At 36.3% G+C, this 114,978-nt stretch overlaps 13 protein-coding genes, 1 long non-coding RNA gene and 4 pseudogenes across 19 annotated transcripts; 11 read left to right on the forward strand and 7 right to left on the reverse strand.

Annotated features, from left to right (window-relative positions):
- The first annotated feature begins 4,763 nt into the window (after positions 1–4,763).
- Positions 4,764–5,561, forward strand: LOC147937892 (uncharacterized). Its single transcript, XM_087465326.1, has one exon. The coding sequence runs from the start codon at positions 4,764–4,766 to the stop codon at positions 5,559–5,561; it is 798 nt and encodes a 265-aa protein (XP_087321452.1).
- A 13,103-nt stretch (positions 5,562–18,664) lies between these two features.
- On the reverse strand, positions 18,665–20,735 carry LOC104710692 (putative prolyl 4-hydroxylase 6). Of its 2 annotated transcripts, none has more exons than XM_087464282.1 (7): positions 20,655–20,735; positions 20,271–20,328; positions 20,037–20,144; positions 19,775–19,832; positions 19,471–19,646; positions 19,329–19,389; positions 18,665–19,201 (listed from the first exon to the last, which is right to left on the reverse strand). In XM_087464282.1, the coding sequence occupies exons 3-7, from the start codon at positions 20,055–20,057 to the stop codon at positions 18,909–18,911; spliced, it is 609 nt and encodes a 202-aa protein (XP_087320408.1). In that variant the 5' UTR covers positions 20,058–20,144; positions 20,271–20,328; positions 20,655–20,735; the 3' UTR covers positions 18,665–18,908. The 2 variants fall into 2 exon arrangements, with proteins under 2 accessions (XP_087320408.1, XP_087320407.1); XM_087464281.1 differs by having other exon boundaries at positions 20,445–20,675.
- Positions 20,736–22,882: 2,147 nt separating this feature from the next.
- Positions 22,883–23,496, forward strand: LOC104710693 (large ribosomal subunit protein P2x). The gene has a single exon (XM_010427328.3). It carries the CDS (start codon positions 23,019–23,021, stop codon positions 23,361–23,363), a length of 345 nt encoding a protein of 114 aa, XP_010425630.1. The 5' UTR covers positions 22,883–23,018; the 3' UTR covers positions 23,364–23,496.
- Positions 23,497–24,965: 1,469 nt separating this feature from the next.
- LOC104710694 (AAA-ATPase At3g28510) lies at positions 24,966–26,941 on the forward strand. The gene has a single exon (XM_010427329.3). The coding sequence runs from the start codon at positions 25,240–25,242 to the stop codon at positions 26,818–26,820; it is 1,581 nt and encodes a 526-aa protein (XP_010425631.1). The 5' UTR covers positions 24,966–25,239; the 3' UTR covers positions 26,821–26,941.
- A 1,944-nt stretch (positions 26,942–28,885) lies between these two features.
- Positions 28,886–30,607, forward strand: LOC104715102 (uncharacterized; annotated as a pseudogene).
- Positions 30,608–35,894: 5,287 nt separating this feature from the next.
- On the forward strand, positions 35,895–55,354 carry LOC104710697 (AAA-ATPase At3g28520 pseudogene; annotated as a pseudogene).
- Positions 40,288–42,850, reverse strand: LOC104710696 (uncharacterized). The gene has a single exon (XM_087463948.1). The coding sequence runs from the start codon at positions 42,792–42,794 to the stop codon at positions 40,470–40,472; it is 2,325 nt and encodes a 774-aa protein (XP_087320074.1). The 5' UTR covers positions 42,795–42,850; the 3' UTR covers positions 40,288–40,469.
- LOC147937893 (uncharacterized) lies at positions 47,106–50,131 on the reverse strand. The gene is made up of 2 exons (XM_087463949.1): positions 47,840–50,131; positions 47,106–47,475 (listed from the first exon to the last, which is right to left on the reverse strand). Exon 1 carries the CDS (start codon positions 49,261–49,263, stop codon positions 48,292–48,294), a length of 972 nt encoding a protein of 323 aa, XP_087320075.1. The 5' UTR covers positions 49,264–50,131; the 3' UTR covers positions 47,106–47,475; positions 47,840–48,291.
- On the reverse strand, positions 50,270–53,269 carry LOC104710695 (uncharacterized). Its single transcript, XM_087463947.1, has one exon. The coding sequence runs from the start codon at positions 53,192–53,194 to the stop codon at positions 50,519–50,521; it is 2,676 nt and encodes an 891-aa protein (XP_087320073.1). The 5' UTR covers positions 53,195–53,269; the 3' UTR covers positions 50,270–50,518.
- A 6,887-nt stretch (positions 55,355–62,241) lies between the features above and the next one.
- LOC104710698 (AAA-ATPase At3g28510 pseudogene) lies at positions 62,242–63,991 on the forward strand (annotated as a pseudogene). Its single transcript, XR_015565214.1, has one exon. The product of XR_015565214.1 is annotated as an AAA-ATPase At3g28510 pseudogene (transcript).
- A 1,235-nt stretch (positions 63,992–65,226) lies between these two features.
- On the forward strand, positions 65,227–66,948 carry LOC104710699 (AAA-ATPase At3g28570, mitochondrial). The gene has a single exon (XM_010427334.3). It carries the CDS (start codon positions 65,336–65,338, stop codon positions 66,806–66,808), a length of 1,473 nt encoding a protein of 490 aa, XP_010425636.2. The 5' UTR covers positions 65,227–65,335; the 3' UTR covers positions 66,809–66,948.
- Positions 66,949–67,592: 644 nt separating this feature from the next.
- On the reverse strand, positions 67,593–69,008 carry LOC104710700 (uncharacterized). Of its 2 annotated transcripts, none has more exons than XR_015565217.1 (4): positions 68,832–69,008; positions 68,469–68,753; positions 68,117–68,248; positions 67,593–67,944 (listed from the first exon to the last, which is right to left on the reverse strand). It is a non-coding gene; the product is annotated as an uncharacterized LOC104710700 (long non-coding RNA). The 2 variants fall into 2 exon arrangements; XR_015565216.1 differs by having other exon boundaries at positions 68,713–68,753; positions 68,832–68,999.
- Positions 69,009–73,585: 4,577 nt separating this feature from the next.
- On the forward strand, positions 73,586–75,388 carry LOC104710701 (AAA-ATPase At3g28580). Its single transcript, XM_010427335.3, has one exon. It carries the CDS (start codon positions 73,738–73,740, stop codon positions 75,274–75,276), a length of 1,539 nt encoding a protein of 512 aa, XP_010425637.2. The 5' UTR covers positions 73,586–73,737; the 3' UTR covers positions 75,277–75,388.
- A 10,720-nt stretch (positions 75,389–86,108) lies between these two features.
- On the forward strand, positions 86,109–87,720 carry LOC104710702 (AAA-ATPase At3g28600). The gene has a single exon (XM_010427336.2). It carries the CDS (start codon positions 86,120–86,122, stop codon positions 87,551–87,553), a length of 1,434 nt encoding a protein of 477 aa, XP_010425638.1. The 5' UTR covers positions 86,109–86,119; the 3' UTR covers positions 87,554–87,720.
- Positions 87,721–97,969: 10,249 nt separating this feature from the next.
- Positions 97,970–99,470, forward strand: LOC104715104 (AAA-ATPase At3g28610 pseudogene; annotated as a pseudogene).
- A 789-nt stretch (positions 99,471–100,259) lies between these two features.
- On the forward strand, positions 100,260–102,058 carry LOC147937894 (uncharacterized). 2 transcript variants are annotated; one of them, XM_087464043.1, is made up of 5 exons: positions 100,260–100,404; positions 100,567–100,893; positions 100,980–101,262; positions 101,388–101,667; positions 101,907–102,058. In XM_087464043.1, exons 2-5 carry the CDS (start codon positions 100,574–100,576, stop codon positions 101,924–101,926), a joined length of 903 nt encoding a protein of 300 aa, XP_087320169.1. In that variant the 5' UTR covers positions 100,260–100,404; positions 100,567–100,573; the 3' UTR covers positions 101,927–102,058. The 2 variants fall into 2 exon arrangements, with proteins under 2 accessions (XP_087320169.1, XP_087320170.1); XM_087464044.1 differs by lacking the exon at positions 100,260–100,404 and having other exon boundaries at positions 100,553–100,893.
- LOC104710703 (putative pentatricopeptide repeat-containing protein At3g28640) lies at positions 101,955–104,595 on the reverse strand. 2 transcript variants are annotated; one of them, XM_010427337.2, is made up of 2 exons: positions 102,487–104,470; positions 101,955–102,416 (listed from the first exon to the last, which is right to left on the reverse strand). In XM_010427337.2, exon 1 carries the CDS (start codon positions 104,418–104,420, stop codon positions 102,894–102,896), a length of 1,527 nt encoding a protein of 508 aa, XP_010425639.1. In that variant the 5' UTR covers positions 104,421–104,470; the 3' UTR covers positions 101,955–102,416; positions 102,487–102,893. The 2 variants fall into 2 exon arrangements, with proteins under 2 accessions (XP_010425639.1, XP_010425640.1); XM_010427338.2 differs by having other exon boundaries at positions 102,127–102,371; positions 102,487–104,595.
- A 1,818-nt stretch (positions 104,596–106,413) lies between these two features.
- Positions 106,414–111,847, reverse strand: LOC104715105 (uncharacterized). The gene is made up of 9 exons (XM_087465331.1): positions 111,419–111,847; positions 110,715–111,373; positions 110,232–110,427; positions 109,859–110,139; positions 109,578–109,773; positions 108,842–109,518; positions 106,901–108,746; positions 106,657–106,836; positions 106,414–106,587 (listed from the first exon to the last, which is right to left on the reverse strand). The coding sequence occupies exons 1-9, from the start codon at positions 111,845–111,847 to the stop codon at positions 106,414–106,416; spliced, it is 4,638 nt and encodes a 1,545-aa protein (XP_087321457.1).
- Positions 111,848–114,978: the final 3,131 nt, after the last annotated feature.

A 114,978-nucleotide genomic window follows, 5' to 3' on the forward strand; every position in this document is an offset into this window, starting at 1 on the left:
GTTGCCAAATAAACCAACTTACTTACATAATTAAAAAAAAACCCCTTCCCTAAAACAATGGTAACAATTATTAAAGAAATAAATGATTAACTCTTTTTATAATTGATTATAACTATAAATACTTAGATTCCAGATCTAATCTTGGATATGGACATATAATTAATTTCGAAAATATGAAGTTTTCCAAAAAAAAATTCTAAATTAAATATTAAACATTTCTAGTTTTTTAAAAACAATTAGTCGTGTGCTATATTCGATTTAAAATATTCCAATACTTTAGGAAACTATATTAACTATAAATGATATATTTCCATATTTTATAAAACTATATTAATTACAAGTAATAAATTCAAATATTTGACATACCGTCACTATTAAAAAAACTACACCAATAAGATTACAAAATGACAATTTTAAATATTATAATAAAAATGTAATTATTTATATTAACAATTCCTTGAATTTTATATAGTTATTAAAATTTTATAAAATAATAAAAGATTTTCACAATTAATAAAACTTTTAATTTAACAAGATTTCCATAACAACTGTATCTAATTAATTTCGAGTAGTATATATGAAAATAACTTAACTTTAATTTAAACAGATGATTTATTGTAAGAAATCTTGAAATAAATCAGTAATTAGTTTACCAAATATTTAAAATTTAAGAATTATTTCTAAAACTAACCTTATATATTTACTGTCATCGGCTTAATAGGAATTGCAAAATCTAGACAATTAATTCATTATCCAAATCTAATCATCCATATAAATTCAAACATATTGTATATGCATTAACTAAAAAATAAATCTATAATATTAATTGGGGAGTACAAAGCAAAGATTTTTGGAAATAAACAGAAATATTCCATTAAATTCCTTTAGCAAAATCGATTATGTGTAAAAGTAAAATAAAATCAGAACAAGGGTAGTTAAGAGAAAAATTCGATACTTTAACTTGCCAGTTATAAAGTAATTCGGATCTAGAATAAGTGACTCAGATCTTGATAGGTGGGGGACGCAGATCCTATGTGTGTTAAGTCATCAGTTATAAAATCATTCGGATAAAAAATAAATAATTCAATGATAATGTTCAATGATGGTGAGTTCAATGATAATGTTGAAGATGACCTCAAGGCGGTCCAGGAACAAAGTGCTCCGCAGGTTCAGGAGGCCGAGTTTCAATTGGTTCAAGTAACCGAGCTTCAAATTGATCAGAAAACTGATATTCCGGATGATCCTAGTGGGGTTCAGCAAGATAACTCCTCTACTTCTAACCCGGTTGAGCTTGATGTAGGGGTGATTAATAGTTCTTTGGCTGCTTTTACTTTAGGGGAGAAAAGTGGTAATAAGAAGAGGATAATTAGTCCTTATGTTAGAAAAGGTGTTACCGGTTCTAGGTTAGCTACCTCGGTTTCGGCTTTGCCCGGGAAACGTTTACTTGCTAAGGCTTTGTCTAAACCTGCAGGTGATACTAACAAACAGAAGGTTTTGGGGAAACCGGGGACCTCTACAGTGGGCGGTAAGCCAACAGATGGTGGTCGTCTAGGCAAGAAAGAAAAAGGGATGGGGGCTCTCCCGAAACCGCCGGCTAGAACGTGAAGATCTTGAGCTGGAACTGTCAGGACATAGGGGTTGATCTGACAGAAAGTTATTTGGGAGATTTGTGGAAGAAACATCGACCAGACATTTTATTTTTATCAGAAACAAAGAAATGTTTTTCTTATTTACAAAAATTGCAGAATAAGTTTGGTTATAATAATTTGTATACTGTTGATCCCCGCGGGACTAGCGGTGGGCTTGCTTTATTTTTTATGGATGATATAAAACTCTCAGTTATTTATGATAATAATCGTATTATTGATACACAAGTAGGCCTGGGCATTCGGTTAACCATTCGGTTTCGGTTCGGTTGTATTCGGTTTCGGTTATTTTGGATATAGTAATATAGTAACCATTTGGATATTTATGAAATTTCGGTTTAGTTCGGTTCGGTTTCGGTTTGGTTATTTAAATAAATAACCATAACTAACATAAATTATATTAACATTAACCAAATAAACCAAATATAACCAAAACTAACCGAATATAACCAAAATTAACCAAATATACAATAACAAAAATACAAAAAAGGGAAAAATATTGATTCAATTTTACAAAATAGTATTTAACTTTGTAAATTCAAAATAATAACATTTACATATATTGATTATTTAAAATATTTAATTGTTTTGAATCTAGAAATAATTTATATTTTAAGTTTATTTTATAGTTTTGCATAATATTAAGTATATAATATTTGATATCTTCTAGGTTTTCGGATATTTCGGTTAACCATTTAATTGTCGGTTCGGTTCGGTTCGGTTCGGTTTAGTTTTTTTCGGTTCGGTTTCGGTCGGTTATTTGGTTATCGGTTATTTTGCCCAGCCCTATACACAAGCATACATCGGTCAACAGTTGATTTTTATGTCCTTTGTTTACGGTGATCCTGTTCCACAGAACAGACAGGAAGTTTGGGATATGTTGATTGATATAGGGTCATTCCAAATTGATCCTTGGTTATTGATTGGTGATTTTAACAAATTAGTTGGGAATCATGAGAAGCAAGGGGGTGCTTTGCCTCATGTCTCTTCTTTTGTACCTTTTAATTCAATGTTTCGTCATTGTGGGATGCTTGAGTTTCCTTGTTATGGGGAATAATTATCCTGGAGGGGAAACCGGTGTAATAATCAAGTGGTCCGTTGTCGATTAGATCGAGCCGTGGGTAACGAGGATTGGCATGGATTATATCCGAATTCGAGGGTTGATTATTTGGAGATGATTGGTTCAGATCATAGTCCGATCTTGGCGACTTGTCTGAAGAGGGAGCGGCGACGACTTAGGCAATTTCGTTTTGATAAACGGTGGCTGGGTAAGGAAGGTATTGCAGGGGCAGTTGAGGCTGGGTGGAATCGTACAAGGAATTTTTGCATCTCTAGTTTTGTGGATAAGATAAGGAATTGCAGGAACTCAATTTCTTGGTGGCGAAAGAACAATATAAGCTCCGCTCCGGTGCTTATTTCTTCCTTAAAGGCGGCCCTACAAGAGGCTAAAATGGATGATTCAATTTCTCAAGGGGAAATCCGGGACATTGAAAGGAAATCAAAAGAGGCGTACCACGATGAAGAAATTTATTGGCAACAAAAAAGCAGGAAATTCTGGCTTAGGGTTGGAGATAAAAATACTAAATATTTTCATGCTTCCACTAAGCAACGGCGGGTGAGAAACAGGATTGTGGGTCTATTCGACATGGATAATGTCTGGACAGATTCACCCTCGGGTATGGAGCATATTGCTACCAAGTACTTTGATGATCTCTTTCAGAAGTCGGCTGGCAATGGGATTTCGGAGATGGTACAAGAGATTAATCCTCTAATCACGGAGAGTATGAATAGGGATCTTACTCGGGATATTTCTGAAGCGGAAGTCTGCAAAGCTCTCTTTGCGATGCACCCGGAGAAAACACCAGGTCCTGATGGCATGACTGCTTTATTCTTTCAACGATTTTGGTCCTCTTTAAAAGGGGATTTGGTGGCTTTAGTTCGGAATTTTTTCAGGAAGGATCGGTTTGATCCTCGATTAAACGAGACAAATATTTGTCTTATTCCTAAGGTTGACAGACCGCAGCGGATGGCGGAGTTCAGACCCATTAGTCTTTGTAATGTCAGTTATAAAATTATTTCTAAAGTATTATGTTTCCGGTTAAAAAGGTTATTACCTCTATTGGTCTCCGAAACTCAGTCGGCCTTTGTCTCTGGATGCTTAATAACCGATAATATTCTTGTTGCTCAGGAGATGTTCCATGGTCTAAATACCAATCAACGGTGTCAGACGGGGTTTCTGGCTTTCAAAACGGATATGAGTAAGGCATATGATCGAGTTGAGTGGGATTTTTTTAGGCGGTCTTGGTCAAATTCGGCTTTACCAGGAAATGGATTTCATGGATTATGTGGTGTGTTTCTTCTGTGTCTTACCAGGTTTTATTGAATGGGCAGCCCAGGGGCTGTATTCTCCCCCATAGGGGTCTACGTCAGGGGGACCCCCTGTCGCCGTATCTGTTCATTCTTTGTACGGAGGTCTTGATAGCAAACATTAAGAAAGCCGAACGGGAAGAAAAAATAACGGGTATCACGATTGCCCGTGATAGTCCTACCATTTCACATTTGTTGTTTGCTGATGATAGTCTGTTTTTCTGTAAAGCAGAGGCAACTGAATGTAGGAAAGTAATGGATATAATAGGAGATTATGGGAAAGCCTCAGGACAAGAGGTTAACCTGGCTAAATCTTCTATTATGTTTGGTAAAAAAGTCCCATCTGACTTACGATCTCAGTTAAAATTGGTTATTGGTATTTCTACAGAAGGCGGTATGGGTTCGTATTTGGGTATCCCGGAAAGTCTCCAGGGTTCGAAAACCAAGGTTTTTAGTTATGTTAAGGATCGGTTGGATGACCGAGTTAACGGTTGGTCTGCAAAGCTTTTGTCGAAGGGGGGTAAGGAGGTTATGATTAAATCAGTGGCAACTGCACTCCCTACTCATGTTATGTCGTGTTAGAAATTACCGCAGGAGTTGACTTCCAAATTAACGAGTGCTATTTCTAGTTTCTGGTGGAAGTCGAATGATAAAGCTCGGGGTATGCATTGGGTTGCATGGGATAAAATGTGTCAAGATAAGTGTGAAGGGGGTCTCAGATTCCGGGCTTTAGAATTTTTTAATGACGCTATGTTAGCAAAACAGTATTGGCATCTTATCCATTATCCGAATTCCTTAATGGCTCGGGTAATGCGCGGACGTTACTTTAGGAATAAACACCCTCTTTTGGCAAAGAAACCATATTCTCCTTCCTTTGCATGGCGGAGCATTTACTCAACTAAGGCACTAGTGGAACAAGGTGCGAGATGGGCAGTAGGTTCGGGCTGCGCTATCTCGGTGTGGCGTGATCCGTGGCTACCGGATATTCGCTCAAGACCAGCTAATGGTCGCGGTCGATTACTGCTTCCAAGTTTGATGGTTAATCACTTAATTAATCCATCTACAAAGGATTGGCACTTACCTATTCTAGAGGAATTTTTTGACCCGGAGGATATACCGATTATTCAGAGCATTGCGGTGAGTAAATTTAACAAACCAGACTCCTTAGTTTGGCATCATACCAAGTCCGGCAAGTATTCGGTGAAGTCCGGTTATTGGTTAGCAAGGGAATTGTTAAGGGAAGTGGAAATCGGACCTACATGTACGGCTCTTCGAGCCCAGGCGTGGAAGCTTGAGGTTCCCTCCAAAGTCCAATATTTCTTTTGGCAGGTTGCTTCTGGAACTCTTCCTGTATTGGAACGGCTAGCATATCGCGGTGTCCGATGTAATATTCTGTGTAAGCGGTGTGGCCTAGAACCGGAAACCATCAATCATGCTCTTTTCGAGTGTCCGCGGTCACAGAGGGTTTGGGAGTTGTCTCCTTTATCACTGGAAGCAGATGCTTTCCCATATGCATCAATCTATGCGAATCTGGATTTTATTTATTGAAGGGCGGCAGCGCAGCCCGGGATGTCAGCTATTTCTGGTCGACTCCCTTGGATCATGTGGTCGGTATGGAAAGATAGGAATAAAAAGGTTTTCCAGGGTCTGGAGGCAGATCCGACAGAAATTTTAAACTAGGCGATAAATGACAAATTATTGTGGGATGATGCTAAATCCTTTTCCGATAATTATTTAAATCCTCCGGATTCTGTGGAAGTTAGGGAGCCAACTATCCATTGTCAGATTGATGGTTCATGGAAATACTCGGATGCTCTACAGGGATTGGGGTGGTGGTTTTGCAATGGGGACGATGTGACAATTCTATTGGGAGCCTGGAGCCAAAGACGTGGTCTTACTCTCTTACATGCGGAGCTGCAAGCCTTGATCTGGGCCATGGAGTCATTGTTGGCGGCGAGAGTAGATTGTCAAGCTTTTCAGACGGATTGTGCAGAATTGATCGCAATGGTGCAGAAGCCCGAAGATTGGCCCGCCTTCTCGATTTTACTGGAGGACTTTTCTCTTCTCCGATCATCATTTCCATCCTTCACGCTGGACAGAATCCCTCGTGAGTCTAATGTGAGAGCAGATTGTTTAGCTCGGTTTTCAAGGATCTTAGTTTCAGAGATTTCTTTTGTAAACTCTTTTCCTCCGGTTTGGACAACCAATCTCGGAGTTATCTTCTAATTCATTAATGTTTGGTTGAAAGAAAAAAAATAATAAATAAATAAATAATTCAGTCGGATCTTCATTGATATTATCATGAAGATAAAAAACGTTGTGCAAGTAATATATTCTACCTAATTTATAGTAACTTATTCTAATTGATACAAATTCTTCCAAACTTTCAAATCATCGCAATCATTGATAACAATCACCATACACACCAATCACAAAATCCAGAATTGCCAATATGAAAAAGATTTGTTACTATCAAAAGTCAAAACCCTTAATAATTTTCTATAAAAGGGAGCTCTGGTAGAAGAACAATAATACCTCAAACTTTGCAAATAATCTCTCCGTCTCTGGCAGAAACAATAAAAATGGCTACTCCGTATGAGAAGATTTGGCGAAGTCTAGGGAAATTTTGTAAATCATAATGATTTAGCTTGGCATCAATCATCATAGATAATGCCTATTTACTTTGTGTGATTATATGTATGTAGCAAGGATTGAATCAAGAAAATGTGAAATGCTCTTGGGACCTTTGTGACCAAAAGAGTTTGGTTCGATTCTCAACTTTATATATTTAGTTCTATTAAAATATCTATTATGTTATTTTCTGCTTCAACAGATATAGTATCAAAGCCATTAGAAATTCTGGATATCGGAAAAACCTAATCAACAATGGTGATAGAAAAGTTGCTACAGTCGAATCGGAAGCCTTGCTTTGGGTGTGGATCATGAGCTTTGATCCGACTTTGAATACATTGTTTTGTTTATTCCATGCATGGACTTAAAAAACTATCTATAAAACAAGAATATAGACCTAAAAGAAATCCCGTAACATAATCAAATAAACAGTAAAAAATAAATAGCTTAGAATCTGAAATCAATTGTTAGAAATAATTCTCATATTTTTCAAGTGGCGTTCTCTTGGGAGATTGATTGACAAGGAAGACTGAAGAATCGCATCTTGACCTCTTCCTTTTAAAAACTTACAGTTTCTAATTTTTGGTAAAATTGTCCATATTGTATTTTTTTTAAAACCAATTTGTCGAGACTTTGTTCTTTTTCTTTCTCAGTTGTAAGAATACATTATTACACATATCAAACAAAACAACCATAAACAGATTTAGGAAAATAGAACCATTGGTTATTTTTTGATATATAGGTTCGGTTCGGTTCGAGTATCGTACAAAAAAAATTAATTAAATTTAAATCAATTTAGCTAAACTTTGACTTATCTAAGAAATAATTTTAGATATTTTGATTATTTTTGATATTTAGGTTTGAAACTAATTGAAATATTCAAAATTATAATTAAAATTTTGGGTAATTGAATTATATTAATGCTAAATATTATAAATAGTTTTTAATATATTTATATATTCGGGTTATGATGGATACCCAAACGGATACTCGTATTATCCAACCCTGACCCTAACCCGAACCCACAGATATTAGAAAATAAAAACCAATAGAGTTTTATAGGTAAATCCGTACCCAACCCGGGACGAGACGAGACGGGTTTTTTGTTAGTTCCAGTATGGGATGGGTTTTCTGTTAGTTCCGGTCTGGGACAGGTTTTCGGTTATTTCCGGTTTGGGATGAAACGGTTTGATAGTCCACAGGAAGGGAATAGACGTGTTTAAACTTTAAACATATCACCTTTCTCTTACTATTTTTTTTTAATTTGCCACTAATAATAATAAAAACAATCATATCATTTTTTTCTATACCGAATTAAAAACAAATCGACGAGTTTAGACCATGAATGTCAATAATATTTATATAAAATACGCTTACAACATAATCTAACACATACATAAAATATTGCAAATTTGATCGCAAACTTAGTTTTTGAAATCAACCCCGCATGTATGTGCGGGTCCAAACCTAGTCTATACTATTAATTGGGGAGTATAAATCAGAAATTTTTTTAAAATACATATATCATATATCCATGTTACGAAACAGGTCCAATTGCTTATATAATTAAAAATAAAAAATAAACAAGATATGGTAAACAAAAACTGTTAGTCCAAAATCTAATATTTATGGAAACAATAATTACGAAATTAATTATAAGATTAAGATTATCCGATATTTTTGGAAATGGTTTAAAGTAGTTACCATAAAAGCAAATTATTAAATTTGAAATTGTAGTTATAACGTAAATGGTTCTAGATTTTGAAATATTTCTAGAAATGTAATGTAATATCTGAATTTTTTTGTCAACAATTTAATATTTGCATATTATCTTTTATTTTAGATTTTCAAATTTTCTTAACAAAAAAAAACTATGATAATTAATTCATCTTAATACATATGGAAAAAACTATAAAAATATGAAAATCTTAGTATATACTATACTATTAAAGGGAAAATATTTTTAATTAAGTAGACATAGAGTTAGAGAATATTACATGTAATGCCATTAGATTAAGTCTTGAAAACGCGCGGATCTCGGATTGACCCGAAATATTTGTATTCGGATTGTGTATAATATGATTGAAAGAATTAGTTATAAATGCATATTCAAGCAGATTTTTTATAAAAAAAAATGAATTTAATCAATTTTGTTTAATATATAATGAAATAGCAATTTAATTCTACAGCCATATAAATAGAAACGATAATTACTCAATATCTTTGAAAGCTATTTAAAGTTTGCTTCCATAATAATCAAAGAATTAAAATCGAAAAATATATATATATATATATATATAAACATATTTGATTTGGTTTTATATTGTGAGATATTTACGGGAATAACAAATCAATTTAATACAATTAGATAAAATCAAATAATTATTTAGTTTAAATTTTGCAATATTTCCTAAACAAAATTTAAGTAACTAATCATGATTAGTATAGATAGAAAGAATTTGTAACACCCGCAAACCTTTTATTGGTATTTTGGTGAGGCAGTCGATCGATCGACACTAGTTGTAGTCGGTTTGGTCGGTTCGATTTTAATCGTCCGGTTTGCGTGGTTGGTTTAGGAAATCCCTAAAATCGAGTTGTAAAAGAGGGAAAACGACCTAGGGTCGTGTTTTTGTGTTATTTGGCCGCTTTTAGAGAAAAACAAAATAGAGAGTTGGTTCTTGAGCTTTTGAGAGAGATTGGTGAGATTCCTTGCTGTTCTTGGGAGATCTAAGGCTGGGAAGGTGCTAAAAGCTTGCTAGGAGTGAGGGAATTCGTTCTTATTGGTCAGAATCTTCTTGCAAAGAGGTGAGTGCATGACCATGGCTAATCTAAGCCTTTGATTCCCTTGTTCTTGCTTGTTATTGCTTGTTTGTGTGTTTTTCTTGCTGGGATTGGTTGATACAGGTTCCTACGGATGTAAAAGCTTGGGTTTTGAGTATTGGACGTTTTGGTGGTGATTTGGGAGCGAGATTCAACTCTCGACTTCGCGCGGATCGCAGTTGCAGAGGGAGTGTCGATCGACACCAGCAAGTTGGGCATCGATCGATATTGTGGAGTAGTGTCGGTCGACACCAAGGCCAGTGTCGGTCGACACTAGGCTGGTGTCGGTCGACACCTCCCTTCCAGCGAGACGATGTTTGATTTCCTGGTTTGTGTGTTTGTTTGATGCTTGTTTTGGAACTTTGGAATCATTGTTGCTTGTGTGTATAGCCCAGTAGATGGGAGGATTGCCTCACTGAGTGTTTATCAAATACTCATGCATCTCAATATGTGTTTGTGGTACAGGTAAAGGCAAAGTGTGATCGTGGAAACAAGGCGATGAAGAGGAGGATGTTCTAGTGGTTCGCTTGGTTGTCTGGCTCCTGTTAGGTTGCTAGAGTTGAGTCCTAGAACATTGTTTAGGATTGCTGGTTATTTGATTTATACTGTTTGGATCATCAGTTTGTGATGGGAATTAATACTGGTTATTATTTTATTGGTTATTGGTTTATTGGTTATTTATTGGTTTGTTATTCCGCTGTTGATTGTGAATGTGGTTAGGTGGCTAGTGGATATGGGACCACTAATTGTAGTTTATTTATATATATTATTTATTATTTATTATTAAAAAAAGGTCGGTCGTTTCATTTTGGTATCAGAGCCCTTACGGTTCTAGGTTTGGGTTCACTAGGTTTCTATTGTGATGTTTGGGATTGCATGTCTTGATTGATTATGTGAGTTAGTCAATTGTGTGTGGCATGGAGTCCTAGAACATCCTCTTCGAGCCGACTGTGTGATTCCACGGTGAGTTTATATTTCTGTGTTAAATAGAATTGTTTGCTTAGTCTTCTGTTCATGGTAGTGCAGATGGCTAGAGAGGATGTTGTGGCTGGTCGAGGTCGTGGACGCGGACGTGGTCGTGGAAGCGGACGTGGTCGTGGACACGGACGTGGTCGTGGTAGGGGCAGAGTCCCAGTGGTTAGTTAGACCGAGGACCAGAGTGTGACAGCTGAGGGTGTTGGCGAGTCGCAGGGTGTTCCGGGGGATTCCGTGAGTGTGGCAGGAGGGGGCGGTGTTGATGCTCCAGTGGCCGGTGATGCTAGGGTCCCAGGTGTTGGAGTCCCAGCGGGTGGAGTCCCTGGTACTGACTTTGCGGCTCTGCTAGCGCAGTTGGTAGCGCGGTTACCACCAGTGGTACCGGCGCAGGCTCAGGTAGTGCCTCCAGTGGTGGCGGAGGAGCGGCAGCCAGTGGCTGCGGATGTGGGAGTCCATTCTCGTTATCTCAGCATGCTGACAGGTTGTGCATTGATTATCGGGGTTTGAACCGGGTCACTGTGAAGAAAAAGTACCCTCTTCCTAGGATCGATGAGTTGTTGGATCAGTTGAGGGGTGCTACTTGGTTCTCTAAGGTAGATCTGGCGTCGGGTTATCATCAGATACCGATAGATGAGGCAGATGTGAGGAAGACTGCTTTTAGGACTAGGTATGGGCATCCAGAGAAGATTCAGACTATCAGAGATTGGCCTAGACCGCAGAATGCCACAAAGATCAGGAGTTTTCTTGGATTGGCAGGATACTACATGAGGTTTGTGTAGGGTTTTGCGAGCAGAGCACGTCCTATGACTAAGTTGACAGGGAAGGATGTTCCTTTTGTTTGGTCAGAAGAGTGTGAGGAAGGCTTTGCAAGCCTGAAGGAGATGTTGACTACTGCGCCAGTGTTGGCTTTGCCTGAGCGGGGAGAACCCTATGTGGTTTATACAGATGCATCTAGAGTGGGTTTGGGGTGTGTTCTGATGCAGCATGGGAAGGTGATTGCCTACGCTTCGCGGCAGTTGCGGGTGTATGAAGGCAACTATCCTACTCAGGATTTGGAGATGGGTGTTGTAGTTTTTGTCCTGAAGATTTGGAGATCATATCTTTATGGTGCAAAGGTACAGGTGTTTACAGATCATAAGAGCCTGAAAAATATATTCACTCAGCCTGAGTTGAATTTAAGACAGAGGCGGTGGATGGAGCTGGTGGCGGATTATGATTTGGAGATAGCCTATCATCCTGGTAAGGTTAATACGGTTTCAGATGCTCTGAGTCGGAAGAGGATAGCTTCGGCTCAGGAGCAGGAGATGGAGTCTCTGGTAGGGGAGATCAGTGCTTTGAGCTTGTGTGCTGTTTCACAGGAACCATTGGGTTTGGAAGTAGTAGATAGAGCAGATCTTCTGAGTAGGGTACGGTTGGCTCAGGAGAAGGATTTGGGGCTAATGAATGCCTCTAAGGATGTGGATTCAGAGTATCAGGTCTCAGATAATGGTACTATCTTGGTGCACGGTCGGGTTTGTGTGCCCAAGGATGAGGAGTTGAGGCAGGAGATTCTGAGAGAGGCTCATGCGAGCAAGTTATCTATTCATCCAGGAGCGACTAAGATGTACCGTGACCTCAAGAGGTATTATCATTGGGTCGGGTTTAATAAGGATGTGGCTAGTTGGGTTTCGAGGTGTGATGTGTGTTAGCTGGTGAAGGCTGAGCATCAGGTTCCTGGCGGGTTACTGAAGAGTTTACCCATTCCTGAGTAGAAGTGGGATATGATCACCATGGATTTTGTGGTAGGATTGCCAGTGTCACGGACCTTTGATGCTATTTGGGTCATTGTGGACCGGTTGACTAAGTCAGCACATTTCTGGCCATTAAGAAGACTGATGGAACAGCGATCTTGGCTAAGAAGTATGTGAGGGAGATAGTCAGATTGCATGGGGTGCCAGCGAGCATTGTGTCTGACAGAGATTCTAAGTTCACTTCGGTGTTCTCGAAGGCATTTCAGGCAGAGATGGGCACTAAGGTGCATATGAGTACAGCTTATCATCCCCAGACAGATGGACAGTCTGAGAGGACGATCCAGACGCCGGAGGATTTGCTGAGGATGTGTGTGTTGGATTGGGGTGGCCATTGGGCAGATCACCTGAACCTGGTAGAGTTTGCTTACAACAACAGCTATCAAGCGAGTATTAAGATGGCTCCTTATGAGGCTTTGTATGGGAGACCATGTTGTACACCATTATGCTGGACTCAGGTGGGGGAGAGGAGCATGTTTGGTGCTAGTTTTGTTCAGGAGACCTCAGAGAAGATTCGGGTTCTCAAGCTGAACATGAAGGAGGCTTAGGATAGGTAGAGGAGTTATGCTGATAGGAGGAGGAGAGATCTTGAGTTTCTGGTAGGAGACAGAGTGTACCTCAAGATGGCCATGTTGCGGGGTCCGAACAGGTCATTGTCAGAGACTAAGTTGAGTCCGAGGTATATGGGTCCATTCAGAGTGATTGAGCGGGTTGGACCAGTGGCATATAGACTGGAGTTACCTGAGGTGATGCGTGCATTCCATAAGGTTTTCCATGTGTCTATGTTGCGGAAGTGTCTCCGTGAGGGTGAGCAGGTGTTGGCTAAGATTCCTGAGGATCTTCAGCCTAACATGACATTGGAGACGAGACCAGTGAGGGTTCTCGAGAGGAGGATCAAGGAACTTCGGAAGAAGAAGATTCCTTTGATGAGAGTCCTGTCGGATTGTGATGGTGTTGAGGAGCAGACTTGGGAGCCTGAGGCAAACATGAAAGCAAGGTTCAAGAAGTGGTATGAGAAGCAAGCCGCAACTTGAGCTTGTCTAGCCTGGTTCCATCTGTAATTCGTGGCTGGAGCGGGAATTGAGTATTCCAGCCCATCTCTCTTGTTACTCGGTCGCTTGGGGTGGTTGGTTGTGCGACTCAGTAACGAGATGAGGTGGTGTTCGGGGTACAAAGTTTCCGTGAGGCGGGGTTTCTGGAGGAAAGTTTCCTGAAACAGAAGTTTCCAAAAGTGGAAAGTATCCAGAAATGGAAAGTACTAAATATGGAAAGTTTTTCGGGAGTTTGAAATTTGTCCATTTTAGCGGTGAAGAGCCTTGAAGGGGCTTGTGTGGCCTTAGTGGCGGACTTTCGAGTCAGTGTGCCCGTGTGTGGCGGTCTTTTTAGACATTGTGTGGCTTTTGTGGCGGGCTGTTTAGCCGTGTCTGGCCTTTGTGGCGGGCTGTTTAGCCATTGCGTGGCCTTTGTGGCGGGCTGTTTAGCTAGAGTGTCTTTGTGACGGTCCTTCGGGACAGATGGTCTTTGTGATGGTCCTTCGGGACAGATGGTTTTTGTGACGGGCTGTTTAGCCAGAGTGTTTTTGTGATGGTCCTCTTTAGGATATTTGTTTGGCCTTGGTGGCGATCCTCTTTAGGACGTTTGTTTGACCTTGGTGGCGGTCCTCTTTAGGACATTTTGTTTGGCCTTGGTGGCGGTCCTCTTTAGGACATCTTGTTTGGCCTTGGTGGCAGCCCTTGTGGCATGGTTATGATCCTTGTGTGGTCATGAGGTATTCCAGTGAGGGGATATGTTGTTGGTAGGACATTGAGATGTTTTACGCGAGCCACGGGAAGGAAACCTGGATAGGGATAGGACTCAGTCGTGTTCAGAATCGTTTGCTCGCGACTCTTGGGGGACTTTGGTTCTCCTAGTACTGCCATATTCAGAGACTTTGTGGCTTGGGAGTATGGTTGGTATATCGACTTCGGATGACGGTCCGGAGGCGCGCTGTAGGGTGACGACCCGAGAGACGAGTTTGGATTTTTCCTTATATATTATGGCATGCGGGTTTTGGCCCGATGAGGAGCCAACATTTGGCATGTAGACTTAGGTCTGATGAGGAGCCAATAAGAACTCAAGGTCTAGGCCTATGAGTAAAGGAAAGTCCAAAAGTCGAGAGCAAATGACGCCTGGAACGTGAGTCTATCGCCTAGAGGTGACCTTCTGTAGATCGGTCGGAGGAGTGCGGACCATGGAGACGGTTGCACGGGAGTCCTTGGCTGATGGTTGTTCGAGATTCGAGGACGAATCTAGTTTGGTGGGGGAAAATTGTAACACCCGCAAACCTTTTATTGGTATTTTGGTGAGGGTGTCGATCGACACCACAGGAGGTGTCGATCGACACTAGTTGTAGTCGATTTGGTCGGTTCGATTTTAATCATCCGGTTTGCGTGGTTGGTTTAGGAAATCCCTAAAATCAAGTTGTAAAAAGGGGAAAACGACCTAGGGTCGTGTTTTTGTGTTATTTGGCCGCTGTTAGAGAAAAACAAAATAGAGAGTTGGTTCTTGAGCTTTTGAGAGAGATTGGTGAGATTCCTTGCTGTTCTTGGGAGATCTAAGGCTGGGAAGGTGCTAGAAGCTTGCTAGGAGTGAGGGAATTCGTTCTTATTGGTCAGAATCTTCTTGCAAAGAGGTGAGTGCATGACCATGGCTAATCTAAGCTTTTGATTCCCTTGTTCTTGCTTGTTATTGCTTGTTTGTGTGTTTTTCTTGCTGGGATTGGTTGATACAGGTTCCTACGGATGTATAAGCTTGGTTTTGAGTATTGGACGTTTTGGTGGTGATTTGGGAGCGAGATTCGACTCTCGACTTCGCGCGGATCGCAGTTGCAGAGGGAGTGTCGATCGACACCACTTGGTGTCGGTCGACACCAGCAAGTTGGGCATCGATCGACACTGTGGGGTAGTGTCGGTCGACACCAAGGCTGTCGACACTAGGCTGGTGTCGGTCGACACCTCCCTTCCAGCGAGACGATGTTTGATTTCCTGGTTTGTGTGTTTGTTTGATGCTTGTTTTGGAACTTTGGAATCATTGTTGCTTGTGTGTATAGCCCAGTAGATGGGAGGATTGCCTCACTGAGTGTTTATCAAATACTCATGCATCTCAATATGTGTTTGTGGTGCAGGTAAAGGCAAAGTGTGATCGTGGAAACAAGGCGATGAAGAGAAGGATGTTCTAGTGGTTCGCTTGGTTGTCTGGCTCCTGTTAGGTTGCTAGAGTTGAGTCCTAGAACATTGTTTAGGATTGCTGGTTATTTGATTTATGCTGTTTGGATCGTTAGTTTGTGGTGGGAATTAATACTGGTTATTTTTTTTTATTGGTTATTGGTTTATTGGTTATTTATTGGTTTGTTATTCCGCTCTTGATTGTGAATGTGGTTAGGTGGCTATTGGGTATGAGACCACTAGTTGTAGTTTATTTATATATATTATTTATTATTTATTATTAAAAAAAAAGATCGGTCGTTTCAGAATTAAAAATCGAAATTTTATATATGTAAATAAATTTTATCTGATTATATATTAAAAGATATTGAAATGTGTATGTAGAGTCTCACATTGGCTAAATATATTTATACTATTAAAAGAGAAATATTTTTCACTATATAGTCATAAAGTTCTCTATTATTAAATGTAATGTTATTCAAGTTAGAACAAACAACAAACAGAAAAAATGGTAGTTTGGTCAAAATAAAAACTAAAAATCCCGCGGATCCTAAAGTGACCCGTTCGTTTGTAGTCGGGTTAAATAAAAAACACGCGGATCCTATGCTATCCGGTTTGAAAGGATTCGGATCCTACCCAGCGGCCAATGTGAATCATTCAGCTTTTTAAATGTAAAATAATACTAACTACAAGCATATTTAATCTCTAAAATCACTCAAACTATTTAATATATTTAAATGAAACTATCTAATTACAAACAACTAATTTAAAATTCAAATTTATAAAAAGTAAATTTGTTACTATCAAAATCGGGCAATTAAATTTAAACTTATATATGTAAACATATTTAATTTAGTTATATATTTTGAGATATTTACGGAAACAATAAATATATTTAAATTACGATTTTCTTTTCTTTTCCTAAAATCTATATACAAAACTTAAATGAACGAAATCTAAAATAATGACGAATATCTTTTTTTTAATATATTAAAATATTTTATGTTAGGAAGACCCAAACTAATCTATTCACTATATAAGACGTATCAAACTCTTCCATTTCATTCATTCACAAAAATGTTTTCGAGCATCAAAGTTTTGAGTTTTTGAATTTTCTAACTTTTATTTTTCATATTTGTTTTAAGTGTTTCAGATTTGGAACTCTTCATAAACATGTGAAACATAAAAGTCAAGATTGTAACACTTTTAAAATAATGGTGCAGGTGAAAGGATCATTCTTTTTGATTTTGTGTTTTTGTTTTTTATATGTTAGTACATATATACAGTAACTATAATAGTGTATTATTTGTATGCTCCATGATTATATTGTTACACGTTGTCTATTAGGTGAATTGAAAAGAAGGATTTTGAAGCATGTCATACTTGAGAATGGAGTAAATCTATCAAGGAAAAGTGTACAAAGTAATAAACGGAGAAACTATAATCTATTGATTTTTTTTTTTCATTTTGAAGAGTCTGAGAAACTGTAATTAGTTGAGTTGTATACGTTTATATTATGGATCTCTATTTCTATAGTATTTACATGTTCTTAAGCGGAAAAGGTTTAGAACAAATTTCAAGCGTTAATAGATATTTTCTAACAAATTACTTGCAAACCGGAGGATGATTTCGATATTGGTTCATGAAAGTTCTCGGTATACTTTGAAAGCAAGCGATCTTAGAAGGGTGCAAAATTCTAATTTTAAAATTAGAATGATCAAAAACTATTTATCTTTTGTGAACTTTGTTAAAATTAGGGGTTTACATGAAAGAAAACATGAGGGACTAAAATTGAAATTGGAGCCATTTGGAATTATTTTAGTTTTGGATTGACATTTAATTTTTTCTTTACTTTACTTAAAATTTGTAATGAATTTTGAGACATCAAAAATGAAATTTGACTTCTATATTCTGTCTTCTCATTATTATTCATTTTTTTTTTCTGTTTTTATGTTATAAAGTTCTCAACTGTTTCTTAAAAACAATATTAAAATTATTTTAAGATTTTGTCTACAAATAATATTTACAAAAACACAGAATTCTCATAAGAAAAACAATCTACCCTTTTTCTGTGTGCATAATGTTGATGGTGGTTATTGTGTTTGTAAATTAGTTTATTAAGTATCTTTTAATAAACCGATCAAATAATTACATCCACTCTGAAATATTTGTGATCAACAACTCCCAAAACTGAAAATAACCACAAAGCAACCAAAAGAAACTTTGTGATCCTTACTATTTATAATTAAAAGCAACATAAACTCTCACCTATAATAAGATGATATACCTTTAGAACATATTATAAATAATTATTATATCTAACATACTGTTTTATTTTGAGCTAATTTATCTATTTATTTTCTTTGAAAACATTATTTTATTTTTGAATTATATTGACGCTTACAATCTTATATGTAACATGTTTTTAAAAAGGCATTAAAGTGTGTTTTACAATATTAAAATTTTTAAAACAAAAGAAACGTAATGCAATATAGATGAACCAAACATAAAATAATAAGAACAAAAAAGTTAACTAATTTTGTAATACTGTTTTATTATATGATATCGAAATATACTATGAACTATATTTGTGTTTGTCCCAAATGGTATTTTGGGTAATTTTTGTATTTGTTCCATCCCGTTTCCAATCGGGAATAATTTTTTTTTTGTCTAATATCAGAAATGTCATATATCGAGAATCTTTACTATTGAAAATGCATTCTCTATACAACTAGAATTCAGGTACAAGACGAAACATGAATTACATCTACTCCAAAATATTTGTATCAAACATGTTTTAATTATTTTCATATTTTTTTACATACATTTTTATGTCTTTTTTTAAAACAAAAGTTATAATATAAATGCTATATCAAGTCATTATTTTTGGGTACTCGGTAGTTTTTGTACTAATCGGTTCTCAAATTTGTAACCCGCACTGACCTGAAGCCGATAGTACCCGAACTAAACCAAACCCATATATTGAAAAATATCTAATAGGTTATATTTTTCTAAACCCGTTTAACTAAACCTGATCGGGTAATATCCCAACCTGAACGGATTACCCGAATGTCCAACCCTACTAAAAATAGGTTTCGCAAAAATAATACGTATATACATTATATATTGCAAATCTGATTATAAATTTAGTTTTTGAAATTAACCCTGCACGTATGTGCGGGTCCGAACCTAGTAGTACTATCATTTTAAAATTCATGAAGCAATTGTATATTGATGATACATATAATTCAGTGATCATGAATTGCTTGCTGAGATTGATTAAGTTTTGGTCTAATTATGAACCATAGGGAACATAACTGTTAAACTTGTAACATAGGATCAGATGTACTTGTTCTAAATTTTTCCTTCTATCCACGAATGCTTTTTCTAAGCTCGAATAGCGAAGAACCGGTTGGCTACAAAAAATTTAATCCTTCAAAAAATACGATGACCTTTGAGTTACTTGTTGTTGTTCTTAACTAAGCTGAGCAAGCTTTGCAGCTCTTTCTGCAAAATCCAAGTTCTTTTTCTGAACCCACCATGTAACCTGGATTCTTTTCGCATTCCCCTTCCATGGCCCATATTTCACAGCTTTCATTCTCGTCCACACACCCAGATTGCCTCTTACCAAATGACCTAACATGAATCCATCTGGTCGCTGACCACTTCTCTCCTTCAATCACCGGACAACTTCCATGTAAGCTTGTTGGATCCGTGGTTGCATTTAGATGGAGACTGAAGAACAACAATGCGTCCCCTTTCCTCGGTTTCACTACAAAGATACATAGTCACATAATGTAATGTACCATTTGTATATATTTTTGTACCTTTTCATTATATATCGAATTATGCTACATGTTTGTGTGTATGAAAACTATATACACAAAATTGTTTTTTACCTGCATAACCTTGTTTAGCACATTCCGTCCAGCTATCGTCTTTCAGCTGATGTATTTTACCCTATAAAAATGTGTGATTAAATCGTAATATATAATCCCAAATCTTAGGTGAGAATATATGGAACCAGAAGTGATATTTTACCTCCCACATGGGAAAAACTGTTTCTCCACCCTTTGTGACATTGGACAAGTACATCAGTACAGTGGCGAACCGATGCCCGCCGTTCTTTAGAGTTTCCTGGTCGTAATAGAAGTCAAAATGCGGTTCATATTTCTGACCATTCTCATAATGCAATATTTGTAAGGGTTCCCCATTTTCTGATCCACAATACATTAAAAAGAGGTGAGAATAAGAAACAGAATTTGATCGTCAAAAAAAATAAAAAATAATAAGAGACAGAATTAGAGAACTATATATAAACATAGATAGCATCGGGAGTACATACCCTCCGGAAGAAAGGTCCATGCAGCAAGTCTAGCCTCCACTTTAGCTACTATATCATCCTAAATGTTCAAAAACGATAAGTGAATTACACCAGACCAATTATAACTAGAAACTAATCTGTCTAATTGATATAATTAAGCTAGGTGTATAAATACAATGCATATACCGTAACAGAAAATACATCAAGATTTTTTATTTATTTTAGATTTAAACTAGCACACATCGTAAAATTTTTAAAAGATACAAAAATTGAAAGCTCTCACTTGTCTTTTGGAAAGAAACATTCCAGAACTTGTGCGTTCTTCACTTTCAGCACTCGCACCCGTACCATCATCAGTCACCACCCTTGACTTCTCAAGCTTTCCTTTTGCCTAAAACCAATGTTGAAATCCAAAAACAAAGTTTCTGGAGTTTGTTACAAACTCACATAGATCACCGCAAAAATTGATATAATTTTATAAAGACACGAAAACGTAAGAACTTGTTTGATTCTATACCAAGTTAATCAAATGATCACATTCTTCATCTGAAAGAAATCTCTTGTATAAAAAAGCCCTGGAGAAAACCACAAAGATTCACATTCTTTAACACAAAATCATGTTTGACAAAACAAAGATCAAGATTACTAAAAAAAAAAAAAAACCCAAAATTCAGATACGCAAAACACAAACCTAGGAGTCCAAGAGAGTTGAGTGACACGAGTTGGATCAAAACCAAAAGAAGAAGCACTTGTTTTAAGCTTAATCACAGAGGAATATGAAATTTGAAAAGAAATCAAGAGAAGACAAATTGAAAATGAGAGAAAATTTAGATAATCCATTAGACTTTTTTTTTTTTTTTCGTTAGATAGACTTTTGAGATTTAAACAATTTGTTCCTTACTTGTATAATGAAGCACACTGTATTTTTTTTGCCTGTTTTTAATTCACTTTGACTAGTAGTTTTACTTTTGGTAGGTTCTTTAACTCTTTTGGATTTTGTTGATAAATAATAAAGTTTCGTGTTTTCAGATAATATGGTAATACCAACCACTCAACCCATGTTAATTCCGATTAAAAAACAACAGTTACCAAGAATACGCTCCCTACCTCATCATCCTATTTAATTGTTGTAAGAATAACCATGTTCCAAAATCATATCTTAGGGGGTTATAATTGGTTTGGGATGTGAATAGAGTTATGTAGAATCTATTGTTATTAAATCAAGATTTTATTAAAATCTGTTAAAGTTTAGTGTTTTTAGTTTGTGATTTGTAAAAGGTCATTTAAAATCTTAACAAACTTGGATTATTAGATTCAAACTTTTATAAAGTCAAAAAAAGTTTTGTGTTATTCAATTAAAACAAAAGAATCTATGATTGTTAATGAATTTAATTATTATGTTATTGGTTCATAATTTTATACACTTTATTCACAACATAAAATCATAAAAAGTATTGCAAAAATATAGAGATTGTTTGGAGCATGTTACAAGATTTTAGAAAAGTAAACAACAAAACTATAGAATACTCTCTAACAATCTGTAAAAATATTTCACATATTCACTATTGATGATTTTGTTGAAGCCAATAACACGTTATTCAAACAGAAAATAATATATTCAAAGTTTCTGATTTTGAATATCTGAACTTCTAAATATGCACCTGATACTCTTTATAAACTATAAAATTTTATGTTTTAAGAAATTTAGATTAAAACCAGAAATATGCACGCCATACTCTTTATAAATTTTTTTTAGAGTTTATAAAGAGAATTTATCTAAATATGCATGCGATCTCATCTAAACATTTCACATAATCTTTTGATGATTTTTTTTCTGGTTTAATCTAAATTTCTTAAAATATAGATTCTTAATGATTTTTTCCCATTTTTAAAAAAGTTTTGAAATTGAAATAACTAATTAGTTATCAGAATTAATGTATTAAATATATACAAAATATTTTTATACTGACTGTAAAATGTATGTTTTTAATTATACAACACTATAAACAATTCCACATAATTTTTTTTTAGTTTTTAATACTAAAAAGGTTAAAAAAATATTTTTAACACTTTTGCTGGTCAACTCTAGATTCCAATGAACAATGTATCAAAATAAATTGATCGGGATATTGATTACATGTTATCATATAGTTAGCTACATAGTTTAAAACTTGAAATGTGTTGTCATGTACTATGTTATATTATTGCTTTAACTAATTTCGATAAATATTCAAAAACCTCTAGACTATCCCAAGCTCAGGTAATTATAATCGAGATCTAGACTTACATATCTTGAAATTTCATGTTATCTGGTCCATAACTCATCATAACATAAAAGAAAAAAAGAAAAAACTCATGATAAGGGCATCTATATTGGAGGAACACTTTTGGGTGTTTTTAGTGTAAAAATATTATGAAAATAATGTAAGATCATTAGTTTAGATCTTTTGTTAAAATGATTTAATAATATAATAATCTTAAACATATTACAATTATAAAAATTTAAAAAATAACATATAAATTGCAAACTTAAAAATTTTTTATTAAAATTCAAAATACAATACCAAATTTTTATGAAAAAAAAAACATTGTAAATAAAAAACAAAAAAAACTAAACAAACATATTACTTAATTAATTAAAGCACATAAACATTTTATTTAATTAATACATAGTTTAATATCCAAATTTATTCCATATATTCTCAATCAAATCCTACTTTAATTTGTGATGTTCTTGTCGAAGATGTAGATATCGAAGCTTTCGCCGTTTTGTCTCTTTCTCTTCGCAAAACCTAGATGCGATTTGGAAGAGGAAGAGAAATGAAAAATTATCTCAATTGCAAAAAAAAACTCAACTATTCACGTACTGCCACGTGATCATAGAACTAGACTAAAATCTGTTCTAATTGAAGACCCAAAAATCTGTTCTAAGATTACTGTTCATTTTATTTATCATTTTATTGGGCTTAGAACACCCATAATGATCTTAAAAATATGTAAAAAAGAAAATGAGAATTAAAAAAAACGGATTAAGACATTTAAGGCCCACTAAAGACCCATAATTCGAAAGGCCCATTAAAATGTGTGGCTCTTGTTTCGTGTACCGTACGTACGGAACAAAACCCTAAAAATCTCCTCTCATTATGGGGAGAGAGATAACAACAACACAACACTGCCTCCTTTAAATACACACACTATAGGCGGAACCAGTCCCTTTCACAAACCCTAGCAGTCGAATCCAAAATCCCAAAATACAAAACGAACGATGAAGGTGATCGCTGCTTTTCTCCTCGCTAAGCTCGGAGGAAACGAGAACCCAACTTCAAATGATCTGAAGAAGATCTTGGAGTCCGTTGGTGCTGAGATCGATGAATCGAGGATAGATCTGTTGTTTTCTCTGATCAAGGATCATGATGTGACGGAGCTTATCGCTGCTGGGAGGGAGAAGATGGCTGCTTTGTCTTCTGGTGGTCCAGCTGTTGCTATGGTTGGAGGAGGTGATGGTGGAGCTGCTGCTGCGGCTGAGCCAGCTGCTGAGTCTAAGAAGAAGGTTGAAGAGGTCAAAGAGGAGTCTTCTGATGGTGAAGGCATGATGGGTCTCTTTGATTGATTTGGGTTAGGTTTATGAATCTGTTGCTGAGTATCATTTTGATGTTTCTTTGGTTTTGTGATGATGGATATTTGTGTTATGTTAAGACTTGTCTTTCTGATGTTGGTTTAATAATCTTTGGAGCTTATGATTCTATGGTTTTTTTACTTGTGTGATTTGAGAATTGTGATTGATTTAGGATGTGAGATTGGTAATGCAGAGTGAGATTGTTTATATGTGTGCTTTGGTTCTGGTTTGTTAAGCATTTTCACCATGATTAGTGCTTAGAAATGGACAATTTAAGATTAGTGAGTCCAAATGTGCCGAGGTTTTGTGTTGTTAGTGGCTAATACACTATGGAGCAAATGGTTAATGTGTTTAGTCAGTATCACTCTCGTTAATTATGGGTTTGGTTCTGGTTTGTTAAGTAGTTACGTTTCACCATGATTGTGCTCTTAAAGATGGAGAAAGAGTAATAGCTAGGTCCAAATGTGACTAGTGAGTCCAAATGTGAAAAGGGTTTGTTTGGTTAATGGCTAAGAACACATTGGAGCAAATCTTCCTTGTGAGTTTATGTGTATGTTAGAAAGTTTTGAGCTTTTGTTTAGGTACACCAAAGTGGTAAATGGTTTTCATTTGCAACTCAAGATTAGCTTCTTATATATAGTAAAATGAGTTTGGTGGTCAAGTTCTGTGAATAAGTTTGCATTTTGTATTTGATGTAATGTAATCAATCATCAAATATGTTTGTCTAGTCGTAACTTAAGCTAGACTCAAAAACTGTGAAAGCAATTTAGGAGCTGCTCTTCTTTTGTGCCATTACTGCTTGTTTTGAAACTCTCGGGCGATGTGTAGTAAGCTACTCTATATAGAATACTTACAAAAACTTGAGCTTTTGTCGATGATGCTCTAAACTTGCCAGTGGTACCTGCTTATGTATTTGGGCTTTGGACGTTGTTTTTACTGGGCCTTTAGAAGCCCAAGTTTATGATGTGAAACTGTTTCGATTTGGACTTCTCGTTTTGTCATAATACTTTGGCAATGAAATAAAACTGTAAAATAGAGATAGTGGCTACTGGCTAGTACAGAGTCATCAGGTTAGGTGAGCTACGTTAATTTAGATCCAAGATGACAATCGTATATGAATAATTCAATTGACATCATCTAAAACGTATCAAAGAAATAGTTCTATTAACGTCACGTCACCCTAAAGAAGAGAGCATCGCTAAGCATGCTTCTCTAAAGCACACGCACGCACTAACATATCAAGTGACCAACAAGAAGACTATTTCATAATATATACTTTTTTCAAAGAAACGAAGAAACCTTTCGTAATCACTTTAAGCTTAGCTGTTAAGTTGCTTTTTTCATAAACAAACAAGAATATTCAACTTGTAACCTAAGCTTACGACAGTTGACGAGACTTATATAATTCCAAGTTACAAAATAATAATCACTTTGTTAAAGAAAAAAAAAAAGATATATGTGGCTCATACTTTACAGAATATTATACACTTGAAATATTTAAGTGGCTCTTCGCATGATTCCAAGAGCAAAAAGCCAATATCTACCAAGTTTCTAAGCACTTCACCTCACCTAATAGAGACAAAACCTAGTGACATTATGTATTGTAATATACCTTAAAAATAAATTAAAACCAACTACGAAACAAAATAGTTGTGAGAATTCCACATCATATTAATATTAAACATAGATGTGATAAAGTTCCTGTAAATTTATCAGAGATTTCGTGGTATCTTCCTCAGAAACTCGATATAAAAAGAGAGTGAGTGGCAACGGAGAAATGAATCCAAAAAGAAACACACACAAATAGTTTTGTGTAATAACACAAACAAGTGATTACGTGAGACACAATCAACACAAGCAACACAAGAAGATGCTTGAGACCGGAGCGATATGGGGATTAACCGGCACGACAGTGACGAGCTTTATGTTCTTCTGGGCGATGTACAAACAATACGTCCCTCACGAATTCCGAGCCTACGTGGAGAAATACTTCAACAAGATGATTGGGTGGATCTCTTACTACGTTCACATCAAATTCACCGAGTACACAGAAGAAGGTCTCAAGAGAAGTCAAGCCTACGATTCCATACGCAACTACTTGGCCTCGAAATCTACGACTCTTGCTAAGAGACTAAAGGCCAACGAGTCGAAAAATAGCAAATCGTTGGTGTTTAGTATGGACGATCATGAAGAAATTGAAGATGAGTTTGAAGGTGTGAAGGTGAAGTGGCATTCAAATGTGAAAGTGACTCAGCCTCAGCATAGTTATGGTCGAAGCATCTCAGACGAGAGAAGGTACTTTACGCTTACTTTCCATAGACGACACCGAGGTATGATCATTGAGACTTATCTTGATCATGTTTTGAGAGAAGGGAAAGCTATTGGGTTGAATAAGAGAGAGAGGAAGCTCTACACTAATAACTCGAGTCAAGAATGGTATCCATGGAGATCAGGAAAGTGGAGTAACGTTCCTTTTCATCACCCTGCTACGTTTGAAACTTTGGCTATGGATCCTGTAAAGAAAGAAGGGATTAAGAAGGATTTGATAAAGTTTAGCAAAGGAGAAGATTACTATCGGAAGGTTGGGAAGCCATGGAAGCGGGGTTATCTCTTGTTCGGCCCGCCCGGGACAGGGAAATCGACTATGATAGCTGCAATAGCAAATTTCTTGGACTATGATGTGTATGATCTTGAGCTGACGACCGTGAAGGATAACTCGGACTTGAAGAAGTTGTTGTTGGATACAAAAGGTAAGTCTATCATTGTGATTGAAGATATTGATTGCTCTCTTGATCTTACGGGGCAGAGAAAGAAGAAGAAAGATGATGATGAAGATGAGGATGGAGAGGAGAAGAAGAAGGAAGATGACAAGAAGCCAAAGGTGGAAGAGAAGCAAAGCAAAGTTACTTTGTCAGGGTTATTGAACTCCATTGATGGGTTATGGTCAGCTTGTAGTGGTGAGAAGATCATAGTGTTCACAACTAATTTTGTGGATAAGCTCGATCCAGCATTGATACGTAGAGGAAGAATGGACAACCACATTGAGATGTCTTATTGCAAGTTTGAAGCATTTAAGGTTTTGGCTAAGAACTACTTGGATATTGAAACACATGAATTGTATGAAGAAATCGAGAGAAAGCTCGAAGAAACCGATATGTCCCCAGCGGATGTTGCTGAGACTTTGATGCCGAAGTCTGATGAAGAAGATGCAGATATTTGCATCAAACGTTTGGTCAAGACTTTGGAGGAAGAGAAGGAAAAAGCAAGGAAGTTGGCTGAGGAAGAAGAGAAGAAGAAAACTGAGAAGGAAGCGAAAAAGAAGAAGAAAGCAGAGGAAGCGGAGGAGAAGAAGAGAGTAGAGGAAGAAGAGAAGAAGGAGAAGACAGAGGAAGAAGTGAAGAAGGGCAAGGAGCAAAACGGCGACGTTGCTAAGCAAAATGGTTGCAACTAAAATTATATGAACAAAAGAAGTGACGCCTGATGAATTCTTGTTTATTGTGTAAGGTTGTACTTTGGCATGGTGTTTCTAAATAAATTTTAATTGCAAAATACCATATTAATTTTTGCTAAAAGATGCTTATTATCTTGTTTATTGTATTAAACTTATTAAACTTTGGAGTCGATGCATGGTAGTAGTTATCTTTGTGGCATTGGGAAATGCTCGTCATTGCTAGGTTCTAAACTTTGGGATTTTTGAATCCATCTTTTCTTTGTACTTTGGTTTATTTTGAACGAAAGGAAATCAAGTATTTGCACCCAAAAAAAAAAAACAGATACAGTATACAGTATTGTTAAGTTGTTTATTTTAAATGAAAACCTGGGAAATTAGCCAATTTAAACATAGTATACTGTTTTTTTTTTTGTTATAGTTCTTTACTGTCAAAAGTAAAATATCCAGAAAATGTTTTTTTTTCAAAAGAAATAAAATATTACAAAAGCCCAACCCAATTTTAGAGTTTTAATTGGCAAAAACCCAGTTAAGAAAGGCGAGGCCTCTTAAACACACAAACAAATAACTTAGGTTGAACCGTAGAGTAGGTCAAGTAGGCAATAGAATAGTAAACGTCACATTTAAGACGATAAGAACGAGCACGAGGCCAAAATGCCACAAAACGAAGAAAAAAAAAATCTGGCATGCCAATTTTTAGTCTGCATGCCATTGAGGTATGTGATATATCGATTTTACCCTTAATTGAAGGGAAAAGATATAATTGCTTTAAAAAAAAAACCCGAGAAAATTAAAAAAGTTTAACGCATTCCTCTTTCTTTCTTCGTCCCCTCTATTCAACGCATTCCCGATCTCCTCCTCATGTTTTGCTTGAAATAGCTTGAGCGCTCTATCTTGTCAGCTGTCGACTCTTGCACTGCCTTCTTCTTTGAGTTGGTATGTTCTCCTTCCCCTATCATCCACCATTTGAGAAACTATGTGAGTTGAATAAAAATAAAATTAGGGATTTGATATAATAAATCGTTTTCATATGAAGGCTCATTGGTAATTATTAGAATGTAGTTGGTTAATCGTATTGAATCTCAAGTAAATTTGAGTGGAGAATCGTATTAGAATTTGTTCTTACTCAAACTGATACCTATTTGTCAAATAACTCTCATCTTTTGGTTCGTGGATCTACAAGTAATCTTTTTAAATCTCTAAATTTTTACTGCTTAATGTTACAATTTTGTAGCCGATTAGGATGTGTCTTTTGTCTATTCTCTTTGTTGTCCTGTTTAGCCGATTAGGATGTGTCTTTTGTCTATTCTCTTTGTTGTCCTGTTTAGTCGATTAGGATGTCTCAGTGTATTAGTTTTTATTTCTCTGGTCAGCCGGTTTTTGATGTCTCAATGTGTTGATGTACAACTAAAACGTAATTCTGATGATGTGGGATGAGAATATGGAGTGTTAAATGATCCAAAAACTTAATTAAAGGTGAAATGCAAGTTGTGTGGAAAATAAATGTCTGGTGGAGTTTATAGGATGAATGAACATATTGCTCATCAAAAGGGAAATGTTTCTGCTTGCCCATTGTCAACAAAGGAGGATCAAGCTAAATGTAAGAATGCACTTATAGAAGCAAAAAACAAGAAAACGAAGAAGAGAGAACGTGAGAAAGAGCTTAGATATGAGGTGCATATAAATAAACCACATATGGATAGTGAACTACAAGAAGAATTTGAATCTCAAACGGCTTCTCACTTCCAAGGTCCCATTGATAAGTTTGCGAGTTGTATCAACCCCGAAGCTTCCTTAGCTGCACAAACACGACAACAGAATATCCATGATGCAGACACATGTTGTTCGTCAATATTGTGCTAGGTGGGTGTATGAGTCAAGTATCCCCTTTAGTGCTATTGATAATGAAAGATTCAGATTATTTTGTGAAGCATTAGGACAATTTGGACCTGGTTGGGTTCCCCCTACTCAATATCAGCGCGAACCATTGTTAAATGAAGAGCAAGAGAGGACAAAGAAAAAATTGAAGAGTTTAGAAGTAGAATGGGAAAATCAAGGCTATTTTGTGATGACAAATGCATGGACTAACATGAAGTAGAGAAGCATAATGAATTTGTGTGTCAATTCAAGATGAGGTACATGTTTTCTTTCTTCAAAGGACACTTCTAAAGATTCTCACATAGGTGAATTTATCTTCAACTACATCGACACGTGCATTGAAGATATTGGGGGTGGAAAGGTAGTTCAAGTAGTGACTGATAATGCTACAAATAACGTAGCGGCTGCAAGGATACAAATAAGAGACCAAGTATATTTTGGTCAGGTTGCGCTGCTCACACCATCGATCTGATGCTTGAGGGAGTTTCCAAGTTGTCTTGGTTTGCAAAAGTGATCAGTCAAGCTAAATCTCTCACTGTCTTTATTTATGCGCATCATAAGACATTATCCATGATGAGAACACATACAAAGAGAGGGATATTGTGAGACCAGAAGCAACAAGATTCGCCACATGCTTCTTAACACTACAAAGTTTATAAGAGAAAAAATCGCAGTTGATGTCCATGTTCGGCAGTGATGAGTGGCATGAGTGCAAGCATTCTAAGTGTGTAAAAGGAAAACAATCATCTGATACAGTTTTGAGCTATGCATTTTGGAGTAGTGTTACAGTGGTTTTAAATGTGTTTTGTCCCATGGTGAAGGTTTTATGACTTGCAGATGGGGAAAACAACCTTCTATGGGATTTATTTATGGAGAGATGTTAGAAGCTAAAAAGTTGATCAAAGAAGCTTCTAATCATCTTGAAAAGAATTACCAGCCTATTTTTCAGATTATGTATGAGAAAATGAAAGGTAGATTGGATTTTCCTTTGCATCTTGCTGCTTACTTCTTAAATCCATTATACTTCTACAGAGATTCTGATATTCAGTATGATTTGGAGATCAACTTAGGATTTATTGCTTGTGTTGAAACTTTTTATCATGGTGACTTTGAAAAGCAAAATATAGTCGTCAATGATGAGATTAATCTCTATAAAAGCAAAATTGGCTCTTTTGGAAAAGATTTAGCAGTAAGAGGATATCAACAAAATGATGAAAAATTTGACCAGGTTTGTCTTCTCACTTGAATTTAAATTTATTATTGTCTAGTCATTTATATGTTTTTTATGAGATATCTTAAAACAGTTAAATTTAGGGAATTAGTGGGCAAATTATGGATGTGTACCTACGTTACAAAAGCTAGCAACTAGAGTGCTTGCTTTGACCTCTAGCTCTTCTGGTTGTGAAAGAAATTGGAGTAGCTTTGAAGCGGTTAGTTTTTAATCTATGTTCAGCTTTTTAATGATTGAGTTAGTGATTCATTCAATATTTTATGTGTGTGTTTAGGTATAACTATTTATGTTACAATCCTTGTTCTAATACTTCTTATTAATGTGTAGATCCACACTACAAAAATGAACAGATTAATGGTCAGTCGTCTAAACAGCCTAGTTTATGTCCAGTTTAATGCAAGACTTTTTAACAAGCACAAAAAAATCAAGGAGAAAGTGGTGGATGTGATCGTAGATGATGGTAATGAAGAAGTTGTGGAAGATTGGATTGTGGAGCAACATCAAAAAGACCAAAGTACGAGTGTTGGTATTGTGTATAATACCCAATATTCAAAGGTAAGAGAGCTTTATGATGATGGTTTTGAATCTGAAGAAGAAGATGAAGTAATGGTTGACATGGATTTTGAACCAAATGTATTCCATGAAACTCAGGAGTTTCATGACACACCAATGGGTTACTAAAGTTTGTCTTTTTGTGTTAATTAACGTGACACACCAATAGTTCTTGTCATCTTGCTGTTATTTTATTATTTTTGTTTGTCTGTTGCAGATAATCAAGAAGTCTTAACTAACCAAGAAGTCTAACACATGTTATAACAAAGGTAGAAGTCTAACACACCAATAGTAATTGTTATATATTTTGTTCTATTTTCAGGTGTCGATGAAGAAGAACATCCTAATACATGTACATTTTTATTATTGAGGGTCATATTCAGTAGACCATGAGTGGATTTCCAAAAACTCTTTGTGTGCTATATTGTTGAAGACATCATCTGTGAAGAAGATAACTTATTCAATGTTAGTAGATATGATTTGTAAGAAGATTGAAATAGATAGAGCAACATGAAATGTGAGATTGAGTTACAGTCAATGTGAAGGTCGAAGAGAGTCACATATTTTAGATGACGAGGATGTATCTGTATTTTTTAACGTCATTGAATAATGATGGATTAAGACCAGTTTTGCGTGTGGAGTTATCTGGTGTGTTAGAAAATAATCAGCGGAGAGAGCCACTTTCAAGAACAAAACAAGGAAGTTCATATGGTGCGAATTATGTGGAGCTGGATTCCAATGGTAGAGGTGATGATATAGTTGATAATGCAGCAATCGTGACTGTTCCCAAAGAGGGAGAGCAACAAAAAGAACCGATTATTGAGTTGATGGTGAATGCTAATAATGAAGATTGTGAGAATGTATCACGTAAAGATATTGTGGCTGTGGATCACCTGATGGATGACTTTGTGGATGCTAGGCATGGATCACCTGATGGATGACTTTGTGGATGCTAGGCATGGATCACCTGTTGAGCTTCCATTTAAAGAAATTGTGCATGTTGTTAAAGAAAGGGAAGATGGTACGGGTTTGAAAATAGACCAAGAATTTTCTTCGAAGGAGGTCGTTTTGGATTTTTTAAACAGAGCTTCAAATGAGAATTGTCTTGGTGTGAAGGCTTTTAATTCAGATCCGATGCGACTTATGGTACAATGTACTCAAGCTGCAAAATGTTGTAAATTGTATTTACTATTTGCAAAAGTGAAAAAATCAGAATACATAGAGTACATACATGCTCTCAGTCTGTGGAGAGTACAAGGTATGTAAAACAAAAAGGCACACCATGATTAGTAGCAAGTGTATTGCACACAGATTATCCATGTAAGTTTGATACGCAGACTACTAAAAGCATCATGAATTTTGTTCAAGGAAGACTCGGTTTGAGTTGTTCCTACTCGACAACTTTGAGAGGGAAAAAAAAAATGTTAGTGATGTGCGGGGGAGCCCTGAAGCAAGTTACAAGATGTTGTTTTCTTATCTGCACATGTTAAGGTAGGTCAATCATGGGACAGTAACAAGTGTAGAATTGGAAGAAGACAAGAAGTTCAAGTACCTATTCACCGCTTTAGGCGCTAGCATTAAAAGGTTTAGTACAATGAGGAAAGTGATAGTTATCGATGCATCTTTTCTTAAGACTGTCTATGGTGGTATGTTAGTTTTTGCAACAGCTCAGGATCTTAATCATCACCATTACCCCCTTGCGTTTGGTTTAATTGATAGTGAGAATAATGATAGTTGGAACTGGTTTTTGACAAACCTGAGAACAATTATACCAGATGTTCCTGGATTGGTTTTTGTAAGCGACAAACATAGATTTGGAAAAATTTCTTCAACACCCTTGATTCGATTTTTGTTGTAATGTGATTGTGTGTGGATGTAATTCTATTTCTCGCATTTGGACATATAGGTTCCACTAAGTACAACTCGTTCAACTATGTACAACTCGACTTTGTATTGGAAATGTACTTTTTAAGAGTTTCCTGAAAAATTCTAAGATTCTGCTTAAGTTCAACTAGTGCAACTAGTACAATTTTGTATATTTTTGAAGGTTTTTTTTGTTGGTCAACCTCATCTATTAAATAAAGAGGGGGAACAGTCAGCCTCCAAACAGGGAGGGGAAGGGTACAGACGAAGATAGAGAAATAGACAGAACAAATTTAGCTAAAGCATATGCTGCAGAATTGTTCAAACGAGGAATAAATTTAAAAGCGATAGAGGAGAAGGCATTCTTTAGACACGAGATATCATAGATAATTCCTTTAAGCTCCTTGAGGCTACCACCGGAGTTGAGTAGCTTGATAAGGACTTGGGAGTCCGAATAGATCTTTAGAGATCGAATTTGAGAGGTATGAGCGAGTGAGGTGATGTGAGTCAGAGCACTTCGAATAGCCAAGGCTTCCACAACTAGGGCAGAAGGTACAAAAGAACGCGACGGGTCACCTGCAAGATGGTTACGCGAGTCTCGTCCTTGACAATCCAGCCTGTTCCGCTCATCCCTGTGAAGTTAAAAGTGAAAACTAATTTTCAAGGTTATTGCAATATTGTGAAGCTACAATTTGCAAATGGAAATGTATACAAGCAATCCCTAAAATTAGCTTCCAATAAATGAAAACTAATTTTCAACAATAAAAGTGGAAGTTATTAGTTGTAGCAGAATTTTTATTGTTTCCACATAAAACACTCCTTATTGTGTAAGGAACACTTGGTAAAAGATCACTTCATATGGCCAGATTAGTGAAAATTAAGTTTTTTTTGAAAATTGTTTGACGAAAACAATTCAACACCCAAGTTAATAATGATAATCATGTGGCCAACTACTAATAAATAAGTTAAATTACAGACCAACTGAAAATATGCAATAATTGTTAAATGTACAACTATGTATATGGAAGTACAACTATGTATATGGAAGTACAACTAAACAAGTATATACAACTATGAGTATATCCATGGGCCAAAATTAAAGTTGTACTTCATCAGGCCCACAAAACCTAGTGTAAATGGAGAATTTCTACTTCAACATGGCCTAGAAAACATAGTGTGAATGGAGAATTTCTATTTCAACGGAGACCACATAAAATTTTTCTTTTTTTATTAAATTTGATTTCAAGAATTCTCTATTTATTTCTCTTTTTTTTTTCGCTTTAGTAAATTCATTTATCTAGGTGGGAATGAATCCAACCTTAATCATAGTTTTTTTTTTTTTAATTGGTTATAAATTTATTTGAAAATGACCACCGGTAACTTCTCATAAGACCAAACTGGTTGCACCAAAGGTCGTGGAAATAGTCCAATGGATATATCCATGTTCCATGCAAATCATCAACCCTAAGCTGAACCCTCAATGAGAATCAGTAGAAGTATGCCGCCACCTTCTCAAGTATACCAGTTGCGGTACCATCTGTTTGGATTTCAAAGGAGGTGAAGTCTCCAAATCTACTGAAAAACATGAATTATGAGATACCTCTTCATATGTGGAAACCCTTTTGTATCAACTTGCCATGCAATAATGATGATGAGAGGTTGGATCCAACTCCAAATCCAACAGAAATATGTGGCGTCAATGTAATAAGTGCCAACATATGATCGAACTATCATCGGAACAAAACATGTCTGTAACTTGCATGTGCCATCTTTAGTTACATTCTTCAGTTATAACAATTTTGATTGGAATTCCATAGCCGGCCCAGACCGGAAGCTGGTGAAGCAAAAGCTTTAGGCATCATTTTTTTTTTGTAATTTTAGGGGCATCAAATTTTAATTTTGTATGTCTGAATCGTCTTCTACCTTTTATTATCTCTTCTTTTTATTTGTTTTATATTTGGAATCTAGTTATTTAAGTTAAAAGTGGACAGTTTAGCCCAAAAAAAGAGAGTGGACTGTTAGATTTTATATCATATTAAGTTTTTTTTCTTCTCTTGGTTTGTAACACATTACTTATAAACACATTTTGACCCAAAAAAATATATCAAAAACATTTCTATGCCCTATTGCCATAGAAGTTTTGGATTTTTTACTACTCTTTTTTTTCTTCAAACACTTTAAATTCTTATAATATGCTTAATTTATTTCATAATATACTTATATAATCTTATGTATATAGAAAAAAAATCAGTGGGCAACAATTTTTGACCATGCTTTAGGCATCATTTACCTACGGACCGGCCTCCATCAATTATGTTTTAACGTAACTAACATTGTAATGTTCGTTTTGCAACAAGTATATGATTGATGGATAGATGTGGCTATTCGTTTTGCTACGAATGTGGAATCGAATGGAAGCTTGGAGGTTGTCATCATCATCGTTCCGAAATGCTTAGCTATGGCATGTTTTTTTTTTTTTTTTTTTTTTTTTTTTTTTTTTGTCAAACAGCTATGGCATGTTTATGTTGTTGATATTTTTGTATCTCTTTATTTTAATGATGTGTAGTGTTTTCTTGGACTGATTCGATGGAAGAGAAAAAAAATCAATATAATCATCTAAAGTTCTAAACAGAAATGAAAAAAACTGTTTTTATTAGGCCTGAGATTATTATCCGTTTATCCGCGGATATTCGTATTCGTATCCGAATCCGCTTCGAAAAAAACGGATATCCGGACAAATGGATATGAATACGGATAGTGAAATAGCGAATAAAACGGATACGGATACGGATACGAATAGTGCTAAATTTTAAAACGGATAACGGATATTCGTTTTTCCCGGATATCCTGTATTATATTCGGATACGGATACGGATAATACTAAATTTTAAAACAGATATTCGTTTTTCACGAATATCCGGTATTTATATACGGATATCCGGTATTTTTTATCCAAAATATGTGGTATTTTATACAAATACGCTGTATTTTAGTCAAAATACGTATCTTAAAAAATAATAATTTTTTACGGATATCCGCGGATATTCGCGGATAATCAAATTTTTAACAAATATTCGGATAACGGATATCCGAAATTTTCGGATACGAATACGAATAACAAATTACGAATAAAACGGATACGGATATCCTAAAAAAACCGGATATCCGCTCCATTTACAGGCCTAGTTTTTATACATAGATTATTATTATTATTATTATTATTATTATTAATTCCTGTCCAAAAAATAGAAAAGTAGAAAGAGTTTTATATTTGGTTTTTTTTTTTCAACCATTGGGCTACAATTGGCCGGCCCATTAGCCAAATTCCTTTCGTAAGAGCCGGAATTCGATCCCGGATATGACGGTGCTTTCTACAAATGGTCTTACCTCCTGCCACTGCATTAAGGTCACTTCACATATTTGTTTTCTTTATCCGGACGAATTTCCAATATTTTTTGGAAAATTGCTTAAAACAAAAAAGAAGAGAAACTACAAACCCTAGACAAAAAGATATATAAGAGCGTGCTTGAGGCCGAAGGAATCGACAAACACAAAGATGCTAGAGGCGGGAGCAATATGGGGTTTCACCAGTACGACGATGGCGAGTCTTATGTTCTTCTGGTCAATGTATAAACAGTTTGCGCCATACCACGTCCGACTCTACTTGGAGCGTTACTTTTACAAATATCTTAATAAGTGGTTCGGTGAAGATATGAAATCTGTTCACATCATATTCCCTGAATACACAGGAGAAGGTCTCACTAAAAGCCGAGCCTTTGATGAGATACGCAACTATTTATCCACGAGATCAACGGCTACGGCCAGGAGGTTAAAGGCCAATGAGTCGGAAAACAGCAAATCGGTGGTTCTTAGTTTGGACGACAACGAGGATATTGTAGATGTGTTCCAAGATGTAAAGGTGGTGTGGTCTTTGAGCTTGGTAAATAAAGAGAATCAATCTGTTTCAAAGGAGGGAAGACACTTGACTATGAGTTTCGACAACCAGTATAGAGATATGATCACAAAGACTTATCTTGATCATGTTTTGAGAGAAGGGAAAGAGATTGGGTTGAAGAACAGAGAAAGGAAGCTTTACACTAATAATTCGAGTACTGATTTTTCCTCTTGGAGGGACGGACGATGGAGCAACGTTCCTTTTAATCATCCGGCAACATTCGAGACTTTGGCTATGGATCATGAGAAGAAAGAAGAGATTAAGAAGGATTTGATTAAGTTTAGTAACGGGAAAGATTATTACAGGAAGGTCGCGAAGCCGTGGAAGCGAGGTTATCTCTTGTTTGGACCGCCCGGGACAGGGAAATCGACGATGATATCGGCAATGGCGAATTTCTTGGAGTATGATGTGTATGATCTTGAGTTGACGACAGTGAGAAATAACTCGGAGTTGCAGAAGCTAATGTTGGACACAAAAGGAAAATCTATTGTTGTGATTGAAGATATTGATTGTTCGCTTGATCTTACGGGACAGAGAAAGAAGAAGGACGAGGAAGATGAGGATGAAGAGGATATTGAGGAAAAGAAGAAGGAAGCTGAGAAGTTGAAGAAAGATAGAGTTCTGAAAGAGAGCAATGTTACTCTGTCGGGGTTATTGAACGCCATTGATGGGTTGTGGTCAGCCTGTAGTGATGAGAAGATCATAGTGTTCACAACAAATTTTGTGGATAATCTTGATCCAGCATTGATACGTAGAGGAAGAATGGACCGCCACATTGAGATGTCTTATTGCAGGTTAGAAGCTTTTAAGGTTTTGGCTATGAACTACTTGGACATCGAGTCACATGATTTGTATGGAGAGATTGGGAGATTGCTAGAGGAAGTCGACATGTGCCCGGCTGATGTTGCTGAATGTTTGATGCCGAAATCTGATGAGGAAGATGCCGATGTTTGCTTGAGGCGTTTGGTTAAGTCTTTGGAGGAAGAGAAGAAGAAGAAAGCTGAGAGGGAAGCGAGGAGGAAGAAGAAGAAAGCAGAGGAAGAAGAGAAGAAGAAGAAGAAGAAACAAAACAAAGTGAATGGTGTTATCAAATTGTTTGATAGGCATTAAATAAAAGTTTTACGTAGCATTTTATCTTATAAGATTTCCTCTTACCTTTTTTATGTCTAATTTATATCGATTTCTAGATTGTTTTCTAACAATAAATTAAGTGCGCACGTTGGTAGTCTACGTATCTACACCTAACCACTAAAGATTAAAAGAGGCGTAAAAAAAAAATATATATATTTTGGAGATGTAAAAGAACATCTAATAAGACTCAAATAGATGTAAACAAACACAAAGATGCACTTTGATGGGGAGTGATGTGGGATTTCTTCTTATTGTTATCTGTGTTTTAAATGGCGAGAGGCGAGGTGAGGCTATGAAGGTGTGGCTCTCGCCTTGAGCCTAGGTGCCAGTCGCTCCTCACCTTTGCTGCATGAAGCGAGACTGCACAAAATAAACGAACAGGTTAGTCACTGATCCCTTAGCTATATTAACACAGTTCGTCAGTCTAAAACATAGATCATTTGAAACATATAGAAAGAGACAATCCAATAATAGTAAAACTGAGAATTGAAAACAAAACTAAGGGAAAGCCAATCCAACAAAGTTTTAAACTGAGAACTGAAACAAAACAAAGAAACAGCCATTCAAACAAAGTTTTAAACTTAAAACTCTAAAAATAGTTTATATGCACGATTTCTAATAGGGTTTTTAATTTTTAGCAATCAAATCATGTATGCATATATTTTGGAACCGTATAAGGCAAATAAATATCAAGTTCTAACAATTCTTACCTTTTTGTTGCAGTAGGCGCCATAAATCCAAGGCGAGATTCACGGCAAGGCGGAGAAGAGCGAGCGCCTTTGCTCGCTAGCCTCGCTTCAGCTCTTCTAGGCGATGAACCCATAGCCTCACCTCGCCTTGAGCCTAGGCGCGCCTAGGCCTTGCTTTTTAAAACACAGATTGTTATTTAAAAAAAAAAACTTTATAATAATACTGTATGAATTATGTAATCAAATTAGATAAATCTAAAAAAATGAGAAAGAGACTAAATCTTGAACCTGACCATAGTACGCAAACCATCTTCCAATATGGTTGAACCCAGTTCATTAAGAGTTAAAACCCGGCTTCCAATGTGATTGAACCAGGTTCCATCTTCCAATATATATGTTCTATAAGGTCAAAAAGCCAGTTCTTAGAAAGTGATTTATAATAGATCGTAAATTCGCAATTTTGTCTAGTTCTATTTTTTTAAAAAACTAGAATTGTTGGCTAATTGTTGTCTCAAAGCAAGTTAGAAACAAGAAAGATTGTTCATACGGATAGCATCGATAATCACTGCATAAACTTTTGATCCGTTATGGTTTCTTTGAAGTGAATAATTCAATCGTTAAGTGTTTCTCTTAAAATGTAGGTTCCAAAGTGGCGGCGTTGAAGCGCAAATGAGACTCATCATTATTAGACATTGAAGGAAACATGACCCACAAACAAAAAAAACTTGGACCCATCTTGAGCAATGCTGGAGTATCACCAACCTTAACAAAACCCATAAATCCAGTTTTAATCTTTCCAACCAAGTAACCCTAATAAGAGATTTCAATCTCACACCTAGCTTCAAGCTCATATAAACCAAAACTATTAATACAAACCCAAATTTCATCATATAATATACATACGTCGTCTTTCATCAAAATGACAAATACAGTTTCATGCCATTTCATGAGACACTCGAAAGTTGTAACAAGACCTTGTGCGAAGTGTAAAATTCTTAGTGCGAAGTGTAAAATTTAATATATCTAAGGAATTGTTTTATAAAAAAAATTATGAATTATTTTAGTTATTAATATGCAATAAAAGCATATTTACATTTTATAACTATTCAAATTTCACAATTATGCATGAATGGCATTTATGAACAAAGTTCATTATTTTTTATTGCATAAGAATTAGTGATTTAGTGTATATATTGGAGGGAATGACTATAATTATCTGAAGAATTCTTATTGATAATTTATTGAAAATATAGAAATTGAGAAAATATACAATTATTTTTTATAATTATCATAAGTAGAGAAATTATTTTTGATAAATTAATGAAAATATAGAAATTGAGAAAATATATATTTAGTAATTTTTAATTATTATAAGTAGAGAAATTCATTCTGATAAATTAGTGTAAATAATTAAAGATATTATTATTAATTAAGAGAAACTTTTGGTTTCATATATATTTTTTTCTCCACATTATATTTAATAATAAAAGTGTGGAGAAAATTTTAAATAAAATATTGGAAAATAAATAAAATAGAAAAATATTTAAGAAGTATAGAAATTAATTGTGCTATATCAATGTGAGCATATTACTAATAATTAAAAGAGAAAAAGATCACACATATTAGCATTTCCAAATGTCAAAATATTAGAGCAAGTTTAGAGGAAAGCTTATAATATATTTTTTTAAATATTGGAAAATAAATAAAATTGAAAAATATTGAAAAAGTAGAGGAATTAATTGTGATATATTAATGTGAACATATTGTTAATAATTAAGAGAGAGAAAAGATGACATATGTCAAATATTAGCATTACCAAATGTCAAAATATTAGCATTACCAAGTGCAGGTGTTGTGGGAAATTTAGGCTTAGAGAAACTTGTATGGTTGTTATTTTGTTATCTTCAAGAGTGTATGTAATGAATAATAATGGTAGAGTACACTACACCTTTGAGTATCTATTTCTTTATCTCTCAAAGTTATGGAATTAGGTTAATCAGTAGATAGGAAAACAAAACATCCTTGAGTTAAATACTTGTGACTCTTAAACTTTGACAAAATTATAGAATTAAAATAATCCATGCAACTTAGTATGCATCAATATACAAGACAACATGTTAAAGAATTATATATATTGCAAAGGACTTCATATAGATTAAAAGCAACACAAATAAAAGGAAAAACATGAAACCATGTGTAGATTTAGTAGCAAAATATTTGAATCCATACAAGGAAAATTAAAAATTATTGGATACAAATAGCATCGGAAAAACGAAAGATGAGATCAAATAAAACTCAACAAGTTATAAAAGAATCCCAATTACATTTTGTAATATGAGGCTGGGCATGAAGCTTAGTACTCAGTTTTGGGAGAAGGTGTGTACGTTGGTGGGGGTGGAGAATTGTAGACATACGGGGGAGGAGGAGACTTGTATACAACCTTAGGAGATGGAGAGTAGTATGGTGGTGGTGGGGAACTGTAAACATATGGTGGTGGAGGAGACTTGTAGTCTACTTTAGGCGATGGAGAGTAGTATGATGGTGGTGGAGAACTGTAAACATACGGTGGTGGAGGAGACTTGTAGTTAACCTTAGGTGCTGGAGAGTAGTAAGGTGGTGGTGGGGAACTGTAAACATACGGTGGTGGAGGAGACTTGTAGTCTACCTTAGGGGATGGAGAGTAGTATGGTGGTGGTGGGGAGCTGTAAACATACGGTGGTGGAGGAGACTTGTAGTCTACCTTAGGGGATGGAGAATAGTATGGTGGTGGTGGTGAACTATAGACATATGGGGGAGGAGGAGAATCATATACAACTTTAGGGGATGGAGAGTAATATGGTGGTGGTGGGGAGCTGTAAACATACGGTGGTGGAGGAGACTTGTAGTCTACCTTAGGGGCTGGAGAATAATATGGTGGTGGTGGAGAGCTGTAGACGTATGGTGGTGGAGGAGACTTGTATACAACCTTAGGGGATGGAGAATAATATGGGGGTGGTGGCGAACTGTAGACATACGATGGAGGAGGAGACTTGTATACAACCTTAGGGGATGGAGAGTGGTACGGTGGTGGTGGGGAACTGTAAACATATGGTGGTGGAGGAGACTTGTATACAACCTTTGGAGATGGAGAATAACATGGAGGAGGTGGTGGACACACACATACATGAGGATGTGGTGGAGATTTGTATACAACCTTAGGGGATGGAGAGTAGTGTGGTGGTGGTGGGGAGCTGTAAACATACGGTGGTGGAGGAGACTTGTAGTGTACCTTTGGGGCTGGAGAGTAGTATGGTGGTGGTGGAGAGCTGTAGACATATGGGGTAGGTGGAGACTTGTATACAACCTTAGGGGATGGAGAATAATATGGTGGTGGTGGAGAACTGTAGACATATGGGGGAGGGGGAGACTTGTAAACAACTTTAGGGGATGGAGAGTAATACGGTGGTGGTGGAGAGCTGTAGACATATGGTGGAGGAGGAGACATGTATACAACCTTAGGGGATGGAGAGTAGTACGGTGGTGGTGGGGAACTATAAACATACGGTGGTGGAGGAGACTTGTATACAACTTTAGGGGATGGAGAGTAGTATGGTGGTGGTGGGGAACTGTAAACATATGGTGGTGGAGGAGACTTGTAGTCTACCTTAGGGGATGGAGAGTAGTATGGGGGTGGTGGCGAGTTGTAGACATATGGTGGTGGAGGAGACTTGTAGTCTACCTTTGGGGATGGAGAGTAGTACGGTGGTGGTGGAGAGTTGTAGACATATGGTGGAGGAGGAGACTTGTATACAACCTTTGGGGATGGAGAGTAGTATGGTGGTGGTGGGGAACTGTAAACGTAAGGTGGTGGAGGAGACTTGTAGTCAACCTTAGGTGCTGGGGAGTAGTATGGTGGTGGTGGAGAGGTGTAGACATATGGTGGAGGAGGAGACTTGTATACAACCTTTGGGGATGGAGAGTAGTATGGTGGTGGTGGAGAACTGTAAACATATGGTGGAGGAGGAGACTTGTAGTCTACCTTAGGCGATGGAGAGTAGTATGGTGGTGGTGGGGAACTGTAAACATACGGTGGTGGAGGAGACTTGTAGTCAACCTTAGGGGATGGAGAGTAGTATGGTGGTGGTGGAGAGCTGTAGACATATGGTGGAGGAGGAGACTTGTAGTCTACCTTAGGGGATGGAGAATAGTATGGTGGTGGTGGGGAGCTGTAAACATACGGTGGTGGAGGAGACTTGTATTCTACCTTAGGGGATGGAGAATAATATGGTGGTGGTGGGGAGCTGTAAACATACGGTGGTGGAGGAGATTTGTAGTCTACCTTAGGGGATGGAGAGTAGTATGGTGGTGGTGGAGAGCTGTAAACATACGGTGGTGGAGGAGACTTGTACTCAACCTTTGGAGATGGAGAGTAGTATGGCGGTGGATGTGGGGAACTGTATACAGGTGGTGGAGATTTGTAGTCAACCTTAGGCGATGGAGAGAGATACGGTAGTGGTGGTAGAGAAACGTATGGTGGTGGGGGAGAGCTATATTCAACCTTAGGAGATGGTGTAGAATACGGTGGTGGTGGAGAACTATATGTGTATGGCTCATAAGCAACAACCATTGTTGCCATGATGATAACTCCTAGAGCGGAAATGAGATGGGCAGAAGGCCCCATCTTAGAAGAAGATCTCATTGTGATTTAGCTTTTCTCTACCAACGCTTAGGTTGGTAAGTGTTTCTTGTTTTTGTTTGTATTGTTAAGAATGGGTGCTTGGGTTTATATAGCAAATATTTTCTCTAAGTACAGCTATACTTTCCCTGATGTTTTGGACTCCATCCAACTAAATCGTGTAGGCATGTCTACTTGTGTGAGACGTGCTAGAACGTTTAACGAAAGTTAACGAGCCACTTTCAATTTTATATTTAGCAACGGGCTAGTTTAATATCGCTTCTAGCTTTTTAGTTTTAGGGTAACCTCATACCAAGTTTTAGATGTTTTAATGCATTTGCGCATAAATAAATTTATTTTAACAGACAATAATTTTGAATTAAAATGTACTTTTATCTACCTTATATATTTATTTATATGTATATCTTCGCTAAAGTTATTTGACCTTTCCGTAAATATGTTTTATAAACAATATATTCTTTTAGATTGCGTTAAGTTGATAATTTAATCTTAAGTTTTTTTTTTTCGTCTTGATTTTTTCATTAGAATTTAGACACCTTTTGTATTCCACCTGCCAAACGTGTGTGCCGTTCTCTTTAAACCAGTCCAGTGATTCAGGTTGGGTCAACTCATATTTATTATCTTCTTATATCTTGTCATATCATCGATGTCGTATGTAGAAGTGAGGCATAACCACTAGAATCGGTATTTGGCGTCGTTGGTAATTGTGTGCTACAGTTGATCTTTGGGCCCTTCAGAGTAATCTAGTGTTATTTGCGCTGACTTGTTTTTTTTATCTACCTGTTAAATTATTATTGGTGACTGAAAATTAATAATAACTTAACTATCATTCAAAAGGAGTATTATAATTGCAAATACATGAGTTTAATATCAAACATGATAGACTGATAAAAGTCAACTTTGATGTATCTTCATCAATTTTAAGAAAAATGTATTTGTTTCTTAGATTTCAAAACTCAATATAAAAAATATCAGTAACTATCTCGATAACAATACAGAATAATGTAACAAAATAATTTATTAAAACAAAATAAATTATTTTGGTGTTGGAGCAACTTAACATTTTAATATTTAAACTGACTATATATATATTGACATCAAATTTATAGATTTTTATATTTTTTTTGTCAACAACATTTCATTATTAAATTAGCTTATATGAATTATTAAATTGAATCAAAGGAGCCAATACAAGAAATTGTTTACATACAAAATCGAATGTGGTTCTACACAAACAGTTGTGCCAACTTATATGTTTTAATTTTTACTCTCTAAGAAATTAAAGGTATTAAAAAAGATGAAAATATTGTCTTATTCCTCTCAGTTTCTTCCAAGTATGTAAAAAAACATATATCTCAGAAATTTTAATTTCTTATATATTACTTTAAAAAGTAGGATTAGTTTTCTAATTAATAAAAATAATGAAAATATTAAACTAAATATTAATATATAATATTTAGTCTTAGTTATTTTTTTTCTTAAATGGGCTTACCCTACCTAGGCCTGGGAAAAATACCCAGATCCGAACCCGATCCGAACCCGTATCCAAAATTGTAAACTACCCGAACGGGTTCTAAATCTCTAAATCCAAAAATCCAAATCCGAAACCAGATCCAAACGGTTATCCAAATATACCCATATTATTAATATATAGTAGTAATATATTAGTAATATTTATAATTTTAATAATAGAAGTGTTCAAAATATTCAGATTTTTTAGATATTTTCGATAATTTGAAGTATTTAAACTGTTTATTAGTAAATTTGGGTAAAAAATACTCTAAATTTTTAGATATATTGCGTATTATTGAATAATTTAGACTAAATTAGATACTAAAATTTTGAGTTTTATGAACTTCGGATAATCCGAATCCGAATTGATCCCGATCCAAATCCGAAGTCTAGAACTACCCGAACAGGTCATATACCTCTAAACCCGAAAACCTGAAAATCCGAATTATCTGAACCAAACCCGAACAGGTACCCAAATGCCCAGGCCTAACCCTACCGATTGTTTTATGCAGTTCAACATCTTAAATACGCCAAACTAAAATTGGGGAAAGTAAAATCCACATATTATTTAACTCACATTTCTAGTTCTCTTTGGTGCTTTTAGGTGTTGCTCTCCTCGCTCATCTCTACCATGACATGTAAATGGATTTGTTCAAATAATGACATTAAATATACAAAATTTAATTTGCATATTTAATATTGTGCGAGCAGAACCCGTACTGATCTAAACCGGAGAAGTAACAAATAAAAAAAACGTACTGATCTAAACCGGAGAAGTAACAAATAAAAAAAGAAATCCAGAAAGGATTTTCTTTATTGATCTCAAGCTAAACTCAGTTAAAAGTACAAAGGGATTCTAACTAGCTTCGATAACAAGTTAGGGTTTTGCAAGATATATTGATCCTAGGGTTATCTTGTGAGTCAAATTGTGGATCCCTCTTTTTCCCATTGAGCTTATTTATATCAAAGTAACAAATAAAAAAAGAAATCTAAAAACGATTTTCTTTATTGATCTCAAGCTAAACTCAGTTAAAAGTATAAAGGGATTCTAACTAGCTTCGATAACAAGTTAGGGTTTTGCAAGATATCTTGATCCTAGGGTTATATTGTGAGTCAAATTGTGGATCCCTCTTTTTCCCATCGAGCTTATTTATATCAATAGAATGTCGATCTCAGATATGTTCGTTTTCCTTATTCCTCGGGCGAATATTTCATTTTCTCGGAGTTGTTTCATATTCTGTTAGATTTCATCATATCCTTTCGTAATCTATTCGTAGGTCGGGTTAGAAATGTAACACTCGTACCGTAGCAAAAGACGAAACAACATGTAATCCATCCGGTCTGGCCAAAAACGTTTCTTTCTTTAAATTCACCAACGAACAAACTTCAAGATGCAACTCTTGAGACTTACTAACCTGGGAAAAAGGGAAAGAAGGGGTGAGTAAACTTGTTTACTCAATGAGGAGATCGAACTCTGCCCACTAGACATACATTAATAACATTCCAAATATAATCAACAACTATTACTTAGCATAGATTCAGAATGTTTATCAATCAAACAAACAAACAGACTTGACCAAGGATCGTAATTAAAATACAGAACCGGATTTAATTGTTAAGGATGTGAGTTGACTTTTGTGGTGTTGATGTTACGTGTAATAGATGGTGGTTTCTACAATTAGTTGGTTTGATTTATGGAACTGGTTATTAAATCAAACTCAGTTCATGGGATCGTAAAGATGAAGTTATGGTGGATTAAATTATTAGATTTAGGTCTAATTAATTTAATTGAGAAAACACCAAAATAACCAGTTAAATTAAGACCCGTTTTTTCAAATCAAATCCTGTATATAATAGCACAATTTTCTTTTCATCTGAGAGCATCCACGTCACAATTACACCAAAGAGTCGGAGAAAAATGTCGTCATCGTATTCCTTCCAGATCATCTCTCCAAAAATCGCCTAGTAGATGGGAAGACCGCCTCACAGAGTATATATGATAATACTCACGCATCTCATATGTGTTGTGATGCAGGTAAAAGCAAACTGTGATCGTGGAATCAAGACGATGAAGAGGAGAATGTTCTAGAGACTCAGTTGTTTGTTTAATGCTTTTGTTAGGTTGCTAGAATGGAACGATGTGGTCTAGAACAACTGTTTAGGTTGATGGTTATTTGATTTATGTTGTTTGCTTTTGAATTCTTGGTTTAGGATTTGTAGACATGGTTGATATTGGTTAATTATTTTATTGAAGTCTTTGTTGGATTATTGTTGGTTGAATGTTGGTATTTTCCGCTGTATGATTTGAATGTTGTTAGGTCGTTAGTGAGTATGAGATCACTAGTTAATTATTATATTAAAAGAACATGGGTTGGTTTGTTTCATTTATTCCACCATCCTGTCCAATATCAAACGGACTTCTCCAGAAGGTAATTTTAGTGTGGCCGATTTCCCCTCTTTAGCAATCAGTTTCGCTATAGCACACTACAAAAAGGTGAGTATTAATAGCGCGTCATATCCGCTATGGTAGGATTCCATAGCGCTCTTACGGACGTTGTCTATACGCCCGTTATAAAAATTACGAGACTTTAGATAACGTTTTTTTCATACGCTATAATTTAGGTGATTTAACATAGCGCTGTTTTATATGCAATATAAAATTATATAATAACGTTTTTTTTGTGCAATATTAAAGTTTATAATAGCATTTTTTGGTTGTTATCATTTTTAATGTATATTACCATAATGCTAAAATAATCATAATTACGATTTAATTTTTGTTTATTAAATCAAAATTTAAAATCTGATAAACACAAATTTATAATAGAAACAAATATATGATCAATGTATTACAAAATCTGATACAAGCTTAAACCAAAGAACTACTTAACACAGCACTTAAAAGAATTGAAATCAAAGACTAGTATGGTCACTGAACTTGCCCACAACCTCTTGTTCCATTTCCACAAGTTGGTGGCAAAAAGCTTCAAAGCCTTCTTTCTGCATCAACCATGGAAGCTACTAATACCCATATGGTTTTGTCTCTAGAAACAATGTCTTCACTTGTCTTCCTTAATAGATGTTGTTTGTCTTTCTGCTGGTGCCTTCTCTATTGCAGGAGCTTCCACCTTAACAGCATCATCTTTCTTCTCTCTTGATTTTGCTGTTTCTTCTGCAATTACAAAAGATGTTTCAGTACTTAAGTTCTGCATTTCACAGAGGAACAAAGAAACACAGTCATTCAACTCCGTGAAATGCTCTCATTTCATCAAGAAGCTGTGACCAAACATAAACTAAAAAGATCTTCAAACATCTTACCTTCATCATCGTTTTCAATAACAAAGTCAATGGAAACAGCAGATTGTTAAAAGATATCCACAATGAATCAAAGAAATAATCACCTAAAGCAACTTAAAACAGACCACAAGGATGTAGAACAGAAGGATCAAAGAAACTCTACTATTCGATTCTTGTCTCAAGATGATTAAGGTGTCAGAATATATATTCAAATGAGGAAGTCAGAGTAGAAGACTTACACAAAGAAGTTTATCCAGAACAAAACTTAACTCTATGGCTCCATCCAAACTCAACTCGATTTTGACGTATGCCTAAAACAAGTTCAAGACATGAAAAACATTACATCTTAAACACCGTAAGAGAGAAGAACACTGGTATTGAGCAATTAGATGACCATACTGAACCTTGCTCCACCAATAATTTCCTAAGCTCCACAGCTTGCACGTTGTACCTAATTATACACAATTCGTTAATATCAAAACAAAGCATACGAACAAAAAAAATTGTTTTTCTTTGAAGGAATCACTGAAATGAAATCGGAGAAAGACCTTGAACAACTGCTCAGACCGTTCTAAAGCCTCATCGCCTAAACGAAGCCCAAACCAATAACTAAACGTAGTCCCAATTCTAAGAGAAACGGAGAAAACAAACAAAAACTAAGAAACGAGCATCATAAACTGAAACAAGTAACTTAAGAAGCTGATAAAGACATGGAAGAGAGAGAGGTGAGATAGCTTGAATCAATCCATCTTGGCATGACCTTCTTTCCTCTAAGTGGCACCTTAGCAGCTTGTAGTATTGGAGTGATAATGCCTCCAATAGTTAGGGCTCCCATTGAACCTTTCTTGTGCAGCTTGCCCACCCAGCTTCTCAAATATATCATGTGGTCAATGGGCACCATTGCAAGATCAGTCCCCTCTCTGCTTCCAAGGATGATGCTTCCATCCCTTGCTTGAAAAATTATGCTATTGAGTGCCACATCAATCATCTTGAGCTCACCCTCATTCACATTTCCAGTTTCCTTCCTAGCAAAGAAGGTGTTTGCTAAGGCCTTGTGGAAGTACCTTAGGACTGGGCTTATTATCTTGGAACTCTTGGTCTTGGAGGATGAGTATGTGATGTTATCTCTAATGGTTTCCCAAACAGCATAGAGCTCTTCTCTTGGTATGACCATGCTCCTCTCACTACCAACTTCAAAGCCAAAGATATTGGCTATCTTCTTCAATGACAGCTCATACTTCTTGCCCTTGATAGTGAAGTCAACATGACCAGCCCCAAGCTCATTATCCTTCCTTATATAGCAGTGCAACTTGATTGTGGCTAGAAACTCACAGCTTTCTTCTTTATACCCTTCCAAGCAAAGCCCCATGAACTTGGTTAGGTTGCACTTCTCAAAAAGATATTCCACATCTTCATCAATGCCTAGCTTCTCTATGGTTTCCTTGTGTGGGTATCTAGTCCCCAAGAACTGCATCCTCAAGAAGGCTTCATAAAGCTGCCTTTTAGTTAAACCACAAGATTCTTCTTCTCCATCATCTTCTCCCTCTTCTTCTTCATCTTCTTCTTCACTCTCTTCTTCAACCTCTTCTTGTTCAACCTCAACTGCTGGCCTCTTTCCCTTGGCCTTGTGTCTCCTAATGTGTTCTTGAAGAGTGAACTCCATCTCTTCTTCACTCTCAGTTCGCTCAGGGTCTTCCTCAGCTGACTGATGCTTCTCTCTTGGGAACAAATCAAAACAGTCGATTTAAGTAAACGATATGTTCAACAAGACTTGTATAGTTGGAGTCATTCAAAACTGCTCGGATATAAGTAATAAGTTTAGGCGAAAAACCTTGTCGTACAACAGAAACATCATAATGTATGGAAAAACATATTTTTATGCAACAAGAACATCTTGTTATGCAATAAGTAAAAACATATTTTTATGCAATAAGTAATAAGTTTAGGCGAAAAACCTTGTCATACAATAGAAACATCATAATGTATAGCAAAACCATATTTTTATGCCACAAGAACATCTTGTTGTACATGACCAGAAACATATTTTTATGCAATAAGTAATAAGTTTAGGCGAAAAACCTTGTCGTACAACAGAAACATCATAATGTATAGCAAAAACATATTTTATGCAACAAGAACATCTTGTTGTACATGACCAGAAACAGAGTGGTCTGCAAACCATTGCAAAAGAAATATCCTCACTTGGAGCCAAATTAGTTGACTAGTCTTCATCAAAACACAACTCTGAAGACAATATTGACAAACTTTGCAATGCAGAACAACTTCACTACTCGCAAACGGGAATACATGTTCTTGGAAGACAACTACTTCTTATATCCTCTCTAAGTAAGTGATTATATTAGGTCAAACAGTAGATAGGAAAACAAAACATCCTTGATTTAATACTTGCAGATCTTAAACTTTTTTTTTTTTTTTTGAATTAGAAAGAGGTTCCGGGCCTAGGCCAGTACATCCCCTCAGGCCAGAGACCAGAGCTTTTTATATTGTCCCCTCCCAAGCATCTTTCCTCGAACCATCAACCTCTAGACTTTTCCAGAGAGACTTTACTAGTTGAGCTATCGATGCTTGGTTCAGATCTTAAACTTTGAAAATATAATAGAATTAAAAGAATCCATGGAACTTAGTATGCAATCCATATACAAGACACATGTTAAAGGATTATATATTTATTGCAAAGGACTTCATATAAATTGAAAGCAACCTTTACACAATTAAAAGAACAAACATAACCATGTGAAACTTTTGTAGCAAAATATTTGAATCAATACCAAGAAAATTAAAAATTATTGGATACAAATAGCATTAGAAGAAAAGAAAAGATGAGATCAAATAAAACTCAATAGGTTATGAAAGAATCCCAGTTACATATTCAGGTAATACGAGGGTGGGGATGAAACTTAGTACTCAGTTTTTGGAGAAGGTGAGTATGATGGTGGGGGTGGGGAACTGTAAACATATGGTGGTGGAGGAGACTTGTAGTCTACCTTAGGGGATGGAGAGTAGTATGGTGGAGGTGGAGAACTGTAAACATATGGTGGTGGAGGAGACTTGTAGTCTACCTTAGGGGATGGAGAGTAGTATGGTGGTGGTGGAGAACTGTAGACATACGGGGGAGGAGGAGACTTGTAGTCTACCTTAGGGGATGGAGAGTAGTATGGTGGTGGTGGGGAGCTGTAGACATATGGAGGAGGAGGGGACTTGTATTCAACCTTGGGAGATGGAGAGTAGTATGGTGGTGGTGGGGAGCTGTAAACATACGGTGGTGGAGGAGACTTGTAGGCTACCTTAGGGGATGGAGAGTAGTATGGTGGTGGTGGGGAACTGTATACATATGGGGGAGGAGGGGACTTGTATACAACCTTAGGAGATGGAGAGTAGTATGGTGGTGGTGGGGAGCTGTAAACATATGGTGGTGGAGGAGACTTATAGTCTACCTTAGGGGCTGGAGAGTAGTATGGTGGTGGTGGAGAGCTGTAGACATATGGTGGAGGAGGAGACTTGTATACAACCTTTGGGGATGGAGAGTAGTATGGTGGTGGTGGGGAGCTGTAAACATACGGTGGTGGAGGAGACTTGTAGACTACCTTAGGGGCTGGTGAGTAGTATGGTGGTGGTGGAGAGCTGTAGACATATGGTGGAGGAGGAGACTTGTATACAACCTTAGGGGATGGAGAGTAGTATGGTGGTGGTGGAGAGCTGTAGACATATGGTGGAGGAGGAGACTTGTATACTACTTTAGGGGATGGAGAATAGTATGGTGGTGGTGGAGAACTGTAGGCATACGGTGGAGGAGGAGACTTGTATACAACCTTAGGGGATGGAGAATAACATAGAGGAGGTGGTGGACACACACAGACATGAGGATGTGGTGGAGATTTGTATACAACCTTAGGGGATGGAGAGTAGTATGGTGGTGGTGGGGAGCTGTAAACATACGGTGGTGGAGGAGACTTGTAGTGTACCTTAGGGGATGGAGAATAGTATGGTGGTGGTGGAGAGCTGTAGACATATGGTGGAGGTGGAGACTTGTATAGAACCTTAGGGGATGGAGAATAGTATGGTGGTGGGGGAGAACTGTAGACATACGGGGGAGGAGGAGACTTGTATACAACCTTAGGGGCGGGAGAGTAGTATGGTGGTGGTGGAGAGTTGTAGACATATGGTGGAGGAGGAGACTTGTATACAACCTTTGGGGATGGAGAGTAGTACGGTGGTGGGGGGGAGCTGTAAACATATGGTGATGGAGGAGACTTGTAGTCAACCTTAGGGGATGGAGAGTAGTAAGGTGGTGGTGGAGAGTTGTAAACATATGGTGGAGGAGGAGACTTGTATACAACCTTTGGGGATGGAGAGTAGTACGGTGGTGGGGGGGAGCTGTAAACATATGGTGGTGGAGGAGACTTGTAGTCAACCTTAGGGGATGGAGAGTAGTAAGGTGGTGGTGGAGAGTTGTAAACATATGGTGGAGGGGGAGACTTGTAAACAACCTTAGGCGATGGAGAGTAGTATGGTGGTGGTGGGGAACTGTAAACATATGGTGGTGGAGGAGACTTGAAGTCAACCGTAGGGGCTGGTGAATAATATGGTGGTGGTGGAGAGCTGTAGACATATGGTGGAGGAGGAGATTTGTATACAACCTTTGGGGATGGAGAGTAGTATGGTGGTGGGGGTGAGCTGTAGACATATGGTGGAGGAGGGGACTTGTAGTCAACCTTAGGGGCCGGAGAGTAGTATGGTGGTGGTGGGGAACTGTAAACATATGGTGGAGGAGGAGACTTGTAGTCTACCTTAGGCGATGGAGAGTAGTATGGTGGTGGTGGGGAATTGTAAACATATGGTGGTGGAGGAGACTTGTATACAACCTTTGGGGATGGAGAGTAGTATGGTGGTGGTGGAGAGCTGTAGACATATGGAGGAGGAGGAGAGTTGTATACAACCTTAGGGGATGGAGAGTAGTATGGTGGTGGTGGGGAACTGTAAACATACGGTGGTGGAGGAGACTTGTAGTCTACCTTAGGGGATGGGGAGTAGTATGGTGGTGGTGGGGAGCTGTAAACATATGGTGGGGGAGGAGACTTGTAGTCTACCTTAGGGGATGGAGAGTAGTATGGTGGTGGTGGAGGAGACTTGTAGTCTACCTTAGGGGATGGAGAGTAGTATGGTGCTGGTGGGGAGCTGTAAACATACGGTGGTGGAGGAGACTTGTAGTCTACCTTAGGGGATGGAGAGTAGTATGGTGGTGGTGGGGAACTGTAAACATATGATGGTGGAGGAGACTTGTAGTCAACCTTTGGGGATGGAGAGTAGTATGGCGGTGGTGGTGGGGAACTGTATACAGGTGGTGGAGATTTGTAGTCAACCTTAGGCGATGGAGAGAGATACGGTAGTGGTGGTAGAGAAACGTATGGTGGTGGGGGAGAACTATATTCAACCTTAGGAGATGGTGTAGAATACAGCAGTGGTGGAGAACTATATGTGTATGGCTCATAAGCAGCAACCATTGTTGCCATGATGATAACTCCTAGTGCGGAAATGAGATGGGCAGAAGGCCCCATCTTAGAAGAAGATTTCATTGTGATTTAGCTTTTCTCTACCAACGCTTAGGTTGGTAAGTGTTTCTTGTTTTTGTTTGTATTGTTAAGAATGGGTGCTTGGGTTTATATAGCAAATATTTTCTCTAAGTACAGCTATACTTTCCCTGATGTTTTAGACTCCATCCAACTAAATCGTGTAAGCATGTCTACACGATAATTGTGCGAGACGTGCAAGAACGTTTAACGAAAGGTAACTAGCCACTTTCAATTTTATATTTAGCAATCATCAACGTTGATGTGTCATGGGTGTATTATTTTTGTCAACGGTCTAGTTTAGCTTTTTAGTTTTTAGGGTCATATCAAGTTTTAGATGTTTCTTTAATGCATTTGCGCATAAATTTATTTATTTTCATAACCAATAATTTTGAAATAAAACGTATTTTAATCTGATTATTCTACTGAAGATGTTATTGATCTTTTCATAAATATTTTATAGACATTATATTTTTTAGATTGCGTTGATAATTTTTTCTAAAGTTATTTTTTTTTCCTCTGTTTTTCTTCATTAGAATCGAGACATTTTTTCTATCAATAAAAATTAGGAATGCCATATGTCAATCGTGTGTGTCACTCAAGAATGGGTAACCAGTCCGGTGAGTCATAGATCAGAGGAGGCAATGCGGCTTACTATTGATAGGGATCAGGTTGTGGTCTCTTTGTTTCTTCTTCGTAAGAGTTGGGAATCTGCTTATTTAAGTCCCCTTTTATGGGTAAATACTATATTTAATGCTAGATTCTTCCATCCCTTGATCGGCCTCTTTTTCATCAAGGAGAGATATTTATTTTGGACCTTGTTTCGAGTTGTGTCAACTCATATTTAAATATCGTCGTAGATCTTGTCATATCATCGATGTTGTATGTAGAAGGGAGCCATACCAAGAACCGGGTGTTGTTGGTAACTGTGTGCTACAGTTGATCTTTGGATTCTTACGCTACAAGAAAACATAGTAGTTTCCGATGACCAAATCAGTTGAGAAACGGTCGGAAAAAAAGTATTTCTAACTATTAACCGATGACAGTAAACTGGTTGAAAATGATATCATATTGTCCGCTTTGGCTCCATGTGGTTCAACCCTCACGAATTTCTTATTGGGCTTCTTCCTAAAATGCCTCATACTAATTGGAGTTAGACTTGACAAATATATTAGAAACTTATTTTCTAATCTTCAGGATGTTGGACGTTTGTTTTGTATCCCAACAATCTTCCCCTCAAACCATGTACCATGATCATATGGCCTCTTTTTAGCCAAACCCAGGTACCTAGGTTCCGGTACCCCTTTATTCCTAAAGTATCTTGAGACACCCTTAATCATGTAATCTTTTTTAAATATCCTTCCACACCGAATACAGAGCCCACACCCACTCCCCTAAGTCCACTTTTCGACCTAGACTCTGATACCAATTGTTGGGCTTTACAAGCCAAAGACAACTCTCCTATTAGAGGTAGAATTGACTTATATATTTTATAGACACTTATTGTCCGCTTTGGGCCCAAGTGGTCCAGTCTTCACAGATTTCTTATTGAGCTCCTTTCTAAAAGGTCTCTACTAATTGGAGGTAGAATTGACTTATATATTAGAAAATTATATTCTAATCTTCTGATGTTGGTTCTGTGTGAATACATAGACGAACAAGAGTAAAGTGACCTTGTCGGGGCTATTAAATGGTATAGATGGGTTATGGTCAGCTTGTAGTGAAGAAAAGATAATTGTGTTTACAACGAATTTTGTGGATAAGCTTGATCCGGCATTGATACGTAGAGGAAGAATGGACAACAGCATTGAGATGTCTTATTGTAGGTTTGAAGGGTTCAAGGTTTTGGCTAAGAACTACTTGGATATTGAGTCACATGACTTGTATGGAGAAATCAAGAGATTGCTAGAGGAAACGGACATGTCTCCGGCTGATGTTGCGGAGACATTGATGCCGAAATCTGATGAAGAAGATGCAGATATTTGCATCAAACGTTTGGTCAAGACTTTGAAGGAAGAGAAGGAAAAAGCGAGGAAGTTGGCCGAGGAAGAAGAAAAGAATAAAGCAGAGAAGAAAGAGAAAAAGGAGAAGATAGAGGAAGAAGAGAAGGAGAAAGCAAAGAAGGAAGAGAGGAAGAAGAGAAAAAAGGGGAGGAATAGACACTGAAACCCGTAAGTCGTAAAATTATTCTAGTAATAAGATTTCTTGGTTACACTTTCGTGAATGAGTATTTTTCTTATTAAGTTACATCAGGAAACATCTTCTATTAATTAGTTAATTAGTATTGTAGAATTACCACTAAACTGTCTTCCAAACTAATAAACAAAACTGTATGATATAATCAGAACCTTTTTTAATCTTTATTAAGACAATAGTGTTTATGGAGACTATATTATATTTCTTTAATAAAGTGTTTCTTTCTTTCAAACTTTCACTAAAAACAACCTGACGACAACAGAGAGCCAAGCCAACCACAAGCAACTTTCACAAATAACACTTCACAATTAATATTATTGTGACGACGATGCAACCCTGATCGACTCCACTGTTCGTCAAATCGACTCCACTGTTCGAAACAGAGCTTCGAGTTTCCGTGATAGCAACCCTAATCTCTCTTTATCTCTACTCCATCTCTGGTTTTCTGGAACACTCTCTGTGACGACGATGAAGTAAAAAACCCTAATCTCAGATGCGATCTCTTCATCTCGCTTTCTCTTTCAATGACGTTTCGAATGCTTTTACTGAGGATGGTATAGGCAGTTGAATGCCCAACCATAAATCTGGTTCTTATCTAACAATTGGTTCACTCTTAAGTATTGGTTCACTTCTGGTTCACTTCTGTTTCTCAAAATTTATGGGTTTGTATTTGGGCTTACGATTAGGCTTTTGGCCGTGTAAACTTTTATTTCCTTTTTAAGTTTTAATTGAATGCCTTTAACAAAAAAAAATTAATATTATTGAAAAGAAAAAATTCTTTCAAACCTTTACTAACACTTCTAAGTTAATTATTATAATAACAGAAACCAGTTTAAGGATGATTGAGACTAGGCATGGCTTTCGCGAGATCATCATAAAGAATAGGTTGGAGTACTGTTTTAGCCAGGATCGTGGACTTATGTGTTGACAAGACTTTTTGGAATTAGACAGACCTAGTTAATTGAATTTGGAGTATTTGTTGGATCTCACTTTCAAGAAAGGACTAAGATCAATTTCCTGACATGCAGCAGCTAATTGGTATCTTAAATCAATTTCCTGAAGAGCCATAGGAAAACTCGTGATAGTTGGCTCGCTTGCCCCTCCCACATTATATGGGTTCTAAGGACGTTTTATGACATGTTTTCTACAATTCTACTTAAGCTTGTGATTTTCACTTTTGAAGAGGTTAGACCATGCCTCGGTCAACTCTTATGAAGTGATGATCATATTATTGTGTGATGCAGCGTGCTGTTTATCTTTCCTTTTTGTTTTCTTAATTAGTTAGGCTTTGGTTTTACGGTTCTTTTTAGTTGGGCTTTACGTTTCGTTTTATCTTCAAGCTTTAGTCGGTTAAACTTAGGAGGGAGAAGACACCGGAGATTTGCAAGAAGACCATAACGAAGGCGATACGGGACTGATGTTGGTGGCTCGTGTTTGCTTAGCACCTGTTGTTTGTGACGAACCTTGGCTACGTACAAATATTTTTCAGTCAACTTGTACGATAAAAGGAAAATTCTGCAAGTTCGTAATTGATTCGGGTAACAGTCAAAATGTGGTGTCCGAAGAGGCAGTTAGGAAGCTCGGTTTATAGAGAGAGGCACACCGTTACCTTATAAGCTCACATGGCTTAACAAGGGGACAGACATTCGCATCTCTCACCGCGCCTTGGTTTCGTTATCCATTGGTAAGTTCTACAAGGACAAATTATTTTGTGATGTTGTTCCTATGGATGTCGGACATGTGATTTTGGGTCGACCTTGGCAGTATGATAGAGACGTGTTACACAATGGCAAGACTACCGTGTATAGTTTTGTCTTTGATAATAAACGCATTGTTTTGTTGCCTAACCCGGAACCTTCGTTGTTACCGTCACGTACGATCGGAAAAAAGGGTGTAGGTAAGGAGGTAGTGGTTTCTCAAGGGGATAAGGTCCTGTTTTGCTCCGCAACTGCATTTGAAGAAGAATTTCAGGACACGGGTTTTGCGGTTGTTCTACTCTCGTCGAGCAGTTCTCCGAGCATTGTCTCACCGTTAGCACCATGGGTTGAAGAGTTGTTGCAGGAATTTTCGGATGTCTTTCCGTCTGAACTTCCTAAGGGGCTCCCTCCCCTCCGAGATATTCAACACCATATCGACTTTTCCCCTCGAGCAACTCTTCCTAACAGACCTCATTACCGAATGAGTCCCCAAGAGCATGAGGAGCTACGGCGACAGGTTGAGGATCTAGTTGCTAAAGGACATGTACGTGAGAGCTTAAGTCTGTGCGCGGTTCCTGCACTTCTTATTCCGAAGAAAGACGGCTCATGGCGAATGTGTGTGGACAGCCGTGCTATCAACAAGATAACCATCCGTTATCGTTTTCCTATTCCACGACTAGATGATCTGCTTGATCAAATTGGGACTGCTACAATTTTTTCAAAGTTGGATTTAAAAAGTTGATACCATCAAATTCGTATTCGTCCTGGAGATGAGTGGAAAACGGCTTTTAAAATGCGGGAAGGGTTATTTGAATGGTTTGTAATGCCTTTTGGCCTCTCTAATGCACCAAGTACTTTTATGAGGATCATAAATCAGGCATTAAGGCCTTTTATTGGTAAGTTTGTGGTTGTATATTTTGACGACATATTAATTTATAGTTTGTCTGTTACGGCCCATCAAGATCATTTGCGTCAAGTTCTGCTGATACTTCGCCACGAAACTTTTTTTGTGGCACGACAAAAGCGTGAGTTGGGAGTTGAAAGTGTGTTGTTCCTTGGTTATGTGGTTTCATTGCATGGTCTGTCTATGGACATGAGCAAGGTCGAAGCCATTAAGTCTTGGCCTGTGCCTAAGACTGTTACGAAGGTGCGTAGTTTCCATGGCTTGGCATAGCTGTTTTGTTCCCCATTGTTGTTCTATAATGGCTCCGTTGACGGATTGTATGTGGGAAGGTAAGTTTGTTTGGTCAGTTGCCGCTTAAGACTTCTTTGATCTGGTGAAGCAGAAGTTAACAACAGCCCCGATTTGGGTCCTTCCAGACTTTGAACTACCATTCGAACTCCACTGTGATGCCTTTAAACTTGGCATTGGTGCAATGCTTAGCCAGCAGAACCGGCCAGTGGCTTATTTTAGTGAGAAGTTGTCAGGAGCACGGGTTCGCTATAGCACTTACGATGTTGAATTCTATGCTGTTGGCGTCATTACCTAGTGCATCGTGAGTTTGTTCTGTTTACGGACCATGACGCTCTTAAACACCTTGAGAGTCAAGTCAAGGTCTCTGCTCGTCATGCTTCATGGATTGCTTATTTACAGCAGTTTACATTCTCTATACGTCATAAAGCAGGCAAATTGAATCGGGTAGCGGATGCTTTGAGTCGCATGCTCACTCTGTTAACGACAATGCATGTTGATGTTCCGGGTTTTGCTTCGTATTCAGACCTATACGCGACTAATCCTTTCTTTAGTTCCATTTTGGCAGAGGTCACTAACGTTTCACGTACAGATTATTCTCTCACGGATGGGTTCCTTTTTCGCGGGGTTCAGCTTTGTGTTCCAGATTGCAGTTTGAGACTCAAGATGATTGAAGAATTACACTCGGAGGGCCATGTGGGTCGTGATCGAACACTCCAATTGGTTTCAGCATCATATTATTGGCCTTCGTTGCGACGGGATGTGGAGAGATTTGTGGAACGTTGTCGCGCTTGTCAATTGGCAAAGGGTACCGCTTCCAATGCAGGTTTATATCTTCCTCTTCCTATTCCTACTCAACCCTGGACAGATGTGAGTATGGATTTTATCCTTGGTTTGCCACGAACACAGAGGGGCAATGATTCAATCTTTGTGGTTGTTGATCGTTTCTCAAAGATGGCTCATTTTGTGCCGTGTAAGAAGACGACGGATGCTGTGCACGTTGCTCAACTTTTTTTCCAGGAGGTTTATCGCCTGCATGGGCTGCCTACTTCTATTGTCTCTGATAGGGATACAAGGTTCTTAAGCCATTTTTGGATGTCGCTCTGGAAGATGTTACACACGAGTCTAGACATGAGTACCGCTTATCATCCTCACACTGATGGGCAAACGGAGGTTACCAGTCGCGCTTTGGGTAATATGTTGCGGAGTCTCGTCGCTGATAATCTTCAGACGTGGGAATCATGTTTGTGTCAAGCGGAATTTGCACATAACCATGCCACTAACCGCATTTCTGGTTACAGTCCTTTTGAGGTTGTGTATAGTTTGTTACCGCGGGGTCCTTTGGAGTTGACGGCAGTTCCAGACCTGCGTCGCATTCATGGCCGTGCTGTGGATTTGTCGAAGATTTGAAGGAGACGCATCAACATGCTCGTGATCAGCTTCAACTTTCTGCTCAGCGTTATAAAGACAAGGCGGATTCTAAACGGCGAGAGCTAGTTTTTCAACTGGGCGACAAGGTTTGGGTGGTTCTGACTCGAGACCGGATGCCTGTTCATGAATACAACAAGCTTTGTTCATGGAAGATTGGTCCTGTTGAAGTTTTAGAGCGTATCAACGACAACGCTTATCGCTTACTCCTGCCGTCGCACATGAAGACTTCAAACGTCTTCAATGTCAAGTTTTTGTCTAAGTTTCGTGGTGACAACGATGATCCAGATTCAGAGACGAATCTTTTCAAACCCGGAGGGACCTGATGTAGCGTGCTGTTTATCTTTCCTTTTTGTTTTCTTAATTAGTTGGGCTTTGGTTTTACGTTTCTTTTTACTTGGGCTTTACGTTTCGTTTTCTCTTCAAGCTTTAGTCGGTTAAAGCTTAGGGTTTCTTGTTCTTGTTTAAATAGCCTCTCAACCTTGTGAGAAGGATAACTTTTATTGGATAATAATCAGAGCTTTAAGCTCTTTCTTGTTCATCGGCTATTCTATAGAATCAACGATCTACAAGCTTTTCGTCTTTTGTTCGGTATTCTTTGAATCAACGAACTAAACGACAACCCCTTTTGTTTGGCTATTCGTTGGAATCAACAAATACAAGGTTTATCAACGGTTACGCTGCGCCATTGTGGATGGGTTACTATTATACCTCTGTATACCTTTGCATTTCTTTGTTGAGATTTCTTCTTCCCTAGTTCGGATACTTTGGCTAACGGTTAACTAATCGGTATACTCTGTTGAGTATACTTTTGCGAGAACAACGACTCATTTTTTATTTGGTAATAATACTACGAACTAAAGCTATTTAGACTTATCATTTTGCAACTTTATGAAATTTTGTAATCTTAAGATAAGATTGATGAAGATATGAGAAAGACACAATCCGCAAAAACAAATTCAAAAACATAATGCCATAATGCATCATATATATATATAAATTAATGTTTAATAAAGTTTTATATTCATATATTGTTATAACTAAATTAATACTTTAAATAATATAAAACCTCTACAGCAAAATTTTCACAAATCAATAATGTTGACACACAATGAATCATATTGTTACAACAAACTCACCACACAAATCTACATTTATTTCTAAAATACGCTTGTATATATACGGTTTACAATTTACATACACGGTGGGAAACCATATATATAGATGTGCAGATTTTTAATACGGTAAAGTGTCGTACTACAGTAAAACCTCTATAAATTAATACTCTATAAATTAAGAAACACTATAATTTAATAAATTTTATCAATCACAAGTCGGGTTAGTGTAAAAAATAACAAAATCCGATAAGATAATAAGATAATATTTTTTTTGAAATTGCTATGTAATATGGTCCCAATAATATCATAAATTAATAATCATGTAAATTTACAAATATATATATATATATATATATATAATGTATGTTTTCCCTAAAGCTCATATCTATAAAACAATTGTTATGTTGTATTTTCAAAATATAATAATATAAAATATTCTGTAACATGTCATAAAAATAGCTAAGTTTTTTAAAATTTTTTAATTTCTAGATATTCATCATTTACATTTTGATAGTTTGATTGACTATTAAAATACAACAATTGATATTATTATTCATAAACTTGAATTTATGTATGTCATGTGTATAAGTGAATTTGTCTATTGTATTTGTAATTTATTGTTAATAATGTTTTCTATATTACAAGTTCAATTCCAATACCGTAAAATTTACAAAATCCAAAAGTATAATTTTATTTTTCTAAAATTATCTCAATTCATAATTCTAAAAATTTAAACTATTAAAAAGATATCTATAAATTAATAATTATTAATTTACACTATAAAATAATAATTATTAATTTATAGATAAATTAATATCACTATAAATTAATAAAATGTCTTGGTCTCAAGATTATTAATTTATAGAGGTTTTCCTGAATATTTTATATACAACAATTTCTTTAAGGTTCAAAAAAAAAAAGGAACTGTCGTTTTTGTTAGTGGTTTGAAACGAAAACAATAAAAATATTGCAACACGTCTAATGCAAATTTAAACCAACTTCACGTGAAAAAAAAAAAAAAAAAAAAAAAAAAAATTGAAAAGTAGGTGACTAGGGAAGCTTGTGACCAGGGTGTACCCAACAAAACTTGTAAATGATTCCTCAGTACCATAACTCTATATTCAACATCGAACGCTTTATTACTTGCTCCAGAATTGTGGTCAGAACTCAGAATCATTTTAGTCCCCACACCTAGCTTCAAACCCATAGAATCTTCATGATTTAAGCAAATAAATCAAAATCTTTGAATACTTTTTAGTCAGATTCGTACTCAAGAACATGAAAAAAAATATATACATATGAACGCAAAATTAAATATATATTATTTTATCAAAATAACAATTAAAATTTCGTAGCATTTTTTTTTATAGAAACTCGATAAATAGAGAGTGAGTGGTTAAAGAGAGATAAGACCCACAAACAGAGCAAAACTAGACAAAGTCTTATGAGAAACAGAAGAAAGCAAAGAGATTTTCGTGGGTCGAACTCAGAAGCAAAAACAAAGATGTCTGAGACCGGATCGAGTTGGGGATTCACAGGCTCGACTATGACGAGTCTTATGTTCTTATGGGCGATGTACAAACAAATCTTTCCTTACCATCTCCAAATCCACGTCGAGAGATACGTTTACAAGTTGATGGGATGGGTTTCGAGCTATGTTCATATCAAGTTCAACGAGTATTCTGGAGAAGGTCTCGAGAAAAGTAAAGCTTACGACTCCATACGCAACTACTTGTCCACGAAATCAACAGCTCTCGCAAAGAGACTAAAGGCCAACGAATCTAAAAGCAGCAAGTCTTTGGTGTTGAGCTTGGACGATCACGAGACAGTTGAAGATGTGTTTGAAGGTGTGAAGGTGAAGTGGTCTTCAAGCGTGACAGAGAACGGGAACAAGTCTAGTATGAACCGTGATAAGGGTTCTGTGGAGAGAAGGTACATGACTTTGAGTTTCCATAGTCGTCACAGAGAGATGATCACAAAGACTTATCTTGATCATGTTTTGAGAGAAGGGGAAGAGATTGGGCTGAAGAAGAGAGAGAGGAAGCTTTACACTAACAACTCGATAAATGATTGGTGTTCTTGGAGATCAGGAAGTAACTGGAGCAACGTTTCTTTTGATCATCCTGCAACGTTCGAGACTTTGGCTATGGATCCTGAGAAGAAAGAAGAGATTAAGAAGGATTTGATCAAGTTTAGTAACGGTAAAGATTATTACAGGAAGGTTGGGAAGCCGTGGAAGAGAGGTTATCTCTTGTTTGGACCTCCCGGGACAGGGAAATCAACAATGATATCGGCAATGGCTAACTTCTTGGGGTATGATGTGTATGATCTTGAGTTAACGACAGTGACAGATAACTCAGAGTTGAAGAAGCTAATGTTGGAAACAAAAGGGAAGTCTATTGTTGTGATTGAAGATATTGATTGCTCTCTTGATCTTACGGGACAGAGAAGGAAGAAGAACTTGGAAGACGAGGAAGAAGAGGATATAGAGGAGAAGATCAAGGAAGCTGAGAAGAAGAAGCAGAGCAAAGTTACTTTGTCAGGGCTACTAAACGCCATTGATGGGTTATGGTCAGCTTGTAGTGGAGAGAAGATCATAGTGTTCACAACGAACTTTGTGGATAAGCTTGATCCGGCATTGATACGTAGAGGAAGAATGGATAATCATATTGAGATGTCTTATTGTAGGTTTGAAGCGTTTAAGGTTTTGGCTAAGAACTACTTGGAGATTGAGTCACATGACTTGTATGGAGATGTCAAGAGATTGTTGGAGGAAGTGGACATGTCTCCCGCCGATGTTGCTGAGAACTTGATGCCAAAATCTGATGAAGAAGATGCAGAGATTTGTCTTAAGCGTTTGGTTAAATCTTTGGAGGAAGTGAAAGAGAAAGCTAAGAACCTTGCTGAAGAAGACGAGAAGGAAGCTAGGAAGAAGATGAAGAAGAAAGCAGAGGAAGAAGAGAAGAAGACATTGAAACCATAATCAGGATGAAGCTGAACTAAAACGGTGGCTGATTGATTCATTTGCTTGATGTTTTTAGTTTATTTGGTAATTGAGTATTTTAAGTTTAATCTTAGAATATGTTTTTAAATGTTTTTTTCTTAATAATGTCTCTAATTTCCCCTAACAGCAAATAGCTGCAATGTTAAAGAAGTGTTGAACGTTCGAATACTTCAAAATCTTTCTTTGGTTTCTGTATTGTTTCAATGTTCATATCTCCGGTGAATCAGACTTTTTAGGTCCGACGAGTTACCCCATACTACTAGAGTAGTAGTAGTCGTCTTGCGATATATTTGATATTTTGTTGTCGTGATAATGTAAAAGAATGATGATACCAATTAGTAAAACCAATGTTGATTGGTCTTTGGTTATATGACCTCAAATAGAATCAACAAAAGATTCTCTGTGACGAATCTGAAGATATGAAAAGATGTATAGCTTGTTCCCCAAGGAACCATCTCTCTCTTCAGTCCTATCATAAAGTACTGCATGGTCTGACAACAAAGTACCCTTTTGCTGCTGTATAATTTATTTCCACTCTCCAGCTTCTGTTAACCAATCACGAGTAGCTGCTTAGACATTATCTACATTAAACAACAAATTTGTGAGATTTTTTAAAGTTTTACTTATGAACAAATTTGTTGTGATTTTTAAAAGTTTTACTTGTGAACAAATTTGTTGTGATTTTGACTTGGTTATATAGGAATATTTCTGTGATGGATATATAATAATTTGATAAAAGAAAAAGCAAAAAAAAAGATTATTTGAAAATCTTGGTATGACGTAGTGGTACATCTCAATTATTAAAGCAAATATTACAAAAATATTTTTGAATAATTTTTCAGTCAATTTCGTACCCAAAACAAGTTGGAAAAAGACATGAAATTGAAATGTACATAAAGATAAAATTTAGAAAACATGGTAAACAAGGAAAATAATAAATAATTAAATTTGGCTATGTAAAAAAATTTATATGAATCTACCTACTTCGGCGAAACGACAATGGCGTTTTGGAAGAAAAAAGAAATAAGTTTATGAACAATACAAGGATAGGAGTTAGGTGTGTAAATCAAAGACTTAACCAAACACTAAAAAAAACTCTTCCATTAAATAAAAAGGAATAAAAACATAAAAAATAATAGTAATAAATAAAAACATAACAAAATATCATAAATTAATAATATCAACTTCTAGTCTTATAAAAAGAAGTCTAGAAGATTTCCATTAAATAAAAAGGAAAACTGTAGAGTAATTAAGCAAAAAAATCCTTTGTAACAATTGATAAATCATCAATTACCCTAAAAATGTCAAAATGGTTTGACCAAAAAGAAACCTTTTTAGTAGGAAGATATTATATATGTACTATTTTCTTATCAAGAATATGTAAAAATACAAAATAAATAAAGAGCCATGAATTAGAAAGCGACTAAAAAAAACTCTTCCACCTTCTTCATTGTGTTACATAAGGGAGAGAACGAGAGACACACAACAAATACACAACACAATCAAGAGATTATGAGCAAAACCAAAAAGAGAGAAGATCAAACCCTTCAAACCCAGAAAACCAGGAAACCAATCATCGAAATCTTGATGGGATCGATCGTGAAGCCGATGTTTGGAAATAACCTAACAACGATTGGATCAAACATAGCTGGTCTCTTCTTCGTCTGGTCAACTCTCAAGCGATACTTCCCTCGACAGATCCAGCAGCTTCTCTTGAATGCAATCCAACGAGTACCCATTCTCAAGAAACTCTCAGACAAGATCCTCGGCTTCTTATCGCCTTATGCTCACATCAGTTTCAGAGAAATCGAAGAGTGTAGATTCAACTTTGCATACGCAGCTGTCAAGACCTATCTTGGTGCAAAAGTTAACTCTGGAGTGAAGAAACTCAAAGGGAACCAGCTGAAGGAGAACACGTCTTTGGATTTGAAAAGGGACGATGTTAAGATCGAAGAGGAGTATGAAGGTGTGACGATGTGTTGGGAGATTTTGAAGTGTGCTAAAGGGAAGAAGATATGTAAGCTTACGTTTCATAGAAGTAATTGGGATGTTGTCACTGGTTCTTACTTGAGCTACGTTATGGAAGAAGGGAGGTCCATTCAGGCTAGGAAGAAGAAGGTGAAGGTGTATATGAATAATCCAAGTTTACATTGGAAGCTTCATACGAAAGGTCTATGGACTAGTGTTGAGTTCGAGCATCCTGCAACTTTTGATACATTGGCGATGGATATTGAGAAGAGGGATGAGATTTTGAGTGATCTTTTGGCTTTTAGAGATGGCAAAGAGTATTACGATAGGATCGGGAAAGCATGGAAGAGGGGTTACTTGTTGTTTGGACCTCCAGGGACAGGTAAGTCTACGATGATTGCGGCTATGGCCAATCTGATGAAGTATAATATCTATGATCTTGAGTTGACTTCGATAGAGAATAACTGGGAGTTGAAGAAGCTGTTGATATCAACGACTAGTAAGTCCATCATTGTGATTGAGGATATAGACTGTTCCTTGGATCTCACTGGAGAAAGGAACGGTAAAGACGTGAAAGGCGATAAAGAAGTGAAGAAGAAGAAAGCACTTACACTCTCAGGCTTATTGAACTTCATAGATGGGATTTGGTCAGCTTGTGGGCAAGAGAGGATCATTGTGTTTACAACGAACCACTTGGACAAACTTGACCGAGCTTTGATTAGAAGAGGTCGTATGGATATGCATATTGAGCTATCTTATTGCACATTCGGTGCTTTCAAGATTCTTGCCAAGAACTATCTGAATCTTGATTCACATCCCTTGTTTGGAAAGATCGAGTCTTTGCTTAAAGAAACGAAGATAACACCGGCTGATGTTGCAGAGAATCTGATGGTGCAAGATCTTCAAACTGAAGTTGATGGTTCACTCAATGGTTTGATCAGAGCTTTGGGGATAATCAAGTGGAGCCAAAATTTTAAGGCCGATGGACAACACAGCAAGGAGATTACCCAAATTTAAAACCAATGGTCCAATGATCTTCTCTTAGTTTGATAATGTACCTTCATTAGCTGCTTTGAGTTCAAATCTAGCTTGTAAGATCAAACTTGTTGAATTAAATAGGTACCTTAATATTAATGTAAAAGTTTACATCTTATACTTTTTTTTATGGCAACCATTACCATACCAGCTTGCGTTACATTGTGTTGGTACTCTAATTAATGGTCTTAAACCTTGCAGCTAGCGTTTGAAAAAAATATTTGAAAACCTTATAAACTCTGAGTTGAGAACGGTTCTTTACGGTTTATATAGTTGATAAACTCACTCTATCTCATACTTGATTTCAACACTCGCTTGGAAAGACTTTGAAAAGAGACTTGAAACACAGAGAAAATTGCTGAAAAAATGTTAAGTGGGATGGGCTTGGGCTGGCGGGTTCTCTATCGAAGTCAACTCAAGATCATAGATATTATACTTCTTTAAACCCTCTCCGTCCGCAAGAGTCTTTTGTAGACTCAAAACGTCTCATTTGTGAACAAGTCAAAGACAACTCCACAATTAGATTCGTCCAAAATCAAGCTTGATACGAAATTAAGAATTCGTTTTTTCAAGTATTCAAAGACAGTCAAAGCCACGAGCAATTACCAACAAGGAGATTGACCATATTAAAGTATTTAACCATTAAGAGGGGGGTATTAAACTAGATATTCTTAGGATTTTGTAGGATTTTAAAATTTTAGAATTCTGAAAGATTTTAGGAGATTTGATTGTGTTTTGGAGTTATTCTATTAAAAAAAAAGGGAAAAAAAGTGATTTTATGAGATTCTATTAGATTCTATGAGATTTTAGTAAACTTTGAATGATTTTAAAAATCTTTTATAACACCAAAAAAAGAAAACTCTATAACGTAGAATTTGCCCCAAGTACGTTATTTCTATTGGTGGTTTGTTGGCCACGTGATTGATTTCCCATGGAGGAATTTTTTTGGCTTGAGCCGTGTGAACCCTGAGGGAATCCTGGTGGGTGAAAATTTCTTCTGATCGACAGAAGTAACTTACCCTGCAACTTATGCTAAATCACACTAGTCTTATGCTAATTGCTAAACACCGGAACAATGTTGCTAAATCACACTAAGAACACTCAAACCACATCAAATTCTGCACATATTCGAAACTAAAATGTGGTTATAGACAGAAGTATAATCTGAAAAAAATGCAGAAGTATAACCAAAAGAAAATCCAGAATAAGCATGATTGTTAAAAGGTTAAAGTTAGTTTTCGTAACTTGTTCCTATGCTTGCATAATCTGAAAAAATGTGGGAAAGCTTACATGTCACCTCTTGGTTTCACCGGAACACTGTTCCTAGAAATAAAAGATCTCCATGAGCTACTCGTTCCCTGAATTGCATCCGCTGCTTTATGACTTCACAAGGAACATATACGAACGAACCAAGTGTATCACCTGAAACACAGAAAGAGGCAGAAGAATACAAAGGAATCAGAAGCTTTATACTTTCATTTTCAATCTTTTTGGGAATCCCCGCATGAAGGGTATGAAAAACATACAGCCACAATTTATCATGATGATATCACAACAAGGCCAGTCAATGACGTCTCATGATAGAGTAATAAAAATTGCAGTTCTACATATTGTCAAGTAAGCAATCAGCAATTCTTACAACCTTAATCTTGTGTGGTTTGGTGAAAACCTGGATATTATCTATTAAAGACCCACACCATATCCGTAAGGTAGAATCATCACTTGTCTGATATATGAATTTCCAGCCAGGTGGTATCAAGTTTCATTTCTGCTGCATGCTTGGCATTCTAAGTCAATTTGCAATTGAGTGGACATATGTTTCCCTCCTATCTTTACAGTTATTTCAATGATAAGATGACTGTGAGAGAGACAGTTAGATAACATACCAACAGCTCCTGCTATAAAATGCGCCCAGTGCCCTGCTAAGCTGAAAGAAGTAGAAGTTACCTTGATGATTCAGAGGATTGTACAGAGGATCTAGAGAGATAGAGGATTCGGAGGTTACTATTAGCCATTGGATTCAATGATTCTTCCCGATCCTCTATACTATTGGCCATTGGATTCGATCGATTGCAGGAGGTGAAGTTACGGTTTTGAGAGAGAAAGAGACGATGCTTCAGGTTCGTCGGTTGGGTTGTGTTATCTTGTTTTTTTTTTCTTTTAAGAAATTCTCAGAAATTCCACCTCGTAACATAGGATTTTGGTATTCATATTTTTCAACTAAAAACCAAACAAAAGTCTTGTAAAATCATTCAAAGTAGTATTTTTTAAAAATGTTGTGATATTTTGAATAACAGTAGATTTCAAATAAGTTTTGTAAATCATTGATTGAATAACAAGAGATTGTAAATTATTTTAAATGATTTTACATAGATTCCAAGTTGAATAACATAGAATTTTAGAAGATTATTGAAAATCATTAATTGAATAACAAGTGATTTTAAGAATACTCTAAAATCTTTTAAAATACAAGTTTAATACCCCCTCTAAGATTCTAGTACTTTATATAGTTTGATGCTACTGTAATAGTAGCTATTTTGAATTAAATAGGTACCTTCGTGTTAATATAAAAGTTCACATCTTAATCTTGGTGTTTAATACTGATTATCTTTGAGATTAGTAGAACATAGAACCCTAATCTTATTCCCATAAGGACATAATTTGATTTGTCAATTTACTTTTGCAATGCTAATTTGCTAGTAATATTTTCGTAAATCTAAATAAAAAATTGCAAGGTATATGTACAACTATATGGTTATTTCAGTCTGGTTATGATTTTACTTTGCATATAATTAGGATGTTGATTAGACTTGTTTTTCTTTGCCCATATTTCAGTTAAATGAACTTTTGGTTATTGATCATCCTTTGCAAAATATATATATCGTCTACAACACTTGGTTTAGTTGATAAAGTTTAAGCGAATTTTCAATTTTATTTTTTAACATCGTTTACAATATTTTTTGCAAAAAAAAATAATTAGAAATAGGGTTTTTACCTAATATCAACACTCATGAAGATCCAACTCTAATATGGTGATGACCTAAACCGATATTCCCAAAATAAACACGGATATAAAATTTGTATTTTCTCTTTATTAGACAATGAATTTTGAATTTTCTTCTTACTCCCTCCGTTTCACAAAGAGTGTCATTCTGGAGAAAATTTGTTGTTTCACAAAGAATGTTATTTTACATTTCCAATGAGTGTTTTAATGCTAAATTTTCTTTTTTACCCCTAAACCTAAAGCTATTTTCATTGAATTTAGATTATTAATCACTTATTAAATAGGGGCAAATATGTATAATTCAAACTTTTCTTAATTTATGTGAAATGTGTCAGAATGACACTCTTTGTGAAAAACAGAGGGAATATATTTTATTGTGTTAGTTTTTTTAGTTATATGAATATTTTGCTCATTTAATTCAAGCAAATGCATTATACAGAAATTGTATTTTTTTTGTAATTTGATTTATTTTAATAATTCAAGTATAACCTAAGTTTTTGAACTAAACCTGGGTTTTAGGAATTAAACATGGGGTTTATGATATAAAATCGTCAAAATTAGTACAAGTTATTATTAGTCATTAACAATAATTTCTTCCAAAAAAAACCATATACATGTATCATTGATCGATAATAATTCATGACATTATTTTTGTAGTTAAATGTTGACTTATTAGCTGTTTGCATCTATATATCTTTTTAGAAAAATCAAAATTTAGACTTTTAGTTACTAATTCTAATTTATCAAACTTAATGAATTAAATAGGTACTTTAATCTACTATATAATCACCTTTTTATTTGCTAATATAACATTATATTTGTAAGATACATAATAAACTCTTACCATTTTAATAAATATCACAACTTAAAATTAATATTTGCAATATTATAAATATCCATACATTATTTCCTCACAAATTTCTAAAAAAATCATTTTCTTCTACCTAATCATCTAAACAAATCTTTTAGGTTTTCCACAATATTAACAAATTTAACAAGGTAAAAAGTATACAAAATAAGATAAAAAAATCTAGATATATTCACTAAATTAACAAGGTAATAATCAGTTATATCAGAGGAAAAATTCTAGTAAACTTTTTCTCTCAGACACGGTTATCAAGAAGCTTTTCACAACCAAGCTTCCCGGCGCCGGAGAGGCCATTGGCCACCGGCGTCGGGACCAAATCGATCACCCTCTTGCGCAGCTCTTTTCTATCTCTCTTAGTGTAGCTTTTTCAATCTCTTTTCCCCATTTTGTTCTCTTTTTATTCCCAAATCCTAATAAAACCTATCTCGATTCTCACCAACAAAAACCGTATTTGTCCGCCGATCTGCCACTCACTGGAGAGAATCTCTTCACAAATTTCGGACGTCACGCTACTATCGGGCAGCCGCCTCATCTTTGATTCAACTTGGCAATCGGTTGAAAAGTTAGGATTTTCCCCAGTGGACTTAACTATAAATGGCGATTCCTACCACGGTTACCGCGCGATGCCGCCGTTCTCTCACTCACCGGAGAAGTCTCCTTCACCGCAGATCTCTCTGCAGTTCTCGGCCGGCGACCTCTCTCGGCAACTATTGCGGCTCCTCTTTCTGAAGCTAGGGTTGTCCCTAGTGGACCTAGTATTCAAATTAGGCCCATTAAATCGAAAAAGCCCTGAGGCCAGCAAACCATACCAAATATGCATCAAGAATAACTCAAAGCCCAAATCCTCACCGTCTATGTGTTGCCATTGCTATGAGCTGTCCTGTTTCCCTATAACCGATGTTCGAAGACTCCGTTGGTGAAAGATAACACCAGCTCTGGTTTGGTTAATCATATATCCTGTTCAGAACCTGGCTTTAGATGTTTTTAGAGGCTTGCGGTTGGAGTACAAATCAATACGGTTCCTTAGTTTATGCTTCTCGATCTGTGCTAGCTTTAGTGATAAACTTGGTATTGAATTCTTTATGTTCATTAACGAGTATCACTTAAGCGGGCCACCTGATGATTCCAAGCATCCTTTTCGTATCATCCCTACCACTCGAATTTCAAACCAACTAAGCTTTAGTGCGACGCATCGTTATGATCCAATCCTTATGCTTTGGATGGTAAAGCAACCTTGTCCCGACTTTAAAACCATAGTCTCCCAGATCTTTGCTGCATTGTTACCGTGGGTACTCTCTCCGGTGGACTCCAAAGCATCGACTGCAATCTCAACGTCTCAGTGTCTATTGACCGTGACAAACCAGCCGTCCTTCGAACTCTTCGAGGGTGGCCTATCGACTTACCAAGATCTCACATGTGCTAATGAGCCTTCACGCCTTTTGCTCACAGCTCTCTTGGATCTACAGTTGATGTACTATCTTTTCAATCTTTTGGCATTGGGGAATGTCTTTATCTGTTTTGCTTTAAACTCTAGAACCTTTTGCTGCTTCGTTTTATTGTATCTGTGGTTACATTGAATGAATGAAAACTCTAGAACCTTTTGCTGCTTCGTTTTATTGTATCTGTGGTTACATTGAATGAATGAAAGCAATTATTTGACCAAAAAAAAAAAATCAGTTATACCAAATCCACATATATATACTTTCATGACATATAATAAAAGTATACAACATAAGATAAAAAAAATCTGGATATATCCACTAGATTAACAAAATAATAATCAGTTATACCAAATTGACATACATATATATACTTTCATGACATATAACCAAATAACAATACAGAATTTATAACAATATATATGCTATATTTATTTATTTTTATTTTTAAAATTCAATAAGAATATCAACATGTGCTCCGAGGTCCTATTCTAGTAGTAATGTAAAAGTTCACACGTTAGATTTTGTGTTTAATACGGATTATCCTAGAGATTAGCAGAAGAACATTAACATATCATCCTAATCTAATTCCCATAAGAACAAACTCAATATCATGCAACCATTTACCAAAATTCATAATAGGTTTAGTAGGTCGGGCCCGACCCAGCCCATATGCCTTACAAGTTTTGTTTCAGACATTTTCAATGATGAATCTGAGTACTCGTAAATTAGAGAGGAAACGTCCAATCAGGGACGGACCTAAACCAACTCATCAATTGTCTCAATCCGTGACTGTACAAATTGGACTTGAACGTGTAATTTATAAATTTATAATAGTCATCGTACGTTGGAAAAACAAACGTCTTCTTGAAAACTCATAAACACTCTGACACAAACCACGAGGACGCAACAAATTTGTTTTTATCAGATACATTTCGCTATCAGGACCAAGAAGGAATCTTAAGTTTCTAATGGATATCTTTAAAAAAATTTAAAGAAGAAAACTTCAAAACTTAGATTGATGCGTTACTAACTTCCAAATGCTTATTATGGATTTGTTTCTGCGTTATTGATGTATTGAATGCTCAATTTGATTACTAGTCGACGATAAACTTCAGAAAATTTAGATATTATCCAATCCTATTCTTGTTCTTTATTATGAAAGTTAGTTATCCAAATGCTTTTCAACCACGACAAAAGTTAATATATGTATTAAAAACAATGCAGTACACGTAAGATTCTTTTAGCAAAGGAGTGGGGTTGTCTATTCGTTTAAAAAAGATCCTTAATATTATTATAAAGTATTGATGGTAGAAAAAGCACAATTGAGTTTTAAAGCCGAGCAATTTCCTTGTCTTTTCGATTTTTTGTTTTGTTTTGTAATGCACTCTCTTAGGTAGCTTCCTTTCACATGTGCATGCGCATACGTACGACATAACAATTAATAATATCATCTTGATAGAGACTTGTCAAGTATACTTATTAACAATTTAATGTACCAGAACAACCATCCTCTTCACCAATAACTCAAAACCTTCCTAAAAGTTCAAGAACTCTCTTCCAAGGCTCTGAAACAGCTTCACAAGAAGGAAAAAAAAAAATGGCAACGATAAGTCAGTTATGGACAAACACAGGCTCTGGTCTAGCAACTCTCATGTTTGTATACACAATCTTCAAACAATTCTTCCCTCAGTTTGGAGACAACTTGGAACCGTTGTTTCATAGAATCTTCAGTCCCTTCTACCCTTACATCCAAATAACATTCCATGAGTACAGCGGAGAGCATTTCAAGAGAAGCGAGGCTTACTTAGGGATCCAGAGCTATCTCAGCAAAGACTCTTCTGCTCGAGCCAAGAAGCTTAAAGCCAGCACAACTAAAGGAAGCAAATCCCTTGTTCTGAGCATGGATGATAAGGAAGAGATCACTGACGATTTCGAGGGCGTTAGGGTTTGGTGGCAGTCGAAGAAAGAAGGAGCTAGTAGACAATCGTTCTCGTTTTACCCTGAAGCTGATGAGAAGAGGTTTTACATGTTGAGGTTCCATAGACGTGACCGAGAAGTAATCATAAAGAAGTATCTTGACCATGTTATGAGAGAAGGGAAGACGATAGAGCTTAAGAACAGAGAGAGGAAGCTTTATTCGAATACTCCAGGACAGAGCCACGGAAACAACACTAAGTGGAGTCATGTAACGTTTGAGCATCCAGCTACGTTTGATACTCTCGCTATGGAGGAGACGAAGAAGGAAGAGTTCAAGAGCGACTTGGTGAAGTTTAGTAAGAGTAAAGATTATTACAAGAAGATTGGCAAAGCGTGGAAGAGAGGGTATCTTTTGTTTGGACCACCTGGAACTGGGAAATCAACCATGATCGCAGCTATGGCTAATTTCTTGGAGTATGATGTTTACGATCTTGAATTGACAACGGTGAAGGATAATACACATCTGAGGAGGTTGTTGATTGAGACGTCCGCTAAATCGATTATTGTGATTGAAGATATCGACTGTTCGCTTAATCTCACGGGACAGAGGAAGAAGAAGGAGGAGGAAGAGGAAGATGGAGATGATAAGAACATGATTGAGAAGAAGATGATGAAAAATGAAGGTGAGAATAAAGAGAGCAAAGTTACTTTATCAGGGCTACTTAATTTCATTGATGGGTTATGGTCAGCTTGTGGTGGGGAGAGGATCATTGTGTTCACTACAAACTTTGTGGACAAGCTAGATCCGGCTTTGATTAGGAAAGGAAGAATGGATAAGCATATAGAGATGTCGTATTGCTGTTTCGAGGCGTTCAAGGTGTTGGCCAAGAACTATTTGGATGTTGAGGAGAGTGAGATGTTTGAAGAGATAAAGAGGTTGCTTGAGGTTGAAGAAATCAAGATGACACCAGCGGATGTTGGGGGGAACCTGTTGCCGAAATCAGAAAAGGAAGGAGCTGAGACTTGTTTGAAGCGATTGATTGAAGCGTTGAAGGAAGAAAAGGAGGAAGCGAAGAGGAAGGTCGAGGAAGAGGCGAAAAAGAGGAAGGAAGAAGAGGAAGAGAAGAAGAGGAAAAAGGAAAAGAAAGCAGAGATGGATGCAGAGAAAGAGAAGAAGAAAAAGATTGAAGAAAATGGTGAAGAAGAGTGTGGAGTTTGAAGGGAAAATGTTGGATTAATATATTATCTAGTTGAAAAGAATTGTAGTCTCGTCCATCTTATGAATGTTTTGTGTTTCATTTAGCTAATCAGAAGATTCAGACCATTGCTCAGCCGTGTTTCAAGAAGAAAAATAATTACGTATGGTCCAAGAAATGGAGCTGAGATGTACATAAAAAAACCTAGCACCAAAAATCATCGTTTGTAAACGGATAATATTAATAGGGAAACAGAGTCTCATCTCTACGAGAGTTTGCCACTAAAGATCATTGCTTAAAGCCTAGAAACATTTCAGTGTTATGTTTAGACCTACTTAATCAGTCATTTGATAGTCAATCCTTACCGGATTTATTTGCAAAAAGAACATAGAAAAAAAAACAAAAAGACATTTTTCAACATTGGATAGATCATAGAACTCTGCTGATATACATAAATATTTCAAAAAAAAATTATAGACAAATATTTACTGATTTATTTGCAAAAGGTTATAGTATATATTGGTCATTATCAGTAATTGGATAGATTATAGAACTTTGCTGATATATGTTAAAAACATTTTTACAGATCCTCATCGGCGCCGATTGTGGCAGTGTGAGATACCACTTCCACAAATCGAAAGTCTCATCTTTGTTCTTAAATGCTACATGCTACATGTTTTTTGACTTCGTATTGGTCTTCTTAATGGATCTCATTTGATTTAGATATGCTCATGCATTATTGTCATAATTTCCAACTTATTGTAAGAAAAGGGTCAACTATTATGCGGCTCCAAGCAAGCGTAATAATAGAACCGTATTAAATGTATTTTAATATAAAATCTGAAGATTTTGTAATGGCAGAGGAAAGTGTTGGCAATTTCAATAGAGGACCGAAGTATGATCTTATCTATGCATGGAACAAGTTTTTAACTTCGGTGGTGAAAATGTGTTTTACGCCAAGTTGTTGGACGCCAATTAAAATCCACTATAAATGGTCGCAAATTTCCAAAGATGTATTAAATTCCTCACACCTAGAACAGTCATCATCGCAAAACCAAAACACACAAACTTCTCTGTTTTTTATTTTTGGTGAAGACAAACTTCTCTGTTTAGCTTTGAGAATGAGTTTCTCAAAGAATAACTTATTTTTATTATTATTTATTATATTATAGTCATGTTTTGTTTCATGAAAATTCTTTATAAGTGACTTTATTTAAATTATTTTACTAATCTATGGATACACAAGATGAAGTATGGAGCGTTGAACCAATCGACTTAATGTTAATTCGTTTAATCCATAACGAATAATGGTTTAGTTTACGTAAACATGTTCACATAAAACTAGCAAGCAAATCAAAACATACTAAAGTTGTCAACTATGTCCCTGATCATCAACTACGAAAGTTTTAGAGAAAGACGAGTAACATGCATGATTGCTTGGCCGGTCTGCCATATGGATGTAAACTCCGGTAATCCTATGAGAGGTTCATTGGTAACCGTTATCGGAGAGGTTCATCCAACAATAGAGACTTACTTATTAGAGAATGTATGTTAGTATGTAGTTGGTTTACCTTGGCTTAATCTCTTGTATAGTTTGGTTAGCATAGTGGTTTAGTTTCACTTGTATTTTAATCTTAATTTGTATCTCACTTCACACTTGAATGAAAAAATTATCTTTTCCCAGATTCTGTTTCATCTTTTTCAATCTTGTTCATGGGAAAGTTGATAGTACTTTATGCGATTTTGTGTAAAGTAGTTGTCATTCAAGTTATAATATAACTAGGTACTAACCCGCGGAAAACCGCGGTCTGAACTTTTTTTTAATGAAAATTTGTAAAAATTTATTTTGTTATTATGTTATTTATAATAGTTTGTGATTAAAAATTTGGTTTTCTTATATTATAATTTTTGTATTTTAAAAATATTTATTGAAAAAATGTCAATAAATATTTGCATGTAATGACTAAAGTCTATTATTTATTTTTCTTTCTCTCTCTCTGTATTTGAAACTGAGTAATTCAAACAAATAAAATAAAAATAGGGAAAATTAAAGAAGAAACTGATAAGATAATATATCTATATCTTTTATTTTTTTTTATTTTTTATTTTATTTTTAAAATCTAAGCCGTTAAATGAAACTGTTATGTATTTTATTTGATTAGATTTTTGATAAAAATTTTAATCTGTGCTGCAAAATTTTTTTGATAAAATTTGTAGTTATATATATTTTATTCGATTAGATTTTTAAAATCTTAGATGTTAATTTTTGTTTTTTAAGTACGAATTAGTTTGGATTCTAATAGATTTTTTTTTTTACTTTTCTACAATATATTTTATTTGATGTGTTCCCCATTTTCGTTTTTTAATTAATTATATTTATTTAATTAATTAATTAATTTTAATTAAGTTTTTCTAATGGCAATTGAATGTAATTTTTTACACATTTTAAGGTTAGTTTTATATTTGTACTTCCCAATTAATATAGTAGTAAGTATTTCTTAATTTTTAAAATCTAAGCCGTTAAATGGAACTGTTATATATTTTATTTGATTAGATTTTTGATAAAAATTTTAATCCGTGCTGCAAATTTTTTTTGATGAAATTTGTAGTTATATATATTTTATTCGATTAGATTTTTAAAATCTTAGCTGTTAATTTTTGTTTTTTTAAATACGAATTAGTTTGGATTCTAATAGATTTTTTTTACTTTTCTACAATTTATTTTATTTGATGTGTTTCCCATTTTCGTTTTTTAATTAATTATATTTATTTAATTAATTAATTAATCTTAATTAAGTTTTTCTAATGGCAAATTGAATGTAATTTTTTATACATTTTAATGTTAGTTTCATATTTATACTTCTCAATTAATATAGTAGGATTTAGGCGAATAAGATAAAATTTATGTAACGTACGTTCATTTGTTAGCTTGAATTAGAACTTTGATCCTCGTCAGCTTCTAGTTCGGATATCATTTGTTTGTTATCTCTAGTTAAAATACGATAAGGAATACTTTTAATATGAAACTAGATATTTATTCGCGGGACTAATTTTTTTTTTTTAAAGGGCAAATTGTACAATAAATTAACTATATATGTAAGTTATTAATATTTTTACATGTACTACCCTTATATAGTCCAGAAATATATAGATAACTGTGTTTATGTTTACTTTTTTATAATATAGGAACGATATCAAACCGTTGATTTTAAATGTATACAATCTAGAAATATAATGTTTTGTTATTTTTTAGTTTACAATATAAAAGTTATTGAATTTAAATTATTGAATATAATAAATATAGAAATTATCTTAAATTTGTTATTAATAATTTTTTTTTGAAATTCGTAATAAGATATGAGGAATATTCAATTTTTAACACCTTTGAAGCGAAGATTGATTGAAGAAGGGGAAGCCATCGGCGGCGAGATCTGGTTGTGGTAGAGACGGATCCGTGTTTTAACGGTTCAGTCTTGGTTGTGGCTTGGTTCTGGTGGTTCTCTTGCGGCTGGTGGTTTGAAGGAGACGAACGCTCGTTTCCTAGTCTGGTGATTCTCCCTTCTTTGGACTGCGGGTTTTGCAATTAGGCTGTGTTGTTGGTGTTAGTATGGCTTCAACCGATGGTTTCAAGTTGCAAAGAGAAGTTTGTTGGTTTGTGTCCTCTCTCAAACTTGCCTTCTCTGTTGGTTGGAACTCAATCCTTAGTTCTTCTGCTCTATTAGGTCTCCTGCTAGTCAGTGTTTGCGCTATATGCTAGGTTTCGTTCTTTTTGCTTGTCAACTGGATGGTATTTTGTTGCTAGCCATCTACTAGCCCACTTCGGCGGCTCTGTTGAGTTGTGGTTTTGGGTTCTAGGCATAGTAGTGGAATCGTCTTTCAGCTGTTCTCTTGCGAGGAGGTCACCAGTTTTGATTCTGTAGATGGTTAAAGCTGGGTCGACGAGGGTTCGCGTGTAAGAGCTGCTAGTCCTCTTTGGCTTGTCTCAGGTCGAATCTCAAGGTTTCTTCTTTGTCCCTAGTTTGGCTCGCCTTCTCTTGACTGGATTTGTGCGACTGGATGGTTGTGGTTTCTGTTTCTCTGATGTCGTTCGAGCTTGCTTTCGTTCCTTCCGGTGCTGATGATGGTTTGTCGACGGTGTACTATCATGGTTTATGGCACTTTCGGTCTTATCGGTACTCTTTGGCGTTTACAGGTTCTATGGGAAAGCTTGTGAGTTTCTTTCTGATTCAGCTGGGCAGTTTTAGTACTTTGGTTTTTGTTTATTCCTTAGTAACCTGTTTTTCTAGGTTGTTTAGTCTTTGTACTTTTGTTTCCAGAAGTTTGTAACTTGACGGCTTATGTCTTTGGAAATATGTTACTTGCTAGCTTAAGCTTCTATTATTTGGGTTTAGTGTTAGGTGATTTCTTTGTTTCACCTTTGACAAAGAAAAAAAAAACTTTTCGGGGCTATTGGCAACAAATAATTGCTATAAAAATTTGTTTATTTATCAGCCAATAAAAAATTGATAACTATAGGAATTGTAACTTATTAGGGACTAAACCATATATATAGTTGGCTTTATAATGTTGGGCTTGTTACGTATTAGTCACCGTCTAAGATGGTTGTGTAAACCCTAGTGATGTCATGTATATAAGCTGTTTCATAGCTGATTATTAAAGCAAGGCAGTTTGATAACCAATTCTACATAACTAAAACTAGTTTTCTTCCTATAACTCTATTATATAGGAATTTAATTATTGAGCATAAGCATAACACACTCACACACACACACACAAAACAAAAAAAAGAGAGTAGAACGTACGTAATAAGATGGATTCCGTATATATAAGTGTAGCACGTAGTAGAAAACGGTCTAGATGATGTTGATTACATTTTAGAATCACCTATTACCTATGGAGATAAAAATAAAAAGAATTTAGATAGAAATGAAAATTGAATGGTTCAAAGGGCGTGTAACAACGCGTAAACAGTTTAACTAATTAAAATGTGCGTAAGCAATTGCATTTATTTTGGATTTTATTACCTCTATCCGTGGTTTTGTCGGAAATCGTACACACGATATCCATATCTTATCGCATTCACATAGTTGTTGTAATGATTCATTTGAGCACCTAAAAGTGGTGTGAAATTGGCTTAAAACACGCAGGACGAAGCGTTCACATTACACGGTTCTTTATTTGGACAAACACATCTTTATCTTCTTCCATAAGTTGTGGAAAAATGTGGCCAAACCTGATATGTGTATTATATACACATTTAAACAAATATGATTTGTAATATATATATATATATACTAGGAGTTGTCCCGTGCTACGCACGGGCTTATCTTAGTATTTGTTCGATTGGTAATTTTTTTAACTGTTAGATTTTTATATTTCTGTATTTTGCTTTCTTAATTGGATTTTTTTTAATTGATAAAAATTATATAAATTTTAGGGAGAAGAGTATGTATCTTAAGTAATTAAACTACACCCTCATGTATAATAATAACAAAATGTTTAAAAGCTTAGACTGATTCTTTTTTAGGACATGTTGTTTTGCGATGTAACCATTTTCCAATACACTTAAGGCAAATTTTGTGATTATAAAATAGATGATTTATGTAATATATTTGTAAACATTGAAATGATATTTAACATTAAAATGGTCAATCAATATTTAAACAACTTCCAGAATACTTAATTGTTTGATGTAAGCTGTATGGGCAAATGATCATCGTCTTTGTTCTGTTGGGTCAAGACGTAATGTGTCAACTAAAAATTATAGACTCATATAGTCATATTAATACATGTCACTTTCAAATTACGACAATAACTTGTTTGGATGTTGTTTCCGCTGTGGCTTTACAGAAATAGCCGAGATCTACCATCATTGTTGAGTTTTGAATTTATCCCATGAGTAATCTTTTATTAAATATGGTGAAGTTTAGAGATATAAAATAAATATTATATTCCTTATTATTGCACATTTTTCATCCTCAGATTCAGATAATGTGTAATTTATTTCTCTTTTAACTGTTGGTAACCCCTAACATCAAAAGCACCTTTTTGTCCTGTCAACACAAGATGGAAAATGATACGAATCCTTCAAACTTCAAAGCCTATTCAGTGGCTTTAAACCAAAAATAAAATAAAATAAAGATCACCTTTTGGTGATTTTATTCACTTCGACATTGATTAAGGAAAATCCTCATCATCTTTATTTTGTTGTTACGTGAAGACATAAGCGAAAGTTGAAATTGAAGTCCCATATCACAAGTTAACTGAAATCAATTACAAATCACTTCGTCTAACGTTGTTTCTTCTAATGTCTTCCTTCGATATATATATATATATATATAATAGAGATCTGATCATCTATTTTAAGCTTTAGGTCTCCCTATCCGTAGTAATCTTAACAAATATCCAAGTTAGAATAATATATAAATAAAAGAATGTATAATTTAAAATTTTAAACTCAAAAAATCATTTTCTAACACAATTATACCGTTGTGTGATATATATCTTAGGCTAAGCTGCATTGTTTTAACTTTATGAATATGTCGTAGTGTACATGCACGTAGGCTCATGGTGTCTCCATAACTTAATAGGAAACTTTACTCAATATGGCAATAGAAAAAAAGCTTAAAGGAGAAAATAAGAGTAACTAAATTTTTTATTTGATTGTTTGGTCATTCTGTAAAGGTTTTCTCCTCCACCTATTCACCAGTCCAGACTACTACCTTACATGCTTGCATAAACTTTAGTTCCTTGTCTGAGATCTTAAATCCTCCATTTTCCTTTAAAAATGAATTGTGCAATGAGCAAATCATTTACATGATCTAAAGGAAAAATGCTTCAGAGACATTAGAATTTTCCTCGAATCATAACAATAATTTGAGTATGAAGTAGAATACATCACATGAAATATACATATTAAGAAACCAGCCAGTCAACCATTATAGTAGCAGAATTTGGTCGTTTAAAATTAAGACAATATAGAATTTTAGTCAAAGAGAAATAAGAGATTGGAATGTATAAATTTATGACTAAACATTGAATTTGATTTTTGGATATAAATGTAAGCTAATTTATTGAGATTTTAAAGGTAATAATGGGATCTAAAAATTATATGTGCAATGAGCAAATCATTTACGTGATCTAAAGGAAAAATGTTTCAAAGTCATTAGAACTTTCCTCGAATCATAACAATAATCTGAGTACAAAATAGAATGCAATCACATGAAATATACATATTAAGAAACCAGCCAGTCAGACATTATAGTAGCAGAATTTGGCCGTTTAAAATTAATGGGACAATATAGAATTTTAGATAAAGAGAAATAATAGATTGGAATATAAATTTATGACTAAACATTGAAATTGATTTTTTTAATATAAATGTATCTAATTTATTGGGATTTTAAAGGTGATAATGGGATTTAAAAATGAACTATGCAATGAGCAAGTCATTTACGTGATCTTAAGGAAAAATGCTTCAGAGACATTAGAACTTTCTTCGAATCATAACAATAATTTAAGTACGAAATAGAATACAATCACATGAAATTACATTTTAAGGGACCAGCCAGCAGCCATTATAGTAGCAGAATTTGGCCGTTTAAAATTAATGGGACAATATAGAACTCTAGATGAAGATGAAGAACATCAAATCTTAAACAGAATTAGCCATGCTCTAATTTTGAAATTGTCAACCCATGCTCTAATTTTGAAATTGTCAAGAATACATATGGCCCATTGTTAGCATTATATTCATTCATACGCTCATATACATTGGTCTTAAGTTTTAGAACACTAAAACGTTGAACCAATTAATATTTAATAGAAAGTAGAACGTTAACCCATGCTCTAATTTTGAAATTGTCAACCCATGCTCTAATTTTGAAATTGTCAAGAATACATATGGCCCATTGTTAGCATTATATTCATTCATACGCTCATATACATTGGTCTTAAGTTTTAGAACACTAAAACGTTGAACCAATTAATATTTAATAGAAAGTAGAACGTTAAAAACAAAACAGTTACGCCTAACTTTTTGTGGGTTTACATGGGTTGCAATGACAACAACTGTTTCATCTTTTAGGGATAAAAGTTTCGCATGGACATAGACCGCAAGTTCTCTCCAAAGAGATATGTATACGTTGTCACCACTACAACAAACACCATAACTGTTACACAGTTACAGACTTACAAAGTGTAGAACGAATCTGAAAAAAAAAAAAAAAACCCAATACCTTTCTAAAATGCAAGTCAGTATTAAACAGAAAGTTTGAAGGGTGGTTCTGATCTTTGTTTTCAAATGTTCGAGACGAGGATATTTGGCCAACAACATCTGGTGAGTGGGTAAATGTAGATATAAATCATATACTGAAGAACAGAGTGGAAGCTAAGAGACCAGAAATACGAACAATGCAAAAAAGGTTGTTACCTGGAAGCTCCTCACCCTTGTTTACCATATCAAGCAAGTCTGAAAAAGTAGAGAACCTAAAATAATCAAAACCAATAGAACATTGTCATTTTTTAACAGTCTCCAAAGACGTTTTCTCCGTGAAAACAATTCTCCACTTGTGCTTGGTGCGACGATAACGGTTGGAGGATGCAACAACATCGAAATCATTGATGCTGTACAACTGGCCTTTAACCAATTGATCTTGAAACTTAGACACACGATTAGGAACAACTGAAGCTTGTATAGCACAATCCTGAAACAAAGGCTAAATGAATGTGTTAAAATGGAGGTAAATCAGGGGTCAAGAGGAACAATAATAGAGATAATATACATTTTCATCAGTAAGGAGACATTTTCATTAGGAACAATAAGTAACATATTGTTTCTTCAAAAGTCTCGAACTTCCCAAATATGGATGACCCAAACAACAATCCTATTGATACCAGTGTTGTGTATTTCGTTGGAGGTTGAATCAAGGGTAGAGTAGGGTGCTATTGTTTTAGTTTTACCCATGGTGTGTGAGAGAGAAGATGAGTGTCGTCAAAGGTTGTTATTTAAAAAAAAAACTTAATGCAATGGTTGAGGGAGAGTAATCAGGGATTGGAATGAAATGTTAATGACCATGAAATCATAGGTGTTTGGTATTATTTTCATTACGTTAAATTAGGTGGTAAACGTAAAGATGAAAATGAAGGATATACTTCAATGGAATTCTTTAATTACCTTAAAGATTGTAATAAGTAATACAAATAACGTCATAATAATGGTTTATATGATTCTAATTGGTAGTGAAGATCTAAACCCCTTTCTTAATATTTCTATATTTGATACCAAGCAATTTAAAAACGATTTTGGAACTTCAAATAGGTGTTCGGGATCTTGACACATATATTAAACCGGAAATGATTTAGAATTTGGTGGTGGAGTAGGAAAATTAAACCAAAGAAACCCAATGATTAGGAGATTTTTGTGAAGGTACATCGGAGGTGGTAGCTGCTGGGGTATAGGTGAATTTGACATCGCTTGGTTCATATCCTCCTGATGGATGTAAGGGCTGTCAATTATATTTGTTGGACTTGTAACTGGTTTTATTTTGTTAGGCCCAATTTAAAAATGTAAAAACAATGGCCTTTAAAAATAAGAGAGGACATGTGTCAGTTATATAATAAGCCAGATGTCATGTTCTAAGCAGAAGTTGAGAAAAACCTTCTCTTATTATAAGAAACCCAATGATTAGGAGATTTTTGTGAAGGTACATCGGAGGTGGTAGCTGCTGGGAACGATGATTGTGAAAAAGTGAGTATAGGTGAATTTGACATCGCTTGGTTCATATCCTCCTGATGGATGTAAGGGCTGTCAATTATATTTGTTGGACTTGTAACTGGTTTTATTTTGTTAGGCCCAATTTAAAAATGTAAAAACAATGGCCTTTAAAAATAAGAGAGGACATGTGTCAGTTATATAATAAGCCAGATGTCATGTTCTAAGCAGAAGTTGAGAAAAACCTTCTCTTATTATATAAGATATATTGGAGTAGGAAAATGACAAGTAGAAGCTCGGAAACTTCGAAAAAGGTAAAAGTTATGTAGATTCGTAAATGATGATCATATAAAGTGTGGTGTGGTATGGGAGAGCGTGAATATATCCCTATTTATTTTTATGAAATTTTAAATTTATTTGTATTTAATTATTTACAAGTTATTTCGTAATCTATAATTCTAAATTTAAAATTTAATTAAAAAATTCTTATTATTTTAAATTTTTGGAAATATATTTCCTTCCATGAGGATATTTAAAAATTAAAATAGACCGACCAAGTTGACTCTATTGGACTTATGGATTGATAAGTCGTCGCTTGTATCATGCATTTTTATATAACTTTCATCATCGTCCACTAGTCACTACTACGTACTAAATAATATGCTAGCTTTTAGAAGACCGTGTTTGGAAGGGTCGTTAGGCAAAAATTTCTGTGTGTTCGAGTTATGGCGACTCTTTATTAATTGAACCAAATAAAGCTAAGTATAGTTTATATTATAAGTTTATAACCTAACAAATGAAACAAATCAATACACCAACATGAAAATCTTCTGAAAAAAGCATATATATATAGAGTCAAATTGTGGCTCCTCATAATTATCGAAACCAGATAAACCTTACTAGAATGTTAACTTAAATAATAATATTTGGTATTGAAAAGGAAAAACAATAATACTTGTGGCCCAAGGACTTCCAAAGTCGAAACATATACACATAAAGCAAAAAAAAAGTACATGTTTTCTTGGAATATACACACGTTACTTTTACTTGTTTCTTTGGAATATACACATTACCAAGTAATACACCCACTATATATACTCATAGCCAAACACAACCAACTCCTAAAAAAAACAAAAACAGATTTTGACTAAACAATGATGATGATGGGAAATACATTTGGTTCAGGCTTGGCGAGTTTATTCTTCTTGTGGGCAACAATTCAACAAATCTTCCCTAACCACCTCAATATCGCTATCAAAGAGTTTCTTATTTCCACAATCCAACAACTCTCATTTTTCCAGAAATTTTCCGACAGATTCATCAACTTCTTCTCTCCGTATGTCGAAATCAATTTCTCTCAGTACGAAGATTATCAATTCAATCACGCTTTCTCAGCTATCGAGACATACCTTGGGGCAAAAGCAACTGATAAAGCAAAGCACCTAAGAGCAAGCCAGGTTAGAGAGAGTAAAGGATTGGTTTTGAAACGAGACGAGACTAAAGTCCGAGATGAGTATGAAGGAGTTAATGTCTGGTGGGAGATTGAAACCGATCCCAACGGATATAGAACGTTCAAACTCACTTTCCATAGACGGTCAAGAGATATTGTAACCGATTCTTACATACAATATGTTGTTGAAGAAGGTAAATCGATTGAAGCCAAGAACAAGAAGATGAAGTTATTCACAAATAATCCGAGTTCTCAGTGGGAATCAAGCAAGGCTAGTCTTTGGAGATATATTGACTTCGAGCATCCTGCCAACTTTGAGACGTTAGCTATGGATCCAAAGAAAAAAGAGGAGATCTTGAGTGATCTTGTTGCGTTTAGCAATGGAAAAGAGTATTACAAGAAGATTGGGAAAGCTTGGAAGAGGGGTTACTTGCTGTATGGGCCACCGGGGACCGGTAAATCGACAATGATTGCTGCAATGGCGAACCTTTTGAACTACAGTATCTACGATCTTGAACTCACAGCTATACAGAACAACTCGGAGTTGAGAAAACTACTCACTGCTACTTCTAGTAAGTCGATTATTGTGATTGAAGACATTGATTGTTCTTTGGATCTCACGGGTAAAAGAAAGAAGAACGAGAGCTACTCGACAAGCCTGAGAAAAGATGGAGAAAAAGGCAATGCAGAAGACAAGAGTTTCGTGACGCTTTCGGGGCTTTTAAATTTCATTGATGGGGTCTGGTCTGCTTGTGGACAAGAGAGGATTATTGTCTTCACGACGAATCACTTGGAGAAACTTGACCCGGCTTTAATCAGGAGAGGGAGAATGGATATGCATATTGAGCTGTCTTACTGTACATTCGAGGCGTTCAAGATTCTAGCCAAGAACTATCTGGATCTTGATTCTCATCCTCTGTTCAAAAAGATCGAGTCTTTGATGAAGGAAACGAAGATCGCACCAGCTGATGTTGCTGAGAACTTGATGAAGAAGAATCGTGAAATAGATGCTGATGGATCTCTTAAAGATCTGATTCAAGCTCTAGAGAAGAGGAAGAAGGTTCAGAGAGATCAAGTAGATGAACACAAGGACAAAAAGAGTAACAATATACGTAAAGCATTTCGCTTGTTATTTTAAGCCAGATACATGGTTAAAGTTTTATATAGAAATCTAACCATTGTGGTGTTCTTGAACTTCGATAAAGTTTTAATGTGAAATAAAGTCGAATGTTTTACTCTGTGAATTCGACTAATATTAGTTGAAATGAAATCTCATACAAATACAAGTACGTACCTGTTTCCTAATTATATACCCTTATTAATCTCTAAATACATTATTACCACCACATATAAAAAAAAAAAAAACTAAAAAATAAACCTCTTTTTCTCTAATCCAAAATCAAAGAAAAGAAAAAAGGGTTCCAAAGTACCACATTTCCCATGAATCATCTGCAATTCAATCCTTAAACGTAAACTCACATTCTTCCCCACAACCATGAAGAATATGTATCTCCTTTCTCCTCCTCTTATGCCCTGATTCCTGAAGCACAAGATCCCTTCCTCTAACATCCTTGATAAGTGGCGAAGGAGAAGCTCCCCTTAAGCCCACTGCTTGATCTCCCCTTCTCCCTCACGCCAAGATCCAGCTCGGCCTCTTTCCTTTCCTAGTCCACCCCGAAACCATCTCCTTTCTCCTCCATTCCAAGAGAGACCAACACAAGTCTCTTCTCTTTCTTTAGGGCAGGAAACGGCTGGCAAGGGAATTTAGAATGTTACAGAATTTAGAGTTTCTGAAATGCTAGCTAGTGAGGATATATGAACAAATTTGTAACTTTCTTGTCCACATTTTTTGTGTGATATGTTGTAGAATTTAGAGTTTTTCATGTTAAATTATAGATCTAAAGTTGACTTTGTTCTTTGTCCAGAAAACAAAAACAAGATAATGTAATTAGTCCCAAATTTGAAAGTTCATATTTTTTCACATAATTCCCAAAGTGAATATGAACATCACTTAAATTGAAACATATATATAATAATCTAAGACATCATTTAAAGTGATAAAAATATAGTATTTGATTTGAATGAAATCCTTGTAGATATTGTTTATAGGTATTTTTTTCGTAACCATTAGATACTCCAACAAGTTTGAGAAATGATAGTGATGATATATTTTCAAAACAACCACAACCTTTAGAACAAAATTAAAATGTTAGACGGTTGATTATATAACATTAGAATGCTTATTCAATCAATTATATGTTTTATTCATGCATGAACATATTTCTATATTTAGGGATAGTTATTTGAATATTTTAGGCACCAGCTTTAGGTAATAGTATTTGTTCATTTATCGATGATGCAAATTTTCAAATGTTTCTGAGTTATTTATTATTTATATTATATTATTCATTTATTTTTTCAGAAATTAGAAGTTTTATATTAATAGTAACTAAAATTTTGTTGTAAATAAAACATCATCTTTCTCTCCCTGCTATATTGAAACATTTGCTTATTTTGAAAAAAAAAATACTAAATGTTGAACATATAAAATTAATAGACAACTCAGGTCTTGTTTATACCTCAATGCGTAAAAATTTCTGATTTAAAGAATTTGGTGACTAATAACCACTCTTCGTCTTTCATTATTGACCCTTTAGAACGAAACAAAACAAAATCAACATAAGAATTTCTCTGATTTTCATCAGCAAAAACTGGTAGATCTACTAATTTTGGATCAAATTACATCATCGTTGATGGCAATCCGGAACCAAGAAAAAGATTTATACAATGCGAGACAATAAAATTAGTATGGTTTTATCACTTTTCAGCTTTTTTTTTGTCTGAAAAAATATAATGCCAATTAAAATTTAAATCCACATATATATTTTAAAAATATCAACGCCCAATCCCAGAATGCAAGCTAAATCAACATATGAACTCTTTACATTTACAACTAATCTCCACCACACGATTAAGAGACGATTAATAGCTGATATGAACTTCCACCAGACAACAGTCTTTACATGCAAACAAGAGTTTACTACTCTACATTTTTGTCTGATGTCATAACAAAATGAAAAGAAAAAAAATCTCATTGTGTAACCCACAACAATTTTCATCTACACATATATGCTAATATTATTTTTATTTATCTCAATCCACGCTAATGTTTGTTGAATCCAATAAACTAATTAAGTTTTGTCAATGTTAAAATTTGCAAAATTAATCTAGTATAAGTAACGGGAGGAGCTATTATTTGAAGAGCTATTATTTGAAAATATTCTGTAAACTCATAAACTGTATATTAAAACATCATTTTCTACAACTATAAATAGTTAAAGAAAAACACGTTTTTGTTTGCACAAAAGTTTGAAAACATCACTTAAATTGAAACAAATAAAAACCTCTAAAACACCACTTAAAGGGAGAGAGAATATTTAATTTGAATGGAATCCTTGTAGATATTGTTATAAATACTTTTTTTGCGAAACCATTAGATGCTTCCATCAAGTTTGAGAAATGTTAATAAAGATATATGTTTTTTTTCTGACAAGAATACATGGTTCCTATTTTAAAATATTTGTAACTTTTTTTGTCTACATATTCATTGTCAAGTTAGTATTTTATGTGTGATTTGTTGTAGAACTTTGGGTTTTTTCATACAGAATTTTAAATCTAGAATTGACTTTGCTTAGATATAAGTTATCATAATTATAAAGTTGCAAAGTAATCGAACTTAGAACTGTTTGAGATTATGATGTGATAATGAACAATTCTTTTATACTTTGGTTTTAAAAAAATAGAAAATAAACTCTAAAAAGCAAATGTCTGCCATAAAAGAGAATGTCGATGGAGAAAAATAAAAAATGAACTTCTAAATTTAGGATGAAAATAGTATGAACTTTCGAATAAGAGAATGCTTTTTTTTTTTGTCTAAAATTTTGAAATTCATAGTTTTTTTGACATTTTTCCCAAAGTGAATATTAACATTGCTAGCCTAATTTTTGGTTTCTAAGTTTAGGAGAAATTTGAAAACATTAGTTAATCTTGAAAATGAACATTCTACTAATACATAATCTTAGTTGGGGCCGGCCGTTCGACTAACGTTAGATCTTGAAATATCTTATGAAGTTAATACCTCTCTCGCATCTAAACATATTATGAAACACAGCAGTATTTAAAAAATATATATGAAATCCCCTTATTATTAATTCTGAAATACATTTTACTAAGTAACCTTTTATTTGTAAGATTTACATAATTAAACCCTTTCCATTTAAATAAATATAAAAACTTGAAATTATTATTTGTAATATCAAAAAAAATATTTAAAATAATTCTAAAAGAAATTAGTGTCCTTAATTTAGATATTTTAGAGACTTTTAACTTGCTAAGAAAAATCTTGTTGAGCGGGTTAGAGTTTACGTAAATATGGTTATGTAGTTTTATACGGGTTGGTCTACTAAAATACACAAAATATTTTAATTTGATATCAAATGATTTACGAGAATGAGAGGTATTATGCCAATCTTAATCGGTACCAAAACAAAAAAAATACAATCCATCTAGAATTATAGAATCTAAATATATTATTAATCAAAAAATATTAAAACAAACACAAAAAATTACAACATACAATTTTCTTAATAATTATTAAAAAATTGTCCCGCAAATTAAATTCTAGTCTAATATAGTATTTACATTGCATGTGTATATGTTGTATGTTGGTATATCTTGATGATATTGTTATGATATCTTTGTTACTAACCATGACATAGTAAAAGATAACATTGTTGTTGAAGCTGAAGAATCAAGTGAAGATCCAAATTTTGATAATTCCTTGCAAGGTGTACTGCTTCGGATCTATTATGATCTGGACAATAAACTCGTTCATGTTGTGCCGTGGTGGTGGCAGATCGGCCAGTCAACGGTGCCAAGGATCAACGAATGTTCACCTAATCGTCTTCTTTCTCTTCGAGTATCATATCATGATCATATTAAGTTTCATAAAAGAAAAAAAAAAACAGTTTAAGTAATTTTTTTATCTTTCCAACTAAAAAAATATACACTTAAAAATTTGCAGATCAATGTAGGTAATTCATTAATCAGGCATATAATATAATCTTCAGTCGTGTTTAAATTTAGCAAATTGTGTAATTTGGTATATAAAATATATAAATGCCTCTAATAATTTTTTTTCCAAACTTTTTAATTTCTCTGTTTTCTGTTATTTAGAGATTCTATTTTCTACCCCTCGACTAGTGTCTTTTCTTTTTATTATGATGAAACCATCTGAAATAAGAGGAATGTGCAAATCTGTGTCTATATTCAATAGAGGTAGAGAAGACAAAAAAAAAAAGTCAATAGAGGTAGAAGGTATTTATACAAACATAGTTGCCTAACTAGAAAATAACTTTGTACCCACGTAAATATAGGAAATAGAAGATTAACATATATATATATTAGTTCTAATACCCCCTCACGTTGGTGGCACGAAATCCCGGACACCTAACGTGGACATAAGCCGTTGAAACTGAGGCGCAGGCAAAGCCTTGGTTAAGAGATCAGCAACTTGGTCATGAGTGGAGATATGAATGGTAGTGATCAGTTTATCTTGCACAGCGTCTCGGACTTGATGACAGTCACGCTCGATATGCTTGGTATGTTCGTGAAAAACAGGATTAGCAGCAATGTGGATTGCGGTCTGACTATCACAATGCAGAGGAATCGGAGATGATTGTGCAACCCCTAAATCCTCCATGAGTCCTTTTAACCATTTTATCTCCTTAAGGGTGTAAGCCATGGCACGATATTCTGCTTCAGCAGAGGAGCTCGACACAGTATTTTGTTTCTTGGTCTTCCATTAAATGGGAGAGTCATCCAAATAAATGACATAAGCGGACAAAGAGCGACGAGTGCGTGGACATGCAGAGAGATTAGAGTCGCAATAAGCCGTGAGAGTCAAGGGACTGTCGGAGCGGAGAAGGATGCCTTGAGCGGGTGTGCCTTTGAGATAACGAACAAGACGGAGCGCAGCTTCTCAATGAGCGACAAGCGGAGACTTCATGAACTGAGATAAGATGTGAACCGGGTAGCTCAAATCAGGACGGGTGATAGTTAAATAGATGAAGCGACCAACCAAACGATGATACTGTTCGGGATCATCATACAAGGAACCCTTGACCGATCCGAGCTGATGATTAATTTCCATTGGTGTTGGAGCTGGTTTGGTGCCTAATAGACCAGCCTCGTGAATGATGTCGAGGGTGTACTTCCACTGGGATAAACAAAAAAAATCTTTGCCACGAGAGACCTCAATACCCAAAAAATACTTCAACTTACCGAGATCCTTCATGTGGAAACATTGGCTAAGATGAACCTTGAAATGATCGATGGCTTCTAGATTATTCCCGACAATAACAAAATCATCAACATAGACAAGTATGTGAATCAATGTCTGTCCACGAATCAAAGAAAACAGAGAGTAGTCTTGGTAGCTTTGCTTAAAACCAAATTCACGAAGAGCAGTGGACAGCTTGGAGAACCAACACCACGGTGCCTGCTTAAGATCATACAAAGACTTACGGAGACGACACATTTTGTTTGGATCAGAGGACTGAAAACTCGGTGGGAGCTTCATGTAAACGTCTTCCTCTAGATCTCCATGAAGAAAGGCATTGTGGACGTCCATTCGGTGAACCTCCCATTCTTTTGCAGCAGCAACACCGAGAAGAGACCGTACCGTAGTCATCTTTGCAACCGGAGCAAACGTTTCTTTAAAATCAACTCCTTCTTTTTGATGATTGCCCATAGCGACGAGACACGCTTTGTGTCGTTCGAGTGAACCATCAGCTCAAAACTTTAATTTGTAAATCCATTTACTATTGATAGCTTTCTTACCTGGTGGTAAATCGGTGATGTCCCAAGTGTGGTTTACCTCCAATGCATCAATTTCTTTCTGCATTGCTTCACACCATTTTTTGATCTTTATTGCATCCTTGAAATGTTTTGGCTCATTACTGTCCAAAATGGCAGCCATAAAAGCAATGTGGTTCGCAGAGAAACCCGCATTAGACAAGAATTTAGTGATAGGATAAAGAACCGTACCCGAGACCGTAGACGAGGATAGTGAGTCAGGGAGATCAGGTGCGAGAGCGTGAGAGGAAGAGTGTACAGAAGGGACAACAAAATATTTAAGGAGAACCGATGGAAACTTCTTGCGATGATCTTTTCCCAACAGTTCCGGTAGTCTCGGAGTAATAGGCGAATCAGCCTCTACTGGTTCCGCAACAGACGGCGAAAAGGCGAAGGAGATGGACTACCCGAAGAAGAAACAACTGTTGTCGGTGTAGTAGGTTCCTCTGCAGGTAGAACAGGTTCCGGTTGAACATCCGGTGATGTACGAAGGTCGGACTGAACAGGAGGTGGAACATCTGCACCGGTCTGTCAAACAGGAGGCGTAACCCAATCATCATCAACAACAATGGGTTGTTGTGCTGGTAACGAAGGAGAAGACATGATATGCAAGAATGGAAACGTTTCTTCTTCAAACCGCACATCTCTACTAAAAAAGATTTTTTCTGTGGCAAGATCGAATAGGCGCCACCCCTTTTTCCCATAGGGATAGCCAACAAAAACGCATTTTCGGCTCCGAAAACCAAACTTATCCGTATCTCAAGAGCGAAGATGTGCGTAACACAAACAACCAAACATTCGTATCATATAATACGACAGACGCTGGCCAAACAACAATTCGTACGGAGTCTTGTTCTTCAAGACAGAAGATGGTGTTCTGTTTATTAAATGTGTTGCAGTAAGAACACTTTCGCCCCAAAACTTCACTAGCGTATGACTTTGAAAGAGACATGCACGTGCAACATTAAGAATACGAAGGTGTTTGCGTTCAACACGACCATTTTGCTGAGGAGTATCAACGCAAGAAGTCTGATGCAAGATACCTTTTTCTTGAAATTAAGAAGTGAGACACATGAATTATGTGCCATTATCTGTGCGAAACGACTTGACTGGTTTGCCAAATTGTTGTGAGGACATGGCACATAAATTACGGATGAGTTGAGGAACCTCGGACTTGGCAGTAATGAGGTAGGTCCAGACAGCCCGCGAATAATCGTCAACAAGTGTAAGAAAATAAGTTTCACCATTTGTAGAAGGGTGCGATAAGGACCCCATACGTCGCAATGAACAAGTGAAAAGCAATCAGAAGCTTTATTACTACTATCATGAAAAACATCTCTTGTTTGTTTAGAACGAAAACAAATGTCACAACTTTTGATATCTCCAGCACTGCTAGGAGATGGAACACACTCAGATAAAGAAACTAAAACACCAGGAGAAGGATGACCAAGCCTTTGATGCCACAAAGCACTCGATGAAAGATGATGCGCCGACAATTTTGGGAGACCTTGATGCCAATACTCCCGTAAAATAGTACACTCCCTCACGCTCTTCACCTGCTCCAGTCAAAGTCCTCGAAAAATGGTCCTGCAAGAAGCACAATGTGTCAGTAAATATACCAATGGAGCCAGTTTGTTTGAGGAGTTTAGAGACTGAGATTAAACTGCAATTAAAATCTGGAACAAACAACACATCAGTCAGCAGGTAGGCTGAGCTCAATGGAAGAGAACCACACTTAGTAGCACGAGATGGTTGCCCATCAGGTTTAGTAACCGGTGAAGGGATAATGTCAACCACATCCACCAAAATAGAAAGATCACCAGTCATGTGATGAGAGGCGCCAGTATCTAAAACAACATCGGTTAAGTGAGTTTTACCAGACAGTTTTTCAGAAGAGGTATTGGAGCGTTGAGCTTCGAGCAGGTTGATTAGTTGCGTAATTTGGTTGTTGCCAGAGTCGGAAGAAGGCACCACACGAGCTGTGTTGACATGTCCTCGGCCGCGACTAGAACCCCTGGTCGGGCGACCACCACGTTGAACAGACCGATTAGGTTGGCTGTTGTCGGAGCGAGGGCCACCTTTTTGTTCAAAGAACCACTCTAGATACCCGTGGAGTTGAAAGCATTCGGACACGTCGTGTCCTTGACGACGACAATGAGTGCATGAGAGAGTAGAACGGTCACGGAAACGAGGAGTAGACACGGCAGCAGCTTGTGGTGGAACCTCTGTTTTCACCGTGAAACCAATCGCCTCTGTTTTAGTTGTTTCTTTCGACCGTGCCACGTTGAGATTATGTTCCTCACGGATGACATGAGAATAAACTTGAGTGAGTGGAGGCTTAGGATCTTCACCGGTGATTGTCGAACGGTTGTTGCTGAACTGGGAAAGATCAAGTCCGAAGAGAAATTGGTGAACACGGTCATCCTCAAGTTCTTTGGCAATATCAGGAGCAGCGGCACAGGTACACTCACGACCCATCTTATAATGCTGCAGCTCCTCCCATAGTTTGGACAAGCAGCCATAATATTCCAAGACTGTTTGTCTGTTTTGTTTGCACTCTGCAATCTCATCTTTGAGAACTTGCTTGCAAACTCCATTACCAACCGAGAAACGAGACCGAAGACTCTCCCACAAAGTGGAAGCCTCGGCAATGAAAGAAACGGTGGAACAAAGTTTAGGATTAATAGAGGTCCTGATCCAACCCACTATCATGGAATTAGAAGCACGCCACATGCTGAGATCAGGGTCAGAAGTCGGTTTTGGAGTAGATCCATCAATAAAACCAAGCTTATGCTTTGCTTGAAGAGAGTTCTGCAATTCCGTAGCCCACTCAGCATAATTATCCTCTTGCAAAATAACAGAGGATATCAAAGCTCCTGGATTGTCAGAAGAACTGAGCTGGTACGTAGAAGGTGGTGCTATGACAACCACATGTGTGGAAGTGGTTTGAGGAGAAGTAGACATTGTGCGGCGGCTGTAGAAAAGAGAAAGAGATCCTGTGCGGCGGCGGCGGTTGTGTAGAGACAACGGCGGCGGCGGTTGTGTAGAGACAACGGCGGCGGCGGCTTTGAAAAAAAAAATAGGTCACAGATTCGATGGCTCTGATACCATGAAATAAGAGGAAATAATGTGCAAATCTGTGTCTATATTCAATAGAGGTAGAAGGTATCTATACAAACATAGTTGCCTAACTAGAAGATAACTTTGTACCCACGTAAATATAGGAAATAGAAGATTAACATATATCTTAGTCCTAATACCATCTCTTTCGAACTTGTTGGGAACTAGTTTGTTTAAGATAATCTCACAAATCAGATCCACATGTAATATTCAGACGTAAACTATAAAATAGTACTTTGAAATTGATCAGTTATGTCCAATTGCTCGTAAGATATAATTAAACATTATGGGTCGTTGGTCACACTGCATTTGGTTTGGAAATACAATATGCATAGCCTGCAAAGTTCAAAGTGCAAACCAAGTCTAAATACTGCATATTGTATGGTTGCAACAAGATTTTAATTGGTCTCAACTACATCAAATATATTAACGATGTTCATCATAAGATTGTGTGCTAAGGGAAACCAAATATGATACAATGTACTTGCTTTTACGAGTGTTTCTTAATTTGGTTGTGGGTGGTTCTAAAGAGTATACTCTTGCTGGAAAGATAAGAGTACGTAGAATTGTAGCACCTTGCTGGAAATGGTCTATACGATGTTGATTAGATTTTAGAACCATCTACGGAAATGAAAGTACAATGAAGATTGAATGTTTCAAAGGGTAACAGTTAAACTTATTTAAATGTCCGTAAAATTATTTCAAATATTTTTGGATTTTATTGTCTCTTCTATCCGTGGTCTTTGTCGGGAAACGTACACACGATATCCAAATCTTATCACATTCACAAAGTTGTTGTAATAATTTGAGCACCTACGAAAGTAATGTGAAATTGGCTTTTAAAACACGCACGACAAATTTCTAGGTGGAGTTATATAATATGCACTATTTTGTGAGATATGATATAATCATATAAAGATTGGTACAATATTTAGTTATTTTGAAAAATTGAAAATATGATTGATCTTGGCATGAAATTTGAGAAACGTGTTGTCGAGAGTGTGAATATATACACGTTTTAACCTTATTTCTATAATTAACTGTAAAATAGACCGACCAAGTTGACTCTATTGGACTTTGCTGTAGTCGTCACTTATATTTTTACTGCTACAAAAATAATACATTTTTAGACAACCGTGTTCGGAAGTGTCTTTAGGCAAAAAAAATCTACGTACGTGTTCAATAGCATTACAAAGAAGATTATTATTATTACATGAGTCGAGTTATGGGAACTCTTCATTAACTGAGCCAAATAAAGCTAAAATTTGGTAATATTATAACCAATAAAGGAAACAAATCAATACACCAACATGACGATCTTCTGAAAAAAGGCATATATGAACTATACTAGAACGATAACTCAAGTAATATTTGGTATTGAAAAGGAAAAAATAACAATTTGGAAAATAGTATTACAAAACTTGGAAAATATGCATTACCTTTACAAGTAATACACATTCTATATATACTCATAGCCAAAACACAACCAACTCCTAAAAAAGGAAAAAAAAAAAAGATTTTGATCTAAAGAATCATGATGATGGGGGATACGTTTGGTTCAAGCTTCGCGAATTTATTCTTCCTGTGTGCAACTATTCAACAAATCTTCCCAAACGACCTCAAGATCGCTATTAATGAGTTTCTTATCTCCACAATCCAACAACTCTCTTTCTTCCAGAGGTTTTCAGACAGATTCATTAACTTCTTCTCTCCTTATGTCGTAATAACCTTTTGTGAATACGAAGATTATCGATACAATCACGCTTTTGCGGCCATCGAGACTTACCTTGGGGCAAAAGCAACTGATAAAGCCAAGCATCTAAGAGCAAGCCAGAATAAAGATAGTAAAGGCTTGGTTTTGAAACGAGACGAGACTAGAGTCCAAGATGAGTATGAAGGAATTCGAGTCTGGTGGGAGACAGAGACTGATTCCATAGGATTTATAACATTGAAGCTCACTTTCCATAGACGATCGCGAGATATTGTAACCAATTCTTACATAAAATATGTTGTTGAAGAAGGCAAATCGATTGAAGACAAGAACAAGAAGATGAAGTTGTTCACAAATAATCCGAGTTCTCACTGGGGTTCCAGCAAGACTAGTCTTTGGAGATATATTGACTTTGAGCATCCTGCGAATTTTGATACGTTAGCACTGGAACCAAAGAAGAAAGAGGAGATCTTGAATGATCTTGTTGCGTTTAGCAATGGTAAAGATTATTACAAGAAGATTGGTAAAGCTTGGAAGAGGGGTTACTTGCTGTATGGGCCACCGGGGACCGGTAAATCAACAATGATTGCTGCAATGGCGAACCTTTTGAACTATAGTATCTACGATCTTGAACTTACGGCTATACAGAACAACTCGGAGTTGAGGAAACTTCTCACTGCTACTTCTAATAAGTCTATTATCGTGATTGAAGATATTGATTGCTCATTGGTTCTTACGGGTAATAGAAAGAAGAAAGAGAGCTACTGGACAAGATTGAGAAAAGATGGACAACAAGGTGAAGAAGAAGAAGAAGAAGACAAGAGTTTCGTAACGCTTTCGGGGCTTTTGAATTTCATTGATGGGATATGGTCTGCTTGCGGACAAGAGAGGATTATTGTCTTCACGACAAATCACTTGGCAAAACTTGACCCGGCTTTAATCAGGAGAGGGAGAATGGATATGAATATTGAGTTGTCTTACTGTACTTTCGAGGCGTTCAAGATTCTAGCCAAGAACTATCTGGATCTTGATTCTCATCCTTTGTTCGAAAAGATAGAGTCTTTGATAAAGGAAACAAAGATTGCACCCGCTGATGTTGCTGAGAAGTTGATGAAGAAGAATCGTGAGATAGATGCTGATGAATCTCTTGAAGATCTGGTTCAAGCTCTAGAGAGGAGGAAGATGATTCAGAGAGACCAAGTAGATGAACACAAGGACAAAAAGAGTTACAAGCAATTAAAAGCATTTCGCATGTTATTTTAAGCCTGGCTCATGGTTAACGTTTTAGAATCTAACCATTATAGTTTTATAACTGTTCAAGAAAGCGGTCTAAGCGGCCGCCTAGGCGTTCAGTAGACGCCTAGGCGTTCAGTAGGCGTTCAGTAGACGCCTAGGCGTTCAGTAGACGCCTAGATGACCGTCTGAATCGCTTAAAATTACATAAATATTATTTTAATATTTATTTTTGATTTTTAACTACATATATTTAAATTATTAAGTTTTATATATGTATAAGTAATTATAAAAGTTTATATATTTTTAATGTAACTTAAATAAATGTATTTTTTTAACTTTTGTTTATGATTTATCATTTTTTTGTTTTTCTAGTATATATTTTACATAAATTTATATATAATTTTTATAAATTAATGTTTTATGTTGTAAAGGCTTAAACCGCCTAAAAATCGCTAGGCCCCGATTAGCCCGATTAGATGTTCCACGTGCTAGACACTGGATCACCGCCCATATACCGCCTAACGCTTTGTTGAACACTGGTTTTATTGAACTTTTGAGCAATTTCATAGACAGTGTAATGTTCCTAACGTTTCCAGCTCTCGTTTTCTGCAAACTCATACTCCTTGCCATAAAAAGAAAATCAAGAACACAACACTAAGAATCTTGTCTGTTCTAAGACTTCAAGAATATATAAAACAAGAAAATTAGAACGAAAACTTTGATAAAGTCTTTAATGTTTTTGATTAACTCTGTGAATTCGACTAATATTAGATGAAATGAAATCCCATACAAGTACGTACCTGTTTCCTAATATACCCTTAACAATCTCTAAATACATTATTAACACCACAAATAAAAAAACAAATAAACCTCTTTTTTCTCTAATCCAAAACCAAAGAAACTAAAAAAGGGTTCCAAAGTACCTGAAAACATTTCCAAAATGAATGATCAATCCAATTCTTGAACGTAAACTGGCAGCCTTTGCCATCCACAGATCCTTGTTTCAGGTATAGACAAAGCAAACATTGGTATCATTTCGATTTCAAACATGAATGTTTTAATGACAGATTGCATAAGCAATCAGATTTTGCCGTTTGTACATGGCTTTATAGGATTCTTCTGTATAAGATTTTTATTAATATGATATATCTGTAATTTTGATACAACAGAACAATAATGGAGATTTTCAAAAAGGCTGAAACCGTGCGTTTACGTAGCTACCACGACAAGTACCTTCTAGCAGAGGAGGACGAAGAATCCGTGAGCCAGGACAGAGATGGGCGGTCTATGAACGCAAGATGGACGGTGGAGGTTGTAGAAGAGGCAGACGTGATTCGTCTCAAGAGCTGCTTTGGAAAGTACCTAACCGCTTCAAACATCCCAATGTTCCTTGGCATGACCGGCAAGAAGGTAACACAAACACTACCACGGAGGCTAGACTCATCAACTGAATGGGAACCCGTTAGAGAAGGTGTTCAGGTTAGACTCAAGACGAGGTATGTGTCTTACTTTGATCAGAGGCCATCTCTCCTCTATGTAGTCTTCTTGAATATGAATGGTGTGAAGAATTTGAATTCAATAGGTATGGACAGTATCTCCGAGCTAATGGGGGTTTACCGCCATGGAGGAACTCAATTACACATGATATTCCACATAGGTCAACCACACAGGACTGGATTTTATGGGATGTTGATATTTTGGAAAGCAGAAAGAAGAAAGCACCCCCGGTGGCTGAACCGGTTTATACGCCTCTCCCGCCTCCTCCGCCACCACCAGAACTTCTGATGGAAATAAAAGATGATTATCAAGAACCCAATTCACCCAAAGGATTCTCTCTCAGGTCCCCAAGATTTTCCAAACCCGAGGTTTGATCAGTTCTACACTATCATATTCATGCAAGCATCTAATCAAAGAAAACAAGTTTGTTCTGGGCATGATTGCATCAAAAATTACTGACCTACACCTTTTGTTTTTTACATTTTATGATCAGTCTGATGACAGTGTCCGCTCACCAGTCAAGGCAGATGGCAGGCTAATTTATTATAGAATTGGGGACGACGATGGGAACGTGGATGAAACAGCAAAGGAAGAGCTTTTCTGCTTCAAGGGTATGGGACTAGAAGAGCTGCAAGAGAAGCTTAAAGAAGAGACAGGTCTAAGTGATTTATCAATCTGTTCCAAGAACCCTTTAAACGGGCAATTATATCCCCTCCGGTTGCATCTCCCTCCCAACAATACAAAGATGCACGTCGTCTTGATCCCCTCGAAAGGTTAATTGCTTTAAATTGGTTCATATTTTACCAAAACAATGACTCATGAAGAACAAGGACATAAATTAGACACTGCGGGGAACATAACAGTTTTAGTTTGTGGGTTCTGGTTTAGTCATGAAAATGTGTGATATAGATGGTTATTATTTTCAGTTAGTTGGTTACGTTCTTTGGTTATATGTCAACTGTGGTTTCCCTGAATCAATTAAAATTGAAGAGAATGTGTTGAAATTTTACAGGGGATGCCAGCACTTCTTGAAGAATGGTTCAAAATTACAGAGAGTTCGTTGTCCAAGACCACAAACTTTTGATTTCTGTTATTGTGTATTTCAGTAACACGCTGTATATCAACAAAACCTTTTAACATGAGTACACCACACTTGATGCTAAATGAATCTAACATAAGGCTGTATGTGAAATGCCTACCTAAGCAACCAAAACCCAATACTACGCCAAACATTCAAGAAGACATCGTGTTGAGATTTTGGTAAGGTTTCCCAACACGTAATTGTCAATAAGCTTCTTTTATTCTTAGTGAGATACATACCACTAACAGATCAAATTGAGTAATATGTTAAACAAGATCCTATATCTGTGAAACATCAAGTTTCTGCAAGTCAAGAAAAGTTTCTTAGGAGAACAACATAACTCAAGGTAGCAACTGTTACGAACGACAAGAGTGTACCTGAGCCAAACCATTGTTCCTGAGTCAAGACAAGACAGACACACCCTTATCAATCACAGGTAACCTGCAGTTACAGATTTGATTACCTAGAATATATAAGACAATGGAAAATACTATGAGTTTCTATGGCTTACGTTATTTAATCAGCTTTTCACTGTACGAGATTCAATCCTCTCCACTCTCTTAGATGCTGAATAGGTGTGCCCAAACGCCATGCAAATTTCAACTGTAGCTACTGGTTTTCCTTTTTTGGCTCATGCACTTCTGTTCTACTCTCCAGACACCCTAAAGTCTGAATCAGACACTTGTTTAGAAGTTACTCTCAAGGGCCCTCGTGAGAGAGGCTCATCTATTTCTTCAGGCCTTGCATAAGTTTCCAGTTCCTGTTTTAGGTGGTCATATGTTGCATCGAGTTCAGAAGCTCCTCTTGGTCCTTCATAAGTACTCCTTGTCCCCATTCCCACATAACCTTTGGACAACCCTTTAGTGTGTATTGTCGGTTAGAGGTGCTCTGATAAGATTTGCAGCTTCAAAGTGAGTGTTACAGAATCTGCAAGGCATCAACAGACAGAAGATGAATCACTGTGTGAATTTGTAGCAGATTTGGGTGTGACACATCTCCCGAAACAAATTTGGTAACATTCCCATCCACATCTAACACACTGCATCCTGGTGCCTTTCTTATTCCCTTCTGATCCATCATCCCACGAATCTTAGTTGCCTCCAAATTTCGTTGAGCACTAAAGTAAATATTAGATAGTTGAACTAGAGCTGCTTCCTCTTCATCAGCATTTCCTTTCTCTAACTCAAGAAGATTTCTAACAGCTAGTTCCCCGAGTTCAACATTCTTATGCGTTCGACAACCATTCAGTAAAGCACCCCAAACAGACGCAAGCGGTTTCATTGGCATTTTTTCAATAAGACCACGTGCATCATCTAATCTTCCAGCTCTACACATCAAATCTACTATACAACTGTAATGCTCATGCTTCGGAGTAATTCCATATCGATCTTCCATATTTTCTAACATTGTTCTACCTTCTTGAAGAAATCCTCCATGAGAACAAGCAGCTAAGACCCCAAGAAGAACTACACTATCAGGCTTAATAGCATCCTCTCGCTCCATCCGATCCAAACACATAATAGCTTTCTTTGCATAACCATAAGCAGCATATCCTCCAATTAAGGCTGCCCATGAAAACACATTCCTCTTACTCAACTTTTCGAAAACTTCCACAGCCGTCTCTATGCAACCACACTTAGCATACATATCAACAAGTGCAGTTCCAACAAATACATCAGAGTTAATCCATATCTTCTTCTTCTTCACAAACTCATGAATCCACTTCCCCTGAGAAAGAGCCCCAACTTGTGCACAAGCCGTTAGTGCCGTAGTAACCGAAAACTCATCAGGCTCAATTCCTCTAACCAACATCTCCTTAAACAACTCCAAACCCTCAGATCCTAACCCACATCTAACATACCCATTCATCAAAACATCCCATTTCACAACATCTGGCTCAGGAATTTCATCGAACACTTTGCGGGCATCCACCAACACTCTATCTTCTACATAAACCCTCAAAACCCCAGTCTGTACATGACCATCCGATAAAAAGACACCATTTTTAATCACCCAACAATGGATTTGCTTACCCACAGAGAATAAACAAGCTTTCAAACACGCAACAATCAAGAAATGGAACGTGAGATAACTTGGAGCTATATCTTCTTCTTCTTCTTCGTCTTCACTCACCATTAACCGAAAATATCGTAAACCCAAGTGAGGCAGGGAGCTTCTGGAGCAAATTCTTATCATAGTATCGTAAACGAATGAGTTACGAATCTCAATGGAATCGAATATAGCGGAAGCGTAGTGAAAGTGTTTGTTCAAATTGGGAAGATGGAGAAACGCTGTGAGAAGTTTGCTAATCGCGTAAGTGTTTCGATGGAGGCCATGGATGATGAATAGAGTATGCGTTGATTTGATTTGCTTCACTGTGTTGCAACGTTGGCTCGCGAGAATCAAAGTCTTCCACGATTGATGGAAGCTTGAGAGAGCACTCATCGTCGTCGTATTGACGTCAATGTTAAAGGAGGTCAATGGCAAAAGGTTAAGCTAACGAGTAACGGCTGATTTTAAAAAAAACGGTATGATGATTTAAAGGGGCAGGGTCTAAACGGGTAGGGCCGAAACAGGCCGGAGTCGCCCATTGTAACATCACTACAACATATGGGTTAGTAGCTTCTTTAGTTCAGTTGGCAAAGTAATTTTCATATATGTTTCCAAGTCCCCAGTTCTATATATTGAGAAAAATGTCATTAAAATCCCAAGTCTATATTTTCGTTGATTTTAAATCTCGAACTCTGTTTTTGAAGGAAAAAAACACTAATTATTTATTGACTTCCAAATAAATCGTAAACTCTCGTTGACTTAGCCTTTTGAGGCACAACGTTAAGTGGTCAAACAGAAAAATTAAACGAGGTTAATTATCTGTTAACGAGATCCGTTAATAGCAAAATGACGCTGTTTATAACACCCTAAAACCCCCCCAAATTGAGAAATCGATTCTCAATTTCTCCAATTCACAAACCCTAATCGATCTAACCCTAGTCGAACATGATATTTTCGATGACGAGAAGATTCCAGATCTCTTTTTGTTATACACCGGAAGAACGGTCGACCAAGATTCTCTTCAGTTCTCGATGTAAAGATCGTTACACCGGCTCCACAAACACACTTCAATGGCACTCGACGGTCGAACGAAGCTACCACCGATGTCTTTAAGCTAGAACTCATCTCGTCAACTCGAAGAAGACGAGAGAAACCGAAGAAGAAAATTGAAATTAAAGAAGAAAAGATAAATTGAGATCGATTAGGGTTTGTGAATTGAGAAAATTGAGAATCGATTTCTTAATTTGGGGGTTTTAGGGTGTTATAAACAGCGTCGTTTTGCTATTAACGGATCTCGTTAACAGATAATTAACCCCGTTTAATTTTTTCGTTTGACCACTTAATGTTGTGGTCAAACGAAATTTGTTAGAGTTTTGTATATTAAATAATGAAAATGAAATGACAATCTGTGAGATTTTGACAGATTTTTCCATTGAATTTAGAAGATTTCAAAACAAGCCATCCTCTTCATTATTAAACGAGAAATAACATTATTGATATCTCATTATCATTGGTAGCCTGCAAAAAAACACATTAGAGTAAATGAGAAAATGGCCTTTTCATAAACAAGAAGTGAATATCATTATGCTTCAAACCCCCAATTCACACGAGACATTAAAAAAAAGTCTAGGTAGATGAGTGTAATTTTTAACAGGCGTGTGACATTTATATGTGGTCATGTTGGTGTAAGTGCTCTTGGTACTGTTGCAGCAAAGCATTTAGGTGATGACCAGTTGCAGGATCGTTACTTAGCCTGTTTCAATGAGGTTAGATTAACCCATGTTATAGCCAGTTGCAGGAACGGAGTTTTTAAAAGAATTTTGGAAATCCTTCAAAATTCCATCTTGAAGGCTGTGATTTTATGAATCACATTTTTCAACTTAAAAAAGATAAAAAGCCTCTTAAAATCATTCAAAGTAGCTAAATTTTAAAAAGTTGTGATATTTTGAATAACAGTAGATTTTTAGTGAGTTTTAAAAATTATGAATTGAATAACAAGAGATTGTGAATCATTTTAAATGATTTTACATAAATCATAAGTTCAATAACATAGGATTTTAAAAGATTTTTAAAAATCATCAATTGAATAACAAGTGATTTTAAAAATACCTTAAAATCCTCTAAAATACAAGTTTAATACCCCCCCTCTTAGTATTTTTTACTACTGGATGCATTTTTTTTTCTTTTTTTTTTTTTATGTTTCTTAGGTAAAATTATATACTTTCAATTATATTTTATTTTTCTATCCAGTTTATCTTTAACAAACTTTTTTTTAAATTTATTGTTAAATTATATTCAAAGAAAAATAAACATTTTACAGCAATTTTACAAACTGGTGTTTACATATTTGAAAACTTTTGAAAATAAAAAAGAGAAAACCATAGCATCAGTGGAACCTTGATGCCAACCAAGCCTGAATGAGGGTGCCATCCTTATCAGGCATTGTGTTGACCCTGTTATGAACGTTTTTGTCGATAAACTTCACCAGCTTCTCCACCGATGAGTGTGATTCCCCATGTCTCCTATCGTTTCTCTCCCACCAAATTGAGTGGATAGCATTCTAAAAAGTATAGTTCAATAGGAACCACTGTGTTTTGTCCAACTGTTTCCCCATAAGCAGATGTATCACCTGCGTCCAATCTGTGGTGTACTTGTCCGTAATAAGCCTTTTACCAACGACTCCCAAAGCTGCTGCGTGAACGGACAGAGAAAAAACAAATGCTCTCGTGTCTCCATCAGATGATTGCAGAAAACACAGCCTGGATTTGCGGTTGTGTTCCAGTTTACCATATGTTCCCCTGTTGCGAGTCTGTTTTTCACCACCAGCCAAGTGAGAAAGCAAAACGTGGAGTTGCTTGAGAGAACCAAATTACTCGAGACTCCTCCATTAATGAATGTGTTCCATGGATGTGCAACCAGGTGTCCTTTGTTCGAAAGTTCTTATGATAAACGTTACTTTTCCGCTTCCACAGAGAAACATCTTGTCGATTATGATCACGGACAAGTTGTTTCTTGTGGAGTTCATCTTCAATCAAACTAAGGAACTCATTCCGACTTCGTCTACGGCGAGTCTGGTCCATTGCTTCAGCTACCGTACTTGAGATTGGTATTCCCATAGATAAGCAACCACGGTCCCCAACCTTCTCGTATAGACGACCCAAAGAACTCCAGTCATCAAACCAGAATGAAGTGGACTCACCATTATAAACCTCTATGCGGTGAAACTGTTTTGCTAGGTCCTTGTACTTTAGAAGCTTCTTCCAAATCCAGGATCCAGAAACGGTGTTATCTTTTTCCGACCAGAAAGAGCCACTGCGAATGAGGTAGCGGTGGATCCAGTTAACCCATAGTGAGCCCTTGGCAGAGATAATTCTCCAAATCAGCTTTAGGACACTCACATTATTAGCCTCACATAATGAACGAAGCCCCAAACCACCCTCAGACTTAGGGAGACAAACCTCTGTCCATGTTAACTTAATCTTCTTAGCATTTAAAGTTGGGCTAGACCACAGGAAAGCCGAGCACAGCTGATCAATTTCGTGAATGCATGCTTTAGGAAGTCTATAGGCAGAAATCCAAAAGTTTGTAATACTGAAAATAACCGATCGGAGAAGCTGAAGACGTCCAGCAAACGAGAGTGTTCTAGCAGTCCAAGAATTTATCTTTGAACGTATGTTTTCTAACAGAGGGAGATAGTCTGAAGAGGACATATGCTTTGGGAGGAGCGGGAGACCAAGATACCGAACCGGTAAAGAGCCTAAAGCAAAAGGCAATTGCTGAAGAATCTCTCTCTTCTGATCAGTGGAGACACCAGCCATATATAATATTGATTTCTCCAGGCTAATATTCAGTTCTGTATGAATTGCAAAATCATCAAAAACACGTAGTGCACCTTGAATAGATGTCTTGTCTCCATCTACAAAGACCATCAGATCGTCGGCAAAGCATAAATGAGTTAACTGCAGATGTTTACAATTCGGGTGGAAGCTGAAGACCTTTTCTTGAGCTGCCTTATCAAGCTTGCAGGACAGCACATTCATGCAAATAACGAACAAATAAGGACTGAGAGAACACCCTTGACGAAGACCACACAAACTACCAAAATATCCAGCTAACTCGCCATTGACTTGGACAGAGAAAGAGGCCGTCGTGATACAAGTTTTTATCCAGAGCACAAATTGTTTCGGGATATCCAGCGCTCGAAGAGTTGTGAGAAGGAAGTCCCACTGCACTGAATCAAAGGTTTTTGATATATCTATCTGCATTGCACACCTGGGGGAAACCGTGTCCTTATGATAATCTTTAATAATCTTTGTAGCGAAGAGAACGTTTTCCATTAACAGTCTATCTTTAACAAAAACAGACTGATTAGGAGTGATAAACTTGGGTAGAATAATCTTTAGCCGGTTTGCAAGGATTTTGGAGATCACCTTGTAGATCACATTGCAGCAAGATATCGGTCGATAATCTTTCATAACCTTTGCTTTTTTCTTTTTTGGAATCAAGGCTAAGATGGTGGAGTTGATGCCCTTAGGTAAGAAGCCAGTTTGAAAAAAAGATTGGACCGCAACTAAGAAATCCTCTCCCACAATAGACCAAGACTCCTTGAAAAACTCTGTCGTGAAACCATCAGGACCTGGTGATTTGCTTGATGGCATCGAAAATAACACTCTCCTAATCTCCTCATTAGTGACATCATGAGTCAGAAGTTGCTTATCACTTGCACCACATTTGAACCCAAGATCCCCTCCAGCTCCTCACGAGACCAAGTCTATAAATTTGCAGGTTGCAGGGTGAGAAATTCCTTGAAATACCTCTCCGCTTCCAGCTTGATATGGTCTAGTTTATCAACCAATCTCCCATCGTCACAAAGAATTTCCCTGATAGTATTTATTTGTTCTCTCAATGTTGCAGGAATGTGAAAAGCTTTATTATTTTGATCACCCACTTTCAGCCAATGGAGCTTTGCCTTTTGCTTTAGGTAACTTTCCTCAATGTCTGATAGTCTTTGCCATTTTGCATATGCATCAGCCTCAGCACTAATCGCATGTGGGGAGGGGTGTGCCATTGTCTGCATCTGCAACTCACATAGACACTTATAGGCTTCCTTCGTACGGATGGTGATATGGCCAACCTGTTGTTTCCCCATGGACCTCAGTAGCGGTTGCAGACCCTTTAATTTCTTTGAGAACCTATGCATTGCAGATATAGAGTGGAAGAGTGGTGGAGACTTTGTCCATCTCTCAGCTAGAAAGGTGTGGTCGTCAGGGTGATTAGTTGTTGCCTTCATAAATTTAAACGGCTTCTTGACCCGCTTCTCTTCCTCCGAAATATAGAATCTGCATCGCATATGATCCGAACAACCCCCTGATTCAAAAACAGAGTAAGACTGATGGTACTGGTGCAGCCATGACTTGCTAATCAGCACCCTATCCAATTTCTTGCATATAACCCCATCCTGCCTTTTATTACACCATGTAAATTTTTGTCCCTAATAACTCATATCCGTGAGCTCACAATGACAAACCAGATCCTGAAAATCACGCATACCATGGGAGATAGTCGGAGATGAAGCAAACAAAGAGTGATCACCTCCCTCCAACACCTCATTGAAATCACCGCAAATAATCCAAGCTTTGTTCTTAAACATTGGTGAGTCATGATGATATCGGAGATCTTGCTAGAGAGCTTTCCTATCCGCAGCAAGGTTTGCAGCATATACGAAGGTGGCAAAAAATTCCTCCAGCTGCCCCTCAATATGTATAGAAACTGTGATTAATTGTGAAGTCTTATATACCGGTGTTACCCGTACGTTATCCCTCCAAACTAACCAAATACGGCCCAAACGATGCATTGCAGATATAGAGTGGAAGAGTGGTGGAGACTCTGTCCATCTCTCAGCTAGAAAGGTGTGGTAGTCAGGGTGATTAGTTGTTGCCTTCATAAATTTAAACGGCTTCTTGACCCGCTTCTCTTCCTCCGAAATATAGAATCTGCATCGCATATGATCCGAACAACCCCCTGATTCAAAAACAGAGTAAGACTGATGGTACTGGTGCAGCCATGACTTGCTAATCAGCACCCTATCCAATTTCTTGCATATAACCCCATCCTGCCTTTTATTACACCATGTAAATTTTTGTCCCTAATAACTCATATCCGTGAGCTCACAATGACAAACCAGATCCTGAAAATCACGCATACCATGGGAGATAGTCGGAGATGAAGCAAACAAAGAGTGATCACCTCCCTCCAACACCTCATTGAAATCACCGCAAATAATCCAAGCTTTGTTCTTAAACATTGGTGAGTCATGATGATATCGGAGATCTTGCTAGAGAGCTTTCCTATCTGCAGCAAGGTTTGCAGCATATACGAAGGTGGCAAAAAATTCCTCCAGCTGCCCCTCAATATGTATAGAAACTGTGATTAATTGTGAAGTCTTATATACCGGTGTTACCCGTACGTTATCCCTCCAAACTAACCAAATACGGCCCAAACGATGCTCATCATAGTTTGAGAGTAGAGACCAGTCAGCAAAGACCACTCAAAACACTCGATCAACTCTTTTCTCCTTTACCTTTGTTTCAAGTAAACAGCCAAAATCAAAATGACATTGGTTTGTCCACTCACGGGCCACAATGTGCTTTTCTTTTTTATTAAACCCCTTGATATTCCAAAAGAAACCAGACATCAAAGTTTCTTGGGGTTTGACGTGTTTGCGTTGTACTAGGAGGCAAGATCCTAGAGCTCTGCTGACCATCTTTTGATAGAAACTTGTGTCCGTCTTTGGAAGCACGCGGTAGAGAAGGTCTAATTGTCACTTCAGCTCCATAAGGATCACTAGTGCAATCCGCAGTAGGCTTCGTATTCGTCTGCTCTACAAACAACTTAGCATTCATCTCCAAAGCTTGGTTCTCTGATTTGTTCGTATCCAAGCAAGCTTCCTCAATCTCTTCCCCTAGCTCATCATTGTCACTAAGACAGGAAAAACTATTCGTCACAGCCGAAATCTCCTGATCACTTTTAGTTGGTAATTTGCCCGGACTACGGATACTTTTTGTTGGTGTCTGCAAACCTACCCCCACATCCTCCACACCCTCTGTACTATCCTGCACAACAACAATCACAGTACTATCCTTTGTACTATCCTCAATATTGTCAACTGTTTGTCGTGTAGGGATAGCGTGTTTCTTACCCTCTTGCACCACAGTCATAACAACCGCCATCTTATTGGTAGTGACCTCCAAATCACCAGCTCCATCACTCTCCCCTTTACTCTCCTCCGTGTTTTGTCCTACAGGGACTGCAGGAAGTTCTGTTTCGAGTTCTCCAGCCACCTTTGTCTTTAGCAAACAATCATTACTTAAATGACCCCATTAAGAGCAAACAGTACACCGCGGAGGCAACAATGGATGTACAAACTCCACCACTGTATCCCCACCCTTACCTGACTTAAAAGAGAAAAAATTTGGCAATGCTCTTGTTAAGTCCGCTTCTACTAAAATTTTTGCTTCCTCGAAAGATTTACATGCCTTAGTATCAGGATGTAATCGCGGTGGTACCCCTAAAGGACTAGTAACAGCACTCAGCACTTTCCAAGAGAAGTACTTGGCGGGGACATTCTTGATAATGATCCATAACGGGATTGTTTTTATCTCCTCCTGATCCTGCTCCACTATAGGACTCCATTTAGACAAAACCACCAGGACACCACAAAGGTTCCACATACCACGTCCTAGGATGCGCGAGCGAGTAAGCTCATCCTTAATACAAAACTGCACCGTATTTTTATCCAACACATAGACATCAATCTTCATCGTTTTATCACCTAGTGTCCAGATCTTGTTCACCAGAGCATGTATGCGCACTCAGCACTTTCCCCTAAAGGACTTAGTATCAGGATGTAATCGCGGTGGTACCCCTAAAGGACTAGTAACAGCACTCAGCACTTTCCAAGAGAAGTACTTGGCGGGGACATTCTTGATAATGATCCATAACGGGATTGTTTTTATCTCCTCCTGATCCTGCTCCACTATAGGACTCCATTTAGACAAAACCACCAGGACACCACAAAGGTTCCACATACCACGTCCTAGGATGCGCGAGCGAGTAAGCTCATCCTTAATACAAAACTGCACCGTATTTTTATCCAACACATAGACATCAATCTTCATCGTTTTATCACCTAGTGTCCAGATCTTGTTCACCAGAGCATGTATGCGCCCCCCCCCCCCCTCCCTCCCCACAAAAGGAGCCTTTGCAAGAAACTTACCAATCAAAAAATCTTCCCATAGGGGATGAGCTTCCTTGAAGACACTATCTGGTATTCGAGGCGTCGGCATACCATCAACATCCTCAACAGCGAGATGGATCTTCTCCATCTCCGCAGTGGATTTGACCATAGACACCCATGAACACTGTTTTGGAGAGGTGGCCACAGTAGGCGTACCTGAGATCTCTCCCTCCTCCATATTCCCCACAGTCGTTTTGCATTTTAGGACATAAAAGATCCCCCGCCGGCACAGGAGAAACCCCCGGCGGCATGGAAACTTGGGTAGAAAGCAAAAACCCTAAATCGCCTATTTGATCGCCTCCTTACAAAAACGCACCGTTTTGTTTCAACTCGTTTATTTCTCCCTACTATCTTTAGCAAACTTAATTCATAATTCTACTGTATAGTTTACATATAAGTATATAACTTAACTGAAAATGTTAGTAAAACTAGTAAATTAGTAACATTAAATTAACAATACTAGTTCATTATTATATTTAGAGTTTAAATTTGTGTGATATGGTTAGATAAGTATATTTAAACCTAACTAGAATAGTACCTGCGCTACGCCGTGGGTTATTTTTTGTTTGTTTTTATTTTAAATATCTTAAAGATAATTTTTATATGTTGTTTGCAATAATAATTAAAAAATCAAAGCATTTGTTGACTGATTATCATTTTTTATTTTTTATTTACTTTAAAAAATGATTTGTCAACAGTAAAAGAATATAAAATATTTAATTAATAAAAAACTTTAGGATCACAAATGTCAAAACCATACCATCTAAATCTCATAATAAAATTCTCTGAAATATAATCTGCCTCAAACCCAAACCAAAAAATATTTCAATATCCACCTCTGTCGCATATTCGAAATCACGTCATAGTTATGCTTATGTAGCATTAAAACTACGAGTAAATAAAAATGAAGAAAAATGTTTCACCTATCGGTTCATAGTTTCAATCTCTTCATCAAAGAAGTATCTTCATTATTCTTGCTCCATCATGAAGCATTTTGAACAAAGATATGTTCTTTACTCTTGTGGTCTTTTAGTCTGAGTTTAGTATTTGTAAAACTCTAACATCTCTTCTTCCAAAACAAATATATGTACTTTACTTTAGTCTGAGTTTAGTATTTGTAAAACTCTAACATCTCTTCTTCCAAAACAAATATATGTACTTTACTCTAGTGGTCTTTTAGTCTGCATTTTAGTATTAGTAAAACTCTAACATCTCTTCTTCCAAAAGATGAGTCTTGCCTGCAATCACAAGTTAACCCATGACTCTTTATCTTTCATCACAGCTTTTTCAGTCTCAACATTGTCTCCATCTGTCTAAAACTCTGACTCTTTATCTTCCGTCACAGCTTTTTCATCATCTTTTTTTTTTATCTCAACATCTATCTCCATTTTCTTTGGTTCAGACATATCCTCATCTTTCGTAACTTCTTGTGTTTCGTTATCTCAAGAATTATCCTTCTCCTTTGCAACTCAAATGGTGAAACTCATTTCTCCTTTATCATGCCAATCCCAATATTCAAGAACACTCATACAGAGCTTCAGCTCCATCCAACCTCGTTTGTCAAACCAAACATTAAATTGTTACTATTTACTCCATACAAATGTCTCAAAACACACCAATGGAAAACAACAACTAATCGTTAAAATCACAATCCCACCATTGAATATGTAGCCAATAGTACCGTGAAGCTCCCCACCAAATCTCAGCTCGATCGGGTAAGTTTTGGACTATCGACCATTGTTCCAAGGAGACAACCTCGAATCTGATTTCTAGGGTTTCTGGTTTGGACAGTTCCAGTAATTTCTTGCGTAGGAAGTAATCCTCATAACTTCTTGAATATAACTCTGATCGGACTTCCATCAGTTGCTACGAGCTCATGGCTTGATGGTGATCACGCTGGTATTTTTTTCTTTCTAATCCGATGTCACATCCGGCGCCGACGAGCCTCCAAAGTCACCTCTCCAAACTGCTTTATTTTCTTATTCCTCTTTCTAGTTCTTCTCTTCTCCAGCTCCAATCTACTCCGGCATTGCTCTTCCACCACCACCGTGGCCTGCCACAGTCACATTAATGACTACCAGATCCACCACCTCCGCAACGTCTCCTTCTCCGTTGATTGTTATCCGGTTCGCCGCTTCCCACCTCCATATCTCGGCACCAACTTTTCTTCTTCCTTTTTCTCTATTTTTTACGATCTCTCTTGCTCTCCCATACTCTCTCTCATGGCTACCTCTCTTCTCTTCTCTCCTTCTTGCGGTGATGTTAGTGTTCAACATCAACTCTCTCTCTCTCTCCCTCCTTGTTGAACGAAGTCGGCAATACAAGTGTTTTTAACACACGATCACACAAACCCAATAACATTGAATTTACAGTGCTGGTGATCTCATGGCTCTCTTTCTATCGATTGGATCAGAACCGACGACGAAAGCTAATTAGAAAGAAGAAGAAATCGAATCATCCAAGAGAATAAATATGTGTCCACCTAGACAAAAAAGCTGATTTGTATTAATGTTTTAATTTGATAGGTTAGTGAATGATTATTATTAGAATAGAATGATGAGCTGTATTAATTAGAATGTTTTCATTGGTTATCTGTTTTAACTGATGTGTCATCTCCATAATGCTTCACAATGCTGATGTGTCATGCTCTAGAGA

Source organism: Camelina sativa, chromosome 9 (genome assembly GCF_030686135.1).
Source record: "Camelina sativa cultivar CO46 ecotype springtype chromosome 9, ASM3068613v1".
Lineage (NCBI taxonomy): Eukaryota > Viridiplantae > Streptophyta > Magnoliopsida > Brassicales > Brassicaceae > Camelina > Camelina sativa.

Coding starts and splice junctions, on each gene's coding strand:
- LOC147937892 (XM_087465326.1), top strand. CDS start 4,764: ATGTTAGCAAAACAGTATTGGCATCTTATCCATTATCCGAATTCCTTA.
- LOC104710699 (XM_010427334.3), top strand. CDS start 65,336: ATGAGCAAAACCAAAAAGAGAGAAGATCAAACCCTTCAAACCCAGAAA.
- LOC104710692 (XM_087464281.1), bottom strand. CDS start 20,593: ATGGATTATCTAAATTTTCTCTCATTTTCAATTTGTCTTCTCTTGATT. Junction 20,329..20,444: donor CAACTCTCTTGGACTCCTAG/GTTTGTGTTTTG, acceptor GGTTTTCTCCAG/GGCTTTTTTATACAAGAGAT. Junction 19,390..19,470: donor CAGTTTTTCCCATGTGGGAG/GTAAAATATCAC, acceptor ACATTTTTATAG/GGTAAAATACATCAGCTGAA.
- LOC104710694 (XM_010427329.3), top strand. CDS start 25,240: ATGCTTGAGACCGGAGCGATATGGGGATTAACCGGCACGACAGTGACG.
- LOC147937893 (XM_087463949.1), bottom strand. CDS start 49,263: ATGGAGTTCACTCTTCAAGAACACATTAGGAGACACAAGGCCAAGGGA.
- LOC104710702 (XM_010427336.2), top strand. CDS start 86,120: ATGATGATGATGGGAAATACATTTGGTTCAGGCTTGGCGAGTTTATTC.
- LOC104710693 (XM_010427328.3), top strand. CDS start 23,019: ATGAAGGTGATCGCTGCTTTTCTCCTCGCTAAGCTCGGAGGAAACGAG.
- LOC104715105 (XM_087465331.1), bottom strand. CDS start 111,847: ATGAAGATTGATGTCTATGTGTTGGATAAAAATACGGTGCAGTTTTGT. Junction 111,374..111,418: donor TGTTGCCTCCGCGGTGTACT/GTTTGCTCTTAA, acceptor TGTTTGCTAAAG/ACAAAGGTGGCTGGAGAACT. Junction 110,428..110,714: donor CCAAGAAACTTTGATGTCTG/GTTTCTTTTGGA, acceptor ATTGAGGGGCAG/CTGGAGGAATTTTTTGCCAC.
- LOC104710695 (XM_087463947.1), bottom strand. CDS start 53,194: ATGAAATCTTCTTCTAAGATGGGGCCTTCTGCCCATCTCATTTCCGCA.
- LOC147937894 (XM_087464043.1), top strand. CDS start 100,574: ATGGAGATTTTCAAAAAGGCTGAAACCGTGCGTTTACGTAGCTACCAC. Junction 101,263..101,387: donor CAAGATTTTCCAAACCCGAG/GTTTGATCAGTT, acceptor TTTTATGATCAG/TCTGATGACAGTGTCCGCTC. Junction 101,668..101,906: donor CGTCTTGATCCCCTCGAAAG/GTTAATTGCTTT, acceptor GAAATTTTACAG/GGGATGCCAGCACTTCTTGA.
- LOC104710696 (XM_087463948.1), bottom strand. CDS start 42,794: ATGAGATCTTCTTCTAAGATGGGGCCTTCTGCCCATCTCATTTCCGCT.
- LOC104710701 (XM_010427335.3), top strand. CDS start 73,738: ATGGCAACGATAAGTCAGTTATGGACAAACACAGGCTCTGGTCTAGCA.
- LOC104710703 (XM_010427337.2), bottom strand. CDS start 104,420: ATGAGTGCTCTCTCAAGCTTCCATCAATCGTGGAAGACTTTGATTCTC.